General features: G+C 47.6%; 4 protein-coding genes and 1 long non-coding RNA gene across 7 annotated transcripts; 2 read left to right on the forward strand and 3 right to left on the reverse strand.

Moving 5' to 3' along the window:
- Window positions 1–10,235: 10,235 nt before the first annotated feature.
- Window positions 10,236–11,687, reverse strand: LOC135826725 (uncharacterized). Its single transcript, XM_065339327.1, has one exon. It carries the CDS (start codon window positions 11,685–11,687, stop codon window positions 10,236–10,238), a length of 1,452 nt encoding a protein of 483 aa, XP_065195399.1.
- Window positions 11,688–40,131: 28,444 nt separating this feature from the next.
- Window positions 40,132–52,265, reverse strand: LOC135825614 (uncharacterized). 2 transcript variants are annotated; one of them, XR_010555096.1, is made up of 5 exons: window positions 52,120–52,265; window positions 41,252–41,309; window positions 40,885–40,942; window positions 40,521–40,578; window positions 40,132–40,212 (listed from the first exon to the last, which is right to left on the reverse strand). It is a non-coding gene; the product is annotated as an uncharacterized LOC135825614 (long non-coding RNA). The 2 variants fall into 2 exon arrangements; XR_010555095.1 differs by lacking the exon at window positions 52,120–52,265 and adding an exon at window positions 51,303–51,557.
- An 11,220-nt stretch (window positions 52,266–63,485) lies between these two features.
- LOC135826359 (uncharacterized) lies at window positions 63,486–66,056 on the forward strand. The gene is made up of 2 exons (XM_065338971.1): window positions 63,486–64,340; window positions 64,976–66,056. The coding sequence occupies exons 1-2, from the start codon at window positions 64,088–64,090 to the stop codon at window positions 66,001–66,003; spliced, it is 1,281 nt and encodes a 426-aa protein (XP_065195043.1). The 5' UTR covers window positions 63,486–64,087; the 3' UTR covers window positions 66,004–66,056.
- Window positions 66,057–68,000: 1,944 nt separating this feature from the next.
- LOC135825628 (ADP-ribosylarginine hydrolase Tri1-like) lies at window positions 68,001–82,527 on the reverse strand. Of its 2 annotated transcripts, XM_065338239.1 has the most exons (11): window positions 82,107–82,527; window positions 80,740–80,828; window positions 76,944–77,048; window positions 76,239–76,362; window positions 74,995–75,124; window positions 73,498–73,612; window positions 72,967–73,113; window positions 72,383–72,487; window positions 70,614–70,758; window positions 69,483–69,588; window positions 68,001–68,582 (listed from the first exon to the last, which is right to left on the reverse strand). In XM_065338239.1, the coding sequence occupies exons 1-11, from the start codon at window positions 82,174–82,176 to the stop codon at window positions 68,423–68,425; spliced, it is 1,296 nt and encodes a 431-aa protein (XP_065194311.1). In that variant the 5' UTR covers window positions 82,177–82,527; the 3' UTR covers window positions 68,001–68,422. The 2 variants fall into 2 exon arrangements, with proteins under 2 accessions (XP_065194311.1, XP_065194312.1); XM_065338240.1 differs by lacking the exons at window positions 80,740–80,828; window positions 82,107–82,527 and adding an exon at window positions 77,155–77,413.
- Window positions 82,528–126,412: 43,885 nt separating this feature from the next.
- On the forward strand, window positions 126,413–127,998 carry LOC135826726 (uncharacterized). The gene is made up of 2 exons (XM_065339328.1): window positions 126,413–126,458; window positions 127,004–127,998. Exons 1-2 carry the CDS (start codon window positions 126,413–126,415, stop codon window positions 127,996–127,998), a joined length of 1,041 nt encoding a protein of 346 aa, XP_065195400.1.
- The last annotated feature ends 16,181 nt before the right edge of the window (window positions 127,999–144,179 follow it).

The following is a 144,179-nucleotide window of genomic DNA, read 5'->3' on the forward strand; positions in this document are numbered from 1 at the left end:
TTTGCGACTAAACTATTCACAGCAGTGCCAACATTTTGGCGTCACTAAATACGGGTGCCAGCGGCCTACAACCAAACCAAAAATCAAATCAATGCAACCACTCACATCACAGCTGGATCATGTTATAGGGAGGTACGTTGAAAGTGACACGTGGGCACAAATGGTCACAAAGCGACAATTTCTCACCTTTCTGCCCGTTCGAAGCTCAAGAACTGACCATCGCCACCCTGATCTTGTTGTTTAGCTGGACATAGGGAAGTGCACGAAGAAAAAATGCCACATTTCAATTAACAACTTGCCCAGGGCTGCTCAAAGCTGACGTCAAGCTATCTCGAAGTTTTGGGCCTTTTCCCCGTGATTCTTACTTTGCGACTAAACTATTCACAGCAGTGCCAACATTTTGGCGTCATTGAATACGGGTGCCAGCGGCCTACAAGCAAACCAAAAATCAAATCAATGCAACCACTCACATCAGAGCTGGATCATGTTATAGGGAGGTACGTTGAAAGTGACATGTGGGCACAAATGGTCAAAAAGCGACAATTTCTCACCTTTCTGCCCGTTCGAAGCTCAAGAACTGACCATCGCCACCCTGATCATGTTGTTTAACTGGACATAGGGAAGTGCACGAAGAAAAAATGCCACATTTCAATAAACAACTTGCCCAGGGCTGCTCAAAGCTGACGTCAAGCTATCTCGAAGTTTTGGGCCATTTTGCCCGTGATTCTTCACTTTGCGACTAAACGATTCACAGCAGTGCCAAAATTTTGGCCGCACTGAATACGGGTGCCAGCGGCGTACAAGCAAACCAAAAATGAAATCAATGCGACCACTCTCGTCACAACTGGGTCATGTTATAGAGAGGTACGTAAAGTGACAGGTGGGCACAAATGGTCAAAAAGCGACAATTTCTCACCTTTCTGCCCGTTCGAAGGTCAAGAACTGACCATCGCCACCCTGATCTTGTTGTTTAGCTGGACATAGGGAAGTGCACGAAGTAAAAATGCCACATTTCAATAAACAACTTGCCCAGGGCTGCTCAAAGCTGAAATCAAGGTATCTCGAAGTTTTGGGCCATTTTGCCCGTGATTCTTCATTTTGCGGCTAAACTATTCACAGCAGTGCCAAAATGTGGGCGTCACTGAATACGGGTGCCAGCGGACTACAAGCAAACCAAAAAAGCTCTGTAACAGCTGGGTCATGTTATAGAGAGGTACGTTGAAAGTGACGCAGTGGCACAAATGGTCAAAAAGCGACAATTTCTCACCTTTCTGCCCGTTCAAAGCTCAAGAACTGACCATCGCCACCCTGATCTTGTTGTTTAACTGGACATAGGGAAGTGCACGAAGAACAAATGCCACCTTTAAATTAACAACTTGCCCAGGGCTGCTCAAAGCTGACGTCAAGCTATCTCGAAGTTTTGGGCCTTTTGCCCGTGATTCTTCACTTTGCGGCTAAACGATTCACAGCAGTGCCAAAATTTTGGCCGCACTGAATACGGGTGACGGCGGCCTACAAGCAAACCAAAAATGAAATCAATGAGACCACTCACGTCACAGCTGGGTCATGTTATAGAGAGGTACGTTGAAAGTGACAAGTGGGCACAAATGGTCAAAAAGCAACAATTTCTCACCTCTCTGCCCGTTCGAAGATCAAGAACTGATCATCGCCAACCTGATGTTTTTGTTTAGCTGGACATAGGGAAGTTCACGAAGAAAAAATGCCACATTTCAATTAACAACTTGCCCAGGGCTGCTCAAAGCTGACGTCAAGCTATCTCGAAGTTTTGGGCCTTTTTCCCCGTGATTCTTCACTTTGCGACTAAACTATTCACAGCAGTGCCAACATTTTGGCGTCACTGAATACGGGTGCCAGCGGCCTACAAGCAAACCAAAAATCAAATCAATGCAACCACTCGCATCACAGCTGGATCATGTTATAGGGAGGTACGTTGAAAGTGACACGTGGGCACAAATGGTCAAAAAGCGACAATTTCTGACCTTTCTGCCCGTTCGAAGCTCAAGAACTGACCATCGCCACCCTGATCATGTTGTTTAGCTGGACATAGGGAAGTGCAGGAAGAAAAAATGCCACATTTCAATAAACAACTTGCCCAGGGCTGCTCAAAGCTGACGTCAAGCTATCTCGAAGTTTTGGGCCTTTTTGCCCGTGATTCTTCACTTTGCGACTAAACTATTCACAGCAGTGCGAACATTTTGGCGTCACTAAATACGGGTGCCAGCGGCCTACAAGCAAACCAAAAATATAATCAATGCAACCACTCACATCACAGCTGGATCATGTTATAGGGAGGTACGTTGAAAGTGACACTTGGGCACAAATGGTCAAAAAGCGACAATTTCTCACCTTTCTGCCCGTTCGAAGCTCAAGAACTGACCGTCGCCTCCTGATCTTGTTGTTTAGCTGGACATAGGGAAGTGCCCGAAGAAAAAATGCCACATTTCAATAAACAACTTGCCCAGGGCTGCTCAAAGCTGAAATCAAGCTATCTCGAAGTTTTGGGCCTTTTTGCCCGTGATTCTTCACTTTGGGATTAAACGATTCACAGCAGTGCCAAAATTTTGGCGTCACTGAATACGGGTGCCAGCGGCCTACAAGCAAACCAAAAATCAAATCAATGCAACCACTCACATCACAGCTGGATCATGTTATAGGGAGGTACGTTGAAAGTGACATGTGGGCACAAATGGTCAAAAAGCGACAATTTCTCACCTTTCTGCCCGTTCGAAGCTCAAGAACTGACCATCGCCACCCTGATCTTGTTGTTTAGCTGGACATAGGGAAGTGCACGAAGAAAAATTGCCACATTTCAATAAACAACTTGCCCAGGGCTGCTCAAAGCTGAAACAAAGCTATCTCGAAGTTTTGGGCCTTTTTCCCCGTGATTCTTCACTTTGCGGCTAAACTATTCACAGCAGTGCCAACATTTTGGCGTCACTGAATACGGGTGCCACGAGCCTACAAGCAAACCAAAAATGAAATCAATGCGACCACTCCCATCACAGCTGTGTCATGCTATAGAGAGGTACGTTGAAAGTGACACATGGGCACAAATGGTCAAAAAGCGACAATTTCTCACCTTTCTGCCGGTTCGAAGCTCAAGAACTGACCATCGCCACCCTGATCTTGTTGTTTAGCTGGACATAGGGAAGTGCACGAAGAAAAGATGCCACATTTCAATATACAACTTGCCCAGGGCTGCTCAAAGCTGAAATCAAGCTATGTAGACGTTTTGGGCCTTTTTCCCTGTGATTCTTCACTTTGCGACTAAACGATTCACAGCAGTGCCAAAATTTTGGCGTCACTGAATACGGGTGCCAGCGGCCTACAAGCAAACCAAAAATCAAATCAATGCGACCACTTACGTCACAGCTGGGTCATGTTATAGAGAGGTACGTTGAAAGTGACACGTGGGCACAAAATTAATGGTCAAAAAGCGACAATTTCTCACCTTTCTGCACGTTCGAAGCTCAAGAACTGACCATCGCCACCCTGATCTTGTTGTTTAGCTGGACATAGGGAAGTGCACGAAGAAAAAATGCCATATTTCAATAAACAACTTGCCCAGGGCTGCTCAAAGCTGAAATCAAGCTATCTCGAAGTTTTGGGCCTTTTTGTCCGTGATTCTTCACTTTGCGGCTAAACTATTTCCAGCAGTGCCAAAATTTCGGCGTCACTGAATACGGGTGCCAGCGGCGTACAAGCAAACCAAAAATGAAATCAATGCGACCACTCTCGTCACAACTGGGTCATGTTATAGAGAGGTACGTAAAGTGACAGGTGGGCACAAATGGTCAAAAAGCGACAATTTCTCACCTTTCTGCCCGTTCGAAGGTCAAGAACTGACCATCGCCACCCTGATCTTGTTGTTTAGCTGGACATAGGGAAGTGCACGAAGAAAAAATGCCACATTTCATTTTGCCACAAGCTATCTCGAAGTTTTGGGCCTTTTTCCCCGTGATTCTTCACTTTGCGACTAAACTATTCACAGCAGTGCCAACATTTTGGCGTCACTGAATACGGGTGCCAGCGGCCTACAAGCAAACCAAGAATCAAATCAATGCATTCACTCACATCAGAGCTGGATCATGTTATAGGGAGGTACGTTGAAAGTGACACGTGGGCACAAATGGTCAAAAAGCGACAATTTCTCACCTTTCTGCCTGTTCGAAGCTCAAGAACTGACCATCGCCACCCTGATCTTGTTGTTTAGCTGGACATAGGGAAGTGCACGAAGAAAAAATGCCACATTTCAATAAACAACTTGCCCAGGGCTGCTCAAAGCTGAAATCAAGCCATCTCGAAGTTTTGGGCCTTTTTGCCCGTGATTCTTCACTTTGCGGCTAAACTATTGCCAGCAGTGCCAAAATTTCGGCGGCACTTAATACGGGTGCCAGCGGCGTAAAAGCAAACCAAAAATGAAATCAATGCGACCACTCTCGTCACAACTGGGTCATGTTATAGAGAGGTACGTAAAGTGACAGGTGGGCACAAATGGTCAAAAAGCGACAATTTCTCACCTTTCTGCCCGTTCGAAGGTCAAGAACTGACCATCGCAATGCTGATCTTGTTGTTTAGCTGGACATAGGGAAGTGCACGAAGAAAAAATGCCACATTTCAATAAACAACTTGCCCAGGGGTGCTCAAAGCTGAAATCAAGCTATCTCTAAGTTTTGGGCCTTTTTGCCCGTGATTCTTCACTTTGCGGCTAAACTATTCACAGCAGTGCCAAAATGTGGGCGTCACTAAATACGGGTGCCAGCGGCCTACAAGCAAACCAGAAATCAAATCAAGGCGACCACTCCCATCACAGCTGGGTCATGTTATAGAGAGGTACGTTGAAAGTGACTCGTGGGCACAAATGGTCAAAAAGCGACAATTTCTCACCTTTCTGCCCGTTCGAAGCTCAAGAACTGACCGTCGCCTCCTGATCTTGTTGTTTAGCTGGACATAGGGAAGTGCAGGAAGAAAAAAGGCCAAATTTCAATAAACAACTTACCCAGGGCTGCTCAAAGCTGAAATCAAGCTATCTCGAAGTTTTGGGCCTTTTTCCCCGTGATTCTTCACTTTGCGGCTAAACTATTCACAGCAGTGCCAACATTTTGGCGTCACTGAATACGGGTGCCACGAGCCTACAAGCAAACCAAAAATGAAATCAATGCGACCACTCCCATCACAGCTGTGTCATGCTATAGAGAGGTACGTTGAAAGTGACACATGGGCACAAATGGTCAAAAAGCGACAATTTCTCACCTTTCTGCCGGTTCGAAGCTCAAGAACTGACCATCGCCACCCTGATCTTGTTGTTTAGCTGGACATAGGGAAGTGCACGAAGAAAAGATGCCACATTTCAATATACAACTTGCCCAGGGCTGCTCAAAGCTGAAATCAAGCTATGTAGACGTTTTGGGCCTTTTTCCCTGTGATTCTTCACTTTGCGACTAAATGATTCACAGCAGTGCCAAAATTTTGGCGTCACTGAATACGGGTGCCAGCGGCCTACAAGCAAACCAAAAATTAAATCAATGCGACGACTTACGTCACAGCTGGGTCATGTTATAGAGAGGTACGTTGAAAGTGACACGTGGGCACAAAATTAATGGTCAAAAAGCGACAATTTCTCACCTTTCTGCACGTTCGAAGCTCAAGAACTGACCATCGCCACCCTGATCTTGTTGATTAGCTGGACATAGGGAAGTGCAGGAAGAAAAAATGCCACATTTCAATAAACAACTTGCCCTGGGCTGCTCAAAGCTGAAATCAAGCTATCTCGAAGTTTTGGGCCTTTTTTCCTGTGATTCTTCACTTTGCGGCTAAACTATTCACAGCAGTGCCAACATTTTGACGTCACTGAATACGGGTGGCAGCGGACTACAAGCAAACAAAATAAGAAATCAATGCGACGACTCTTATCACAGCTGGGTCATGTTATAGAGAGGTACGTTGAAAGTGACGCAGTGGCATAAATGGTCAAAAAGCGACAATTTCTCACCTTTCTGCCCGTTGGAAGCTCAAGAACTGACCATCGCCACCCTGATCTTGTTGTTTAGCTGGACATAGGGAAGTGCACGAAGAAAAAATGCCACATTTCAATAAACAACTTGCCCAGGGCTGCTCAAAGCTGACGTCAAGCTATCTCAAAGTTTTGGGCCTTTTTGCCTGTGATTCTTCACTTTGCGACTAAACTATTCACAGCAGCTCCAACATTTTTGGGTCACTAAATACGGGTGCCAGCGGTCTACAAGCAAACCAAAAATCAAATCAATGCGTCCACTTACGTCACAGCTGGGTCATGTTATAGAGAGGTACGTTGAAAGTGACACGTGGGCACAAAATTAATGGTCAAAAAGCGACAATTTCTCACCTTTCTGCACGTTCGAAGCTCAAGAACTGACCATCGCCACCCTGATCTTGTTGATTAGCTGGACATAGGGAAGTGCAGGAAGAAAAAATGCCACATTTCAATAAACAACTTGCCCTGGGCTGCTCAAAGCTGAAATCAAGCTATCTCGAAGTTTTGGGCCTTTTTTCCTGTGATTCTTCACTTTGCGGCTAAACTATTCACAGCAGTGCCAACATTTTGACGTCACTGAATACGGGTGGCAGCGGACTACAAGCAAACAAAATAAGAAATCAATGCGACGACTCTTATCACAGCTGGGTCATGTTATAGAGAGGTACGTTGAAAGTGACACGTGGGCACAAAATTAATGGTCAAAAAGCGACAATTTCTCACCTTTCTGCACGTTCGAAGCTCAAGAACTGACCATCGCCACCCTGATCTTGTTGATTAGCTGGACATAGGGAAGTGCAGGAAGAAAAAATGCCACATTTCAATAAACAACTTGCCCTGGGCTGCTCAAAGCTGAAATCAAGCTATCTCGAAGTTTTGGGCCTTTTTTCCTGTGATTCTTCACTTTGCGGCTAAACTATTCACAGCAGTGCCAACATTTTGACGTCACTGAATACGGGTGGCAGCGGACTACAAGCAAACAAAATAAGAAATCAATGCGACGACTCTTATCACAGCTGGGTCATGTTATAGAGAGGTACGTTGAAAGTGACGCAGTGGCACAAATGGTCAAAAAGCGACAATTTCTCACCTTTCTGCCCGTTCGAAGCTCAAGAACTGACCATCGCCACCCTGATCTTGTTGTTTAGCTGGACATAGGGAAGTGCACGAAGAAAAAATGCCACATTTCAATAAACAACTTGCCCAGGGCTGCTCAAAGCTGACGTCAAGCTATCTCAAAGTTTTGGGCCTTTTTGCCTGTGATTCTTCACTTTGCGACTAAACTATTCACAGCAGTTCCAACATTTTTGGGTCACTAAATACGAGTGCCAGCGGCCTACAAGCAAACAAAAAATCAAATTAATGCGACCACTCACGTCACAGCTGGGTCATGTTTTAGAGAGGTATGTTGAAAGTGACACGTGGGCACAAATGGTCAAAAAGCGACAATTTTTCACCTTTCTTCACTGTGACCAAACTATTCACAGAAGTGCCAACATTTTGGCGTCACTAAATACGGGTGCCAGCGGCCTACAAGCAAACTAAAAATCAAATCAATGCGACCACTCACATCACAGCTGGGTCATGTTATACAGAGGTAAATTGAAAGTGACACGTGGGCACAAATGGTGAAAAACCCAAATTTCTCACCTTTCTGCCTGTTCGAAGCTCAAGAACTGACCATCGCCACCCTGATCGTGTTGTTAAGCTGGACATAGGGAAGTGCACGAAGAAAAAAAATGCCACATATCAATAAACAACTTGCCCAGGGCTCCAAAAAGCTGAAATCAAGCTAATTATCTCGAAGGTTTGGGCCTTTTTGCCCGTGATTCTTCACTTTGCGACTAAACTATTCACAGCAGTGCCAAATTTTCGGTGTCACTGAATGCGGGTGCCAGTGGCTTAGAAGCAAACCAAAAATCAATGTGGTAGATTGCCATTTGAAAGTATGGAGAACGAACACGTTCAAAAGTATGCTTTTCAGCACGAACAATTGTCGCTGTTTCGATCATGTTCTCGCTCAGTTTCTCTGCTTGTAGCGAAGATGTAGCTTGTTCTAGGTCATGTCGACGTCTTCTCGATGTGGTGGACGTTTGGAGAGATCAGCTGTGGCGATATCATCGCGGAATGGGACTCGAAATTGAAAATTTGTATCGCTGATCCCATCGCAGTATTCACTCTCAAAACAGGAGCGAGAGGGATGGCAGCGATGGCCTAAAATCGTCAAGGCAGGCGTAATTCACCAGCCAGCGACTGTTTCTTGTCTTCTCTTTCACTTACCTGACGCTGGATGCGAGTAGATGAAGAAAAATATAGATTTCGAATCTGAGACAAGAATTCAAAATTTGCAATTTTGAACCAATTGTTTTACCTCAAATGTGTGACAATATGACCTTTTCCCTGGTATGTTGTTGCTCTTCATGCACTGAGACAACGCTTATGAGGTTGTTTCGTCCCTATGTTCACAGTACATGAGCACAAACTAATTCGCAGTCTATTTGTTTGTGATACCCTGGTTGGTCAGAAATATGCACATTTGGCGCGTATTTTGGTATTCTACCTATGGCCTTCATATACTATTATTATTAATTCAACATCTCCTGGCTCGTCAGAAGACTGCCAATATATATGAGAAGTCGGGTGGTAGCCAACCACGGCGAACTGAATAATAAGGAGAGAAACAAAGGGAGGGGAGGCATAACGAAAATGGTGAGATTATTTAGGACGAAGAAGCTGAAGCTTGAACTCCTTAATGTCTGTGCATGCTAGTTGGCAGGGAAGACCAGAGAGTGTACGCAGAGAAGATAGGAGATTTCAGAAACAGGGAGGTATTGGCACGGGGTAATGAGAAGGAATGGCGTGTTGATCTGGTGGACACAAACCAGTTATACTTAGCAAAGTGTTTTGGAGCCAGGTCTAATAAGATCATGTGTACAAGGATGCAAAGATGTTGCTGGTGTCGCTCTAAGAGGGGAGATACTGAAGCTAAACTGTAGAGACGTTGGGAGGAGAATGTTTGATTTTTGCGAAACAGGATTTTTAGAAGCAGATGCTGGTGTATTTCCAGAGTTTGAACAAGGGCCTGAGACAGACCGCACCACGCTGTGTCACAGTAATCAAATATAGGTAGAATATACGACGTAAAGAACAATTTTCGGCAATGGTCATTTAAATGGTGGCAGTGAGGCTGCAACATGCCAAGGGAGGAGCTAGCTTGCTTGCATACTGACTGGACCTGTGGGGACCAGGACATATGGCTGTCGAATATAACACCAAGGTGTTTGTGTTCATGAACAATTTTAACGTTAGCATTGGCTCCTGGAAAGTGCAACGGCTGAGTAGGCGGCGATGGGCTGATGAACATTGCTTCGGTCTTCGCGATGTTGGGCCTCAGCTTCCAAGCTTCCATCCATGCTATGGTGGAGTTAATGCCGGTCTGCAAGGAGGTAACGAGGTTGGACGGCGAGCTGTCAGAGCACAACAGTGCAGTGTCATCAGCAAAAAGGCTGACGTCTGGAACTAGAGAGGGCAGATCGTTCACATAAGTTAGGAAAAGGAGTGGACCCAGTATGGACCCCTGTGGAGCACCAGACACTACAGGTAAAGGATCGGACAAGGAAGCAGAGACACGGACAGTTTGATGACGGGACGACAAATATGACGACAGCCACTGCAAAGCTGTACCACGTACTAGAAAAATGTACTCAAGCTTTGCAAGTAGGCCTCGACGCCAGACTGTATCAAACGCTTTTGAGAGATCAAAAAAGACAAGACCTACATGCTTCTTCAGGTTACGATGTCCGTAAATATCCTGGATTAAGCGTGTCAATTGCAAAGTAGTTGAGTCGCCACGACAGAAGCCGGATTGTGCAGAGGAGAGGGCAGGGGTGACATGGTGGTAGAGAGATTCATAGAAGATGCGTTCACAGACCTTGGATATAGTTGGTAGGAGGGAGATGGGCCTGTAATTAACAGCTTGGGAGCGTTGTCCTTTCTTAAAGATCAGGACAACAATAGCAGATTTCCACGCAGATGGGAAGACTCCTGCACGATATGACAAGTTGAAGAGCAAGCACAGGGGATACGACAAGGAAGGCACCAGCAGTTTAAGGACTTCATTTGGAATACCGTCTTTTCCAGGAGACTCGCAGCTCTTAAGACGTTTCAGTTGTTTGCGGACCACACCAGTTGTTGTAAAGACCTACAGAAGTGGAGCGCGCAGCTCTGGAGCTGGGTGCAGGGGCGGGATAACCCAGTTCGGATCGTCGGGAAGGCCGGGAGAGACAAACTGTTTGTTCAGAGTGTCCGCAATGGACTTTGCCTCAGACTGACGGTTGCCATCAGGATCAATCAAGCACTGGATTGGGGCGCGAGAGACACTGGGACGCTGGGTGCGAATGAACTGATAGAGAGAAGGACGATTGGGTGATGAGATTGTTGCAGAGAGGGAGCTGATGTAAGAGCGGTAGGTTTTACGGGATAGGTATTTGACAAAGTTGCGTTGAGCTCGGTAGGCCTCCATATTGACAGGTGTTGGAAATTTTCGGCTGACACTGAAGAGGTCTCGTTTACGTTTCATCGCAGATACGAGGACAGTCGACACCCAGGGTGGATTGGATGTCACAGGCGATGTGCGTGTGTTTGACCGACAAGAATGGGTGGAAAAATCAGCGAGGTGGTGCTGGAAGGTTTGTTCCAGGACGATTGAAAATCGATCGACTGCGTCGTCAACAGTTGGGGAATTGCCTGGGCGTAGAAATGACCAGTCACAATGAGAGAGATCGGAATTAAGAGAGTCCCAGCAGTGAGAGGGGACATGACGATAGCGGTAAGGGAAATGTTTGCGTGGTGCTTGCTGCAGATGTTGGCCAGGCGATGGTGAGAGCTCGAACCGACATGACACGGTCAGATGATCCGAGGATCCAAGAGCGCAAGTCGTGTTAATATCCGTTGCAAGCTGGGGGTTGTTGACGAAGAGAAGGTCTAAGCACGACTGGGTCCCTGCAGGTGTTGTGTGCGTTGGAGTATTCACAAGCTGCTCTAGTCCGAAGCAGGTGAGGTGGCGGTAGAGCGCAGCTCCCGCGGGGGACGCTGAGTCAGTTGGGCACCAGTGCTGGTGCTTACAATTGAAGTCTCCAGTCAGTATGACGTGGTACGAGGACATGGGGATAGTGACCAGGGCATCGGTGAGCATGTTACAGAAGTGATTTATCTCTGTGCTTTTGGCAGAGGGTGGGCGATAGGCACTACAGACAATAATAGGCTTTGGGGAGCCGGAACAAGGTTTAAGCTCCACCCACACTGTTTCACAGGTAGGGCGACTGAGGTCGTTGCGAAGTTGGATACAACTGAAACGATGATCACGAACGAGAATAGCGACTCCACCATATCCCCTGGAGGCGGTACCAGACTTGTTTTCATTAGGAGGTCGATCACGCCGAAAGGTGGTGTATCCAGAGATACTAAGAGCGACACTTGGAGCTAACCAGGTTTCACTGAGGCAGATAATGGCAGGTCTGTGGATCTCGGCAATAGCCGACAATTCTGCGGATTTGTTGAGAACGGAGCGGCAGTTAATGGAGAACAAGTTTAGCTTTTCCTGGCAGCGCGGGTAGTAGGGCCGAGCCAGTGGATTTAGGTGGGAATTGGCCATCATTCGCTAGCTGTTGCGACATCGTTTGTGCTGGTGCCAAAGCTGTCACTTTTGAAGCGCCAGGGTCGGATGGTGTGGGAAAGCATGTCAGGCCAGAATGCCTTATTGGCTACTTTCTCCTCGTCGGCTGCCTCCACAGTCACGCGTGCATATGCAGTCCTGAAGTAGGCTGATGCATAGACGACGCATTGCACTATGTCGACCCCATGATCGGAGCACCATTTAGCAATAGATGATGCGGAGCAGTGAGGTTGCACGTTCCCTATGTAAAAGACCTTACGCTTTGCCCGGGGCGCTGCCGTCAACTCAGCAACATGGCCACCGGCGGGGGGTGTTTCGTTTGTGTAGCGGGACTTCTCCTCGCGCTTGGTGATCAAGGATGTCTGCATATTAGTATTGCCTTCTACGGGTGTGCTTGAACGCTGAGCCCTGCGCAAACGCCTTGCTTGGACGTCCTGCCAGTCGGGTTGAGGGGTGTGCGTACGGTGTGAGACGGAGTCGACAGTGCTTGGTTGCTGTACAGTGTGTGCATTGGGCTGGCTGGCACTGCCAGCATGTGCGTGTGTACCGTACAGGGTGTGTACCGGCGGGCTTGAGCTGGAGGGTCCAGCGGGTGCACGTGCAGATTGTTGGGATGTTCCTGCTAGTACGTCGCTGTACTGTGCTGTGCTGCCAGAGGTCGTGTGGCTCCCGTGTACGCGTGGCATGGCATGCTGTGTGTGTACTGCGGTGTGTACGCTATTGTCTCTTAGGTCAGCAATTTCCCGCCTGAGTTGTTGAATCTCAAGTTTCAAGGACGCAATTTCATCGTCTCTGCCCCCCCCCCCTTGTCGCCATCATCTCCTTGTTTAAATCCATTATTGTGGTGGACAATGAGGCTAAGGCAGTCGTTATATCTCCTATACCAGTCATACCTTCCAGGATGGGGTGGGACCCAATCCCCTCCTTCCGGAGTGCTCCTACCAGGTCTGGCCGCGAGAGAGAATCAGATTTCGAGATGCCGTTCCGGGTGGCCAGATTATGGAGGCAGTCAAACGTCAGAAGGGCCAGGTCGACATGCTGTACCAGTATCCGTGCTTACCTGGGTGAAGTGATACATATGGAGTCAGGTAAACATGACTTGCATATACAAAAGTTGACTAGATTTCATACCATGGTTGCTTCTTTGGCTGCGATAGCCCCTTACATACATTAGATGGCTGGTACATAAAGCGTTAAGCCTAAAATCAAATTTTCACCAGTTGTAATCGTCGGGGTTCTGAGTCGAATGGTCTTGGTCCGATGAAGCTGAGATGCTCCCTTCCTCCTATATTCCCAATCGAACTCGCGCACTTCCACCGAAACTGGATGACTGCGCCCTACTAGATGGGGATTTGTATGCAAAATGTCACTAAAAGCGCCATTTGGTTCTTATAAAAGCACGGATGACCGCGATTGGCCCATATGTTGTAGTCTTTTGGACGCTGACTCGACTGATTTTGGTGCGAAAAGGCTGCGATGCAGCGTTCCCCCTTTATTCCCAATCGAACATGGTAGAACAAACGGTCAGTTGCTCCTGCGTACACCAGTCACCTGATCACCGTGCCTGCAGGGTACAACTTACAGCTTGTTTGACCTTTTTGGGTGCAATCCTGTCACTCGAGTTGAACTCGAGTTGAACCTTGGTGTGAAAGTTGTCGCCTTGGCACGCAGGAGCACATGACTGCTTGTTCCACCATGCTCGATTGGGAATAAAGGAGGAACGCTGCATCGCAGCTTTCTCGGACCAAAACCAGTCGACTGAGCGTCCAAAATACTACAACATATGGGCCAATCGCGGTCATCCGTGCTTTTATAAGAACAAAATGGCGCTTTTAGTGACATTATGCATACAATTCCCCATCTACTAGGGCGCAGTCACCCAGTTTCGGTAGAAGTGCGCGAGTTTGATTGGGATTAAAGTAGGAAGGGAGCGTCTCAGCTTCCCTTTACCACGACCATTCCACTCAGCACCCCGAAAACTACAACTGGTGAAATTTTTATTCTTCAAACTTTCGGTTGCAATCATGCCACTGGAATTCTCACAGCATTTGTTCGAAACTGTAGTACAAAATCCAGGATTTATGTTTCCTCCAAAATTTGCAGGACAATTACAAAGAAATTGTCATTGTATCTACCGTAAAGTCGCGGATAAAAGCCGGGCTTATATAATCATATAAGCCACTTTCTGCATCAGGCTTTAATGCAAACCAGGCTTGTACGCAAACTATGCTTATATGCACCACTGATATTTTTGCCAGGCTTGTATGCACATAGAAGCCAGGCTTCTGCGCGCGACACGCGTAGATCTACCACAGACTACCGGTACGGTGGCAGTTTTACTATGCACCGTACATAGCGTATGCACTCTTGACCTACCTGATCCGTGCTTGCATAGAAGCCTGGCTTCTACGCGCGGTAGGCTTATGCATTGGACCCGTTTGATTTTCAGGCTTCTATCCCCGATGTGCTTGAATGCAAACCCGGCTTTTATACGCGACTTCACGGTACCTGAATACCGGTATGAATGCAATCCACCTGAAACTTCATTCACCAGAAGTTGAAGAAAAGGTCATGGTTCAACACTCCAGAAAAATCTCAATTTCGCCAAAATAGCACCGAAGGTTGGTTTTTGCAGAGCACTGGTCACATGTACTATAGTACTGTGTGAGTTACAACTCACTAACATCGAGCATAGTCACAATACAACGTCTGACATCATGCCCTTCATAATACGGTTCGTCACTCTTCATTGGCGTTACCAGTATGGGTGTGGTAAGTGAAAACTACCAGATTGAATCTCATTCACTTACAGTTCATACAACCATAATTCCCTCTTGCAAGTATAATATCCATCGTCCTAGCTGTTCGATGAGCCGGCATGTCCCTGCGTCGCGCGCTAGGGGCTAGCTAGCGTGCCATTTCAACACCCGTCTTGGACTGGGCTATGTCGGCAGCATTGTGGTTCACAACCGAGGCTGTCACAAAACTCTAAACTGCTTTCAATGTTTTTACTCGGCTTCTAAAGGGAACGTTTTATTCCAAAAAATGTTTTAGTGAATGCAGCAAATGGGATTCGCTCTCCATGAAGATTACCATCATGGATTCAGACATCATGACTGCATCAGATCAACAGCTCGTGGACGATCTTTTTGCCGACAACTGTACTGTAAAGTGTAGTACTTACTGTACACATGGTAGACCTACAAGTACAATGATGACTGTATGTGTGTGTATGTATGTATGTATGTACTCAATCTGCGGACAGCATGCTGTTTCGTTCTTTTTGAACTCATCAGCGCAGCACAGAGGAAATGAGGCCGAACCTGATAGCAATGGAAATAAAAATTTCCAATCAGGCCCGAACGTACCTTGCCAGAGTGCTCAAACTGACAAGTCAGTGAGCTCTGCATAACGCAAACAGCAAAGGCACTACCCCACGCAAGAGTGCTCAACTGCTACAAGAGCAGGAGCGAAATACTCAATCTGCGGACAGCATGCTGTTTCGTTCTTTTTGAACTCATCAGCGCAGCACAGAGGAAATGAGGCCGAACCTGATAGCAATGGAAATAAAAATTTCCAATCAGGCCCGAACGTACCTTGCCAGAGTGCTCAAACTGACAAGTCAGTGAGCTCTGCATAACGCAAACAGCAAAGGCACTACCGTAAAAGTCCGTAAATAAGTACCTGCCCGAAAGAAATACCCCCTTCATTCTTTTGGCTCTGTCTGTTGAAGTCAAGTCGAGCCCGATAAACATACTGCCCGAAATAAGTACCGGTACGGTGCGTACATGCAGCACGTAGCATGTACATCGACATGAAAATGACTTCTCCACTACACACAAGTCAGGTCCGAAAGTTAGTTCGTGCCCGAAAGTCAGTACCCGCCCGAAAGTTAGTACGGGTGTGGTCACTAAATTCGAAAGTAAATACGTACTTATTTACGGACTTTTACGGTACCCCACGCAAGAGTGCTCAACTGCTACAAGAGCAGGAGCGAAATACTCAATCTGCGGACAGCATGCTGTTTCGTTCTTTTTGAACTCATCAGCGCAGCACAGAGGAAATGAGGCCGAACCTGATAGCAATGGAAATAAAAATTTCCAATCAGGCCCGAACGTACCTTGCCAGAGTGCTCAAACTGACAAGTCAGTGAGCTCTGCATAACGCAAACAGCAAAGGCACTACCCCACGCAAGAGTATGTATGTATGTATGTATGTATGTATGTATGTATGTATGTATGTATGTATGTATGTATGTATGTATGTATGTATGTATGTATGTATGTATGACTGTATGTATGTATGTGTGACAATACATGCAGAGCCTATGCAAATGCCAACATCGACGCATGTGCGTTGCACAGCTTCCCGCCGGTCTCGGTCGGGCCGGGTTGGATGCATGAATGATGCAGTACGGACTAATCGACTCAGTACAATCATAATCATTGACATAAATAGCCTGTACTGTAGGTCTACTACGGTGCTGGCAACTGAAATCCGACCCCCTGAGCGGTGGGTTCACATTCTATCGGTCTCTGTTTCGTAGCTTTACCATCCCGTGTTGGGTCTTTGCGATGTGAGCGCACCGCTCGGGGGGTCGGATTTAAATTGCCAGCACTCCAGTACTGCAACGGTACTTGTAGACCGTAGATCTACTAGTCGGAGCAGACCTTGTAAATCAGTGGTGTCCACACCATGCGATTTTTTCTCTCAAATTTGGCATGCAAAAGTCAAAGGATATCACCGAAATGTTGTCATGAATTCAAAATTTCATTCAAAATGCTAGGAAAATTCGCTTTGCTGCCATGGTAACTAATAATTATGGTGCCAGAATTTGCCATACATTTTATAAAGACATGAATCAGTGAGTCGTAAAAAATACCGATTTTTAACGACTCACTGGCATTATGTACTGTCTGTACTGCATAGCATGCGTGTATGGTGTACAGTGCCATTGTACAAGCTTGTAGCAAGAGTATCCATGATAACCCCAGGCCAGGCAGGGGTTATGTACTCTTGCCTGCTCACGTAGACAGGTACATGCACAATAATAGCCCAGTTATTAGCATTAAAATGTAAAAATACGCTTGGTATCTGTTCTTGCGACTGTGCTCTATGGCTGCCAGACCTGGACCATCTCTAGGGGTAAGTGGTCTGTACCCGGGGAAAATTGCGATTCCGCGGCCGCGTTTTTTTCCGCGTTTTTGCGATTTTTTACAAGACCGCGTTTTCCGCGATTTTCCCGCGTTTTTTGAACTTTTTTGTTGCACTACACGTACACACAGTGCACTGTTCGGTCAGCAACGTCTCATCGTGGCGGCTTTTTACTCAAATATGACGAGTGCTTACACCAGAGACTTGTAACTGATTGATTTCACTACATACTCACTGAAAATTGCCGCACATCAATATCATTCACCGCATATTTACCGCAACTTCACCGCAAATTATGCCATATTATGCCGCGTTTTTCCCCGCGTTTTTTGCGATTTTTTTCCGCAATTTTCCCCGGGGACAGAGTGGTATATGCTCTGGAAAAGAGCAGATTATGCTCTTGCGGATGTTTGCAGAATGCTCGAGAAAACAGCCAATTATGCTGTTATTATACGCTTCACTAGAAAGACCAAAAGAACATATAATCGTCATGAATAAAGGACTCAGACCATTCTTATGGTGTGGACTGGGAGCTTTGTGGAAGTACAGGACAATAATAATTATGCAAGAGGAATACCAAATTTACAACCAAATACTGCACTTTTTTATCATTCCTAATCGACAAGAAGCGCTATATAATATGTATGGTCCTTGATTAGCAGTTGTGTATATATAACAGCCTCATTGAGCATCTGCCCTGGTTTTTCGGATGCCATTCTATGCTCCTTCTCAAAAAGGACCTGATTATGCCAAAAGGTATGCCTTCAATAGCAGGTGTGTATAACAGCCTCATTGGGCATTTGCCCTTGTTTTTCGGATGCCATTTTATGCTCATTCTCAAGAAGGACCTGATTTTTCCAAAAGTTATGCCGGAATAATCCGCTTACCCCTAACCATCTCACAAGCTATCATAAATCGAATTAGAGCTTTTGAGCTCAGGTATCTGCGTTAGTTGCTTGGCATCAAATACTATCATCATCGCACAAATCAGTCAGTACTGCAGGAAGTCAACACATTATATTGGCCCGTTCACACGCGGCTTGATTCAACTTGAAAAGCATATCAAGTTGAAGTGGTTTGGACATGCGGCAAGGCATCATGATAGCTAATTCTTGGATGGAATGGTGCCGGGATCAAGAAAGACAATCGATTGGTTCACCAGCATCAAAGACTGATCAATGAATCGTTCAATTCTGCCCCTCTCTCTCTCTCTCCCTCTCTCTCTCTCTCTCTCTCTCTCTCTCTCTCTCTCTCTCTCTCTCTCTCTCTCTCTCTCTCTCTCTCTCTCTCTCTCTCTCTCTCTCTCTCTCTCTCTCTCTCTCTCTCTCTCTCTCTCTCTCTCTCTCTCTCTCTCTCTCTCTCTCTCTCTCTCTCTCTCTCTCTCTCTCTCTCTCTCTCTCTCTCTCTCTCTCTCTCTCTCTCTCTCTCTCTCTCTCTCTCTCTCTATCTCTCTCTCTCTCTCTCTCTCTCGTTGCTGCTGATCGTGATAGGCATAGGCAACTTGTTTATGAGTGCAGTTAGATTCTCTTTTTTTTTCTTTTTCTTCTTTGGTTGCTGCTGCCTTATGACACACGTGGCGCCCCTACGGCCAGAATGGTCATGGGTTATACATACATACAATGTACCCAATGCTGTAGACATACATTAGGCTATGACAGTAGCCAACATTCTGGTTTTATTTTGGACCCAGGTTTAGGCACCGGCAGATAATGCTCGAAAAGGTGGCAGATTCTGCTCGAAAAGCAGTGAAATTGGCAGCACCATACAAACCTTATGGCGGGCAATTCCTCGAATTCTGCTCCATTTCTTTATCCTCATTACAAACATGCATGAAACTTACCAGAAAAAGTACCGAATTCTGCCAATTTTACTACTGGCATTATCCGCTAAGGCCTACCCAGGTTTTATAATTCTCAAATGAACAGAACAGAATAAACAGAATGAACAGAATAAACCGGGATTGCGGCAATGTAAGCAAACGACTACACTTAAAAATCGTAAAACGGGATCACGTGGGATCCCGTACTCCTCGCGCGCACTTGAACCTAGTATGGCGTGTATGTCGAGTCCATCGAATCTGGCTGGAGAATTAGCAATTCCACCCTCCCTTCAGAATTGAGGGGTGTGACGGACTTCGATTCCGTCAATTCTGACGACGGAATTTGGGTAATCGTACTAATCGAACAGTGTATCCACCATACCTAATTCAAGAATTGACCGAAATGTTTGTAATCAAATGCGCCCATAGTCTAAAAAGAAAAACGCCGATCGACCCTGGTACTGATGAGTGAAGTGACCCAAAGCAACGAACTATTTCTGGTTGGCCGTATTATTGTAATTATAGTCTCAGTGGAGATACTGCTCTATTATCATATGCTGAGATATTGTAGAAATGACTGTAGAATTGTAGTACTGAAGTACATGCTAGATCTACTAAGTACATGTCAAATAAAGATTATTATTTTCATTATGTATACACACCATGTAGTCTACCATGTACCATGTATACGCACGTCGCAAGAGAAGCACGCAAATCTTCAAATGCACTGGATGTGCACCCACAGGTTATCTCTTATAGCAACGATAGCTGACAAGATCTGAATGAGACAGATCAAGACTAGCACCAGATAACTGATCAATCCACACAACCTGCAAAGCCATGCGAATCGACCACCAATGCACACCTGGTCTCTACCACACGGATTACATTGGCATACAACAGCCAAGACAGTTACCTATGCACACCCTACACTTTCCGGTGTCACTGAATGCAGGTGCCAGCGGCCTACAAGCAAACCAAAAATCAAATCAATGCGACCACTTACATCATAGCTGGGTCATGTTATAGAGAGGTACGTTGAAAGTGACACGTGGGCACAAATGGTCAAAAAGCGACAATTTCTCACCTTTCTGCCCGTTCGAAGCTCAAGAACTGACCATCGCCACCCTGATCTTGTTATTTAGCTGGACATAGGGAAGTGCGTGAAGAAAAAATGCCACATTTCAATAAATAACTCACCCCGGGCTGCTCAAAGCCGAAATCAAGGTATCTCGAAGTGTTGTGCCTTTTTGCCCGTGATTCTTCACTTTGCGACTAAACTATTCACAGCAGCACCAAAACTTTGGCGTCACTAAATACGAGTGCCAGCGGCCTACAAGCAAACCAAAAATCAAATCAATGCGACCACTCATATTACAGCTGGGTCATGTTATAGAGAGGTCCGTTGAAAGTGACACTTGGGCACAAATGGTCAAAAAGCAACAATTTTTCACCTTTCTGCCCGTTCGAATCTCAAGAACTGACGATCGCCACCCTGATTTTTTTGTATAGCTGGACATAGGGAAGTGCACCAAGACAAATGCCACATTTCAATAAACACTTCGCCCAGGGCTACTCAAAGCTGAAATTAAGCTCGAAGTGTTGGGCCTTTTTGCCCGTGATTCTTCACTTTGCGACTAAACTATTCACAGCAGAGCCAAAATGTTCAGCGTCACTAAATGCGGGTGTCAGCGGCCAACAAGTAAACCAAAAATCAAATCAATGCGACCACTCACATTACAGCTGGGTCATGTTATAGAGAGGTACGTTGAAAGTGACAATTGGGCACAAATGGTCAAAAAGCGACAATTTCTCACCTTTCTGCTCGTTCGAAGCTCAAGAACCAACCATCGCTACCCTGATCTTGTTGCATAGCTGCACATAGGGAAGTGTACCAAGAAAAAATGCCACATTTCAATAAACACTTTGCCCAGGGCTGCTGAAAGCTGAAAACAACTATCTTGAAGTTTTGGGCCTTTTCTCCCGTGATTCTTCACTTTGCGACTGACCTATTCACAGCAGTGCCAAATTTCCGGCAACACTTGATGCGGCTGCCAGCGGCCTACAAACAAACCAAAAATCAAATCAATGCGACCACTCACATCACAGCTGGGTCATGTTATAGAGAGGTACGTTGAAAGTGACACGTGGGCACAAATGGTCAGAACCGACAATTTCTCACCTTTCTGCCCGTTCCCAGCTCAAGAAACGACCATCGCCGCCCTGATCTTGTTGTATAGCTGGACATAAGAAAGTGCACCAAGAAAAAAATTGCACATTAAAATAAACACTTCGCCCAAGGCTGCTTAAAGCTGAAATCAACTTACCTTGAAGTTTTGGGCATTTTCTCCCGTGATTCTTCACTTTGCGACTAAACTATTCACAGCAGTGCCAAAATTGTTCCCGGCTCTTAATGCGGGTGCCAGGGGCCTACAAGCAAACCAAAAATCAAATCAATGCGACCACTCACGTCACAGCTGGGGCATGGTATAGAGAGGTACATTGAAAGTGACACGTGGGCACAAATGGTCAAAAAGCGACAATTTCTCACCTTTCTGCCCGTTCGAAGCTCAAAAACTCACCATCGCCACCGTCATCTTGTTGTTTAGCTTGACATAGGGATGTGCACCATGAAAAAATGCCACGTTTCAATAAACAATTTGCCCAGGGCTGCTCAAAGCTGAAATCCCCCTATCTCGAAGTTTGGGCCTTTTTGCGCGTGATTCTTCACTTTGCGACAAAACTATTCACAGCAGTGCCAACATTTTGGCGTCACTGAATACAGGTGCCAGCGGCCTACAAGCAAACCGAAAATCAAATCAATGCGACCACTCACATCACAGCTGGGTCATGTTATAGAGAGGTCCGTTGAAAGTGACACTTGGGCACAAATGGTCAAAAAGCGACAATTTCTCACCTTTCTGCCCGTTTGAAGCTCAAGAACTGACCATCGCCACCCTAATCTTCTTCTTTAGCTGGACATGGGCACATCCACGAAGAAAAAATGCAACATTTCAATAAAAAACTTGCCCAGGGCTGCTGAAAGCTGCCATATTTCAATCAACAACTTGGCCAGGGCTGCTCAAAGTTTTGGGCCTTTTTGCCCGTGATTCTTCACTTTGCGACTAAACTTTTCACAGCAGTGCAAAATTTTCAGCGTCACTGAATGCGGGTGCCAGCGGCCTACAAGCAAGGTACGTTGAAAGTGACAATTGGGCACAAATGGATAAAAAAGCGACAATTTCTCACCTTTCTGCCCGTTCGAAGCTCACGAACAGACCATCGCCACCCTGATCTTGTTGTTTAGCTGGACATAGGCAAGTGCATGAAGGAAAAATGCCACATTTCAATAAACAACTTGCCCAGGGCTGCTCAAAGCTGAAATCAAGCTATCTTGAAGTGTTGTGACTTTTTGCACATGATTCTTCACTTTGCGACAAAACTATTCACAGCAGTTCCAAAATGTTGGCGTCACTGAATACGGGTGTCAGCGGCCTACAAGCAAACCAATAATCAAATCAATGTGACCACTCACATCACAGCTGGGTCATGTTATAGAGAGGTACGTTGAAAGTGACACGAGGGCACAAATGGTCAAAAAGCGACAATTTCTCACCTTTCTGCCCTTTAGAAGCTCAAGAACTCACAATCATCACCCTCATCCTGTTGTTTAGCTGGACAGAGGCAAGTCCACGAAGAAAAAATGCCACATTTCAAAAAACAACTTGCCCAGGGCTGCTCAAAGCTGAAATCAAGCTATCTCAAAGTTTTGGGCCTTTTTGCCCTTGATTCTTCACTTTGCGACTAAACTATTCACAGCAGTGCCAAAATATTGGCGGCACTGAATACGGGTGCCAGCGGCCTACAAGCAAACGAAAAATCAAATCAATGCGACCACTCACATCACAGCTGGGTCATGTTATAGAGAGGTACGTTGAAAGTGACACGCGGGCAAAAATGGTACAAAAGCGAAAATTACTCACTTTTCTCCTCGTTCGAAGCTCAAGAACCGACCAGCGCCACCCTGATCTTGTTGTGAAGCTGGACATAGGGAAGTGCCCGAAGAAAAAATTCCAATTTTCAATAAACATTTTGCCCAGGGCTGCTCAAAGCTGAAACCAACTTATCTCGAAGTTTTGGGCCTTTTCCTCCCGTGATTCTTCACTTTGCGACTAAACTATTCATAGCAGTGCCAAATTTTCCACGTCACTGAACAACTTGCCTAGGGCTGCTGAAATCTGAAATCAGGCTATCTCGAAGTTTTGGGTCTTTTTGCCCATGATTCTTCACTTTGCGACTTAACTATTCACAGCAGTGCCAACATTTTGGCGTCACTGAATACGGGTGCCAGCGGCCTACAAGCAAACCAAAAATCAAATCAATGCGACCACTCATTTCACAGCTGGGTCATGTTATAGAGAGGTACGTTGAAAGTTACACGTGGGCAGAAATGGTCAAAAAGCGACAATTTCTCACATTTCTGCCAGTTCGAAGCTCACGAACTGACCATCGCCACCCTGATCTTGTTGTTTAGTTGGGTATAGGCAAGTGCACGAAGAAAAAATACCACATTTCAATAAACAACTTGCCCACGGCTGCTCAAAGCTGAAATCAAGCTATCTGCAAGTGTTGTGCCTTTGTGACCGTGATTCTTCACTTTGCGACAAAATTATTAACAGCAGTTCCAAAATGTTGGCGTCACTGAATACGGGTGCCAGCGGCCTACTAGCAAACCAATATTCAAATCAATGTGACCACTCCCATCACAGCTGGGTCATGTTCTAGAGAGGTACGTTGAAAGTGACACGTGGGCACAATGGGTCAAAAAGCAACAATTTCTCTCCTTTCTGCCCGTTTGAAGCTAAAGAACTGACCATTTCCACCTTGATCTTGTTGTTTAGCTGGACGTAGGCAAGTGCACGAAGAAAAAATGCCACATTTCAATAAATAACTTGCCCAGGGCTGCTCAAAGCTGAAATCCAGCTTTCTCGAAGTTTTGGCCTTTTTGCCTGTGATTCTCCACTTTGCGACTAAACTATTCACAGCAGTGCCAAAATTTTGCCGTCACTGAATACGGGTGCTAGCGGCCTACAAGCAAACCTAAAATCGAATCAATACGACCACTCACATCACAGCTGGGTCATGTTATAAAGAGGTATGTTGAAAGTGACACTTGGGCACAAATGGTCAAAAAGCCACAATTTCTCACCTTTATGCCCGTTCGAAGCTCAAAAACTGACCATCGCCACCCTGATCTTGTTGTGTAGCTGGACGTAGGCAAGCGCACGAAGAACAAATGCCGGAAATATATAAACAACTTGCCCAGGGCTGCTCAAAGCTGAAATCCAGCTATCTCGAAGTTTTGGGCCTTTTTGCCCGTGATTCTTCACTTCGCGGCTTAACTTTTCGCAGCAGTGCCAAAAGGTTGGCGTCACTGAATACAGGTGCTAGCGGATTACAAGCAAACCAAAAATCAAATCAATACGACCACTCATCTCACAGCTGGGTCATGTTATAGAGAGGTACGTTGAAAGTGACACGTGGGCACAAATGGTCAAAAAGCGACAATTCCTCACCTTTCTGCCCGTTCCAAGCTCAAGAACTGGCCATCGCCACCCTGATCTTGTTGTTAAGCTGGACATGGGTAAGTCCACGAAGAAAAAAATGCCACATTTTAATAAACATTTTGCCCAGGGCTGCTGAAAGCTGAAATCAAGCTATCTCGAAGTTTTGGGCCTTTTTGCCCGTGATTCTTCACTTTGCGACTTAACTATTCACAGCAGTGCCAAATTTTTGGCGTCACTGAATACGGGTGCCAGCGGCCTAGAAGCAAACCAAAAATTAAATCAATGCGACCACTCACATCACAGCAGGATCATGTTATAGAGAGGTACGTTGAAAGTGACACGTGGGCACAAATGGTCAAAAAGCGACAATTTCTCACCTTTCTGCCCGTTCGAAGCTCAACAACTGACCATCGCCACCCTGATCTTGTTGTTCAGCTGGACATAGGGAAGTGCACGAAGAAAAAATGCCACATTTCAATAAACAACTTGCCCAGGGTTGCTGAAAGCTGAATTCAAGCTATCTCGAAGTTTTGGGCCTTTTTGCACGTGATTCTTCACTTTGCGACAAAACTATTCACAGCAGTGCCAAAATTTTGGCGGCACTCAATACGAGTGCCAGCGTCCTGCAAGCAAACCAAAAATCAAATTAATGCGACCACTCACATTACAGCTGGGTCATGTTATAGAGAGGTACGTTGAAAGTGACACATGGGCACAAATGGTCAAAAAGCGACAATTTCTCACCTTTCTGCCCGTTCGAAGCTCAACAACTGACCATCGCCACCCTGATCTTGTTGTTCAGCTGGACATAGGGAAGTGCACGAAGAAAAAATGCCACATTTCAATAAACAACTTGCCCAGGGTTGCTGAAAGCTGAATTCAAGCTATCTCGAAGTTTTGGGCCTTTTTGCACGTGATTCTTCACTTTGCGACAAAACTATTCACAGCAGGTCAAAATTTTGGCGGCACTCAATACGAGTGCCAGCGTCCTGCAAGCAAACCAAAAATCAAATTAATGCGACCACTCACATTACAGCTGGGTCATGTTATAGAGAGGTACGTTGAAAGTGACACGAGGGCACAAATGGTCAAAAAGCGACAATTTCTCACCTTTTTTGCCTGTTCGAAGCTCAAAAACTGACCATCGCCACCCTGATCTTGTTGTTTAGCTGGACATAGGGAAGTGCACGAAGAAAAAATGCCACATCTCAATACACAACTTGCCCAGGGCTGCTCAAAGCTGAAATCAAACTATCTTAAAGTTTTGGGCCTTTTGGCCCGTGATTCTTCACTTTGCAACGAAACTATTCACAGCAGTGCCAAAATTTTGGCGTCACTGAATACGGGTGCCAGCGGCCTACAAGCAAACCAAAAATCAAATCAATGCGACCACTCACATCACAGCAGGCTCATGTTATAGAGAGGTACGTTGAAAGTGACACGTGGGCACAAATGGTTAAAAAGCGACAATTTCTCACCTTTCTGCCCGTTCGAAGCTCAAGAACTCACCATCGTACCCTGATCTTGTTGTTTAGCTGGACATAGGGAAGCGCACCAAGAAAAAATGCCACATTTCAATAAACAACTTGCCTAGGGCTGCTCAAAGCTGAAATCCAGCTATCTCGAAGTTTGGGCCTTTTTGTCCGTGATTCTCCACTTTGCGACTTAACTATTTAAAGCAGTGCCAAAATTTTGGCGTCACTGAATACGGGTGGCAGCGGCCTACAAACAAACCAAAAATCAAATCAATGCGACCACTCACATCACAGCTGGGTCATGTTATAAAGAGGTACGTTGAAAGTGACACTTGGGCACAAATGGTCAAAAAGCCACTATTTCTCACCTTTCTGCTCGTTCGAAGCTCAAAAACTGACCATAGCCACCCTGATCTTGTTGTTTAGCTGGACGTAGGCAAGTGCACGAAGAACAAATCCCAGAGATATATAAACAACTTGCCCAGGGCTGCTGAAAGCTGAATTCAAGCTATCTCGAAGTTTTGGGCCTTTTTGCACGTGATTCTTCACTTTGCGACAAAACTATTCACAGCAGTGCCAAAATTTTGGCGGCACTCAATACGGGTGCCAGCGGCCTACAAGCAAACCAAAAATCAAATCAATGCGACCACTCACATTACAGCTGGGTCATGTTATAGAGAGGTACGTTGAAAGTGACACGAGGGCACAAATGGTCAAAAATCGACAATTTTTCACCTTTCTGCCCGTTCGAAGCTCAAGAACTGACCATCGCCACCCTGATCTTGTTGTTTAGCTGGACATAGGGAAGTGCACGAAGAAAAAATGCCACATCTCAATAAACAACTTGCCCAGGGCTGCTCAAATCTGAAATCAAACTATCTTAAAAAGTTTTGGGCCTTTTGGCCCGTGATTCTTCACTTTGCAACAAAACTATTCACAGCAGTGCCAAAACTTTGGCGTCACTGAATACGGGTGCCAGCGGCCTACAAGCAAACCAAAAATCAAATCAATGCGACCACTCACATCACAGCTGTGTCATGTTATAGAGAGGTACGTTGAAAGTGACACGTGGGCACAAATGGACAAAAAGCGACAATTTCTCACCTTTCTGCCCGTTCGAAGCTCAACAACTGACCATCGCCACCCTGATCTTGTTGTTTAGCTGGACATAGGGAAGTGCACGAAGAAAAAATGCCACATTTCAATAAACAACTTGCCCAGGGCTGCTCAAAGCTGAAATCAAGCTATCTCGAAGTTTGGGCCTTTTTGCCCGTGATTATTCACTTTGCGACTAAACTATTCACAGCAGTGCCAATATTTTGTCGTCACTGAATACGGATGCCAGCGGCCTTCAAGCAAACCAAAAATTAAATCAATGCGACCACTCACATCACAGCTCGGTCATGTTATAGAGAGATACTTTGAAAGTGACAATTGGGCACATAATAATAATAATAGCTTCGGCCATTGGCCTGGAGTTTGGTGTTTCGAAGTGCGCCACGCTTCATGTACACCGGGGAGTGCTTGAGTCAAGTGATGCGGAGCCTGTCGAAACACTGTTGGGTATGGCTTTACCCACCCTGCAAGAAGATAACATGTACAAATACCTCGGATTCATTGAATCGGCTGCGCTGCCGCATGGTGAGATAAAGAGCAAGCTTCGTGAGGATTATGGAAAGCGATTAGATGCTATCTTCAAGTCTGGATTAACGGCTGGATATTTAGCAAAGGCAGTAAACACATACGCGGTGCCACTGCTCACCTACAGCTTTGGCATCATCAACTGGCGACCCGTAGAATTGGAGCAGCTGGATATCTTGCTCAGGAAGAAGCTCACCAAGAAGGGATGGCATCACCCTCGGGCTGACAGAGAGAGGGTTCATTTGGTGCGCGCCGAAGGCGGCCGTGGATTCCAAAGTGTAGTAGATCTACATGAACGATCCATCATCCAGATTAATAAATACATCGAGGGCCACCAAGACCACATTGCCATTGCTCTCCTAAAACAGTACCATCATAAAAAAGCAAAATACTCTGTCTCCAGTGATGCTGCGAAATATTTGGCAAAGATTGGTATGGAGGAGTCAGCCACAAAGGAGCAAATACGCCAGGGATACCAGCGGCATCGGGAGGAGACAATCAGAAAGAAGCCTCTGCATGGCCAATTTTGGCTTATGCTGCAGGATGCTGAGCTGGATCGAGGGCTCTCCTTTGCGTGGTTGCGGTCTTCCGCTTTGCGTCCGGCGACAGAGAGTATTGTCATGGCCATACAGGACCAGGCTATCCCAACACGGAACTTACAAGAGATATTTAATCGAGGAACAGGTGTGTCAACGAAAACGAGTTGCAGGATGTGTGGCAGGGACAAGGAAACGGTTTTCCACCTTATTGGAGCGTGTACAGCTTGTGCGGGGAGTCACTATATCAATCGCCACAACAGGTAAGCAAAATATCTCCACTGGACATTGTGCAGGAAGTATGGTGCATCGGACATTTCGAATAAGTACACAAGTCACCAACTCACCAACGTCGTGTACAGTGCTGAAACGGATGTGTCAATCTACTGGGAAGTGCCAATTCCAACAGCAGCGCCCGTTGGAGCAAACAGACCCGACATTATTATCAAGGGCAAAGATGAAGCGTTCCTTGTGGACGTAAGTGTCCCTCTGGATAGGAACATCCGCCGAAAATCTGTGGAAAAGATACAGAAATATCAAGGCCTGAAGCGTGAGGTGGAGCAGATGTGGCAGGTGCGGGCCAAGATCGTGCCAGTAATTGTGGGGGCATTAGGTGGATTAACCCCCTCGACTGCTGACTTTGTGAGGGAACTGGATGCCGGAGCCAGTGCATCGATCTTGCAAAAGGAGGCGCTCCTTGGCACAGTTGACATCATCAGGTCAATAACTCAGATGAAATAATAATTACACTCTAATAAGTTACATTGGTTTGCGAATGCCCATGGTTCGAACTATTAGTTGAAGCACCTATTTGCAGAAAATAATAATATTATGATCGTAATATTAATCACTTGCCAATAACAAAGACAACAATAATACCATCAGCCCCCATTCACCGGTTTTGACGGTGCTTCACTGATGTTGAATGAGAAGAATTATATTGCTGCCTTCAGTGCTATTGTGTCGCTGAAGGGCTCGATTTCAGATTTGATGACGGTTACTTTTCAACGGATTTTGTTTTCTGATTTAGCTCTCTTGCTATTACTGTACCTGCTTGTGTTAAGTCTCATTCTCGCAGATTAGTTGTATAATAGATTGTACATGCATCATTGTAGATTTGCTGTTCACAGTATTTCTCGCTTTTTTTCTTTCTTTTTTCTCAGTCTTCCTTATTACATTTTCTTCACATGCAACAGCAGTACTCCCCATGGTCTTAAATGACCCGGGATGCTGCATAATACAAACACAAAACCAATAAAGCCACCCCCATAATAATAATAATTCTCGTCTACGTTCCAAAGGGAACTCACGACAATGGAGTGACAAAAAGCACCGCGGCAGAGAGAGAAAAGAGAAGATATGATATTTGACGAAAACAATCACGGTGTAGATTTCACATAAGTTCCAATACACCACATCAGCAAAGCTCTTTCTTAGAAAAAATAAAAAATAAGATAAATGAAATGAAATCATTGGTCATCACAGTTAGCCATGTGCGTCCACACCAAAATCACAGCCGGTCATGTGTGTTCACACCACCGCAGAACAAATGTTACTCCACTTCTGCCGGTCAACTGCACAACTTCTTAGGGTTTCTAGGTGCCATTGGGCACAAATGGTCAAAAAGCGACCATTTCTCACCTTTCTGCCCGTAATGCCTTTTCCTGAACGTTAGAACCATTTTCAAATTGTCTGTGCATGTGAAATTGGTTTACCGATGTTGTTTAGTTGTCGACTATGTGGGTCACGGCTGTAGTTTATAAGTAGAATTGTACTGTCTTGTACAGTATGCTCGTGTTATGTCGCTTTGCCACTATGTACCGTCAGGTGCAATGATTCCTGGATTCATCCGTTTCCAGTTTTATTTGTTGAAGTAAATAGTAGACATTTCGTGTGTTTTTAGTACTGTCTTATTGCATCTACATGTATATTAGTCAAGTATAACTGCGTATTTGACTAAGCAGTCCAATATGCGATATATTTGACCGCTTAGGTATCAGGGAAATCAGTGGGGCCAAATACTAAGAATGCGATAATGATTGTTATTGTGTAATAAAACTGTTTTTAGCGGCATGCCCAGTGCTGTAGTTGCACGGCTATTCTTCGACCTCCCATTTCTCCCAAAGCCGAGTCGATAAGGAGCAGACGGGAAATATCTCTCTCACCTTGAACGGTTGTGGCAGTATAACGTAGAAATCATTGTCTGCTTCTGCATTCCCTTCGTAGCTAAGCTATTTACGGACCATGTGCGCCTCTTGCCACAAACTGCCACAAACTATCCTGCTCTGACGATATTGTTCTAATCCCATAGAAGTTAGAGTCAGAGGCAAATAATAAGATTGTGCAAATATTCTAACTTGCGCTACGGGGACAACACGTGTTGTGTAGATACACACTGGATGATCTAGTCTGGTTGGAGACAGGACACACGACGACAATTATTGATTGCAGGCATCACCTCTACTCCTTCCTCACCACAGTCAGTCCGTGAGAGATTTCTGCATCATTATTACGGAGGATTAGCAAGACGAAATTCGCGTTCGCGTTCGCAAACATTTTTCAGTTCGCGAACTGGATTGCGAACTTTCGCATTTTTCGTTCGGAAAAGTAGTCGGAACACGAATCGTGGATTCGTGTCAGGGCAGTCATAAATTTACTACACTGTACTGCCTACGTCGTGTCAACGTCATACATGTGCGAATTCTGTTTGCTAATCCTTCTCATAACGCGAATTCCGTCACTGAGTTCGACTTTCTTTGGAGAGCGAACGCGAACGCGAATTTCGTCTTGCTAATCCTCCGTATTATTCTACAGAAATACGGACGATCTGCATATCCTCACTGTACTGACTGTAGTATAGATACAGGCTAGCTACACTGCTGGCAACTGAAATCCGACCCTCTTGGTGGGGCGGCGCGCCGCCAAGAGGGTCGGATTTCAGTTTCCAGCACTGTAGCTGTGCAACGCGTGAATACCATCATCATGATCATGCATGATGCAGCTGCACGGGGGTACGGGAAGGTTTTGCGCGCCAGTGCAGTGTGTTTCCTTGCTTCCACTGACTCTGCACTGTGAGCTCATGACTCATGAGTAGACCTACGTGCTGCTACTGAGTACTGGCACAGTCTGTGCTAGGTCGGCGCGCGTGGCCAGATCATGTAGATGTGGATCTTCTCCAGGCATTGCCATTGGTAGTTCTACTCGCAGCGCTATCTAGTGTAGATCTACACCATGCCCATGGCATCCGGTACTACGGCGGTAGACAACTGAGCCGAGTTCTGCAAAGACCGGAAGTGTGTTTGGCCACCATGCATAGATCTGCCGGTATACCATAATGGTATACCACTACTGGCACTAGTACACTGACACTGTGACTTGTTACCTGTCAGTGACAGGTAACCATGGTAACAAGTCATAGACCACCCTTTTCAGGTACGTGATAAGCACCTGCAGATTATCATGATTATGCCGGCATAATTATTGGCATAATTCGGTGGTTGAAAATTTGGAGCATAATTTGGCATCCTCTCGGAGGTAGGAGCATAACTACACGATTAATCAGATATCTTCGTCTGTTACTCTACCCACAGCTAAAACTCGTTTCGGTCTCTTTTCAGTTTTTTTCATCGGTTCCGACCGTTGGAATGCACTCCCCGCTGCAGTCCGCTTATGCTCTTCCCTGCATCTATTCCGTAATTCAGTACTTTCATTTCTAGGGTACCCTGTAAGAAGGCCTTAGGCCTGTACTGTGGGGATTGCCCTATCAAAAATTTGATAAGGCCAAACTAAAGAAGGTGTGTGGTTCGACTAACATGGACATTTTTTTTACGGGCGGGCGGGCGGATTTTTTTTTTTTAATATATTTTTTCGTACATGTAAATACACTGTACTGCCTTTAGACACCCAGTACATCGGCATTATTACGCAGTGTTATGCCATACATGTTGTATAAAGGGATCACTGGCTAATACTTTGAAACATTGTGTAGCTCTGGAACGAGAAGAGAATAACTTACTTCAAGCGGTGACTCTGACTGTCCAAATCATCAAGCAAATGAAGAACGATGCGAGTTGAAAGTAAGTTCGGGAACTACTTCGAAGTACAAATTGTACAATGTACCGGTACATGTATTGCTAGTTTGGTGTCGGCGTGCACGAATACATGGGCTTTTTCCATCGACGCTTCCTGTGCTTGCACACATGGAGCAGCAACTTACCGGTACAGGTGAAATATCGTTCCCAATACACGAGGAAAGTGCAATCTCGTCTGTCCTTCATCCCAAAACAGAAGGCCGTCCTTAATCTGGAACGAGGCAATCACTCTCAACCGGACGGTCACTTCAAAATAAGTCTCGCCAGTCTGCCGGTGGTCGTATCGAGTAGACTCTACTACCAGCACAAGGCAGCAGTCTACCACTCACTGCACTGCACTGCAGTACAACTACAAAGTACAAGTCAAGTCCAAAACGGCAAAAGGAGCCGCCTGCGTCCGCAGACTCACGCTGCACAGCACGTAGACGTGGACGTGTTCAGTCCACGGACGTCAGTCACACGACAGCCCGCCGAAAAAAAGTTACGGTCGGGCTGAAAAATGTACGGTCGGTCGGGTGAGTCGAACCGCAGACCTTCTTCAGTGTGGCCTAATAAATACGGTAAATAATATACCACAGTTCTAATATGTAGGCTATACAATTGTGTACAATGCACCTGATCAGTGCTGGTGCTCTGCATGGTAAAGGGTTCGGAGGTCATGCAGATAGTGTTTTCAATGAAAAGCAGGGTAGAAATCATGGCAATACAGTATTGAATGCTCGAACTCGTCTTCTTCAAAGTTCTTTCTCACACTGACACAGTACATGTAGCAGAATATGCGACTGGTGAATCAGCCTTCATCAGGTATCCCGGGGCGGACGAGATAGTGGTGGGTAGTCCGCAAAACTCCGTGTACTCTTACAAGTACATAATTATTACATTTGTACATTTGCATGTTACGAAGTCATGACCTCTGGATTTTAGCAGCCATGATATGACTGCAGGCTATGGATATTGCTCTAAATTGATGTATAGTTGATGTTCGGTCATGATGGAAGGAGAAGTGGAGCTACGGGAGAGATGAGCTGATTATTCGCAGGGTGAGGATGACATCGGTTGGACGAGTATGATGATTACGAAGACAGTTGAACATGAATATTTTCAAAGGTAACTCAGACTAATTTGGCAATGAAATAATATTTTTACTGAAGTACAAAAGAAATCAAGTAATGAATAGAAGAAGTAATGCTTTTTTTTTATTTTCCATGTTGATCTCTAACGTGCATGGACACATTGGTACTGTATGGGGATACTCATGTATTTTGTTGTACTTATGGCCACTTGCAACTAGCAAGCACGAAAAAGGCACCATTTTCCGAACTTTGAGGCTCCATAGTACAACAAGGTGAATTATATCCCCGGGTGCCAAAGCATAATAGGGAGGTTTAGTCCCACGTAATCCGTGGGTACTTTACGTGTGTGTACCACGTGATACTCAGTGACCCACGTACAGACGTTTTCTGATTCACGACATAACGTGTATGGAGGCTCACCCACGTTCCGCCAGAACGTGGGTGAAAATCAGAATGGAGCGCATTGCGCAAGCTGTGAGGGTGCTCAGCTGAAGAAGTTTCCGAAGCACGAAATCAAAATATTGGATGAGCTTCTTAGGCCCGGGTAGCTTCGTCTTTGATCAGGTTTGGGCCTTTCGCTTCATGCTTTTGTTTGTTCCGTGTGACTAAACACAACATTGCAACGTGGGTGCCCTTCATCCACTTTACGTGGATCACCCACGTACGCGTTTCCATTACGTGGGAACTAAACCTCACTAGTATGAGGATTTTACGAGCATAATGCGAGAATCCATGAAAGCATAATTCCATGATTTCGCGAGCATAATCCGCCGGAGCCTAGTACGTGATCTACGGTATTACGGATATCTCCCCTCGTTTGCGGTGATTATGGCTCATAATCCCCTCAAACGAGGGGATCTCATATCCACAGGAAATCCTGTGGATCCTCTCGGACGGTGGGTCGGACCCAGTACTTCTACCAGCATAACCAAGAGAGCTAGCTCCCTTGGCTGCTGTTTGAATATGCAAGAATGGGCCTTCCTAATAAGTTCTAAAATGGGGAAGTGGCTATAGTTGTCAAAAGAAAAGCATATTGGTGAAACAAAACTAGGGAAGTGGCAATCTTTCTATCAGCAACAAACAAGAGCATCTTAATTTACAACATACTCATGAACCGGATGTGCCGAACACTGGTAACCATAGAGACAGACCACACTCGCATATAGATACTGGTGATACTGGTCATAAATAGACCGGATAAGAAAAATAATCCGATAGCCTATGAAGAGTAAAAGAAATTGAACCAATCACAGCAAAAATGCTCGTCCAGCACACGATCGATTTGTCATAGAAACATTGCACGAAATGACAAAGACGCATATGCGGCATAGTAATGAGCATCGCCGTTCAATGCAAAATTGGTTTCTAGTACAGTTTTTGGAAATTTCATTCTTTCACAGACCTGAAAGACAAACCGTTGCAGCAGTTAGCCTACTACTAAATTGATGGCATTGGTTCTACATGTGGCATTCACGCTTTACTGGTCTTGTAAAATTTGTTCTACACGATCACAAACAATCCATCTTATTTCGGGTACTCTTACAACATTAGACTAAGCCATAGGACGGACGTCAGTGTCTGACAATTCTTCATTGTAGTCTTTGATTTGTACCGGGAATAAATCGCCTCCACGCAGCATATTTTGTTGGTGTCAGACGAACAAAGCACCTCAAATTATTTTCAAATGATTACAATATCTACTATTTCGTCGTCTTGACTTGATCACAATCAGCACCGCCTTCCCCCCCCCCCTCCCCTTTTCTCACGGTCTTGTCAGCTACCAACAAGCAGCGGACTTCATGAGGCTTCGTCTTGGGAAACAAACCAAAGAAAGTGTGTGACATTCCGCACTCGCCTCAGTCAAACCAATGAGTGGATCTAAACCTGGAGAGGCGACGAACACTTGAAATGACTACATGTATGTCAGAACTACTTTGCGTTCGGTGTTCCGTTCACACTGCACTGGTTCATGCTGCTGATCACCCGAAAAGTATGGTCTATACAGGATATTGCACAGTGTCCGCGAGGATTATTTAATTTATTTTCATAATCCCCGTGGCGCTGCGTGCCTTGGGGATTTGAAAAATAATCCCCTCGGAACCGTGCAATATCCTATACATGCACTACTACATTTTATACTGACGGTGATCTGCTGCGCGCGTCAAAGAAACACTTCCGCAGTGCAGTGATCGCCGGCGCCGTGTCCAATGCCAGCAATGGCAATGCAATGGTGACCTGGTGACTGGGTCTGGGGTCTGAAGTGAAGCACTGAAGGAAAGACCAGCGAGCGCAGCTATGCATGATCCAGTACAGTGTCATTACATTCGGGGGGTGGGGGGATTACAGCGTGCAGCTGCTGGTCCAGTAAGACCTGGGATAGCATAGCCCAGGCTACGTGTGTGCCTAGCGAAACGCTGCGGAATTCCATGTAGGCTTGTAGCACTCTGTACATGTGATGATAAGACCAAACAGGTGCACAGATGCCCCCCCCCCCCCAAACAAACACCCTTCCTGAACTTGGCATTTCCAGTGCAGTGTGAGTCATTATTATTTGTATAGTCTTCACTCAGCAACCTACCAAGTCACATGCACATGCATGTACGGATGGATGCACGCACATACACACAAACGCACACACACACACACACACATACCAATTGACCATTTTGACCATTTCACGCCGATCGCCAGAGGCGATGATAGCGATGCTACAGCAGAAGCCATAGCTGCTTGTGCTGGGATTGAACCGCTCAACAGCTTGCAAGGCTGCACACACACATACCATTGGACCAACATCCCTATCATCGCCTCTGGCGATGATAGGGATGTTATAGCAGAAGCCATAGAAACTTGTGCCTGGATTGCACCATTCAACAGCTTGCAAGGCTGAAGAATTGACCGCCACTATTCAGCCTGGTCTACACCACACAGTGGATTTTTCTGGCCAGTGAATCCCTACTTTTTGGTCTTTTCCATTTTTTCCCCGCACACACATCACACCACATACTCCGGCATGCACTAGCTGTTGGTAACCACCCAGGAGAATGAAAGAAAAGTCAGGAGGAGTCTGAGAAAGAGAAGAAAGACGTGTGTGACCATAATCGTCGGAATCGAACCCACAACCCATCGATTGGAAACCGCTGCACATACCATTGCACCATATTATGGAACACACATACACACATACACACACACACATACATACACACACACACACACACACACACACACACACACACACACACACACACACAGAAAGGCCCAGGATAAGCTAGGTGAATCCACTCTAACACACAGGTAATCAGTGAACTATGTGGATGTTTACTCCTATGGCTCCTCTCATCAAAGCCATGCAGCATACCGTAGAACTCAGGACTCAGCATCCAGCATCAATCTGAGGATGCAAACAATAATGATAATACAAATGAACAGTCTACGGAAGTCCAAGCAAATGCCAGATGTGAGTGTGTGAGATATTAGGCCATCATTTTTTATGTCTATGTTTCGCGTCGTCCGCACGCATACGTTTTGCCTTTTTTCGGAAAAAAATAAAGAAATCGAACATGCACAGTGAGTGTACGTACGATTGTGCGAATCATCAGTGTGGACTGGCTGCATACGGCGAAGCTGGGATTCAGAAATGGCCTCGAGGCCAGCGTTGGTAAATCGTTTTTTCGGCATCTGCGAGCAGTATTCTATGAGCTTACACCAGACCGTATCGATTGCCTCAAGCTGAGAGGATGCGTCGTTCCGGAGCTCTTTGCACCGCTGCTGAAGTCTGAGTACAATAATCCAGCGAAGCATGGGCACCAACGGTTGCCGCCTCTGTCCAAAGTGAATATTTACTCATGCTGATAACCCAGATGTTGTGCTTGGATGTAGGATTTTTCTTTCGAATGTACACCATCAGGGAGTCGTCAAATACGGTATTTGACGATTCCCTGCACACCATGCACGAGCTATTGTGCTATGTACAGTTCTAGCTAATTATATACACCTCTGATGAGCCTTTTTTATTATTTTGCATTTTTTTATTTCTTTCCACCTCTCGCATATGATTCTGGAAGTTGAGCTGACGCGAAACATAGATATAAAAAATGATGGCCTTAAAGGGGAAGTTAAGGCAAAAATTAAAATTTCACCAGTTGTAGTCTTCGGGGTGCTGAGTCGAATGGTCTTGGTCCGAGGAAGCTGAGACGCTCCCTTCCTACTTGAATCCCAATCGAACTCGCGCACTTCCACCGAAACTGGGTGACTGCGCCCTACAAGATGGGGATTTGTATGCAAAATGTCACTAAAAACGCCATTTCGTTCTTATAAAAGCACGGATGACCGCGATTGGCCCATATGTTGTAGTCTTTTGGACGATGAGTCGACTGGTTTTGGTCCGATAAGGCTGCGATGCAGCGTTCCTCCTTTATTCCCAATCGAACATGGTTGAACAAGCGGTCACGTGCTCCTGGGTGCCCAAATCACCTGGTCACCACGCCAGCAGGCGACAAATTTCACACCAAGGTTCAACTCGAGTTCAACTCGAGTGACAGGAGTGCACCCAAAAAAGGTCAAACAGGCTAGTAAGTTGTACCCTGCTGGCGTGGTGACCAGGTGACTGGTGTACGCAGGAGCACGTGACCGCTTGTTCAACCATGTTCGATTGGGAATAAAGGAGGAACGCTACATCGCAGCCTTATCGGACCAAAACCAGTCGACTCAGCGTCCAAAAGACTACAACATATGGGCCAATCGCGGTCATCCGTGCTTTAATAGGAACGAAATGGCGTTTTTAGTGACATTTTGCATACAAATCCCCATCTAGTAGGGCGCAGTCACCCAGTTTCGGTGGAAGTGCGCGAGTTCGATTGGGATTCAAGTAGGAAGGGAGCGTCTCAGCTTCCTCGGACCAAGACCATTCGACTCAGCACCCCGAAGACTACAACTGGTGAAATTTTAATTTTTGCCTTAACTTCCCCTTTAAGACTTAATTAAATTGGTGTAGTACTGAATTTCTCTCCAAACTGGCAGCATGCTGAATACCTCATCAAAAATCGACCTACATGTATTTAATTAAGGGAATGAAAAGGGGAAGGTGAAAAATATAGCACGGATATGATACATGTACACGGTTGGGACACATTGCGTCCTCATAAATAGCCAGGCTTGAATCTAAGACTGCTCAATATATTAATTGTTATGAAGACAGAAATTAGTGAACGGTAGTGTTACTCCCTGCGTGGGACACACACGTTCATTTTTCTTAAAGGGGAAGTTAAGGCAAAAATTAAAATTTCACCAGTTGTAGTCTTCGGGGTGCTGAGTCGAATGGTCGTGGTCCGAGGAAGCTCAGACGCTCCCTTCCTACTTGAATCCCAATCGAACTCGCGCACTTCCACCAAAACTGGGTGACTGCGCCCTACGAGATTGGGATTTGTATGCAAAATGTCACTAAAAGCGCCATTTCGTTCTTATAAAAGCACGGATGACCGCGATTGGCCCATATGTTGTAGTCTTTTGGACGCTGAGTCGACTGGTTTTGGTCCGAAAAGGCTGCGATGCAGCGTTCCGCCTTTATTCCCAATCGAACATGGTTGAACAAGCGGTCACGTGCTCCTGCGTACGCCAGTCACCTGGTCACCGTGCCTGCAGGGTACAACTTACTAGCCTGTTTGACCTTTTTTGGGTGCAGTCCTGTCACTCGAGTTGAACTCGAGTTGAACCTTGGTGTGAAAGTTGTCACCTGCTGGCGTGGTGACCAGGTGATTTGGGCACTCAGGACCACGTGACCACTTGTTCAACCATGTTCGATTGGGAATAAAGGAGGAACGCTGCATCGCAGCCTTTTCGGACCAAAACCAGTCGACTCAGCGTCCAAAAGACTACAACATATGGGCCAATCGCGGTCATCCGTGCTTTTATAAGAACGAAATGGCGCTTTTAGTGACATTTTGCATACAAATCCCCATCTAGTAGGGCGCAGTCACCCAGTTTCGGTGGAAGTGCGCGAGTTCGATTGGGATTCAAGTAGGAAGGGAGCGTCTCAGCTTCCTCGGACCAAGACCATTCGACTCAGCACCCCGAAGACTACAACTGGTGAAATTTTAATTTTTGCCTTAACTTCCCCTTTAACACTGAGGTGGATATCAAGAGTAGAATTGAAAATAATTCGCATGCAATATCAAGTTAAGTTCCAATTGCCCTGCATCAATACTGACTTACTGTATTCTCAGTTCCTGACCAGCATGTGCGGATACCACGCACTGAGATCATTCACCATGATATAGGATTATGTTGTATACAATATTTTACTTCAAGTACTATACAGACAGCCATGACATCACTATCACTTCCCGGGATATCTTGTGATGTCACGGAAAGTGGCGAGGCCATGACGCTTAACAGTACATGTATATCATTTGCATATCTTTATACAAACGGCGAGGAGACAACAATTTGATAACCGCAATCAGTAATACAAGCTGGATCGACATTTGTGTACACTGTATTCATGTATTGTAAAACTGTGGAGACAATGTGCAATAAAACGATGAAAAATGTGAAGAAATTGTGTAGAGAAAGAAAGGGATTCAAACAAGTTTTCGTACAACACTCATCAGGAATCATCGTTGTACTAAAGGACACTGAAACAAAAATTGAACTATTATAGAAAATCTAAGTTAGATTTTGTTGTATAGCTGGACAAGCTTGGCCGTTAATGTTCTAGGTGTAATGTACTGCTGTTATGTGTTATCACGTTGTCTTTCCTTCCTTTCTCCTTTGTTCATTTCTCGCTTTGATTGTTAAAATTCACACTTGTAAATTTCACTGTTGTTGCTCTTAGTGTTATTTCTCTAACTTAGATTTTCTATAATAGTTCAATTTTTGTTTCAGTGTCCTTTAGTACAACGATGATTCCTGATGAGTGTTGTACGAAAACTTGTTTGAATCCCTTTCTTTCTCTACACAATTTCTTCACATTTTTCATCGTTTTATTGCACATTGTCTCCACAGTTTTACAATACATGAATACAGTGTACACAAATGTCGATCCAGCTTGTATTACTGATTGCGGTTATCTTTATACATCTTCTCATTTGCGTGTAATGGTGCGCAGCTCAGAAAATGACAATGACCGATCTCATCTCGTTGTATAGCTGGACATAGGCAAGTGCAGCAAGATACAGAGCCACATTTCTCAAAAAAACTCGCCCAGGCTGCTGAAAGCTGAAAAATAGCCTATCTCCGAGTTTGGGGCTTTTTGCCCGTGATTCTTCACTTTGCGACTAAACTATTCACAGCCGTGCCAAATTTTCAGGGTCACTGAATGCGGGTACCATCGCCCTACAAGCAAACCAAAAATCAAATCAATACGACGACTGACATTACAGCTGGTCTTGTAATAGAGAGGAACATTGAAATTGAAAGTTGAGCACAAATGGTCAAAAAGCTGACCTATTCTCACCTTTCTGCCTGTTCGCAGCTCCGAAAATGACAATGACCATCCTCATCTCGTTGTATATCTGGACATAGGTAAGTGCACCAAGGAAAAGAGCGACATTTCTCTAAAGAACTCGCCCCGGGCTGCTAAAAGCTGAAATATAACCTATCTCCAAGTTTGGGGCTTTTTACCCGTGAATCTTCACCTTGCGACTAAACTATTCACAGCAGTGCCAACTTTTTGGGGGTGAATGCGGGTGCCAGCGCCCTACAAGCAAACCAAAAATCGAACCAATGCTACTACGGACATTACAGCTGGGTCATGTTATAGAGATGTACATGGAAATTGAAAGGTGGGCACAAATGGTCAAAATCTGACACTTTCTCACCTTTCTGCCCGTTCGCAGATCAGAAACCGACAATGACCATCTTCATCTCGTTGTATAGCTGGACATAAGCAAGTGCACCAAGAAAAAGAGCCACATTTCTCGAAAGAACTCGCTCAGGGCTGCTGAAAGCTGAAAAATAAACTATGTCCAAGTTTGGGGCTTTTTACCCGTGAATCTTCCCTTTGCGACTAAACTATTCACAGCAGTGCCAAATGTTCTTGGTCACTGAATGTGGGTGCCAGCGCTCTACAAGCAAACCAAAAATCAAATCAATTCGACCACGGACATTACAGCTGGGTCATGTCATAGAGAGGTACATTGAAATTGAAAGGTGGGCACAAATGGTCAAAATCTGACACTTTTTCACCTTTCTGCCCGTTCGCAGCTCAGAAACTGACATTGACCATTCTCATCTCGTTGTATAGCTGGACATAGGCAAGTGCACCAAGAAAAAGAGCCACATTTCTCTAAAGAACTCGCCCAGGGCTGCTGAAAGCTGAAAAAACCTCCAAGTTTAAGGCTTTTTACCCGTGAATCTTCACTTTGTGACTAAACTATTCACAGGAGTGCCAAATTATGTGTGTGTGTGTGTATGTCTGTGTGCGTGTGTGTCTGTGTGTTTGTGTCTGTGTGTGTCTGTGTGTGTTTGTGTGTGTGTGTGTGTGTGTGTGTGTGTGTGTGTGTGTATGTGTGTGTGTGTGTGTGCACATCGGTGTGTGTGCGCACATTTTTCTATAGGGGGAGGGAGGGGGCAGAGGTAACTGCAGTTGGATCCCGAGATGAATACCCTCATGTCGTCAATCCTTTTCTGCACCTTTCCTCACGGACTTACTGAGGTGTGGTGAGCCCAAAAGTGGGATCATTTATCCACCCGGAGTTTTGGGATTTCAGGGCGTTGGGCGGTTCAATAGCCAATTGAGTCATCTTTCCAAGATCCCTTTTGACTTTTGAGTCTCTCTCCTCTCTCCCGGGGAGACCCACTTGATCAGTTTCGGCAGTGAGCATGTACTGCTGTGGATATTAACCCTTTAAGAGCAACGGGAAAATTTCAAAATTCTGCATTTTTTCGTGTTACTTGGATTATAGCTTCAGTTCTACTCACTCAATCCTCACAATCTAGGGCTTCCTGGAAAGGTCTCCGCGAGGAAGAGAATGAGGTCGATCATGATCGCCAGCACACTGTCTATCCAGCGCTAGATCGCAGCGACGGTGCGAAAAATGCCCCAAATGCGTCCAATTGCGTCCCGCTCCAGATATTTCATTTTGCTCGATCGTGGAGTTCCAATTTTTTCGCTGTGTACTCTTGACAATATCAACAGTGAAACCCGTGCAAATTCGAGTAAACCAGCGTGACGAAAAGTCTCAAAATTCTCAATACTAAAGTCGCACTGCGCGCTTTTGAAATTGCCGCGATCGCGGCTCAACTTACGAGTGATTTATCTCAGGAACCGTTGCTCGCAGCGCTTCGCGGATTGTTTCTCCCGACAGGTGAGAGTTTTCTCTTCGCCCTGGATATTTCGATCACTGGATTAGAGCGAGATTGGACTGAGTTACGATCTTTTGAAGTTTTGCATTTGAATGCGTCGTTTACGACGCATTCAAGTATGGGGCGGCTCTTAAAGAGTTAAAATCCGTTGAGAAGTCGAGGGGCCACAGGGCGCGGACCTTGCAGCTGCGAGCACAACTGGTCCATTTTTACAGTGTGCTTCCGAACTACAGTGCGTGTATGCGCTAAAAGCAGTAAGGGTGATGTCACTCCATCAGATGTCAGTGTCCACGACAATAAGTACAAGTGCGCATGTATGTGTGCTCATGTACTTTCTATCAGGGAGTCGTAAAATATGTGTGCTCATGTACTTTCTATCAGGGAGTCGTAAAATACCGGTATTTTACGACTCCCTGCTTTCTATTAGAAGTATACACGTAGATAACTGTTAACCATGGACTACTTCTAGCTAGATTAACAGTTAATCATGTGTACTGTACGTCGACAAATTTTTGGCCCATTCAAATTTCGGCTTCCCAGAGCTGAAACACATTTCGGCTGCAACAAATTTTAGGTCTGTTCTGCTGCGGCCTGTATACACTGTCACACTGAACCTTGCAAAACAAAATTTCTGCCGCAACAAATTTTCGGCCAAATATGACCAGGCCAAAAATAGCCAAAAATAAATGTGCGCCGAATATTTGTGGACTTACAGTAACCGACGGTGCGAGCGAAGCTTCTATCAGATCCTCTCGCGGGTTCTGTTATCAGAATGCCTCGTCTCGAAGGAATCACCATCCCGCCTAAAAGCTATCACTGCCTTTGTCTTTCCAAAGGTCCAATGGTACTGTCGTGGGCATGGGAATCCGGTCGCAATCTAGCGGCCCCAGGGCGCTGGCCATGCAGCCGTGAGTAATCGGTACACACATGAATCTATGCGCTGCAGCGCGCTGATCGCATAGGATCAACACATGTGCACTGCACACAACGTTCTGTATGCGCTGAGGGCGCCGGCACCGGACATTCGACCGGATTTCCATGTCCACGACAGTATGTGTGTACAAGTGCAGCACACACAAGCAATGCATTCTGAGTGTGATACTAGAGAGGTTCCGCGCTACGTAAAGTTCAGCAACATTACGTTAGTGGGCGGGAAAAACCCGTGAATTCGCGAGTTTGCATTCCACTTACGGAAAGTCGTCTACGTAGAGTACGTAGATAGGGCTCTGATAACGTAGCTGGTCCGTAAGTGGATTGGGGTACAAATTTATGACTCTCTCCCCAGGTCGATCTGGTCATACACTGCCGCGTTCGGAGTTGCCAAGGGCAGCTGCGTGGTTTGAAAACTCTGCATGGCGGAACACAGATGCGCATGCAGTCTACGTAAAACTTTCCGTAGATCGACTACATTTTTAATAACGTAATTACATTATGCGGCACCTCTCTACTACTGTAAAACTGGGAATTTAGTGTGGTGTAATATTTTTGTTATTTCCCAAAATTAACGGTTCGGTAATGTGAAAATTTCGGTAAACCAGTTTCGCAGATCCAAAATTGCATTTTGCGCACTGTGTTGCACTGCATGGTTGAATGTTAGGTCGCGTTCTATTTTAGGTAAAAATTACCTCAACCGAAGTTAGCGAAAATGTCCACCGAAATTTCCGGTTTTACTGTAGATGCTCCAACCAAAATCTGAATCTGCCCGTACCGTGTGTGCAACTGTGCATACACATAGTCCGAACCAGGGAGTAGTAATATATGTATTTTACTACTCCCTGGTCCGAACACAGACACCCTCTTCATAGGGACACGCACAGCCGGAGCAGAAAGTGAAAAAGGACAGTTGTTAGCGCACAATCTAGCTGTCAGACATTGAACATCGAGCCAGGTTTGTGCACCGTGCCAAGTAAATTTATGTTGCTTTGTTTTTCTTCAGAACCCCTCACCTTGATACCAAGCACTTCAGTCTTCTCCGCCACTTTCACTGAGCGCAACCCGAACGGCTTGCGTCGACTGAGCCTGGACAACCTTTCCTCCCCTCTCATTCTTCCAGCTTCCAAGAACAACTGACATACCACGGTCGACAGCGTTTCCGCCTCGGACGTTGACATATTGATCAAAACGAATCGGGCTATAGGTTGAATTTAGAATTCTAATACTTCGCTCACACTGGCGCGATATTAATTTTGGTGGCTTTCTTCCCAACTACACTGAGTCTGTACTGTAGGCTGTAGCGGACATCCAGTCGATTGACCGGGGCCGGCGCCCTCAGAAGTCAGAACGCTGTGTGCAGTGCACATGTTGATCCGATGCGACTAGCGCGCTACATCGCATAAATGCATGTGTGTAGATCTACCGCTTATCCACGCCTGCATGGCCAGCGCTCTGGGGCCGCGAGACGTGCGACCGGATTTCCATGTCCACAACAGTAGGAAAACCTGTTCACTTGCTCGAAATTTACTTCGTGACCGTTTAGCTTTGCGGCCAGGCCGTAGGGGTGCGCGGATTATTCCCGGAATAATTTGGGAATACTATCGTCGAGAAAATTTTGGGAATTTTAGGGGAATTCTTTCGATCTTTTGCCAGATCCATTGACCTTCAGAAGAGTTTTGGGGGAATTCTGTCAATTTTGACCTGCCAGAGCACAAGCGCGCATCCATGGACGCACGTAGGTCTACGTACATGCACATGCAGCACTACGACATAGTAGCTGTGTACAGTCAGATGTAGATCTAGTACGTATACATGTACGTAGTGTAGATCCTGCATGCAGTTATCACGTGCCTGACCGTCCATTTTGCATACTAAAGAGCATGCGCAAGGCACGGTTCATGCTGGGATTCTTATTTTGGGGGGGAATTCTGGAGAATTTTTTCGATGTTTTGGGAGAATACTTTCGAAGTTCCGCGGGAAATGCCCGAAAGCATAATATCGGGTGCGTGCGAGCATAATCCGCGCACCCCTACCAGGCAGACCAACTCGTAAATAAAATATTTTTCTCGACAAGTAAGTCGTATAGGACACACACACACACACACACACAACTATCATCGCAACCTGTATCCTCTCATCTTCATATCCAATTCACCGTGATTGCACACGCAATGACATACACTCATACAATTTCATACTACATTGCAAACACATATAGAAATTGCTAGCATTTCATACATCAATGAGGGAAGAACAACGTAGCATAGCAGCAGCAGATATGAAATAAGAAAGCATGAAAGCAAAAGAAATGTCTTCAGAACCGCCTTTGACATTAGAGTAATGTGCAGCATGCAGGCAAGTAGCAAGCAAAAACACAATACGTACAAGAAGAAAAGCAGACAAGAAACCTATTGATGGTCGGGGTTTATTGGTAGGGGGTATACACAGGAAAAAATACTAGGAACATTTACATCAGTGTCTCAAGAATTAACAACCATTTACTGAGTTTACATGACTTTGTGATGAGCTTTACAACACAACATATACATGTATTGTTAAATTGTCCACTCACTCAACTAGTTCGCGTACTGACACACCGCTCAAGCCAGCCCGACACTTCCTCTCCGTGAACACAGCGACAAGTTGAGAACAAATATTCTCACTCAAGCCACAGCCGTCCAATGACAGATCACATAATTGTGTACACACCTCAACTGCTTCAATGAATCTAAACTCATCATCCTCACTACTCACAAACACATTCCCATTCAAAAACAACTCTTCCAGCTGTGTACAGTGCTCCAGCATATCACAGACTACGGACAATGGTGCAACACCATGAATAGTCATATACATGACATTGACAGTGTGCACATTCATACACTGACTGAGTGCACGGCACACCGACGCAAAGCCACTCACGCCAACAGGGTTTTTACCCACCGCCACCTTCACAAGACTAGCAGACATGGCTGAAATCACGGCGGACAATGCCTGACCATCGTGAATAGCATTCCCCCATAGATCTAGTACACATACACTGCTACACCTCTGTAAGCCTACTGATAACTGGTGAAATGACTCATCGCCAATGCTACACCAGATGAGGTGGACTTCCTCCAAATCAAAACATGTATAGCCGCACAGTAAAGAACTGAGAGCAACACATTCCTGACAAGAAAGAGAAACGCCGTATAGATAGGGCTTCGATGCAAGCACAGCACAAAAGAAAGGGCACGTCCAGTTGCTGGGCACACCGCGATACTCAGCATGGTCATGATATGCCACCACAAGATGATCAAACAATCTGCGTGTAAGCGAATACCAAAGAGCAGGGGCGGCATAAGCTAGACTTACAATACGAGAAGGAGCAGCTTGCAAGGATTCATGGCTCAGCAGCGTAGCAGCGAGATGAAGGAGACTCTTGCACGGCCGCGCCAGCTCGGTACCCACCTGAGATAGCGCTTCCAACAGCACAGTGGCATTTGCAAGACTGCTGTTCTCCATCCACACCGTCAGGAGAGTCTTCAGGAATAGCTCATCTGTGGGCTCTCGGCTGATGGGCATGGAATCGCGCGCACGATGCTCACCATGACCCTTGCCACGGTCATGCCGAGGAATAAGGAGAATGTCGGCGAGGACTGTCATGTGCTCAGCCTTCAATACTTCGCATAGGCAGCCGTGGACATTTGCCAGCTCCATCTCACTGGTCAGGACACTCCAGTCGTTGTGCATCTCCTCAGCTAGCTTAGCGGTGGTGGCAGCACGTCTAGCGGCAGTAGCAGTGTGTTCCGTGGCTTTAGCGGTCTCATTGGCAGCCGATTCCTCTCCTGCGAGACTGGCTAATACGGTAGATTGTTTGGTGCATCGGTAGGCTTCACGGCTAGGATCCAGTGGTATGGAATCTGCACACTGCACACGCCATAGCTCCTCCATGATGGCCAGCGACACGTCTTCCGGGCATAGAACAATGAGAAACTTCCAGAACATTGCCATATGGCCATATGGCCATCGTACGCGCCCAGTCGCTGTACCAGTGTAATGACGTGACGTCGTTCTTGCACTATGCACTCTGCCATGAACCTTGCCGCCAGGAACTCTTGCAGTGACAGATGACAGAAGCGGTATTGCCGAGCGTCCGTAGACGTTGTGGCCTGGCATGTTTGCAGAAGACCAAAGTTGATTGAATCCATGCGCAAGTGGGAGCTGATGATGTCGGATGTGTTGAACGCCATCCTTTTCAGCAGCAGCATTCGAAACGCAAAACGGCCCAGTTCCTGTAGCGACTGGACCACTTTGTTGGGTGCCAGTGAAATCGACTCGCAAACCGCACCACCAGCACGCTCTATGACTAGGCGCAGCAACGATTCGTACAGGGAGGTGCTGCACTTTTGCGGCTCTTGAAAAGCTCGCATGTTAGAGCTGCAAACATTGGAGTTGCCATAAGACATGACACATCCAGCTTGCTCTGCAGCTCTGCCAGCAGCATTTTAGCCCGTTCCGCACCGAGAACCTTCTCTGCATACTCCCTCACGTTCTCCGGCGAGAAACCCAGTACTTGGATCTTCTGCTGATATATGCCACTCTGCGATAGTTGATATGCATCCTGGCATGGACGGCTTGTGACGATGACGTGTGTCTTCACCATGCCCTCACGTTTCAGCAAGTGTCTCATGAACTTACTGCAGCTGCCGAAATCACATTCATCCAAGCCGTCCATGACAAGACAAAGACGACTTGGAGAATCTTTGAAGTAGCCTGCAAGCTCCAATATCTCAGCATGCGACAGGCGCTGGTTCACCAGTTTCATAGCCAACAGCTCAGCAAGACTAGTGGCTCCTCTCACTTCGTCTCCACGAAGCTCCAATCCCACGACAAGATCGAATTCCTCCCGCCATAGTTCGCCTCTGCTCCACAGGTATAGAACCATGAGCAGATACACTGTGGTCTTGCCACTACCAGCAGATCCATACGCCAGTACATTCCGTAACACCTTGTCACACAGCTTTCCCCGCTCGGTCGCTGCTGCTGCTGCAGTTTTTCCCGTTGAATGGCCAACACTCGGACTCGCGGCACGAAACAGGTTCTTTAATTCAATTCGATCGGCTTCGCTAAATTGAACTGCGTGTTCACGTCTTTCGGCATATGTGGAGAACGTTTCATCAAATTCTTTTTTCAATTCCCAGTTTTCTGATATCAGCGCTAAGTTTACGAATATCTGGTCGAGCGGAAGGAGTCCATCAGAAGCGATCCCACCGCTCAGCTGAACTCCTGAATTATTTTCGGCCTGTTCTAACAACTTCGCTTTTGCCTTGATCAGTGAAGGCAGCAGAGCCATGGGCTTTGCGACGGTCCGCTCAGCCGTCTCGTCCATTGCTTTGAAGATAACACAACAGGTGTGTGTGTGTGTGTGCCAAAGTCGAAAGCCCAGTTTCTCAGTTCAGTGAGTGAAAATCTGATGTCAGTGATCACATGAACGGAATAGCTCTGCGCGCTACGCGTACATGGGGTCATTTTATAAAAACATTACATTGCATATTATTTTTACAAATCGAGTAAAAATTAATATCATTGTTGAGGGCGATTGCATTCTTCCCGGGAAGTGTTTTTGCTCGACAGACTAGTAGTGATTTGCCATTGTAATGTAGTTTGTAAGCATCAGCAGCGTTTTGAGGAATTTTTTCTTCCACGGCCTTGTGAGTTATCAATCATGGATCGAAATTCGTGAATTTGTGGTCAATGTGGTAAAATATCCCTCAATGGATACTTGAAGGACGTCCAAGAGCCAGCAAGCATATTTTACGGCAGGTGGAAACCCAAAGCTTGTCCCCGAGGCCGGCATTGAGTCTGCCACACCGTCAAAAGTAGCAGGGCTGAAGAGGAGATTAGCCAAAAAGGTGCAGGTCAGCAACTGCAATTTTGACAGTGGGTGTATTTCACTCACCTATCATGAAAGGAGATTCAAATCCAAATCCGAAGCTGCTGATGCTTATGGCATACAGGTAAATGATCAGCTGTTCAGTAGATATACGTATCAAACTCAGCTTGCTACCTCAAAAGTGCTGGTAGATATGCACGACGGCAAACTCTTATGCAGGAAATGCGGCATGAATGTATGTTGGGTGTTGGCGGCGGGGCACCCATTGAGGGTGGTCTGTAGTCTTCTTCCAAAACAGAAGTCTATATGAATCATGTTAAGGAGTCGCTGCACTTGTCTTGGAGAGTATGTAAGCCCGGACACTGTCAGTATGACTAGCTAAGTGCACTGTGGCTCAGATGCACGTGGGCACCCTGTCGTGGGACGGCTGGCACACATAATGGCTGGTATCTTTGTTTAGTGGGACGGGTTATTTCGCACATGACGATGCACAGCAAGTTGAAAGAAATGGAGCAGCAAGATATTGGTCTGCATGCTCATGCTCTACAATGCCGGCAGGCGGTCAAAGACACTCTACCGTTTACAACGGGAGTTGACGACCTACAGAAACCAATAATGTTGGGCAACCTGCAAAACCAAACTGATTTCCCATTTCAAGCTTATTGACACATTTAGGTCATATTTGTTGATGTTAGACCCTATTTTGCTGACTTGTAAAATTGTGTACACACTTTTTCTGCCTGAAAAAATGCATGCAAAGCAACCCCACACTGTGTCTCTCATGCTTGTGCTGTGCGATCAAGAAGTCCGTACTAGTACGTGGATAGAGGACATAAAGAGTGACAGAATGAGGCCATGCACACTTCAAAACTCGCCAGGTCAACGGAATGATAGCCTTTTTTACTTCCAACTCGGATGGTGAGCCAATGAAAATAATGGTGAAAAAGGAGAAGGAAAAATGTTACGAGTTATGACTAACTGTCCACCAACGTAACCAGATCTTATATGGAGAAGCGTTGGAGCTAGGTGTCAGGTCTCCGAATGTCTCAGTACTCCTAGTCAGTTTTGTGCCATTTTGTCGCACTCGCTGACCGTATAAGATCTGGTTACGTTGGTGGACAGTTAGTCATAACTCTTAACATATTTTCCTTCTCCTTTTTCACCATAACATTTTACTTTCATGTAATGTTTAATTTTTTTAACAAATCACCGCCACCTACATGTATACCTACTGGGCGCAGGATCAAAGACTCTACTACTACAGTCGTCGGCAAAAAATCCAGCCATGATGGATACAGTGGTATGGTGGATCTACGCGTTCATCGTACTTCATCGTTCATGAATCATGGTGGCATGCATGCATAGACAGTCATGATACTTCAGTATAATCCAAAACTGGTAAACCAGTATTAGGTAAACCTTGTTGTAGTTCACGCAATTGTTAGATTGACAGCATGAAACAAGGTGGAGGACACTGTGTTCGAAAACAGTGACCTTACTACTCGAAGTACAACCTTCCGCGGTTGGCAGCGCCCCGGTCCCTGCGGACCATTTGAGCCATGTGGGTATCGCACCCGGTTCTGACCCTCGTTACGCTAGGGGGTTAGGAGACTACTCCTGATGTCGTCTTGTTGTCTTCGCTCTTTTTTAACGCATAACAACTTCTTTTTCTTTTTCTTTCCAACTTCTGCCCATGGCGTCCTTCTCTTAGCTCGTCAGCTGTAAACAGTTTTTGTCATCACCATGACACTGTCGCGAGAAGGTGCTCTCTGTAGACGGGGTTGGTGATGTCCGACGTGGCCATGGGTAGGCCTTCACCACGTCGGAACACCCCGTCTAAACGTTGGTCACGTCACCTACTTATGTTTTTTGTAAATCACTTCGTTGTTGATCTTATTGTTTCCTAAAAAAACTTGAGGGAATTGACTTTTTTATACGTTTGGGTACACACGTTGGATGCATTGACGGAAGAGCTAGATACTAACATGTATGTTCAATATTAATTTTTGTTGCTGAATTCTTTATGAACCTGGAAACTACATTCTCAGCAATGTAATTTTTTATGCATTATTTATGTGTATATCATAAGAATTTAAAGGTAAGGAAGAAAGCTCTACTTACTTCCTGTCGCTTCCCAGAGCGATTTTTCAAATTTATTTTGTCCACTCGAGGGGCAACGAAATCAGCTAGAAATTGAGGCAGAGCATTGTCGACGGACCAAGCTTTAGTTTTTGGCCTCCCGCTTCGCTGCACCTGCAGCTAAGGTCGACGTCTTCATCAGAGCTTGAGGCAGACCCTTCAGCACTGAAGAATACGATGAAGAAGACGCGCGTTCAAATTCAGGGAAAGAAACTTCGTTTTCAAGCAATCCATGCCTACAGGTGGCAGGGGATGAAGGAAAGCTAGCATTTTTCAAGTACACTGTAACGACTTTCCAGCAGGGTAGGGTAAGCAGTTCCGCACCTTCTTTCCTTGGCAAGCGCTTCGTTGATTTTGTCGGTGTTTTCAGACCTGCTACCTTCGCAGCAACATGCGCCACAAGTAGCGCATTTTACGAATTTGAGACCACTTTGTTCTTGCCATCGTCAACTTCAGCATTTCATATTCAGGAGACATACCAGGATTCTTATACCCGGGCTTGCAGTCTTGATAAATGCCCACTCGAACGATGTGGGACGGCACGAACTCCAGAAAACGAAATGCGCTCAGGGGCGGAATAGTGCGGAGCCGGATGAATTTGCTTGGTGCGGAAGAGAGCTCCGACAAAGTCCGAGACCACCACGGCTTCAGTAACAAGTAGACATTGCGCAGGAAGGGTCGCACCAGTGTTCGAACACAGGAAACAGCGATTCCGACTGTCTGACGAAGACGAGCCAAGTCACAAATATTGCGATGTGCGAAGCGACAATTTTAATGAAGCGGAGGAAGTACGTCTTACCTCTGTTGTTAAGGTATGGCGAATGGAGCCTCCGAGGAGACGCTGAGGTTGTCAGTTGCGGTAGCGATCCATCGTCAATACATTTCTTAACCTTTTTTCAAGAAGAGCTACCTGGAAGGACTGCACTCAATGCATTCAGCTACTGAGAGAAGGACGCCATGGGCAGAAGTTGGAAAGAAAAAGAAAAAGAAAAAGAAGTTTTTATGCAAATAATCGACGTGGAGACAACAATTTTATAATAGCAATAAAAAGAACAAATTCTGCAGTCATCGCCACACTACAACGAAGTCATGAAAGTTTACCAGAATTAATTTTCTTGTCACATTCATCAGTGGAAAGTCGTGACTGAAGAGTAACCATGCTGAACAATGATTAAATATACATTCAATGATGTGTTACGAGAACAAAATACAGTGCCAAAATAGAAAGAGGGAAGGTGAGACAATAGCAGTGAAGTGAGAGCTAAGTGCAACGGTGGGTGAAAAACTAATAATTATAACGCTAAAACTGTGTAGTGAGACAAACAATCATGCTGTGCACCTACGAAAACAATTTTAACGCAACTACATGTTTCTTCTGCTTACAAAGATCAGGCTTAGCACAATTTCCGTCATCGGCAATAGTGCCTCCATTACCCGTATCGAGAGCCTTGGAGTCGGGTAATGGGCATATTGTCACCACAACACAATGCACCATAACAACACAAGATAACACACCACAACAACATTCAGCTCAAGACCAAAGTGGACGCTGTGATGAGGTAATGCCCTCATCGCCGTCTTTGCCGTTGCCTCCCCCAGAACCGCCACCTACATCTATCATCGGCGGTGCTGGGGCTGAGTCTGTGGTGTCCGTGGCACGTGCATATATGGATGAGGCAAGCACTGATTGTGAACAACGAGAAAGAAGGCTGAAGGGAACGGAATTCAACAAAGAAAGTAACACAATCAACATTCAAAGACCTAGACGATCAACGGCTAATTATTCAATGAATTATTACAGTACTGGAGATCAAGCACCGGCGAGGACACTGGGAACACAAGATTTAACAACAACAACAACAACAATGGTAACAAGTTGCCATCAAGATCAAAGGAGGAGTCAACGAACGGAGGTTAAACAACGTCAAACGAGCCTGGGACCGATCAGTGTTGATGAGGAGAATGACACGGAGGACGACACTGAGGACGAGTTGGGAGATGAAACGGAGGACGAGGTTGCGGTTGTTGGAGACGAGGAATCAGATGGTGATTGTGATCGTAAGAAGTCTGCCGTTTTTCTTCACTTGTTGTCTCACCCTAAGTGTCTGCAGGTGTATGATGATTTTAGTTTTTCTGTTCTTTGTCGTGCACGGTATGCTAGTCAGTTGAAAGTACTTGAGGCTGTTTGTATTCGTTTGCATAAGCCTGATCTTTGTAAGCAGAAGAAACATGTAGTTGCGTTAAAATTGTTTTCGTAGGTGCACAGCATGATTGTTTGTCTCACTACACAGTTTTAGCGTTATAATTATTAGTTTTTCACCCACCGTTGCACTTAGCTCTCACTTCACTGCTATTGTCTCACCTTCCCTCTTTCTATTTTGGCACTGTATTTTGTTCTCGTAACACATCATTGAATGTATATTTAATCATTGTTCAGCATGGTTACTCTTCAGTCACGACTTTCCACTGATGAATGTGACAAGAAAATTAATTCTGGTAAACTTTCATGACTTCGTTGTAGTGTGGCGATGACTGCAGAATTTGTTCTTTTTATTGCTATTATAGAAGTTTTTATACAAGTTAAAAAAGAGCGAAGACAACAAGACGACATCAGGAGTAGTCTCCTAACCCCCTAGCATAACGAGGGTCAAATAAAATGGTCCGCAGGGACCGGGGCTCTGCCAACCGTGGAAAGTTGTAGAAAGGTCACTGTTTCCGAACACAGTGTCCTCCGCCTTGTTTCATGCTGTCAATCTAACAATTACATTGTACAGTCATGTGATGTAGTGATGTGTCAAGTAGATCTACCAGCACAGCACTGACCTGTACAGTATGCGCTGCATGCACTCTGCCTGCTGCAGTCGGGTCGAGCAGTGCTACGCACATGCTTGGCAGCGCGTGACCATGGTGAGTGACTGGTAGGTCTACATGACATGGTGACGGCCAACTATGTATGTGTGACCGCTGCATCGTGTGGTCCGCCAAAGCGGCTGCGGTAGTTCCGCTTTCCGCCTCCGCAAAAGCGGTGCAAGCTTTTCATGTGTGACCGCGGCCTTAGGCCGCGGTCACACATGAAAAGCTTGCACCGCTTTTGCGGAGGCGGAAAGCGGAACTACCGCAGCCGCTTTGGCGGACCACACGATGCAGCGGTCACACATACATGTAGACTACTGTGCTCCTCAAGTTGCTCAACCCTCCGCTTTGGCGAAGGGAATGCAAATGCAGCACGTCCTATGAAATTTTAGATGTTCTTGTCCGAGTTGAAGCGACCTTCGCTTGTACAAGTAGAGCTATCGTGGATCGCTGACAGGCTGCTGGATGTCTCCTGTCAAGTACACCGTCCTGGATTTGGGGCGCATTCACTGCAGCCCAGCACGGGTGTATTTGAATATTAGTTTAGTTTACATCAATATCAAATTCAAATAGTTTTATAGCAGGGTAAGGTGTCGTTGCCTCCTGAGGAGTCCTCCATGATCCATCATCGACCCAGCGACTGCGTGGATGCCTGCAGCTGCAGTGAGGGTGTGGCAGAGTACTCTACTACTCCCTGGTTGCAGTCCTAGTGTTGCATACTCTGGTGGACGTATTGCTTGGAGAGAGAAGGAGAGAGTTGGAGATCGTCCGCGATCGGGGCCAATGACTCGTTGGGAGACGGATTCGGAGTTATTCCCTCACCAACTATCCACTCATAACGATGCAGTATTGCTTGCGAGATCTCCAAAACGTACAGTTCATTGGCAAAGAAGAACAATATGAAAACTGAATACCAAACGGCAACCAAACAACACCAGAACTCAGTGCAGAAGTAGCACACCAAACTCCAAAGCCATCACCATGCAGGTTCCGCCAAAGCGGATCCGCGAAAGCGGAGGGCCCGCTCGCATTTTTTTGGCGTAGCGAAATCCAAACTTTCCGCCAAAGCGTAACTTACGCCTCCGCCGTTGCCGAGGCAACGGCTGAAGCGTAAGTAAGTTACGCTTTGGCGGAACCGCCAAAAAAGTGCATGTGTGACCGGGGCCTAACGTGTTACTTTCTCGGAGGCAAAGAACTAAGGCCAAACTAAAGAAGGTGTGTGGTTTGACTAACATGGACATTTTTTTTACGGGCGGGCGGGCGGATTTTTTTTTAAATATATTTTTTAGTACATGTAAATACACTGTACTGCCTTTAGACACCCAGTACATCGGCATTATTACGCAGTGTTATGCCATACATGTTGTATAAAGGGATCACTGGCTAATACTTTGAAACATTGTGTAGCTCTGGAACGAGAAGAGAATAACTTCAAGCGGTGACTCTGACTGTCCAAATCATCAAGCAAATGAAGAACGATGCGAGTTGAAAGTAAGTTCGGGAACTACTTCGAAGTACAAATTGTACAATGTACCGGTACATGTATTGCTAGTTTGGTGTCGGCGTGCACGAATACATGGGCTTTTTCCATCGACGCTTCCTGTGCTTGCACACATGGAGCAGCAACTTACCGGTACAGGTGAAATATCGTTCCCAATACACGAGGAAAGTGCAATCTCGTCTGTCCTTCATCCCAAAACAGAAGGCCGTCCTTAATCTGGAACGAGGCAATCACTCTCAACCGGACGGTCACTTCAAAATAAGTCTCGCCAGTCTGCCGGTGGTCGTATCGAGTAGACTCTACTACATGTACCAGCACAAGGCAGCAGTCGTACCACTCACTGCACTGCACTGCAGTACAACTACAAGTCAAGTCCAAAATGAGCCGCCTGCGTCCGCAGACTCACGCTGCACAGCACGTAGACGTACGTGGACGTGTTCAGTCCACGTAGATCTACGTCAGTCACACGACAGCCCGCCGAAAAAAAGTTACGGTCGGGCTGAAAAATGTCGGTCGGTCGGGTGAGTCGAACCACAGACCTTCTTCAGTGTGGCCTAATTATTATTTTCTACGAAGAAAAATACGAATGAGAGTCCTCCGGCTCGCTAGAGTGCTCAATATTTAGTCGAATAGAGCTATCTTATACATGTAGTTATACACAACACAGAGCACCACGCATCATTCTTTGCAACTAATACATGTATTTTCATGCCCATACTATTATAGGCAATGATCAGACAATTAACTTTTAGTTGTAGCGAATGATGCGTGGTGCTCTGTGTCGTCACTGTCGTGCGTACAAGAAACAATAAAAGTAGAAATCTCACACTCTTCCGCACCACCATCATCAGTACTCAATAAACTTCTTGTTCAAGAACCAGTTTTAGCGCAATCCCGTGATTGCCATCATAAATTACACTGTGAAGAAGAGGTTGGTGCGACTTCGGCGATAGTAGGGGAAGAGTGTGTTGCTCCCAACTTGGGAGCTCGCGGTTTTCCTGCCGACTTGAATTCTCACTTTTCTGACTCACGACTGCCATCGAGAGCACACAAGAAGTCCATCTAACCGTCCACTCGGCAAACCTGCAAGAAAGCACCACTCCCTGCTCAATACACAGTGTTTCGGGGAATTCACCCCTCATCAGTTGAGCTTGTGTAGGCTGAGGAAGATTGTGCCTGAAGAGCACCACTGACATAGTGCTCTCCAGGCACACACATCACCAGGGATACAAACTTACAGAGACGCTCCGTTTCCAGCGCGACAAACACCTCGTGAACACCAGATAGCAGCGTGAGTCAGTGTCGCTCATGGAGGTGCTGAACAAGCGAGCTCCCAAGTAGGGAGCAACACACTCTTCCGCATAAATTGCACTACTGTAGAAGTACAAATTTTCATTCACGAAATCTTTCGTTAGATCACTCCACCAGCGGGCTTGTTACGTACTAAATTTCGTTTTTGGTCGAGGTCTGTCACCCAGAACGTTCAGAAAAACAACTTTATATATTTCGTGCCCCCTAACGAATATAGCGAAAGTTAATTCCAAACGAAAATTTGTCCTTATACAGCATACAAAGTACAGCAACTAGAACCAGTGAAACATACTGATTAGCATCACAAGGGTGGTAAACTGGTAATCAATATAACCAAGTGATAAAACAGAGGGAGGTTGTTGGTGTTCTTATTAATTAGTACAGTGTTTTTTTGTTTTGTTATTGTTTTTCTCCTTTTGAATTGAGTTTATTGATTGAGTTTATTTTTAATTATAAAAAAATTTATTTTTTTGGTTTGGGTTTGAAATTCTTTATTTTACACATGCAGTTTTCTGATTTCTTCTCCAGTGTATGATTTATTGCATTTTAAACCATTGCGTTAATTCGCCCGTAAAAGAGGCTTACTAAAAAAGAGAGGTTCCAGGCTGTAGCCCTTTCCCAAAGGTGCTCTTTTATTTCGCACTTAGTGCTTTTCGCGTCCCTCAAAATATGCTGAAAAAGTGCTCTTTTTTCAGTGAAAACGGGCAAAAAGTGCTCTTTTTCAGTGAAGCATAGCCATGATACATGTTCAGATATGAATCCAAGCTGATAAATGAATATGCACTCTTCCATTTGTGGGTCCGCGAAAGGCAAAACAGGAAGCAAAGTTCAAAAAACCCACTTTTTACAGTATTGTGTACACCGGGTACCGGGTACAAACTTCACCAACTTGTTGCCCCTCAAAAAAAAACGGCGTGCCAAGGCCCATCGATCGAGCACTCGGAAACTGTGATCGCATGCATGATCTAAGCAAACAGATTTTAGCACTTTTTCAGCAAAAAAAGCTCAAAAAGGGCGATATTCACCAAAAACGCAATGAAGGGCGAAAGAAACGGGCTTTTCCAAAAAGGTCCAAAAAGGGCGACAAAAGGGCGAGCACCTTTGGGAAAGGGCTACCAGGCTGTTATACAACTAGTGATAAAATAATAAAGTTTTCACGCAACCTAAATAGGTGCCCACATCGAATGCGAACGACCACTGGGCGTTTATTGAAACTTAGAGTACTGTATCATGCTTCTATAGTGATTATCAGGCAACTGAACATGTTGCTCCTTCTCTACTTAGCATAATTGTTCAGGAAAGGATCATTATGATCATCAGGACAAGGTGCATTTGCAGTCACTGGCGTGTATGCTTTGTAGTGTGATCATCGTCAGCGTATCTGGGTCGTCCGCAGGATGTACTGCGCAGTTCGTGAAGTGACGATACTGGATGGGTCTGCAGCCCACGGACTCTGCAATTGTATTACCTGCTCCCGATGCCTTCTGCTCAAGCATTTTCCTGTAGTCGTGGAAGTATGCAATGTCTTCAGGGGTCTTTGGATTAATTTGTACTGGGTGGGATAGCGGATAATTTGTACAAGAGTTAGGTTTACAACGATGTACCACCAGATTTTGGTCTAGGTAATATATGTGTGTGATATTGTCACGATTGATATTGATCTGCACTTCATTGGTGAACAGAAACAACGAGCCATCATCTATGGAGCGTGTTGGACGACACTCGTTTTCTTCATCGCCACTCGCATGGGAGTCAGCAGTCTGGTCATCAGCTTCTGTCGGAGAGCGGCGATGTCTGCGTAGCTGTTGTTTCCTATGGCGCTGTCTGGCTTCTTCGCCTGTGAATGACGGGGCTACCTTGACTGATGCATCTGATTTACTCGAACACCTCTGTGCCACTGTCAGTACTGGGCCTTTGGACAGAAATGTAGTGATACGAAATCCTCCATAGCTGGTACTGGGATCGAGGGACATTGTGAGATACTGTGCTTTGTTGGTCTTCGTATTGCTGCTGCCATCGTCCTTGCGGTGCAGCATATAGGCCATGATTGTTGTTACTTTTATATCTAGCCAGAATGCTTTGCAATCACCTCTGCTATTGCCATTCTGAGCGACTTGCACTGGAGATTGGGTTGAGATCTGCTCTTCACTTCCAGTTACGGGTCTAAGAAGAAATGTGACGTTGCTCGAATTCTCTCTCTGGAGAACAGGATGAAATATGGGACGAGGGGCGTTGGACGTTCTGGTGCAAGTTGCTGCTGAAGTGGGCTCCATGTGTATATGCAACCTAGCCTCCAATAGAGGTGACGAGTTGGCAAAGTGATCAGGAGATATTCTGAATGACGCTGTGCACGGACACAGGCAGTACACAAAACTGGATCAGGCCACACAGTATTCCTTTGGCATTGAATAATTATCGGATTGCACACATTCTAGGGTCAGATCAAAGGATTCCCACGATTCTCTTAGTCAGATACATATACATGTACATGGATACGCACAAGAACCGTCTGTCAGACATCAGATGTCTGGGGGTGGATTTGGCTGACCATGGAGAACATACAATTGACCTAAAAGTAACATATGCCTATGGGCAATGCTTTAGTATTTGAAGATATTCACAAGCAAGAGACCGGTTTTTTGAAGTTGAAGAGAAGAAGAATGTGTAAGTGGCTGCGTTTGCGGACAATTATAAACGGTTATTTTATGTCACGAGATGATTTACCTTGTTGAGATTGTTGAGACGAGGCGACATTGAGAGGCTGCATGCCGCAAAGTGCAGTAAGACGGACCTCGCGAGCCTGGCCGGAGGAGTCCATTTGATGCTGGAGCCGCTGCAGAAATCGTCGACATGATCTCCTACGACTACGGTTGGCGTGTGCCTCAAAGTGTGGCAACAGGGCGGACAACAACACAACGATCACGACTGAACACAGCACGTGCCGTGTTAGCTTTGAGACCGCAATCATGGTTAAAATGCTGTAGTTGAATAAGAATTATTACAAACGGCAGGAAGAAAGAAGCACACCAAGGATTTTCGTCTTCGTTGTTCTGCTCTGAGATCACTCGCCCTTTTATAGGTACACGCCCAAGACGCAACAAACAAGACAAAAAACTGGATAACATAGAAGGATGGGCAGGAGAACCTGAAACTCAATTGGGACAAGGAGAATTGAAAGAATTGAAAGCATCTTTGGTGGAACGCCTTACAGGCTAATGGGAGAAGCAATGTCGAGGCCAACCGTGACGATCAAAACCATAGACAAGGACAAAGTGTATTACACATGGCAAGAAGGAAAGGTCAAGACAATTAGATCTATTTTCCTTTGCATGCTCCCTCGGATGCCACGTGTTGTCTTCAACCACCGTTTTCTATGTACACGCGCATGTACTGTATGTGAAATTGAAGACTTCGCAGACAATGCCCACTGGCCTTCCACCGAATCCAGTATAATCTTACTTTCTGGCTCGTGAAGATTATCGAGAAATGTCTAGGGACACGGTATCATGAGCTCGATGCCGATCGGTTACTTCAACCATTGTAGGCACGCAGATATTGGTCTAACAACAAGCAGCCATAGTGGGTTGACACCACATGGGCACGATGGGCGCAACAACAATTGCGTTACAGTTGGCCATGCTGCTCATCGTGAAAACAAACCACTCGCTGCAGTTGCACTGTCCATCATGAAAAGAGGAATGTGCAGCCACCAATCAAACTGGCCACAACCTGGCACAGTATTTCAGGCGCAATTGTTTGCCTTGAAATCTCCATTCCGTGTGTACATGTGCGCACACTGGTCACTTGTATTTCGTACATGCATGTCTACGCGTGCAAAGATGCAGCAATACAATGTATATTGACGTATTCATGCACATGATTGTGTTTCCCTGTGCAGCCGTTCCTGACGAATTGCATTTCGGAAGATCGGCATCAATCCGTTTTGAAACGCAGAGATCAAGCAATGGGGCAGCTTGGGTATACATGTACATGTAATAAAATCATAGTACATTTAAAATGTATGGTGTGAGCATATGTACATGTAAATGGTCACGCAGTCTATCTACAACGACCTGACATCGTGACGTTTTCAAGCACCTTGTCCTTGGAAGTGTGCAATCCACTCATAAAGACTATTATGCGCGTAGGAATCGCATGTGCCCGGAATGGTCCAGCCCTACAACAAAAGAACAATAGAACTTTGGCAGTGGCACTTACAATTGTAGTTATTCTCTTCAAGTGACTCAGCACCAGTGATGTGACTGTGTCACTGTTCACAGCAATAAACGGTTACGGTTTAGAAGTAAGGATGTTGCCGAGCCAATGAGAGTGCGAAGCGTAAAGTTTGCTGAGGTACGAATCCGCACTCGAGAATACATGTACGTATAAAAAAATTGATTTGAAGTTTTTTTTGGTTTGGATTTGAAATTCTTTATGTTACACAAGCATTTTTTTCTGATTTCTTCTCCAGTGTATGATTTATTGCATTTTAAACCATTGTGTTAATTTGCCCGTAAAAGAGGCCTGAACAAATACATGTACATGTAAGTACTAACTTCGGAACTGCAAACCATCCACAGCCATTACCTGACCAAGTAGGAGACAACTAGCTCCAGTTCGATATCTTTTACCACTGCTGTCATTCGCATATTTTAGATTTGCGCCATTGCGCCACTTTGCACTGCTGCCATTCGCACTTTTTACATTTGTGCCATGAGGCAGTCATTTACAGTGACTGCCTCAGTCATTGAGGCAGTCATTGAGGCAGTCATTTACATTTGTGCCATGAGGCAGTCATTTACAGTGACTGCCTCAGTCATTGAGGCAGTCATTTACATTTATGCCATGAGGCAGTCATTTACACTTTGCTTTGTGGAAAACCAGTACAGATCCAGATTTACTCATTTATACTGTTATCTGATTATCGCCTAGTGCGTGAAAGTCGGAGTAAAAACCTTTTTTTCGTCCTCTTATCATCGTTTGAACTAGATTTGCCGCCTGGAACCTCTCTGTTTTACAAACCTATACCCAGGCAAGTAGAATAGTGTGACTAATGAGATAGGGTGAGGATGGTGTTAATTAACATGAGAGGTGCAAAGAAGGAGGAGAAGGAGAGGTGACAGTCAAGTCGCAGTAATGACTCCTTCTCTTCCTTCTTTTCACCTCTCATGTTGCGATGTACTGGTAAATTGACACCATCCGCGCCATATCTCACTAACGACACTACCCTGCTTGCCTGGATATACATTGTAGTGAGTTTGTAGCCAGATGATGTACAGATTATCAGTTGTCTGAGGGTTTCCTTAGTTTTGCTATATGCATGAAACGCAGCATTACAGCAATGATCTAGCCGGTTGTCCTTGTGGTTTTGAGCACTGTACGCAATCTGGAAATTCTCGCTATTGTGTTTCCGTGTGTGTTCAATGCATCATAAGGCGGAGGACACAGCCATAATCATAGTTTGCATAACGGCTTGATGCCGTGCCGGACTCGGGATGATGAACTCTGCAACACATTAGAATTCGAAGTAGGGATGCGGCGAGGGACTGCGACTAGGGATGCAAGTCAAATAATTACAGGTGCCGATCAGCGGTTCGCTTTCGCTTTACGAACTCCTAGTAAAACCTCAACATTGATCTGTACATGTAAGTGCAGGAGCTACATCTTCGCCTTGATCCTTCAGGCCTATGAGGGTGGTCGGAAGGCTCGGCCCACGTTGTATGTATTGAACATACATGTAGGCTGCCAACACACTAAGTACATGACTGTATGATTGTACTCAGTACTGCCCACGACCACTACCATGCCTTATCAATATCATAGATCGTCGAGCAACGCTTCTCCCTACATACGACAGTGGTTCACTTTTAATTGGTTCACTCCACGCTCTCAAGTGCACGGAGGACATGCTGACACCCCCACCCAGTCCGTGCCAGGATCACCATCAATGCCCTCAACCCGTCTAAGTCCAGCGCGAAGAGCACACATCTTCCGGTAGGACCACGTTTGACCTGGAAGCAGCGCTCGCTGAAGAGTAGATCTGCATGCGGCCACCGCGCCCATGGCTTGATCTCTGCATCTACTGATACTGGGGTGATATGGGCAATTGTCCAGGAAATTCCTCGCGTCGTGTCGGAGAGGTACGAATTCCACTCAAAACCTGACTACAAGTCATGTAGATCCATACCAACACAAGTACATGCATATACCGTACAGTACTGACACGCATCGTGGTATGATTGTACCATTGTTGACGTGGCATGTGCACCAGGAATGGGACAATGTGCCAAAAATAGCGCAAGCAGTAACAATGTGCCACATTGAATTGTACAATTTCCTCTCCAGGCGTTAACAATAATTCCTGCTCATTTTCGTTCTGACAATCTGCGTGCACATACATGTAGCGTGATGGTCTCCCTGCCTTTGTTGAACTTGCGCTATAGTCCGATATATGGCCAGGTCTTGAGGCTTCGACCAGCTTTGAAGCATTTATACCGAGTTCCCAACGCGGTACCAATACAGGTTCAAAGCACCAAGCTGCGAATGTGCACCTGATGCCTGTGCGAAATTGGCCACGAAAGAAAATACTCTTCGATAACCTCCACGAGCCGGAAAACGTGAATATATACTCGATTCGGTGGAAAGACTGTGGCCGATTTCTGCGAAGTGTTCAGCTTCAATCATACCATGGTTGTTCAACACAACACATGGCATCGGAGGGGGAGCTTGCAAGGGAAAAGAGATCTAATGTTCTTGACCTTTCTTTCTTGCCATGTGCGATGCGTACTGCAGCAGGAGTTGCACTGTGCCGACTGATATCAAGCTATGAGTGTTCGCTGGTGTTGACCATCACTAACTGGCGCTGTTGGGCTGTTCCTGTGTTCAAGCAAAGATGCTTTCAATTCACCTTGTCTAACATGAGTTTGAGGCTCTCATTTCTTTACCCAGCTTTGACCACCTCCAACTTGTCGTTGCTGTGGTGTCTTTAGTTCGTATAAAAGTGTGAGTGATCTCAGAACAGAACAGCACAGACGAGAATCAGTCTTCCTTGCTTTGCTTCTTTCTTCCTGTCTTTACGCAATCAGATACAAATATTCCAGCCATGAACATCTCTTCTTCAAAGTCAACAAAGCACGTGCTTTGTGTTTTGGTATTCTTCGTGACATCACTGAGCATGCTTCCCGGGTTCGAGGGCCGTATCCATCGTAGTCGTAGGAGCTCTTGCCGGCGATTTCTCCAGCGGCTCGCTAGTCAGGAGAGGTACGCCGGACAAGCTGACAAGATCCGTCTGACTGCCCTTTGTGGTGTGCGACTCGTCAATGCGTCGCCCGCTGCTGCTCAAACATCTCACCGAGGTAAGCATGTCACCGATAAAAACATATATTCTAAGTGAATTTAAAATGGTTAAAATGCACATTGTATTCCTCACCCTAAAAATGTGTCAGGTATAATACGACCCGAAGAATATGTTAGCGCCTCAAACTTCACCACGAGTGCACAGCCCAGGGTTTGCAAGTTTGGGGCTGCACAATGCTCAGCGTCAGAGGACTCACGAAGTCGACTGTCATTGAGAAGTTCTCAGTTGACTTGCGAACCTATTTCCACTAGCTCTATACGTCGTAATTGCCTACAAAGCCAGAGCTTCCCACGTAGACCTTGGTATGTTCTTGTTCAATGCCTTAGATCAGTTGGATTTCAGCCTTCAACTATCACTTTAAAAGAAAGAAATGTTCTAACATTGTATAACCACTGTGCAACCAATTTTGTGTGTTGCGCTCTTTAATTGATTAAAGTATCTGAGAAGTGCACCGCCAAACTGGTGCGGTCACAGGAACTAACTAGACAGTGGCAGCTGTGTACGAGACATAGATCCAAGCCCGAGCATCGGCCTTCCCCCTGATCTGAAGCATGTCGTTTTACTGCTCACTGCACGCCCTAGTTCCACTGCGACTAATACCGGGTTCGGTGTACTGTCTGTTTCCGTGTACAGTGTCATTCAAGATATCACCTGATCACTTTGCCAACTCATCCCCTCTATTGGATGCAAGGTTGCATATACACATGGAGCCCACTTCAGAAGCAGTTTGCACCACAACGTCCAATGCCCCTCGTCCCATATTTCATCCTGTTCTCCAGAGAGAGAATTCCAGCAACGTCACATTTCTTCTTAGACCCGTAACTGGAAGTGAAGAGCAGATCTCACCCCCATCTCCAGCGCAAGTCGCTCGGAATGGCAATAGCAGAGGTGATTGCAAGGCATTCTGGCTAGATATAAAAGTAACAACAATCATGGCCTATATGCTGCACCGCAAGGACGATGGCAGCAGCAATACGAAGACAAACAAAGCACAGTATCTCACTATGTCCCTCGATCCCAGTACCAGCTATGGAGGATTTCGTATTACTACATCTCTGTCCAAAGGCCCAGTACTGACAGTGGCACAGAGGTCTTCGAGTAAATCAGATGCATCAGTCAAGGTAACCCCGTCATTCACAGGCGAAGAAGCCAGACAACGTCATAGGAAACAACAGCAACGCAGACATCGCCGCTCTGCGACAGAAACTGATAACCAGACTGCTGACTCCCAAGACAGTGGCGACGAAGGCAACGAGTGTCGTCCAACACGCTCCATAGATGATGGCTCGTTGTTTCTGTTCACCAATGAAGTGCAGATCAGTGTCAAACGTGACAATATCACACACATATATTACCTAGACCAGAATCTTGTGCTACATCGTTGTAAACCTAACTCTTGTACGAATTACCCGCTATCCCACCCAGTACAAATTAACCCCAAGACGCCTGGACACATTGCATACTTCCATGACTACAGGCAAATGCTTGAGCAGAAGGCATCCGGTGCAGGCAATACAATTGCGGAGTCCGTGGGCTGTAGACCTGTTCGATATCGTCACTTCAGGAACTGCGCAGTACATCCTGAGCACGATCAGGATACGCTGACAATGGTCACACTACGAAACGTACATGCCAGTAGCTGCAAGTGCACCTTGTCCTGATGCAGAAAATGGTGCTGGTGCTTGCTCTCATAAACTTTCTACATGCTACACATGATCTTGTATATTGATGGAGAGATCACTCCAGCACTAGAAAATGTTGCCTTGAACTTTTGTTTTGAAGAAAATCTATATTCACGAATTTTAATCAATTATATATTTTCTATCACCCCCAAAGTGTACTTCTATTCAAGTCAATTTTGCAGCTGTTTAAAAAAAATCTATGGTGCTAAGACTCCTGCTGATTATGATATTCAGTAATGCAAACCAACAAGGAACAATACCTTTGCCTGCAAACCATGCATAAAATACAAGTACATCACCGTGTAATTCTTATGGCCTCGGAGCATTGATCAATCTACATTGTACCTCCCCCCCCCCCCCCCGGTAGATAGCCAAGTACATGCTAAAGGTTTAGAGAAGAGAATTTAGACGCAATCCTTTCATGCATAGAAAAGGGGCTAGGACTGACAGAACTGAATACATGATGATTGTACATTTTAGAGCTACCTAAAGAATGCTCATAAACAACTATGCATGATTGAAATCAGCTTGGTCTTCCACCATGCCGATCAGAAGTAGAGACAAACAAACACGTCCGCAAAGAGCGGGAGAGAGGAAGCAGACGCTCGCACACACACACACACACACACACACACACGTGACATCCCTCAAAACATTTGGGACTGAGGTGCAGGTATAGACTGAGGGCACTACAGTAGCCACCGTGGCATCATACTTCAGTAGACGTAAGCATTGACCATGTTGACATATTCCAGAGCTTCTCTGAGATCAAAGCGGATCTGACAAACAATAGCCTAATCGTGACCATGGCTTGCACAAGATTAAATTTGATCTACCCAGATACAACCACGGTCGCCATCCTCTAACAGGTACATGTACAAGTATCCCTTTTCTCTGTGCTGCGCTGATGAGTCCATAAAGGACGAAACCATTCTGTCCGCAGATTGGGGGCATGTATCCAAATATTCATAGAAAGTCACGGTCAATTTCGATTCCCCCCCCCTGTTACCCTTCAAGTTTAGAGTAAACGGGTGCAACTTTAAACATTCGGTGAAATACAGTTTAATCATGCATCCGGATAGCAGCAAGGGCAGGCCTCAGGTGGAAAAAACAATACTGCTAAACCGGAACACTTCGGTGATTTATTTTCGGTAATTTTGGCACACGTAACGTTTACCTAAAATGGAACGCGACCTAAAAATCAACTATGCCATGCCGCACAGTGTGCACAATGCATTTTTGGATCTGGAAACTGGTTTACCGAAATTTCCGCGCTACCGAACCGTTCATTTGGGGAAATACCAACGATTCCCGCTTTTACAAAACGACATCAAGCAGCCAAGTTCCGTGGCAACTGGTCACTTCTCTACCAAACAGCCTATGTGGCTGCTCTACACACACGTACCTGCGTAGACCTTTGGACCTTACTGCATCACCTGCTTCAGTGCTTGTGCTATCGCGTGTCAAAAAACTCCCAGTGAACCGCAAATTCACTGAGACGGGCTGCCACATCCATGGCCTGGTCTACACCACACGGCGCTTGGCTGCTGAAGGCAGCTACATCCTCCTTGTCAGAGCTCCCAAAAGCACAACTGAGTCGTACAACTACAACTGCATACACACACACACACACACACACACACACACACACACACGCACACACACACACACACACCTCAGACCTGCCCATCGCGGAAGCGATGATAGCGAACAGCTATGTTAGACGTAGCAACTTGTGCTGGGATTACACCATTCAACAGCTTGCCAGGCTGATGAATTGACCGCCACTATTTTTAGCCTGGTATCCACCACACACACACACACACACACACACACACACACACACACACACACACACACACACACACACACACACACACACACACACACACACACACAGGCACGAATGCACACGCACGCATGCACGCACCCCCCCCCCCCCCCCCACCAGCACCACCACCAAAACACACAGAAAATTCAACAACTCACGAACTCTGAGCACCAGAAACAGTCACAAACTGGCACAAATCAATCCTATAGTATTTTAAATCACTTGACAATATAACGATGTACAGAAATCTTCCTAAAGCCTATGCAGTTTATCTCATGCACTGCCATATAGTGCCGATCCACAGATGCTTCGTACATCCATGTTGTCAACGCAAGGCGTAGTTCCTGGTGTGCATCTGAACTGTATCACTCATCATCTGGCGCTCATGCATGGTAGGCACGGTAAGTGCATCAACCGTCATCCCTTCCATGCCTTATGCACTAGAACACGCCGTGCAAACAAACTCTTCCCATATTATACAGGTCCTGTTGTCTTGGCACGCACACATTACACAACCAGTCCCGGACAGCAACGGCTAAGCTAGTCTGAGAAAATCGGCGTCCGTATTTACAGCCGTCTTGAAGCCTGCAGGCGATTGGATTCTTTGCTGATCCAGCCATCCATGATCTGAACCATTGAATCACGAATTGCCACGCTGCAATATTCCTTGTCCAAGCTCTCGTAACTATCCATGAATGTCTTCTTGCCTTCCAGTGCTTCTTCAAGACTGCAGTGCACCAGTACACAGAGGGACAGCAGCAACAAGAAGTCGGAGGATTAATGACACTGCATCTCGTGACCATGCGCAGTCTATCCACCCCCCCCCCCCCCAAACCGGGTATGCTTCTCAGTGACGATCTCTACAACATTGAAAACAGGCGCACCGCAGATAATTCCTGCATCCCACCCAGTCTGATGCCGTATGTCCAACCTACAGGTGGACTTGAAAATATGACTCCACTTATGGGCTCACCAAACCGCAGAAAGTGGGTGAGGACAAGGTGCAGAAAAAGGCTTGACGGCATCAGGTTGTCGGTCCCGGGATCCACACACGCCCCCCCCCCCCCCCCCACACACACACGTACACCTCAGACCTCAGACATGCCCATCGCGGAAGCGATGATAGCGAACAGCTATGTTAGGCATAGCAACTTGTGCTGGGATTACACCATTCAACAGCTTGCAAGGCTGATGAATTGACCGCCACTATTTTTAGCCTGGTATCCACCACACAGCTGTTTGAAGTGACCTTTTCTGGCCAGTGAATCCCTATTTTTCATACGTACACACACACACACACACACACACACACACACACACACACACACAATTTCTACCGTAAGAATGATCATAAAAGACCCATTGGGCTGAAGAAACAACGTTTCAATGAGACGCAGGGTGTAGAGGGTGAGGTTAGGGAATGGTGCATGCAAGATCTGTCGTTTGCCTACGCACAACGGGCTGGAGGTGATGTTCAAATCCATTCAATGACAGAGACCTCTGCCGCAATTCATATGGTGATCCGGCTGGCATGCAGTCACTGACCCCCCAGGGAGTATCACGGACACGGATACTACTTCAGAATATTCCTTCTGTCACCACTAGTAATGACTGCGAGAACATATACCTTTTAAAAGCCTTCGGAGATGGCTGCATTCTGCGCACAAACAATGCTAAGTCTTCCTCCATCTTGTCAAATCCCATGATCTTCAAATTCCAATAATCCTGTCCAGCTGCATCAAGAGCACAGGATACAGCAAACACAGAGGCAGACAGTAGCACATTGTCTGGATCAGCAAAGCTCACAAGTCTAACATGATAAATAGAAGTCACAGGTCATGTGCGAGTCAGCCAGACCCGACATTTCAGCATCTATAGCAATGACGTCACTGGCAAGAATGGAGATGTCGAAAAATAGCCGTGAAAATGGTAGGCTCGACGAGATTAGCAGACAGCCAGAGACAGAGACAGCAGGCCCGGAGCCAGCTCGGCTACAGAGCCCGATCATTTCTCCGTGCCAAATTTTTATTTTGATGGCCCAGAGATTATCTACTAACGAGGGGGGACCTGTATCCGGTTGCTTTAGCTATGTATTCCACCAGCATCAGATATACACCTAGCACAGATGTCCTTACTGCACGCGAAGAACAGTTTAGAAAGGAGAGACCCTAGTGAGAAGTGTAGGAGGATTAGCTTATCAGTACTCCCATGTAATTAATAGCACACAGCCCACACTGGACATTCCATGACACGGCTGAAATTGGTAAAAACAACTACATGTACATGTACGACAATGGCTGTACCAGCCGTACCAGTGGCTCCAGCCCTGGAGGGACAAACCTACATATCAGGGTTCTAGTCAAAGAGGGGGGGGGGGGGGGCAGCCCCCCCCCCCTACTCTGATTGAGCACTCCCCTCCCCCCCCCCCTTAGTCTGATTGAGCCCCCCCCCCCCCTACTCTGATTGAGCGCCCCCCCCCCCCCCCTACTCATTTGTCGATTTCTGTGTCCTTTCATTCCATTCCACGAAAATGCAGTCTCTAGTCACAACGGCAGGGTTCACAACGGCACATTCGTGTGGGGCAAAGTCGCAACGCCCCAGAACGTTGCATTTGGCCTGGCAAGACACTTTTAGAAAACGTAACAATGTGTTAGAGGGTAACTGTTTCCCCTGCGCCCCCCCCCCCTCCCCTCCGCGCCCCCACCCCTACTATTTTTACCTGGCTAGAACCCTGCACATGATTACATAGGTTGTTTACCAGTATATTGTGGTGTTGACGATGCATCATCCATGCTTCCTACGTTGCCAGTCTCCGCCATACCCTCTAGCGATGCTGTTGCGTAATGTTGCGACATCTCATCCAGCTCATCAGACATCATGCAGATCAGAGGAGCGAGGCAGCACTGGGCACAACACATCAGTGAAGGTACGTTAGCTCAGGAAAAGAATAACAGGGGGCGTCGGACACGGTATGGTCACTACGGTATTGACCGTACCACTTGCCCCGTGAATCACTAAAATACACCGTCATCTGGGCTCTAAATTTCCAACATTTTCGGCTCAGCCTTCCCTCCCACACGAGCAGATAATTGTACTTCAGATGGCTGACTGTACCACACTAAAATACCTTCCGACGCCCCTGAATAAGTTGGCAGGAAAACAGAAAAAGTCACAAAGCAAAATAGCCCAGGCTCCAGAAGTGCTCAGGAACTGACAAAAACTGGTCACATACGCACAGGGGCCCATGAGTGTAGAAGCCAAGTTGAAATTATGTTGCTATCTTTCTAATAGAGCAACTCAAAGGCACACAATGAAAACCTTGGCAAAACCCGCTGTGACTCAGAGTTTAACGGCTGAACCAATCATCAGACAACGATAGTGGAATAGGAGGCGGCGCTGGTACAGTCAGTATCGCCTATAGCGTTGGTGCTTGATTTTGAGCATTTTATCACTATAAGCGATATATTGCTATGACCGATACTACATGCAATGTATGCGAGTGGGGTGTCAAACGACTCAGCGCCGTGCACATACGCACTACATACATGTACAATGTCATGTAGCTGGCTGTAGCTCCTGACACACAAAATCAGCATTTCCTCACGATGGAGGCATATTTTGGCAACTTGTACGAGCAAAACTCACCAAACAACACTCACTGGACAAGTTCTTCACGAAGAAGTAACACCCTGTTCTCCTCTAACATCGCTTGATTTTACATCAATCACTATAACCGATGCAAAAATAATGTAATAAAGGTCTTTTGAAATAAGAATTTGATCACTATAGGCGATATATTACTATAGACGATTATTACTATACGCGATAACTTTGTATACTTAGTTATGGCAAATGAAAATGAATTTGAGAAATTAATCACTATATCCGGTATAATATACCGGATATAATTATTACTATAGCCGCCAACCTTATAGGCAATACGGACTGTATATCTAAGTGGAGAGAGGTGTGATAATACGATAGCGGGAGGAGTAATCGCGTGAGTGTATGCAGGGACAGGCATCGTGTGTCGGAAACTCTGAGTTACAACGGAATTTTCCAAGATTTTCATTGTGTGCCTTTGTGTACGCCGCTCTGGCTGAATCAGGTATTGAGCACTTTCGCAGAACCTAAGCCTACTGCCTCTGCAATAGAACAACTCTTCAATATTTAAATAAGGACATAGTCGGAGGGAAACATTATTAGCACTGGAAGAGACAAAGCCAGCTGTAAGCCTGACGAAGCCTCTCGTCCCATTATTCTCATCGTTGTGCTTCGTCACATGATCACCATGCACTGATTTGAGAAGTAACGGTACGAAAGGCCTCATCAGGTTTACAACTGGCTTCATCTTTTCGTGTCTTCAATAGTCACGGGCATGCCTTTATACTGCTATGAGCAGGTGTACAGTATATATGTACTTTCCCCCTCCATCCCTGGGGAATACCCTCTTGCACAGTATACACGTACTTTTTCCCTCCAACCCTGGGAATTGCCGGAATACCCTCCTGCACAGTATACACATACCTTCTCCCTCCATCCCTGGGGAATACCGTCTTCTCCATAGTAGGCACCGGCTATTTGACCGTACACCGCAGCTGTTGTGTCAGCATCATGGCCAAGGTTGGCTACCTGAACAGAATGATCATGAACATACACACACACACACACGCACACACACACACACACACACACACACACACACACACACACACACACACACACACACACACAATGTGGCCCTGGGTCTTTGGTCAAACAGCCTTAGATGGTCAAATGTACCCTCAGTAGGGAGCACATATGCTATAGGGATTCAGAATGGACGCATGTATGAGCTGACAAACAATGAGAGAGAAAGGTGAGCGAGAGAATTCGGAGAGAGAGAGAGAGAGAGAAAGAGAGAGAGAGAGAGAGAGAGAGAGAGAGAGAGAGAGAGAGAGAGAGAGAGAGAGAGAGAGAGAGAGAGAGAGAGAGAGAGAGAGAGAGAGAGAGAGAGAGAGAGAGAGAGAGAGAGAGAGAGAGAAAGAAAGAGAGAAAGAGAGAGAGAGAGAGAGAGAGAGAGAGAGAGAGAGAGAGAAAAGCAATAAGAGAGCTTCCTATGAAGTGCTCACTTTCAGACATCCATCTCGGAAGTTATCGGTATGGTGGAATGCCCAGAGGGCTGCCTCTAGAGTCTTCACTACGTATCCAGCTCCAACAATTTCTGGTGGCTCACGAACACGAAACGAGCCTTCCATCACCTCTCTGATCTCTTTGTGCTGAAGGTTATGCAGAGTGCAAGCGCAAGTGCAGGTTGATGCACACCCACCAACACACACATACACACACACACACACACACACACACACACACACACACACACACACACACACACACACACATACACACACAAACACGCACCCATACAAACAACATATAAGAATTAATGGCAAAGGAACATCGATCAACCACTCAACTTGGCGGCGACATCCTGGTAGGAGAAGAGCATCATACTCTCACATCGAGATCAGATCATAATCTTTACAAAGTAATATGCTCTATAGTGGCAAGATCACAAAGGTGTTGTGCAGTCTGAAATGATGCTAGAAAGGAGACAACCCCCATGCCATTAGAACAGCGTTGAAAATGGCAGTTTAACTCACCAGTGGCTGGTCCAAGGTATCCCAGAACCCAACTCCAAATGGACTGTACATGGACGAGAGGAGCTCTTCTTTCGAAACACCATTCATGCAACCAACCAACAGCCCAGCAAAGTACCTGAGCAACAAAAGACAATGCAAACAAACGATCGACATCAATTCGCAAACCGACAGGAGATGAGTGACTGCTTCCGCCGTGACTGGCTCCGACCAATCCCCTCCCCAGTACATTTTGATGGGGAAGTGCCAGAGATCTGGCTTTAGTACACATGCCGGACTAGTATGCGTGTCAGGCATAAGGTCTTGGTCGAGCGTAGTTGGATCCTCTGATATCATGCATACGCTCCTCGCCAGCGCAAGGCCGGTCTCGAGGCAGGGCACCGTTGTTTTTGATCTGAGAGTCCGCGCGACTCCCCGGGTAATCTCAGATGTGTACGGTATCATGACAAAAAGATCCGATTACGCTCCACCAAGACGCTATTCAGAGCTGGATCAGGAGATGCACACTCTGGGGGGATACGTACTTTTGGTTATACAGAGAACAACCAGGGCAAGGAGTGATATAAAGCACTTGCAGTGTAGGTACTCGTGCAGAACTAGCTTGCATGGAGTATACTGAAGTACATATTCCAGAACAGGAAGCTGTGTATGCTAGTCACTCTATGATGCAATACCATTCAATCGGAGTGAGGTCTGTATTTCACTACACCATGGTCCATGTTGTTGTTGTTGTTGTTGTTGTTGTTACTTTATTTTACTTCACCAGAATTACAGGCAGTAGAATGCCTTCTCACTAGACCAGGTCTAGTTCTCACAAATGATGAAGAATGTGAATGAACATGCTAAAGCTAATGAAAAACAAGAAATAGAAAAAGATGAGAAAATCTTGTGTTTTATATTTTATGACGGTATTTGTATGTGAGTGACAGTGATTAAATGACAAGGGAAAGAAAAGAAAAAGATAGAAAGAAAAGAGTAAGGAATAAACCATGTACCAGCACCAACTCACATAATCCTCCACTACTAACACAACACACTTCAGAAAAAACCCTTCTTGCGCATAAAGGCAGATGGGCATGTGCATACTACGATATGTGTGACACAGTATGCACGTGCGTATGTCAGTATGTATGGATTAGTGAGCGCACGCATGCACAGATATGTGCACGTGTAATGAAATACAAGACTCTGTACACGTAGACCTGTACGCATGATGGTTGTACATCCAATCAAACACACATACCCTCCCCCCCCCCCCCCCCCCCCCACACACACCCCCGCCAACGCAACAAACACAGGTACGCACATGTGTGTGTGTGTGTGCCCACAAGCAGCTCACCTGCAAGCATCCAACATACAACACTTTGCGTTGCACAAATATTCTTGCACGTGTAATGGTTGTACATCCAATCAAACACACATGCCCCCCCCCCCCCATACCACCACCTATGCAACACACACATACACAAACATGTGTGTGTGCACGCACAATCAGCTCACCTGCAAGCATCCAAACACTGAGGAGCGCCGTGTGTAGTTTTCGAAGACCACACAGCCGCTTCCATGGCTGCACGTGGTTGTTTCCAGAATGCCAGAGGTGCAGCGCACAGCCTCATTAGGGAACCATTGCCTGACGTCAATGAGAGCAACGAAAAAAAAAACAACAACAAAGCAACATAATATTATCATGTTCATGTAGAGTAAAACCTGTAACTAAAGACCACCATGACCAGCGACCAGCCTGGTACTACAGTAAAACCTGTAACTAAAGACCACCATGACCAGCGACCAGCCTGGTACTACAGTAAAACCTGTAACTAAAGACCACCATGACCAGCGACCAGCCTGGTACTACAGTAAAACCTGTAACTAAAGACCACCATGACCAGCGACCAGCCTGCTACTACCAACCACTTTGCCAGGCACGGACGGTCTCACATTCAAAATGCACTGTGACTAGCGGCTAGATTTTGCTGTGATCTCGAACTCGTCAGTCACTGAACTGATTTTATTGTAAAGAAGACACGAACTTATAGAGTGTGAAGAAGAGTATAGCGAGATAGAGAGCCGTGGAAGGAGAGCTGCTGGACAGCTGGATAGTGTATCAATAAGCGCGCTAGGGGAAGGCTAGACAGTATGTCTCTAGACATCAAAAGGTATTGTATGAAAAGGCAGTCAATAGTCCTAAAGAGTGAAGTCACCCACAACACAGACAATAGCTTCAGACAATCATGACAGGCATGATACAGATGATGCAGCAGATTTGCACATACTTTACCTAACTATGCGAACACCATGATGTCGTACCCCCTCCCCACACACAACACATTTTTTTATTTACTAAAAGCCATGTGGTACACGCAATGGGAACATGCAGCAGCCATGGTGGTGGGGGCCAGGCGTCGACCAACTGGTCTCGACATCGTCACGCTCTGGATTTGATGCAATGGGAATGGTATTTCACACGTTCTGATACATGCCGAGGCTAGCTGTATGTTCAGTCTCCGGCTAGCTATATGCTCAGTCTATACATTCTTGATCGTATCCTTTCTTTTTTTCTCTTTTTCTTTTTTAAATGTCTTACTGCCAGAAGTCGTCTTCATATAAGGAGGCATATATGCCTGTTTGTAGTACGACTTTAAATAATTCCAAGCAACCAACACGTTCGCATCACACTTCGGTCATGATGCACAGAGCATGAGTCTCTGACTCAGTGCGGCTGACATGAAAAGTGGCTCGCCTACCTGCAGCTTTCTCGGCCTGTGCTCCGACAATGGGATTGACCTGGTCCCTGCGGAACTTCATGAGGGCATTGCGAGTGGTCATGCCGATGTCAAAGCACACCCCGGTACTGCCTAAATGACCATTCTGCAGAATAAAACACCACACAACGAGCAGGCATGAACAAAAGCACAAAAACTCCTATGTGCCCCCTCCCAAACATACATACATACACACACACACACACACACACACACACACACACACACACACACACACACACACATCTGCCCATAGACAATTGTGTAAGATCCTCAGGGGTTGATTACACAAGAGTTAATCTAGCCAGAAGCAGTCCATGGTTAACAGGTATTTATACTTCAAATAGAAAGTATATGAACCCTGGAACCAACAAAGATGGAAGGTACAACAGTACACTTTCAAGCAGCCAAGCCCGTTGGCAACAGACCCAACACAATCAGGCATAAGTGTACCCACCAACCGAAGTAGCTGGCAGAGAAAAGAAACACACGCACACACGTACACACGTACACACACACACACACACACACACACACTCTAACTCTCTCTCTCTCTCTCTCTCTTTCTCACACTCATACTCCCTCTTTTGATTCAATCCTCAGATTCCTCACACACAGTTCAGACTAAACAATCTACGTGAGAGTGAAGCAGAGAGGTTGGCACAGTACAAGCTAGAGCTCCCTTACCTCATACCAATCAATGTAGCGTCTCAGCTGATCACACAGGTCGAGTCTACCCTTCTCAATCAGACTCTCAGCGAGACACAGTGCCATGCTCGTGTCGTCCGTCCACTGAGCACAGAAACAGACACACACACACACACACACACACACACACAGCAGTATCATCAGCAACAGCACTGAGCAAAAATGACAGCAAAGTAGAGTTACAACTTACAACCCTGAATATCCAGGTTGGAAATCGCAATACATGAAACAATGGTGTCGTTCCAGGCATTGCTATAGCATCAGTGCCATGGCTGGCTTAAGCCCCACATAGGCTACTGCCCTTGGATGGTGAACAAACTAATCAATTAGCACTGACAAAGTGTCCGAGGTCCTTGCTGCAAAATAGAGCTCAATATCCTAACAGGGGCAGAGCGTACTACCGTGACACATGCATGATGCGCAGAGAGATCACTGGCTGCCAGTGCTGAACTAATCACTAATTGGATCACTCCGCAGCATCACTCCAGGACGACACCAACGTACAGGGGAAAATTCCATTGCAGCGGGTATCAGGTATCAGGTTTAGTTGGTCTATCACCCAAGGGCAGTACTGTGTGGTGTATTGGGTCTACAACTCCATTACAACATCATCCATATAGAGCCAGAAAGTCACAGAACAGCTAGTATTTGAAAGGAGATTTAGGAGACAAGCACTTTTAAAACGTAATTTGTTCCATTACTCAGTCAACCACCAAGTCATTCTCCAAAAGGTTTCTGACCCATTCTCATCAGTAAACACATGGGAATGAAGCAAAGATAGTCAAAACAATCAAACGATATGCACCGGCTGCAACGTGTGAAGAGAATTAGCGCCTTCAGCAGCCTATCACTTCACGGGTGTTTGCAGTGCATGAACTCTGGCCAGTCGTCCCCGTACGCAAAATGCGTATGCATTTGGATCTACCGTACATGTCCTCGTGTTTTGGGCGAATCTGAGCGGTACGACGCTGTCGAATTGGGCCTGAATTTGCCCTGAACCAGCCGCTATATCGAAGTAAAATTAGGTGTTTTGAAGGCCACACGGGAACACTGTGGCCATGTCTTCGTTCCTGCGTCGTTTGTTTGAAAATCGGAGTGTTTTTGAGCTCGTAGTTCGTCTTCGTTGTGGAATGGCCGTGCGTACATTCTCCTTGGAATTACCAAAGTCACACCCCCGTTTATTACATTACTAGGAGTTTTGCCGGCAGCCACGATAGTTTTTATCCCTGCTTCCATACATCCTTTCATTGAACAGCCAAACGAAATTTTGTGGCGCGCCTTAGTTTTTTGTGGCGCGGGGGTCTCAAGTTTGTCACTTCGAGTTGTACACAACGATCACATCAACACCTCAAACTGGACCAAAAAAACCAAGTGAGCAAGTATTTCTACCTTGCGATTCTGCCTGGCCTACTCTGAAGATGGAGACTTCTACTCGGTAGCACATACTCGTATCAATAAGCTGGGAGGGAGAGCGTGGCGAGTAAAATGTTGGGATGAAAAGAGCCACATTCTCTCTCGGAAAAGGTCGTCGTTCGTTCCTACGCTGGCTACACACACTTGCTCTTCCCAGCTTCTTTGTAGCTCTGCAGAAGGCTAGATTTTGCATGCACGTGCGAGATTCGCATCCGCCACGCACATAGGCAGAGTCGAAATTTTTGTACTCTCGGATTTGCCGCCATCTTGACGAGTGGCCACTGCGAAACACCCGTGACTTGTTTTACACAAGAGAGTATGATGGAGAGAGTGAGAGGTGCCGGTTTAAAGACATTAACACAGCTCTAGCTCAGCAGTAAGAATACCACTTGTTACATTAGGTAAAGAGTATCAGCGCAGTGAGGTGTTTTTTTATGCTCGCATAACCAGTCGGGGAGATGTCCTATCTAGGACATCGCACTCTGAATGAGCCTGATTGGTTACCTGTCCCAGAGTTGTCATGGAAGCGTCGGTCTCGCACACGCGAGAAAAGAAGTGCTGCGTGAGCATTTCTGAATGCATGTGGAGGATGCACAATCGTAATGGCGATGGATTTCTTTCCGAATTGGTCAAGTTTGAAGGAATAGGCGGAGAATATCAGACATCGGCGGGGATTGAGGTAGTGTATATTCGATTCGTCATCGAATACCCGACCGAATGGCCGTTTTCGTTTGGGGATTTCATGTGGGGTTTCTCGTAGCCACGCGGCGCTTCTTCGGAAACGATTGGTTCTAATTAAATGTTTTGCCTTTGGTCCTTTCGGAATGTTTCTTCACGCCCCGTGCGTTCATTTCGCCCCAAACCTGGCCATGCAGAGGATCTAGCCTAGGAGGAAGACGAGGCAGCAGGCGCTAGGCCCGTAAATCACTACCTGGAAGATATTATTTGGCCAAAGCTTGCTGTTGGCGTTTTTGATTTCTTGGACACGACAGCTCTTAGCTAAATCTGGACCTTGGACGGTCTTTCTTGGATATCAACCCAGGACGTGGTGGTCATGGACGTATCGCCATCGCTTTCAGCCAGATCCTTCTGCTGCCTGAAACCAATGGCGAAAGTAAAAACTTTATCGCAGCAGCAGCTACTGCTCTGCTGAAAGTGCGAACACAAATTGCTTCGCCAATCCTCTTGTGCACTTGCAATTTTCAATGCGACCAAAACGATTCGCTTGCCAGTTCCTTTGTCCAGGCGTACTCCACAACGAGGAAAATAAAATTCGTGAAGGCAAGATACGAATCTCGACTCGCTTGAGGCAAGCCGCCAGGAGAACGACAACTAATTGCTTTTGAGACGAAAGGCCTTCGTTGCGTTTGTTTTGAGTGTAACATGTTCATCTTCCTCGGCCGCGACACAAAGTTTTGAGTCACGTGTCACGATTACTATGGGAACAGCATAGTATGTATGCTGGGGCATGCTGGGTTCCGTGATGTCCTATCTAGGACATCTCCAGGACTGATAACACTGGCTGGCTTTTAAAATTGCAGGTGCGTAATACAGTGCCTGGAGTGTGTGACTGTACAGAAGACTGCGCTGTTAACTGTTAGTGCTGAGTGGTCATTGTACTTCTACACACTGGCTGCTTGGCCTTTTAACATACCAGCTGATACTACTGTCACTCCTGACAAGAAAGGTGGCAGCAAACTGCCTCAGAAGTATGTAAGGTGCAAGTTGTTTGCTTCGTTTTGCCAAACACCTTTCTAGTTCAGTACACATTGGTTCGTTCTGACCTTCTGTGAATGAATTGGACATTTTCGAGAATTCTTAGTTAATTCAGTTATCGAGTAATGAAAACCTAACAGAATTAGTTCCTGTGTTGCACGGCCAGTACTGTAATCAAGGCACATGGCCACTACCGGCTCCACTCATTACTGGCCGATGTGTTGCCCATCCTCTGCTGTTCACAGAAGACGGTTTCCAATGTGTATGGATCCACACAAAACTGATATACGGATTTAGACAAGAAACGCCGTCATGCCAACCGCCTGCCTGCTGTGCTGCACTTCTTTTTAAAGCAACAAACATCTACAGCTGGGTTGTACAATCGTCGCCAACAAAATCTGGCCAATGCTGTACATGTACATGGCCGTGTAACACATGGACTACCACTGTACATAACTACATGTACATAGCTGCATGGTCAGTGCAGTGCAGTGGTAGATCTACAGCAAACACTGGTAACAACATGCATGCTACCATGTGGCACCACCGTGTCTGCCTACCACACCACTTTATCGGCATTGGCCATATAGGCCGGGATTTTGGCGACGATTGTATAACCATTGACTAAACAAATAACTAATGTTACCTGGCCTGGTTCCAGCTTGAATGCTCCACCACCAATCATGTCTGTCAACGGTTCAAACGAGCCAGGTTTGCTGAACTCCACGGCAGTGCCTGTGTGCGTGTGTGATGCAACAGAGAGCGAGCGAGCATACGCACAACATTGCATACACAAACATGCATTCAAATATGTACAGACACGAGCATGAACAAAACAGACAGGTATACACAGACACACACAGACACACACACACACACACACACACACACACACACACACATAAGCACGCACACATGGACGGATATACGCACACATGTTGTGTGTAACATTAGTCCCCGGAAAAGATAAACGCAGGTTCTCAGCATCGTCTCCAAACGACGAGAACTTGCTGACTGAAGGAATGCGATTGCTTTCATACGTGGAGTGGATGCGCTTCTCCTGCGTAGCCCGGTCGCATGCAACACCGCTTCCTGCGTGAGCAAGGGTAGACTTGCCGCCAGATATCAAAGTAGATCACGATGTCTACAGTTCGGGGAACCCATGTGTCTCATTAGAATGGCTAATGCAGTTTATGGCAGATGTGCATGTAATAATGATGATATCAGTATTGTATGCACACCGTACGCCAACAAATAGGACACAGCCAATCCATATATAGAAGCACTTGGTACTTTTGCAGGAGCAGCTCTGACGATTTTCTGAAGGCCGCTTTTGGAATTTCAGTGGAGCAGAAGACCCGCTTTCTCCCTATTACCAGAGGAGTGGCTGCTTCTACCACCCTGTGAAGATCATATATATATTATGTAACTGGGTCATGGCTAGCTGAGCACGCATTGCCGCCGCGTATGCACAGACCGTGTCGCCACACTAATACTGTACAGCCATGGACTATGGTGTTACTGTCGTGGACATAGAAATCCGGTCAATTGACCGGGGCCGGCGCCCTCAGCGCGTACAGAACGCTGCGTGCAGGGCACATGTTGATCCGATGCGACTAGCGCGCTGCAGCGCATAAAATGCATGTGTGTACCGCTTATCCACGGCTGCATGACAAGCGCCCTGGGGCCGCTAGACGTGCGACCGGATTTCCATGTCCACAACAGTAGTATAGTACAGGCACACCCTGGGCCCTGGCACGGGAGAAGCTTCACACACATACTGCTGCTGTACCAAACATTATGTATTTAAAATTTTACAAAATTAATGATTCCGGAACTAACAAATCATGCTTTGGCTGGCTATGTCATTTAATCTTGTCTGACATACTTACATTGTGCAAGTAGTAAGTACTGACTTCACTGGTGAGTATTGATTTTTAAAGAATGTCACTTAGCAGTCAGCCAGAGGAATCAATTTGCACTGAGCAACGTATTGTAGTCAAGCCCACTCACCGACAGAATCGCCGCACGCTAGACCAAGCAGCGATCCGCGGATCCGACTACGTGCGCTAATCTCCGCCATTGCGTCCGGTCACGAAAGAGATGCACGGACCTGCAAACGCCAACGGATCTAGCTCTCTTGCATGCAGCGTTTCTCTCAAAAGGTAGCCCAGTCCTCGCTCCCAAGTGTATATTAGGAGGTGCTGTGCTTGACTACAAAAGACGTAGATCTTCTCCAGCCGGGTCGGCTCAAAATGCCACACTCCCTGCTATGCAGCCTGAGTGCAGGACTGGATGGACTGCTGCAACTAACTCTGCAACAGCCAAGACCTGAACTGAGGATTTGGACACTTCTAGTTCTAGCAGCTTGGGTAAAATAAAAGACTGTGATTGTGAAATCATGAAACTCGATGTCTACAACAACAACAACAACAGTTAACAGTCAACACAGTTCATTTCAGTCATCCTCACGATATCATTATCACAGGACCTCAGCATTTTTGCGCTCTGCCTGAAAATCACACGTGAGTCAGATTCGGACTGATCCGGTTCGTCATCATCACAACTTACTACATGCACAGACAGTATACTGGCTAAAACTGCACATGTCAATGATGTCATGTCATAACCATAAAATCGGTATTTTACTACTACTAGTACTCCTTAGCCATGACGGAAGTCGACCCTGCATGACTGAGGCTGTAGCTCTGCGGCCGGACTGCCGGGATAGGACTGGTCGATCAGGCATTTCCGAGGGTGGATCTACCCCGTCATGATGTACCGGTAGATCATGTATCTGCTTGCCCCATACTCCATAGGCATACCGTAGTCTGATAGAAACACCATTCGGCCACCCGGTATACATGTACATTGCATGTCCACGCAAAAGGGCTAGGGCCAGTATGGATAATACAGGAATCGGGCACCATTGGTGCAATCCGGGGTCACCGTATTCCAGCCCCCTCCCCAGGTGACCATTGACTGTGCACATGTGATGTACATGAAGTACAATGGTGACGTAGCACATGCAAAATGTGTACCGTGTACACTGCAGCTCCCCTTCATGCATTATTCATCGTGATTCATTTGATCCTCGTATATGCATGCCTGTCTCCACCACTAGTAGCACTACATTCTGATACATGCCCCCCCCCCCCCTGAGGTGTATGAGATTCTGATTGCAATGAATAAATGGTATGAATGATGATATGGGCCATGATTATTCTGATGATCATCGAGATCAGAAACCCAGGCGGAATGAAATCCTTCAGGATGACCAGTAAAAACCACAGCTCAGCGCCGAGCACAATTCCTGCTGAATCCTGGTGGAATTGAGCTGTGGGTTTTCAAGTGGCAATCCTGATGGTTCACATTCCGGAGCACACCAGACAACAGCCATCCAAGCACCATGTTACATGGCATAATGCACAACATACAAAGCAGAGAGTATAGTGCACAGTAACATAGAATGAACAGACAAAATGTGGCACAACGCAACCCCTTCCCCTCCCAGGGTGACAGGTGTTCTGTTCTAGCCCACACGGCCCATGAGGAAATAATAAATCCCGAGGAATGGGGTCGCCTGCTGGTGATGACAAGCTTGGCGGCTCCTTGACTTGGCTTCATCACGCGGCCTGAGCGCAGAGGGCATAGAGGAACGGAGACAAACACAACCAGAACCAGCAACCAGAAGTACATCGCCCTCGAGGCTAAACAGCCGTCTCACCAACCAGCACACACCTACGACACTGTATCCTAATCGCCAATTCAACACGTTTGTGAACTTCATGCTACAATAGGAGTCGAAATTCCGTGCGCAACGATTTGTCTGAACTATTCAATAGTGATGGGTCGAGCCGATGCTCTGTTATCATGGCCAGCTATTGTAACAAAACCTAATGGCTATGAAAATCGCCAACTTTTCATGAGACATTGCACATAGGACGCAGTTGCACACTACACGCTGTGGCGAAATCTCACTGGAAGAGAACCCGATATAACGACTGCTGCAGTACACGACTCATTGCACAAGACAATTATAGTAATTACCTTGCACGGTGCCGATGCCCATCACCACGTCCTCCCGGCCGGCGCTTGACCTGGGCTGAGGAGGAGAATCACACAGCATAAAACAACACAGGATGAGCCTGTACTACGACTACATGTCCCCTAGCTACCTGCCCACCCAGTACATGCACCAGGGAACACATCAAGCATGCACAACCAAATGCATAAGAAATCTGCAGAGACGATGTTAGGCATGCAGGTTCTCCATGCAAAGCTACCCCGGGGTGGAGAAGGCATGCACTGCACAGAAAGTCAGCCCTGGACATGCAAGTAGGTCCTGGATACGTACGGGGCAAACAATTCTCTGCAGGATTGCGCAATGACTAGATAAACCATGCACAACACAGGGATACTTAGACCGCGTCCCGACGACGTCCACGGATTTGATAGCGCTGCCCGCCGTCTTGATCGCTTGCGATGAGCGTCTTGATGGTCCTGGACTAAAGGGAAGCACAACAAAGAGAATTGTTAGACGACAGAGCTATACATAAATTTGATGAACGTGCATGAATGGTGTGGTAGCATGAAATAATTGCCTAGCTATTGAATCACTTCCCCTTCCCATTTAGTTGCGGAGATAGGTCTTTAGTTCCAATTCCTCAAAGTGCTCGGAATTGCTTGCCTCTGGATTTCAATTTCCTGGCAAATTTTGAAATCTATTGAAAGCATCTTATTCAGCGTGTACAGATTGAAAGTATGGTGCAAATTTATTCAGTATGGGAGCAGGCATGGTAAAATGTCATGTATGGGATAGTGGGACAGTCAAGAGTGGAAGACTGATACCAAAGCGTCAAGCTATATGTGGAAATTGTCAAGATGTGGAGGAGAGTGAAAGAAGTGATGGCATGCAACTGACCGCCTGTCGAAATGGGGAGAGGAAGTGATGCATGCAGCAAACAACACAGGGATACTTAGGGTTTATGGTAGCCGATCCCTCCACCGTAGCCGATCCCCTCCTCCACCGTTGTCCCTGGGAAAGCAGATGAACAGGGCAAAACAAATATATTCAGCTGGCGGAAAAGCAAAATCGAAAAACACCCAATAGATAACTATAGACGAACAGGAATACCCAACATGTTAGAATGAGACCTGTCTATGCCTATCTCGTCATTTGGCGAATACATCATTCACATAGGCCATGCAGCACAAGAACACCGTTTATTCAACCAGGCAAGTGGAAGTATAGATGTGATGCAGGCTATTGTATTGCTATCACTTCACTGTATCACATCGGCGTCCTCGAATATACATTAAAAAAAAATTTACAGCAGGCTATGCGGCCTCATCACTGGAATGGTTGAAAGGTTTGTCGCTAAATGGTCATTTGCAAGTTTGATCGTTGCACATATTCATGCATATACTCACGTCATCAGGTGACTCTGAGAAAAGCTACTCATACTCAGCACGACGATGACACATTCGCGTTCACTGCCGGAACCCCCAGAGAATCGCTGTCCATGACGTCACCAGTAGTTTACATCACACGCACCATCAAGATTACCTGTTCATTGCCATGGCGAAGCGCGAGCTGCTAAATGGAAGGCATTTCAAGCAATGGCCACCACACAATGGACACCGGAAAATGTATCTTATGTACAACATTTTCAGGATATCGTGCCATTTTGGCGTGATATCCTGCAGCCAGTCAAGGAACCTACCGAGCTTGTCATCACCAGCAGCACCCCCTCCCGTTATTTCCCCCATGGGCTGAACAGAACACCTGTCATTTTTGGACAACCCTTTCACAGATTTCCCCAAGCCCAAAACATCTCCGGTCACGGGTGAAAAAAGTAAATAATAATGATGAAGACGACGACGACGCTGACGATAGTGAAGCTTCCTGTAGATGCAGTACAAGACAGTACAGTAGAAACACATGCCCAATGCATTCATACTGCATACGCACACTCCCGCCAGTCATGAAAGCACGCATCCGCATGCAACAGAGAGCACAAAGACACGTAGTGCTGTCAAACAGAATGGAGCGGAGCAGCAAGGAAAATGTTTGCAGGGATTGAGGAAATTAAAACTATAAGCGGTCTGACTCGTCACTGTATCCCTAGTTTGGCATGCCTGACTGGAGATCCAGGGTTTTCTACGTGTTCATCCTCAGTCAAGTTTATGATGACGTCTTGACACTCTCACTCAACTGGTTGGTAACATGCGGAGTAGCCCAGCTCCCCCTAAAGCTCCATTCAATCTTACTGATCAGGGCAAGTGCTACTGGTATGGCCATTACTGAATCAGCTTTTACCAATTCCACTGTTTGTAGAATGACTGGTGTGGAATTGTAGAAGTATTAATAGACTATTCCCGTACACTCTAAGCTAGAGTTTCCCCCTCATAAAGTGCTCATTTTTTCCAGTGAGGACCACGGTGCTAACTGTGTACCTGTTGCTATCAGAATGTGTTGCTGAAACAACCAGGTATGATTCATCGAGCTAAAGATACATCATCCCATGATAATAATATAAGTGCTTCATCCGCGTCATCGAAATTGTCATAGTTTGACTTTTGATATAAACGGGTTATTTTCTCACCAGCGGTCGTACCACAGGTAAGGAATCGGACAAAGACAATAGACATCAGTATTGGGTGACGGCAAAGTTCTTATTCTTTGAATCGATTCATGAATGGAATCTCTCAGTTCGATTTCATGTTATGAGCCCTGGAATCGATTCGGAATCCATTCACCCTATTCCCATGCGGTAATGTGAATAGCGAGAATTGATTCGTGAATGGTTTCATGAATCGATTTGCGGGCATAATCGAACGCACTCACTGGATTCACGTGATTGGATTTCATCGAGCAGCATAGTCGTAAAGGTGGTGATCCCCTCCCGCCCTTTCCTCAACAACCGAAGGCAGGTACACTAGTCTAGATGGGTCTCCCTTATTATAATGGTGAAAATAACCCTTGGGAACCAAACCATTACCCACAAACTCATGTTTGATACGTCAATGCTGCTAACCATTTTGCCAACCTAGCACCCAAAAGAAAAGGGAACTAGGGAACAATGCAAGAGCATACTGGGTTACCGGATTTAGTTTTAAAGTCGACATACTCTCTTCCATGTCTTTGCGTTCACTGTTGTCCTTCTGGCATTACGCTGAGATTGCAAGCATGCGTCAGTAAGGCCTGAATGGTGGCTTGGATAACAGAAAGCATACAACACGCCCAGCTAACACACACTGACATACTCAATGACTCGCATTCCGACACGGTGACACACACACACACCAGAAGAGAAAGCGCAGATTATTCACTGTGATCAGTGATATGCCGAAGAGCCTGGTAGTGGTTATGGTGTGACTGTCCTGATTTGACCATGTAGGTCACATGACTCACATCTTGGTCGCATCATGGTCACATGACTCCCATATTGGTCACATCTTGACCCCTACAGGCACCGTAACCTACTACAGGGCAAACCCACCTGTATGCATGGGAATATGCCCATCGAAACATGCCATGAATTTAAAATGTGCCTCGATTGTACCCGGGAGACCAGAGCTTTCTGTCAAAGGGGTGACTTTGATATGATTTTTGCTTCAACAGTCTGGTCACACTGCATCCTTGTGGCAAGAACTTGTCCTGTTGATTTTCCGTATCAATGGTCACCGGGTCACTAACTGCTCAGAATCTTACAATACAAGCCTGCGGGATCTCGGGTTTTGGAATGTATGCATTTGGTGCGTGTAGGTGTTCGCATTTACCTTCCACACAGCGATGCCACAACTCAATGTCATCAACATGCACTGTATCACAAATGTGATACGCGACACCATGCAACATAACCTCATAACGACATTGTGCGGTATGACCAATTCTTTTTTTGGCCTGCATACGTCTTACTTGCAGACCCATTTCAACACGCATCGCAAGGGCGGGGAAGAGAGGACATCTTCGAACTGGGAAAAGCAACTTTAGAAACTCCAGTGTTCGGACATTGCACCAGAACACCGAATGATGTAGTCGTTAGTGCCCACAGGGTGTCTTCACCGAAATGGTGTCGCAGCTGCTCAAGTACAGCATTTACTAGCCTCGCGAAGCAGCAACGTGGTCGATCGATTGACAGGACCAGCAGTGGCAGGGTAGAAATGTGTTCACACGCACGCAGAAAGAACGGAAGAAAAGCAAATCATAAAAACGTAACAAAAGCATAAAATCATAGAGAGGGTGAACACACTCGTGACCACAACTCTACCACGACCACTGCAGTCATAATTCAAAATTATTGTTTCCAATCTGTAAACAAGAGTTTCGGAGTCAGCAGTTTTAACCGCTATAGCTACAAGACTGATACTCATTAGCTATCGAACGAGTGTTTGAACAAATCCTCTCTTTCCCTTTCGTTGTGTGCCTTTGCGATCATCGTATAACCGTTTTGAATCTGCGTGAGAATTGTTCTGTTCAGCGACAACACTACAAAGTGTTGACCACCACATGCACAGTGACCAGATCAACCGGTCTGTGAGTGAGGGTGAGCAGTACGCAAAGACAATAGTACAGCGAGCACCAAGCACATGCCGTGGGACACGAATGAACACGCAAAGAGTCATGATCGATTAGTGATCGGCAGCATCACAAATTGATAGAAGGCCTTTTCGCTTATATTGAGTGCCGCGTGTATTGCTCTACTACAGTGCGCACGACCGAAACTAACCTCGAAGTGGTTCGGTCCAGATGTAACTGATGGTAGGAGAACCCGCTTTCCAGCAACGTTATGGTTGATTGGTGAAGGTAGCGTGGATCCGAAAAAGTGCCACAATCCCATAAGAATGGCGGACAGCAGGTATGGACGCTGGCGCGTGACGAAACAGGACTAACGCAATTTCACTCGAGAGGATGCTGCCTGTCCAAAGGCAGCCTGTTTCCGAGTTGGCCCTGGACGAGCGATAAAGAGAACCATATTATTGGTAAAGCAGAATACATCGCAAGGTGACTATCACTTCCGATAGCTCGGAATGACCTCAAACATATCGATACAAGGACAGGTGACCAGTAGAAAGCACCAAACATGAAAAGATCTTTCACATCACAAGCGCTTCACAAAAGAACCTCGGGAAAATCCAGACTTACCGAAACGGCAAAGCACGAAGATAACCACCATGCTTCGCCTCGTGGGTTGCGCGGTCCAAACGTGAAAGGCCGATCAAATATTACTCCCTACTTCTTGCTTGAGTCAAGCCTGAGCGGGAGCCGTGTGGCGAACGATCCGCCGAATCATGGAATCAAAGCCAAGGCAACACCAGTGGATGGGCCGAATGTTGTCAAGGCCAATCGGTTCTTGCTGGAATCCAGGCTTCAAATCTTTTGGAGCGAAGGTAGGTCTGGTAGCTTCAAGCCCGTCTTCTCTGCTGCGTATCAGGACCATGGTCGTTTCGTTGTCGGAGAATGACCAAGGGGAGAAACGGCTAGCGACTAGCAGTACTATGTGGAGTCTCTGTCTGAAACAGGCAAACAGTGCAGAGCACACGCCGTACAGAGAAAAGCAAGACCAAAATCAGCCGTAAACCCTCAAAATGGTGGGAAGCATGAGAATGATAAAATATCTGTTGCAATGTCGGACACAAGTGCGCTAACCAACAAATTTCAACCACGCGTAAAGTGCATATCAAACCAAACCACAATCTTGGAAAGGAAACAATTGGAATACACAAATAATATTATACAAACCACGCTATTTGCCATTTACATTCCATTTCTAATGAGCACATTTTGGGGGGAAAAGCAAACACTCACCATTTCTTTCCCGAAATAATTTGTCTCTTTGCTTGCTAGTGCCGGTCATAAAAGAAAAGCCCGTTACAGGCCAAGTGGTCTGCCAAACCATGCTGCAAAATTGTTATACCGCCGCCAGTTGACCAGGAGAAAGCGAAGGCCAAACGAGAAAGGAGCCGCAAATGGCTTCCTTCTTCAAGGAAGAAGAACATCAACAACGACCACGAGGAAGACGACCGCTTTGCAGGACCGTTAGCGGGAGCATGCGCATTAGCCTTTTTTTTTAATCACATGCTTATCGCTGATTGGCTGAGCGATGCGACGTGAATTATGTGCAGATGCAACTGTTTGGTTTGTGGAGTGTTTTGGCGCGCCATACCTGACCTTTGGACCCTTTGATATCAGAGTACTGATCAAATATTAGAACAGATGGGTGCGGAGTAGAACTACGTCGAAGATCGGGCTTTGGCAAGTAAAAGTTGGTTTCACCACCAAGCACAAAGATAATTGCGGATGTACACTAACAGGTTCCTGGGTCTGGTTCCAGGGAGTCGTCTGAGTCGAGTCAACGTCAAGGAGTCAAATCCAACGGCTCACATGAAAAACCAGCTCGTTACGGATCCAATGCGATCAATACTGTCGCCGGAAACCAGATAGTTATGATGAAGCTGTTGTAGTCACTATTCGCAGACACGAGTGCATAGTGTTCAGATGAGGATGGATGGTTGCCGCATTCTTGACACAGCCCTCGGCACAACTCAATTCGTCGACGAGTGCCTGGCTGACAGAGTTAGCAGATTCTTTAGGTAACTGAGCAGGCAGTGAGTTTGTCGAGTCCGACGGAGCCGAAGGCAGCCTACCATGCTTTAGTGAATAAAGTTCTTGTACAAAGTAAATCATGGGGCATTTCTTTGCCAGACGGTTGGGGATGCTGTACCAGCTTCCAAGCCATTGGAGGAGGCAATTCACCATAAGCTGCTACCGTCTTTACCAAAGTAAAATGAATGGAGAGGACAATAATAATTATTATTTCTATCCCACACCCATGATAATAATTATTTTGGTGGCTTACCAGGCTTAGGCATCGGGAAATGGTGCTCTAGCACCATCAGTATCATATCCTCTATGTCATCTATTTATTTTGTCTTTCAGAACAGGGAAGTTTCCATCGGAATGGAAAGTGGCCAAAATAACGCCGATATTTAAGGGCAAAGGTAGTAAAGCTACTCCTGGAAATTACAGGCCGATCTCTCTCTCTTATATTGTTTTTATTCCATTTCACATTTTTCATTCGTGTTGGGTTTAACTACTCACTGTACTGATACATGGTGATGTTTGTGCTTTGCTTTGCCCGTAAAAGAGGCCTTCCCTATCTCTCTCTCTTATCATGCATTAATTTTCAAAATTAGGTGAACGAATATTTTATGATTAATTGTCTAGCCATGTTGCCCCTGCCATTCACCCTGCTCAGTCTGGCTTTCGTCGTGGAGATTCGACTTCACTGCAGCTGACTCGCCTTGTACAGGACATTATCGGAGCAAGAGCAGAAAAGTTGTACAAGGGCATTTCCTTCTTCGATCTTTTTTTTACTTGCCAAGGCGTTTGACACAGTGTGGCATAGAGGTCTCTTGAGGAAGCTTCAAGTCATCACCGTTGAAGTGGATAGAGAGCTACACCAGTACATGTATCTTTCTGGGAGAAGCCAGTTTGTGTCCGTGTCGGGAGCAGACTCGCCAAAGGTACCCGTGCTGCAGGCCTTGACAGATTATGCTAGCATAATTTTTCGCATAACTCCTACCAAAATCGAATAATCGCATAATTCGAGGCAAATTGCATACGAATCGCATAATAATCCGCCTGTTCGCATCAAATTACATACAGTTGTACATGTTCTACAAGTACAAGTACAAGTAGATGCACCAGGAAGTCGTAGGTTTACGGCTCCCTTGATAACATGTCCAGTCCACTACATTCAGTGACGGTCGTAGCTAGGTCGAACGGTGCGTTGACCCCGTTGAACTTTTGCTACTACAGTACAACGCCCTCTACAAAAACCAGAACCATTATACAAAAGCAGCATTTGTGAGTATAATGTGGCATAATATGGTAACTTTTAGCTTAAAAATAACATAATCCTGCAAATTTTTCAGCAATGCGAAAAGCATAATTTCACGAAAATATTAGCATAATCTGTCAAGGCCTACCGTGCTGTCGGGGGTGCCTCAGGGCTCAATTCTCGGACCATTGCTTTTTGTTTTGTATGCTGCTTTGCGCCACTTTAAACCTGTCAAACAGCTTGAGTCAGAGTTGCAAGACGCGATAAATATGATTGTCACCTGGATGTCCAGTTGGAGGCTTCAGGCAAATGTTTCAAAAACCAGAGTACTGTTTCTAACAGATTCTGCCTCAATGTTTTTTTAAAGTTCACCTTTCCCAATTCACCCACAGAAATTCAGACGGTAAAGGAGCACAAACACCTAGGGGTAATGTTCGATTCATCCATGTCCTGGTCGGCTCATGTAGATTACATTTGCGTTCAAGCAGTTGCGCTCCGCTTCTGGAAACTCCGCTGTGTCGTCCAATCATAGCAGAGGTCACGAACCTGTCCTTGGACTTGGAGCACCGCGGCGTCATCCGGTGCAGGCCCTGATTCAGTGAATGTGTAGATTTACCTGGCGTAGAGCTGCTCATCATGCAGCGCAGCCTAGCCGTCTGGATTCGATGTCTCTTGCTCTCCAGAGCTCTACGGCGACATGTTTGCCATCGGCTGCTTGCGCTCCAAGCCCGCCACCGGGTTGTAGCTCTGTTGAAGGCAGGTGATCGCAGACAAGCAAACGCGGACTGGATGTGCACTCGACGATAATTTATTCATGAATTCATGGTTTGCACACACGTGAACCGGTCGGATATGACCGAAAACAACTGTGAAGCGTCGGGTTCGTCACACTCTCAGACCTCAGTGTTTCTGCCAGAAACTAACTTTCTGGCCTACAAGATTATCTACGTAGTCTTTAGGTCTGCGCGTGCGGTACAGACTGAGTAAGTCACGTCCAAATCTACTGCCGTCGTCTACACACAGATGATAGCTACAGTCATTGTACAGTGCTGGCAACTGAAATCCGACCCCCTGAGCGGTGTGTTCACATTTTTAATTCTAGCGCTAGCGGTCTCTGTTTGGTAATTTTACCATCCCGTTGTTGGCCGCTGGGTCTTTGCGATGTGAGCGCACCGCTCAGGTGGTCGGATTTCAGTTGCCAGCAGTCTGTAGATGTAGTACTAGTACATTGTTACAATTTGTACTACCTGTACTCGCGCGATTAGAGCCCTCTCTTGAATAGTGCCCTATCTCGAATAGTGCCCTAGTCTCCAAGCGCCAGTGAAAAATAAAGCCCTCTCTTGAATAGCGCCCCCCCCCCCCCACCCCCGGTCCTGTAACCAAGCTCATGTGCAAGTTTGGTGTTCTTTTGCTATACTAATGTTCTTGGCCATTGCTTTGCACTGGTGTTTTCAGGAACAAAATCGCAGGTCTTATTCTCGTTTCTGTGGCTGACGCAAATGTACCACGCAAATGTACCAGCTATGAAAAAATAGTGCCCTCTCTTGAATACTGCCCTCTCTTGAATACTGCCGCATCTGTGATGGACATAGTCATTGAAAAAATAGTGTCCCAGGGCCACTAATCGCGCGAGTAGATATACGGGTTAGTCTTAGTTACTCATGATAGCAGGGAGTTGTATACTACTCCCTGGTTACCATGGTTACTACTACAAAACTTTTTTAGTAGTTGTTGCCGTAGACATGGTAGATCTACATGTACACGGTGGAGCTCTGGAGAGCAAGAGACATCGATTTCAGACGGTTGCGCTGCATGACCAGCTCTACAGACTACACACACATAATTCAAGGTCTGCACCGGATGATGCTGAGTAGAGGGACCGGGCACCGGATGCTCCAAAGTCCGTGAGCTCTGCTATGATTGGACGACGCAGCGGAGTTCCCAGAAGCGGAGCGCAGCTGCTTGCACGGGGCAATGATTATGTTGATGTTGCGCCCGCGCGCGCTTTCAGTTGTTTACATATTCTTGTTGGGAATAATCTTTCTTCTTCTTCTTCTTCTTCTTCGCGAATGTTTCGTACACTGGCTGTTCAATGTGCAGTGGAGCGTGTTTACGATGGATAGTCCATACATGTATATGAAGTTCATAGTGGCGGACAGGTAACGTATGTGGCAGAAAGAAGAGTGCGTCCATTGCGTCAAGAAGACACGACGGCGCGCTAATCGTGCATTGAAGTAATACCTGGTTTGTGCGACTACAAACAGTGGGTATGGTTGGCGCATTCCCAAGGTACGTAATGTATCGATGGCCATTTGTTCGGTGTCGCTGAAAACACCACGTGTTGGTGGTTATTGTGGTGTGTGGGAAAGCCTTCTCTGTATCATGTGTTTGCTACTTCTATTTTTCGTTGTCTTCCCCTCAGGAGCGCGAGCTTTCGATAACGTTCAGAACGGAAGAAGTTTGTGCCCCGATGTACTTCCCTAGCAATGGAGGACAACGAAGTTCAATTCGAAGCGCTTTTTCGCCAAAACCAAACGTCCTGATCTATTCCTGTTGCGTCGGACATGTAGCAAGCCCTGTGTCTCCATCTCCTTCCCAGGTTTCTCCTCGAGCAATTTAGCTTAGCCTGCCGGCACCTTGGCTTAGGCATGGTGAGTTTGAAGGTCATTGTTGAGTTTCCCTTTCTCTGTAACTTCCATTGGTATATGAACTGCCAGCTGAGTGCTTTTGTTGTCTTGGGTATGGTCGGTATTCAGCCATTGTAAGCAATATTCCTGTCCCTGCGGGAATTTGCGGAAAATCCTGGAAAACTTGCGCAAGAAATTGCGGCAGAAAACAACAAAAAATGCGGCTAAAAGTGCGGAACTTGCCAGGAACTCTCGGAATTATTGGCAGAAAATTGCGGATTTGGGCCAAATCACGAAATTTGTTGTATCCTTAGAATCGCTATTTGCGTACTGTGGAAATAACCTACGAGCAGGATCATGGAAAGCACTGTATACTGCGTGAAAAGTGCAGAAAAATGTCAAAAGAAGTGCAGAAAACGCGGGAAATCACGGATTTTTCAGAAAATCGCGGGTTTGGGCCAAAATCGCGAAATTTGTTGCGTCCGTGGAATCGCGATTTCCTGGAGGGACAGATATTCCAATTACTTTCCATCATTCACCGTGGTCTTTGCTACTGTTTACACCGCGTTCTCTTCATACATTTGACCCCGCGTCAAGGTCAAAGTTCATGTACCCAGTAAACCTTCTCAAAGCTGGAACACACCATGTGGTGGTATTTTTAGATTAGCAGGTGTTGTTTCTGCTGATGCTCAGGCATGGCACAGTTGGATGCTAGATTGGTCACTGCTCTGCTTTATGGGGTAATAGTCACTACTTTGGGGAAGAGGGGGGGGGGGGGTGGTCTGCTCTTCTTTGGGGGGTAATAGTCACTCCTTTGCGGGGAGGGGGGGTATGTTAGTCGCTGCATTGCAGTCATGCACAGTAAAAAGAGATGTGTCTCAGCCCAACTTCCTGCTTCTAAGGGACATGATCTGTCGTTCACTTCCCGGTTGCCTCTGTCAGTCACGACTACGTGTACAATCATGTATTGCGTCCATTACTATGGTAGCAAGTCAGAGGAGGTTTTCAGTACAACCCACCACCACCTGAAAAAAGGCAGCGTTTTGATTCTTGGTGAACTGCCCATATAGAGACTATCGAATGCGCAACGAAATTGATCACGCATTGCAAAGATATCCCGAAGCTACTGTCAGCATCTAGATAGGTATGATTTTATGATTTCAATCTTTATTATGATTTGATGACCTAACGGCTCCTAACCTGCTAATGAAGAGCCAACACTAACCAACCATGATGTAGCAGTATGGACGGATGTCTGTGCCATGTTCTTACGCAACTGTTCATGCGCATTTTGGACTTGCGAGGCTGAACTTGGAAAAGCTTACTTAGACCTAAATGCATTTTTAAAGCTGAGGATTATGTATGCTAGCGCGTTGTCATTTTCAATTGACAGGTGAACGCGAGGTGATGATTTGCGAAGAACAAATTTCTGTGGGTTGGATGGCGGGGGGGGGGGGGGGGGGGGGGGAGCTCAATACGGGATCTGTGCTTCAGTATGTACAATGATGGCAACTGAAATCCAACCCCCTGAGCTCACATCGCAAAGACCCGGCATGGGATTGTAACACTAGGTAATAGGTGCCGCTAGAAAGTGAACGCTCACGGGGTCTGATTTCAGTTGCTACTGTATGCAGCTGAGGTATCCTCTGGGCTCCCTGTCATTCCTTACCACTTCAGATCAAGGTCTGATTACTTGACTGTGTCATTCAAACTCTGAGGTTTATGCAAGCGGTGGTTCTGAAGCCGAATATGCAAGTACAGTCGACTCCTGATATAACGAACACCATTGTGCAGGAGAATTAGTTCTTTATAGTAGAACTACTTTATAGCCAAAGTTTGTTATATCAGAAATGCACTCACATTATACAAGCAGCATGTCCTGAGTCGGATTGACTGATATATGGTCCATGACAGTATGCATGCACTTGGTGTACATGTGCAGGCGTACAAGATTTAGTTCGTTACAAACGAAAACTGTTTGCTCTACAGAGTCAATTTCTATGGGTTCAAACCGGGCCATGGACAATGGTTTGCGATATCCAGAAATTCGCTGTATGAGAGTTTGTTACCATAGTGACACAATTTTTTTGCGCGCCACTAGAAGTCGGCACGTCACGCTTCAGCCCAACCCATGGAGCTTAAAGTTAAGTACTGCTGTTAATGATCTGCGCATGCTTTGCACATGTGTACTTGTACTATTCTTTTGACTTCTTCATTGTGAGTTGGAATGTTGGACTGACGGGTGGGTGATTGACACATTACGGATGAATTCTGAGCCGAAGTAATGGTTGCCAATTGCAGTAAACTTTCAGCTGTGTAATTATTTCATGTTCTTTCTTTATCCCTTTGTGTTTGCTACCTTCACATCACTCCTACACTGTCACTTGCAATGGGTACTTATTGATGCAAATCTTCGGGGGGGGGGGGGGGACACGAGCAGCATCGGGAATGGGTTGATCAGCGCTACTCGACTACCGGCATCGGGGATGGGTTGATCATCGCTACGCTACTACCGGCATCGGGGATGGGTTGATCAGCGCTACGCTACTACTGGCATCAGGGATGGGTTGATCAGCGCTACGATTCTACCGGCATCGGGGATGAGTTGATCAGCGCTACTCTACTGCCGGCATCGGGAATGGGTTGATCAGCACTACGCTACTACCGGCATCGGGGATGGGTTGATCAGCCCTACTCTACTACCGGCATCGGGGATGGGTTGATCAGCGCTACGCTACTACCGGCATCGGGGTGGGTTGATCAGCGCTACGCTACTACCGGCATCGGGGATGGGTTGATCAGCCCTACTCTACTACCGGCATCGGGGATGGGTTGATCAGCGCTACGCTACTACCGGCATCGGGGATGGGTTGATCAGCGCTACCCTACCACTGGCATCGGGGATGGGTTGATCAGCGCAAAGATACTACCGGCATCGGGGATGGGCTGATCAGCGTTACGCTACTACCGGCATCGGGGATTAGTTGATCAGCGGTACGCTACTAACGGCATCAGAGGTGAGTTGATCAGCGCTACTCTACTACCCAGCATCGGCCGCTACGCCATCACAGCACTGTTCTACTGAGCGCCACTGGAAGTCGGCACGTCACGCTTCAGCCCAACCCATGTCGCTAAAAGTTAAGTACTGCTGTTAATGATCTGTGCATGCTTTGCACAGGTGTTCTTGTATTATTCTTGTGACTTCTTCATTGTGATTGGAAATGTTGGACTAACGGGTGGGAGATGGACACAATACGGATGAATTCTGAGCCGCAGTAATGGTTGCCAATTGCAGTAAACTTTGAGCTGTGTAATTATTTCATGTTCTTTCTTTATCCCTTTGTGTTTGCTACCTTCACATCACTCCTAAACTGTCACTTGCAAAGGATAATTATCGATGCAAATCCTCGGACACACGACCAGCATCAGGAATGGGTTGATCAGCGCTACGCCACCACCGGCATCGGGGATGGGTTGATCAGCGCTACTCTACTACCGGCATCGGGGATGGGTTGATCAGCGCTACTGTACTACCGGCATCAGGGATGGGTTGATCAGCGGTACGCTACTACCGGCATCGGGGATGGGTTGATCAGCGCTACGCTACTACCGGCATCGGGGATGGGTTGATCAGCGCTACGCTACTAACGGCATCGGGGATGGGCTGATCAGCGCTACACTACTACCGGCATCGGGGATGAGTTGAACAGCGGTACGCTACTACCGGCATCGGGGATGAGTTGATCAGGGCTCCGCTACTACCGGCATCGGGGATGGGTTGATCAGCGCTACGCTACTACCGGCATCGGGGATGGGTTGATCAGCGACATGCTACTACCGGCCTCGGGGATAGGTTTATCAGCGCTACGCTACTACCGCCATCGGGGATGCGTTGATCAGCGATACGATACTACCGGCATCGGTGATGGGTTGATCAGCGCTACACTACTACCAGCTTCGGGGATGGATGGATCAGCACTATGCTACTACCGGTATTGGTGATTGGTTGATCAGCGCTACGCAACTACCGGCATCGGGGATGGGTTCATCAGCGCTACGCTACTACCGGCATCGGCGTTGGGTTGATCAGCGTTACTCTACTACCGGCACCGGGGATGGGTTGATGAGCGCTAAGCTACTCCCGGCATCGGAGATGGGTTGATCAGCGCTACGCTACTACCGGCATCGGGGGTGGGTTGATCAGCTTTACGCTACTACCGGCATCGGGGATGGGTTGATCAGCGCTACGCTACTACCGGCATCGGGGATGGGTTGATCAGCGCTACGCTACTACCGGCATCGGGGATGCGTCGATCAGCGCTACGCTACTACCGGCATCGGCGGTGGGTTGATCAGCGCTACGCTACTACCGGCATCGGGATGAGTTGATCAGCGCTACGCTACTACCGGCATCGGCGTTGGGTTGATCAGCGTTACTCTACTACCGGCACCGGGGATGGGTTGATGAGCGCTAAGCTACTCCCGGCATCGGTGATGGGTTGATCAGCGCTACGCTACTACCGGCATCGGGGGTGGGTTGATCAGCTTTACGCTACTACCGGCATCGGGGATGGGTTGATCAGCGCTACGCTACTACCGGCATCGGGGATGGGTTGATCAGCGCTACGCTACTACCGGCATCGGGGATGCGTTGATCAGCGCTACGCTACTACCGGCATCGGCGGTGGGTTGATCAGCGCTACGCTACTACCGGCATCGGGATGGGTTGATCGGGGCTACGCTACTACCGGCATCGGGGATGGGTTGATCAGCGCTACGCTACTACCGGCATCGGGGATGAGTTGATCAGCGCTACGCTACTACCGGCATCGGGGAGGTGGGTTGATCAGCGCTACGCTACTATCGGCATCGGGGATGGGTTGATCAGCGATACGCTACTACCAGCATCGGGGATGGGTGGATCAGCGCTACGCTACTACCGGCATCGGGGGATGGGTTGATCAGCGCTACGCTACTACCGGCATCGGGGATAGGTTGATCAGCGCTACGCTACTACCGGCATCGGTGATGGGTTGATCAGTGCTACGCTACTACCGGCATCGGGGGTTGGTTGATCAGCGCTACGCTACTACCGGCATCGGGATGGGTTGATCAGCGCAACGCTACTACCGGCATCGGCGATGGGTTGATCAGCGCTACGCTACTACCGGCATCGGGGATGGGTTGATCAGCACTACGCTACTACCGGCATCGGGGATGAGTTGATCAGCGTTACGCTACTACCGGCATCGGCGGTGTGTTGATCAGCGCTACTCTACTACCTGGTATCGGCCGCTACGCCACCACAGCACTGTTCTACTGCGCGCCACTGGAAGTCGGCACGTCACGCTTCAGCCCAACCCATGGAGCTAAAAGTTAAGTACTGCTGTTAATGATCTGTGCATGCTTTCCACATGTGTACTTGTATTATTCTTTTGACTTCGTCGTTGTGAGTAGGAATGTTGGACTGACGAGAGGGTGATTGACACAATACGGATGAATTCTGAGCCGAAGTAATGGTTGCCAATTGCAGTAAACTTTCAGCTGTGCAATTATTTCATGTTCTTTCTTTATCCCTTTGTGTTTGCTACCTTCACATCACTCCTACACTGTCACTTGCAATGGATAATTATTGATGCAAGTCTTCTGAAACACGACCAGCATCGGGAATGGGTTGATCAGCGCTACGCTACTACCGGCATCGGGGATTGGTTGATCAGCGCTACGCTACTACCGGTATCGGGGATGGGTTGATTAGCGTTACGCTACTATCGGCATCGGGGATGGGTTGATCAGCGCTACGCTACTACCGGCATCGGGGATGGGTTGATAAGCGATACGCCACTACCGGCATCGGGATGGGTTGATCAGCGCTACGCTACTTCCGGAATCGGAGATGGGTTGTTCAGCGCAACGCTAGTACCGGCATTGGGGATGAGTTGATCAGCATTACTCTACTACCGGCACCGGGGATGGGTTGATCAGCGCTACTCTACTACCTGGTATCGGCCGCTACGCCACCACAGCACTGTTCTACTGCGCGCCACTGGAAGTCAGCACGTCACGCTTCAGCCCAACCCATGGAGATAAAAGTTAAGTACTGCTGTTAATGATCTGTGCATGCTTTCCACATGTGTACTTGTATTATTCTTTTGACTTCGTCGTTGTGAGTGGGAATGTTGGACTGACGAGAGGGTGATTGACACAATACGGATGAATTCTGAGCCGAAGTAATGGTTGCCAATTGCAGTAAACTTTCAGCTGTGTAATTATTTCATGTTCTTTCTTTATCCCTTTGTGTTCGCTCCCTTCACATCACTCCTACACTGTCACTTGCAATGGATAATTATTGATGCAAGTCTTCGGAAACACGACCAGCATCGGGAATGGGTTGATCAGCGCTACGCTACTACCGGCATCTGGGATGGGTTGATCAGCGCTATGCTACTATCGGCATCTGGGATGGGTTGATCAGCGCTACGCTACTACCGGCATCGGGGATGGGTTGATCAGCGCTACGCTACTACCGGCATCGGGGATGGGTTGATCAGAGATACGCTACTACCGGCATCGGGGATGGGTTTATCAGCGCTACGCTACTACCGGAATCGGAGATGGGTTGTTCAGCGCTACGCTACTACCGGCATCGTGGATGAGTTGATCAGCGCTACGCTACTACCGGCATCGGGGATGGGTTGATCAGCGCTACGCTACTACCGGCATCGGGGGTTGGTTGATCAGCGCTACGCTACTACCGGCATCGGGATGGGTTGATCAGCGCAACGCTACTACCGGCATCGGGTATGGGTATATCAGCGCTACGCTACTACCGGCATCGGGGATGGGTTGATCAGCGCTACGCTACTACCGGCATCGGGGATGAGTTGACCAGCGTTACGCTACTACCGGCATCGGCGGTGGGTTGATCAGCGCTACTCTGCTACCTGGTATCGGCCGCTACGCCACCACAGCACTGTTCTACTGCGCGCCACTGGAAGTCGGCACGTCACGCTTCAGCCCAACCCATGGAGCAAAAAGTTAAGTCCTGCTGTTAATGATCTGTGCATGCTTTGCACATGTGTACTTGTATTATTCTTTTGACTTCTTCGTTGTGAGTAGGAATGTTGGACTGACGGGTTGGTGATTGACACAATACCTGTGAATTCTGAGCCGAAGTAATGGTTGCCAATTGCAGTAAACTTTCAGCTGTGTAATTATTTCATGTTCTTTCTTTATCCCTTTGTGTTTGCTACCTTCACATCACTCCTACACTGTCACTTGCAATGGATAATTATTGATGCAAGTCTTCGGAAACACGACCAGCATCGGGAATGGGTTGATCAGCGCTACGCTACCAATGGCATCTGGGATGGGTTGATCAGCGCTACGCTACTATCGGCATCTGGGATGGGTCGATCAGCGCTACGCTACTACCGGCATCGGGGATGGGTTGATCAGCGCTACGCTACTACCGGCATCGGGGATGGGTTGATCAGCGATATGCTTCTACCGGCATCGGGGATGGGTTTATCAGCGCTACGCTACTACCGGAATCGGAGATGGGTTGTTCAGCGCTACGCTACTACCGGCATCGTGGATGAGTTGATCAGCGCTACGCTACTACCGGCATCGGGGATGGGTTGATCAGCGCTACGCTACTACCGGCATCGGGGGTTGGTTGATCAGCGCTACGCTACTACCGGCATCGGGATGGGTTGATCAGCGCAACGCTACTAACGGCATCGGGGATGGGTTGATCAGCGGAGATGGGTTGTTCAGCGCTACGCTACTACCGGCATCGTGGATGAGTTGATCAGCGCTACGCTACTACCGGCATCGGGGATGGGTTGATCAGCGCTACGCTACTACCGGCATCGGGGGTTGGTTGATCAGCGCTACGCTACTACCGGCATCGGGATGGGTTGATCAGCGCAACGCTACTACCGGCATCGGGGATGGGTTGATCAGCGCTACGCTACTACCGGCATCGGGGATGGGTTGATCAGCGCTACGCTACTACCGGCATCGGGGATGAGTTGACCAGCGTTACGCTACTACCGACATCGGCGGTGGGTTGATCAGCGCTACTCTGCTACCTGGTATCGGCCGCTACGCCACCACAGCACTGTTCTACTGCGCGCCACTGGAGGTTGGCACGTCATGCTTCACCCCAACCCATGGAGCTAAAAGTTAAGTACTGCTGTTAATGATCTGTGCATGCTTTGCATATGTCTACTTGTATTATTCTTTTGACTTCGTCGTTGTGAGTGGGAATGTTGGACTGACAGGTGGGTGATTGACACAATACGGATGAATTCTGGGACGAAGTAATGGTTGCCAATTGCAGTAATCTTTCAGCTGTGTGATTATTTCCTGTTCTTTCTTTATCCCTTTGTGTTTGCTACCTTCACATCAATCCTACATTGTCTCTTGCAATGGATAATTATCGATGCAAATCTTCGGAAACACGACCGGCATCGGGAATGGGTTGATCAGCGATACGCCACTACCGGCATCGGGGGATGGGTCGATCAGAGCTACGCTACTACCGGCATCGGGGATGGGTTGATCACCGCTACGCTACTACCGGTATCGGGGATGGGTTGATGAGCACTACGCTACTACCGGCATCGGGGTTGGGTTGATCAGCGCTACGCTACTACCGGCGTCGGGGATGAGTTGATGAGCGCTACGCTACTACCGGCATCAGCGGTGGGTTGATCAGCGCTACTCTACTACTGGCATCAGGGATGAGTTGATCAGCGCTACGCTACTACCGGCATCGGGGATGGGTTGATCAGCGCTACGCTACTACCGGCATCGGGGATAGGTTGATCAGCGCTACGCTACTACCGGCATCGGGGGTGGGCTGATCAGTGCTACGCTACTCCCGGCATCGTTGGTGGGTTGATCAGCGATTCTCTACTGCTCGGCATCGGCCGACACACCACCACAGCACTGTTCTACTGCGCGCCACTGGGAATTGTCACCTCACGCTTCAGCCCAACCCATGGAGCTAAAAGTTAAGTACTGCTGTTAATGATCTGTGCATGCTTTGCACATGAGTACTTGTATTATTCTTGTGACTTCTTCATTTTGAGTGGGAATATTGGACTGACGGGTGGGTGATTGACACAATACGGATGAATTCTGAGCGGAAGTAATGGTTGCCAATTGCATTTAACTTTCAGCTGTGTAATTATTTCATGTTCTTTCTGTATCCCTTTGTGTTTGCTACCTTCACATCAGTCCTCCACTGTCACTTGCAATGGATAATTATTGATGCCAGTCTTCGGAAACACGACCAGCATGGGGAATGGGTTGATCAGCGCTACGCTACTACCGGCATCGGGATGGGTTGATTAGCACAACGCTACTACCGGCACCAGGGATGGGTTGATCAGCGCTACTCGACCACCGGCATCGGGGATTGGTTGATCAGCGCTACGCTACTATCGGCATCGGGGATGGGTTGATCAGCGCTACGCTACTACCAGCATCGCGGTTGGGTTGATCAGCGCTATGCTACTACTGGTATCGGGATAGGTTGATCAGCGCTACGCTACTACCGGCATCGGGGATGGGTTGATCAGCGCTACGCTACTACCGGCATCGGGGATGAGTTGATCAGCGCTACGCTACTACCGGCATCGGCGGTGGGTTGATCAGCGCTACGCTACTACCGGCATCGGGATGGGTGGATCAGCGCAACGCTACTACCGGCATCGGGAATAGGTTGATCAGCGCTACGCTACTACCGGCATCGGGGATGTGTTGATCAGCGCTACGCTACTACCGGCATCGGGCATGAGTTGATCAGCGCTACGCTACAACCGGCATCGGCGGTGGGTAGATCAGCGCAACGCCACTACCGGCATCGGGATGGGTTTAACAGCACAGCGCTACTACCGGCATTGGGAATGGGTTGATCAGAGCTTCGCTACTACCGGCATCGGGGATGGGTTAATCAGCGCTACGCTACTACCGGCATCGGGGATGAGTTGATCAGCGCTACGCTACTACCGGCATCGGCGGTGGGTTGATCAGCGCTACGCTACTACCGGCATCGGAATGGATTGAACAGCGCAGCGCTACTACCGGCATAGGGAATGGGTTGATCAGCGCTCCGCTACTACCGGCATCGGGAATGGGTTGATCAGCGCTACTCTACTAACGGCATCGGGAATGGGTTGATCAGCGCTACGCTACTACCGGCATCGGCGGTGGGTTGATCAGCGCTACGCTACTACCGGCATCGGGGATGGGTTGATCAGCGCTACTGTACTACTTGGTATCGGCCGCTACGCCACCACAGCACTGTTCTACTGCGCGCCACTGGAAGTCGTCACCTCATGCTTCAGCCCAACCCATGGAGCTAAAAGTTAAGTACTTCTGTTAATGATCTGTTCATGCTTTGCACATGTGTACTTGTAATATTCTTGTGACTTCTTCATTGTGAGTGGGAATGTTGGACTAACGGGTGGGTGATTGACACAATACGGATGAATTCTGAGCCGAAGTAATGGTTGCCAATTGCAGTTAACTTACAGCTGTGCGAATATTTCATGTTCTTTCTTTATCCCTTTGTATTTGCTACCTTCACATCACTCCTACACTGTCACTTGCAACGGATAATTATTGATGCAAGTGTCACGTCCCTTGATGTGACAACTGCTGCCTGATAGTCCTGTGACAGCAGGATCTACCAAGTGAGCAGCTCTCTGCTGAGCTGTCACGCCCTTTTAGTACAACGTGGTTTGGCCGGTGTCTTGTCCCACTGTGCTAATGCAACCAAGATTTGTGTTAAACCAGTGCCGACAGCATTGCCTTCCCAGCGACTTTATCGAAACTTCAAGAGAAGGGACTTGGCATCACATTGTATGGTTTTTTCTTGCACCAACCTCTGTGAACTTTGTGGGTCCTGCGACGACATGTGGCAACAGTGGCTGACTAAGGTTGTGCCCATTATTGATGCTCGTGCTCAATTGCGCCACGCGTCTTCCCGACCAAGACAGAATTTGTAGTATAAGCCAATGATTACTTGAGTATTACTGTAATCATTGCATGACGATTGTTATTTCTTACATTTGTATTTCGTTTTTCCTGCTCCTGTCCACGTGACGAATCTCTGGCCTTGTGAGCCGCGCGCATGCCCACGTGTTTCTTGCCTTTCTCTCTCTTCTCCTCTACGACAAGTTTTACTATCGATGTGAACAATTTGAGTGTTTGGTGAAACCTGAGAATAGTCTTGTATTAGGAAACCGAATTCTACATTGGTGGCAGCGGTAAACGCTCTCGATCTCGTCTCCTGAGCTGCGGATCGTCTCCGAAGAAGCCTTGACACTCTGGGCCACGCAAGTCACCCATTCTACCTCCGAGATGTCGTAGATTTACCTGTCATCTTTATCAAACTAACTTCAATGATGTTCCTGTCGTCTCTTGCTGTTCGCTCCTTTATGTCACAATATGTGCATGATAATTTTAGAGTGCCTGCTTGTTGATTGCTTCAGTGTTTGCCTGTCTTTGCAACATCGCGCGGCGACTGCCTGTCTACATTTTGTTTGTTTTCTGTACTTGCATCAGCTACATCGACATACGTGTGCATAACTAGAGTACGTAACGTCGTTGTACATGTTTGTACAGTCTGCCACGTGAACTCTTGAACAGCGCGCGTAGATCTACGTGGCGTTCCATTTTTGCTGTTGAAAAAAAAGCGTACACTGTTTTTGCCGCCTTCGGTTTCGTACCCGCGTGGCTCAGCTAGCTCCATATTTTTTTGTGCTTTGGAAATTTTTTGGTGTATTCAAATTTTTGAATTTTTTTTCAACGATGAAAAAGGCTCGGAAGGCACGAAAGAGAGAAGAGATGAGTTTTCATGATATCAACAGATATGCAGCAGCAAGCAGCACACCACGCGACGGACGACTACCCTCACCACCACAGTCGCCAGTCTCAGCAGGACGAGCAAGTTCAAGTAAGTTCTCACATGCTCAAGCCGCCACCACATACTTGCCCAAACCGATCTTGCTCCCAGACACGTTTGGCAGTCAACCTGGACAAGATTTTGTAAATTATATGAGCCACTTTGATAACGCATGTGCCCCGTCAGGCTACACCCATGAACAATGTTTGCGCCTGTTGCCGGCGCGTCTGGTTGGCGTACCACACGAGATGTTGACGGACATCGTCACCAATTCGCCCAACATCACCTATCGCGAGGCAGTCGAAGCGCTGCGCGCGAGACTGGAACCTCCGCAACTGGCCCTTATGCACGAGGCGACGCTCCGACAGAGAGTGAAGTTGGCCACTGAAACCCAGTATGCGTTCGCGCAGGAGCTGCGACGTCTGGCACGCCAGGCTTATCCCGGGTAGAATGGGCCGCTCGTGGACTCAATGCTGCTCCAGTTGTTCATCGACGGCCAGGCAACAAAAGACCTGCGTCTGGCACTTGTATCTCCACGACCTGCGTCGTTGGATGCAGCCGTGCAAAAGGCGATTGAGGTGGGTGCCATGCACGCCCTCGAAAAATCCCGTTCGGGATACCCTCAGCCGGTGTTTGCAACAGCTCCGCAACACCAACAACAGTCGACTCCCGTGCCCGGTCGACCCAGGCACTCGGAGTACAGCCCCATCCGACCGCGCGTTGCCACGGAGAACCAAAATGGCGACCAGGAACGCACGGAACGTGATCGCCTGGCCGGCATACTTGAAAATTTTGATTCTCGTCTCTCCGCACTGGAGAGAGCTGTCGGTGTCACGAACGGTTTTGTCAGCCAACAGCAAGGACAGCTGCGGGGTGGCCGTGGTCGTGGCCGTTTCGAACGCGGAGGTTTGCGAGGAGCCATGCAGCCTGACCGCGCGTGCTATGGCTGCGGAGAAGTTGGCCACTTCCTCGCTTATTGTCCTCATATGAACCGGAAAAACGACGATTGACTGGTGACGCAGGGCAGCAGCCAGTCGAGGAGAACGAGCCCCTCCATTTGCATGTCTGTGTGCATGCTATTTTGCCAATTGTCTTGCATGTAGATGAATGTTTCCGGACTGCAACGGTGTCTGGATTAATCGACTCGGGCTCAAGTGTATCGTTGTTGCACGCAAATTTGTTCACTTCGTTGTTTGGCTCTGAGCAAACACTCGAGTCTGCTCCGCGTTTATGTGCGGTGAACGGAGAACAGTTGCCTGTGTTGGGGTCCGTAGAGCTAGCATTCTGCCTGGGCAACTGCTCATTTGTGCAGTCCTTTGTGTTGTCTGATGCCATCCACAAAGATGTCATTCTTGGATCAGATTTCCTCTTTGAGCATGGTGGCGTGCTGGATGTTGCCCAAGGAATGTTGACGTTTGGCGAGGAGTCTATGTCTGTGTGCGTTAGTGGCCCACGACATGTTCCCTCACAGACACTGTGTGCTACGAAGCCATTGTCTGACACCAGCGACACTGAGCCGGAACATAAAAATCATGAAAACAATCATTCAAAATCCAATCATCCTCAAAATATTCATCATATAAATCTACATGCATCATCCTCATCTGATCTGTCTGACGATTCATTGTCTGCACGGGTTGTTGAACCCATGGCTCAACCTGGCGTTGTCCCGGCGTGTGCGCGCGCGAAAGTGTGACCGACCCTGTGGTATACTCATCTCGTGTGGTGTTTGAGATGGAGTTGTCGGTACCTGCAGGACATGTTGTCTTGGTGCCTTGTGCAGCTGTTGATGTGTGCACGGTTGCGATGGATTGCGTGGCAGATCCATTGGAGTCCTTTATGGCGAAGCATCCAGATGTGGCAATGACTCCTAGTCGTGTGACTGTTGGCCCTAACCAAACACGTGTGGTTGTGGCTGTTGAAAATCATGCAAATCATCCTATACTCATTCATAAAAATACCAATGTTGCCGAACTTCATCAAATTCCTACAGTCTGTGAACATATTGACGACACTGAGGCTATAGTTTCCTCAGTTTCACCCAGCACGATTCCGCTAACTGAGCAACGCAAGAAAGTCATCGATGAATATATCAACGCTCAAAAGCATCTCTCCACAGAACAGTCTCGCACGCTCACTGAACTACTTCATGATAAGGCCACCCAGAATTAATTCGTTGTTTAGGGTCACCCGACCGACCGTCTTTTTCACCCGACCGCAATTTTTTTTAATAGTGCATGCAAATGTGCATGACTAGACTATGTACACACGCGACCCAAATAATAGCAGTCCAGACATCGACCTCAGAAGCAGCGGGACAGGATGCAGCGCTTGGTGACGACGTTGTCTTCTATCTCCGATCCGCAATCGGTCCTCCTGAAACAGCATCAGCTCCGCCACTGCGTCGCTCATTGACAGAAGTTTCAAGGTGAGAGCTGCTCGTCAGACTCGTTTGCCAGCGAGGCCAATATCTGGTCCTGGAGAGGACCTGGATCTGATGGGACAATGGCTACGCTGGATCGACTACAGTCAGATTTGATCGACTGGCTTGATGGAGAAAAGCTATTCGATATGCACAATAGTACCGGTACATGTATGCACATGCCCGCAACTATAAAAATAAAAAATAAATAAAAAATAAACCCGACCGACCGACCCTGGTACGGATGAGTGAAATGACCCGAAACAACGAATTAATTCTAGGTGGCCTAACCACAATTTATTTATCTTGCATGATGATGACTATAGCTACTGTGACATATTCCCTCATAAAATTAACACGGGACAAAATAACCCTATAAAACAACCTACCAGGCGGATTCCATATCACCGCCGGAAGGCTCTGCAAGATCTACTGAATACGCTGTTGAAGCAAGGCATAATACGAGAATCGATTAGTCCGTGGGCGTCACCCATAGTATTGGTGCCAAAGAAGGATGGCTCTCTTCGACTCTGTATCGACTCCAGGAAGTTGAACTCTGTCACCGAGCCTGACGCCTACCCGATTCCCCGGGCGGATGACATGCTTGATTCCCTGTCTGGCTGTCGGTATTTCACGTCCCTTGACTTAGCGTCAGGGTACTGGCAAATAGCAATGGAAGGAAGCGACAAGGCTAAGACGGCATTTACCACGCCACTGGGCTTGTTTGAGTTTAATGTTCTGCTGATGAGCTGCAGGAATGGCCCAGCGACATTTCAGCGCGTAATGGAAGCAGTCCTAAATGGCTTATGTAACACACCGGCTCAGCCATTCTGCCGTGTGTTTTTTGATGATATCCTGAATGCCAGCGAAACGCTGTCTGGCCAACTCCAGATTCTGCTGCCCGTGTTCGCGCGAGTTCGGTCCGCTGGGCTGCGGTTCAATCTGAAGAAATGCTCCTTCTTCCAGGAGGAGGTCACTTTCTTAGGACACCGCGTGTCAGTGGAGGGCATCTCCCCGGATGAGGCCAAACTCGTCGCGGTCAGGAACTGGAAGACTCCGAAATCTGTCACAGCTGTCCGCGAGTTCCTTGGCTTCGCTGGATATTATCGCCGCTTCATCCGTGGGTTCACCCAGCGTGCTGCTCCGCTGACTGCTCTGACAGGCAAGAATGCTCGCTTTGCGTGGTCGAAAGTTTGCGAAGCGGCGTTCCAGGAGCTGAAGCGTTCGCTTGCCAGTGCGCTGGTGATGGTGTACCCCCAGTTTGAAGATTCCGCGGGTGCATTCATTCTGGACACCGATGCGAGCAATGTGTCGATTGGTGCGGTCCTCAGCCAGATCCAGGACGGAACTGAACGACCAATCGGGTACGGCAGCCGTGTACTGACGAAAGCTGAGCGCAACTACGATGCTAGCGATCGTGAGGCCCTAGCGCTGGTCTATTTTGCGGAATATTTCAGGCACTACTTGTTGGCACGACCATTTGTTGCCAGGACGGACAATACTGCGTTGACTGCACTCCGGAACCTGAAGGAACCCCGCGGACGGAAAGCACGTTGGCTTGACTGTTTATCCGAATATGAATTCCGAGTCGTCCGCCGTCCAGGTCGCCAACATCTGAATGCTGATGGTCTGTCGCGCTTGCTAGCCGAACCTGAATCACATGTGCACAGTGAGTCTCCGCCACTGGCACCAACGCCGCCGCAAGATGCTGCCCCGGCTCCGCCGCCGCGAGATGCTGCGCCGGCTACATCCAGTGCTGTCACCGTTGAGCTGGATGATCTATCATCTGCTGCTATAGCTGATGCTCAACGCTCTGATCCGGAGCTATCCACAGTCTGGTCATGGCATGATGCAGCTAGTGGCAAGTTCGTTCGCCCTCCGGAAGATGTCATTTCTGGTGTTAGTCGAACTGTCAAGATTATCTGGTCACAGATTGATCAGTTGTCTTTGCGTGATTCAGTCTAGTATGTACTGCCTCCTTTTGCGGATCATGACCACATTGGTGAATCACCCCGTCTGGTCGTACCATGCTCACTTCAGGAGGGAGCCATGATCGCTGTACATTCTCTTCCTACTGCTAACCATCCTGGTGTGGAGAAAACCCTGTGTCAAGCTTGTCTGCGTTTCTACTGGGTTGGAATGGCTTCTGACATCACCGAATTTGTTCGATGCTGTCACACCTGTGCACAGATTAGAGCGAAGAATCCAACAAACCGTGCACCACTTCAGCCAATGATTGCCGGTTATCCGTTCGAAATTGTTGCCTTGGACATTGTCGGTCCTCTGCCTGAAACGTCCCAGGGCCATAAGTATCTCCTGGTCATGGCGGATTACTTTACGCGATGGGTCGAGGCATTCCCTTTGCGCGATATCACTGCTGTTTCGGTCGCTGCAGCTGTCGTTAATGGTTGGATCAGTCGGTTCGGTGCACCTGAACAGCTTCATTCAGATCAAGGGGCTCAATTCGAATCTCGGCTATTTGCGGATATTTGCCGTCTCCTTGGTATCCGGAAGACGCGGACCACGCTGTATCATCCTGGCGATGGTCTGGTGGAGCGCGTCAACCGCACTCTTCTAGGTCTGCTGCGTGCCCACATTACTCCAACCAGTACGGAGTGGGATGCAACGTTCTCTCCCGTCTTGCTGTCATATCGTGCTGCAGTGCACAAGTCCACTGGATTCAGTCCAGCGCGCCTTCTGTATGGTGCAGATGTCCGGTTACCAGCTGATGTGTTCAATTTACCTTCGCCACCTTCCACTGATATGCATGCCTATGTCCGTGGTCTCGACACTTCTCTGCGGAATATTCACGATTAAGCCCTGAATATTTGCAGTCTATGCAATAAACTTACTGACTTGTCCCAATTGATATCGGACACAAAACTGACATTGCTGCTGTATGTGAAACGTGGCTTAACAACTCTGTTCCGTCGATGGAGATGTCAATCGCAAACTATACTTTATTTCAGCTTGACAGGCGCGACAAACCCGGAGGTGGTGCATGTTTGTATGTTAATAACTCACTGTTTAGTCACCTACGTCCCAACTTAACAGCCGATGGCGTTGAAAGCATTTGGGTAGAGATCAAAGCTCACCCACAACCTCTTCTTGTCGGGTGTATTTACCTCCCACCGAGTCAGTCACTAGCTTACTGGCAGACTTTCGAGGCTATGTTACACAAGGCATCGGGAGAAGCCAAGAATATTCTGCTTTGTGGTGACTTTAATGTTGATCTGGCCAGTCAATCTCCCACATCCCAGCATGCCTCCTTGCATGACATCACAACCAGCTTAGACTTTCGAGGCTATGTTACACAAGGCATCGGGAGAAGCCAAGAATATTCTGCTTTGTGGTGACTTTAATGTTGATCTGGCCAGTCAATCTCCCACATCCCAGCATGCCTCCTTGCATGACATCACAACCAGCTTAGGCCTGCATCAACTTGTAAAATCTCCAACACGCATAACGCTGCAAGGGAGCTGCACTCTATTAAATCATGTCTATAGTACAGCTCGAGTCATATCCCCGCCTGATGTGTGTCCAGTTCCGTCCAGCGACCACTGTGCTATTGCAACCAAGATTTGTGTTAAACCAGTGCCGACAGTATTGCCTTCTCAGCGACTTTATCGAAACTTCAAGAGAATGGACTTGGCATCACTTCGTATGGATATTTCTTGCGCCAACCTCTGTGAACTTCGTGGGTCCTGCGATGACATGTGGCAACAGTGGCTGACTAAGGTTGTGCCCATTCTTGATGCTCATGCTCCATTGCACCACGCGTCTTCCCGACCAAGACAGCATTCACCATGGGTCAATGAACATTTGTTCCTGTTGATATGACGACGGAACCATGCTCATCGGAAATGGCTGCAATCTAAGTGCCAGGCTGATTACGATGCGTTTAAAGAAGCCAGGCGTATCGTGACTCGTATGAACCGTGAATTGAAGACGATTTTTTTCCAGTCTAAGTTCACCAGTGTTCAAGGTAATCCCAGGAAAACGTGGAAGGTTTTGAACGAGTTATCCGGAAGATAACGTGTTCAATCCGTTCCACAATGCTCTGCAAGCAACATTGGGTGTGTATTTGCTGATGTGGTCAGTGATCAACAACGAGCACCTGAACTGTGTCTTGCACAGGGCCCAGTGGGACCTAAGGGTTTTACATCCTTCAGTTCGGTGTCAATAGGTTGTGTGCGTAAACTTGGGCTCCTTGGACACCAGCAAAGCGACAGGCAGTGATGGAATACCCGCATTTCTTCTGAAGTCCTGCGCTGATTTGCTAGCTCCCTCCTTAACATTGATATTTAATGCATCTCTTGCTGTTGGTTCTATGCCGGACGGCATGAAGTTGGCACATGTCACGCCGGTATTCAAGGCTGGAAATCCTCAAGATCCGGGAAATTATCGCCCTGTGTCTCTCCTGCCAATTGTGTCGAAGCTGTTAGAACGAATTGTCCATAGACAACTAACCTCATATCTGGACAAGGAGAATTTGTACCCTCCCTGTCAGTTTGGCTTAATCAACATTCAACGGAAGACGCTCTAGTTTTCGTCACGGACACGTTTGTTCGCGCTCGCGATGCCGGACAAATTATTGGTGCTGTGCTCGTGGATATGTCCAAAGCATTTGACAAGGTCAGGCACCAAGTGCTCACTAATGATTTGTTTGAGCTTGGCATATCTGGTTCAGCATTAGTTTGGTTTGCCGACTATTTGTCCAATCGTCGCCAAATAGTGCACATTGCTGAGAACTATAGCCCTCCTTTCCCCTGCATGTGTGGCGTTCCCCAGGGCTTTGTTCTTGGTCCGCTGCTTTTTTTTACTCTAAGTTCGTTCGATCCAGTCCATTGTCTCCGAATTTTGTGTGAAAGTTGTTCAATTTGCTGACGATATTCTATTGTATGTTTGCGGTACGCAGAAGAATGCGCTTAGCAACTCCCTGTCTGCAGCTGTCTCAGCCATTAGTACCTGGCTGTCAAACCGCAATTTAATTCTAAATGCCCGGAAGACACAAGTGCTCTTCCTGTCTACGCCACATATTACTGACCACCAATTTGCAGTCTACTGTCATGGAGTGCAGCTCAAGCAAGTGACATGTGCAAAGTACCTTGGAATACATTTGGACCAGGATCTTTCTTGGAGGACTCAAGTTGATTCTATGCAGTGTCTGCTCTAGGATTGTAGGACAGCCGGGTACACGTGTACCTGGCGCAACCATTTCAACTGGGTCGGAGCCGGGTACACATGTACCTGGCGCTGTCTCACCAGCCGAGTCACATGCTTTAACTGGTTGGTTGGTTTATTTTAATTCGGACAATAAACGGGAACTAGGCCCAATGATATAAAGGCGAATGGATAAGCCGCATTTAGAAAAGAGAGGACTGGAATTAGAAAATTACGAAAGAAGAAGTACTGGAGTCTGACACATACAAGCCATGTAGTCAGTCCTTTCAAAGTTCGAAAGTGTAAAGTACCAACCGGGTCACAGGTGACCCGGTACTATATTTTCAACCGGGTTCAAGCGCCGCCCAACCGGGTGGATTACCCGGCTCACCCGGCGCTGGAGCAGACACTGCTATGGTCACCAAACTTGCCAGTAAAATTGGTATTCTGTTCCGAAATCGACACAATATTCTGCTGACTTGCCTAGAAACCTTTGTAAAGTGCCTAGTGTTGCCAGATTTTCTATATGCATCAAATTGTTTTTCTGCTGGCCTTCCTTAACCCAGTTAGGTAGGCTTGAACGAATGCTAAAGCGAGCTTTGCGTTCAGTATACGATACTGGTTTTTGTAGCCCATCAAGCCCTTTATTTGCGAGACTTGGTCTAGATCGTTTGGCATCCATGTATTGCAAGAAATTACTGTATCTGACGTGGCGCTGTTTGGAAGGCCGCTGTAGTGTCACATTAAGTCAAATGTTCGAGCGTTTAAATAATGGTCTTGCAACGCGCAGCCTTGTATCACGCACTCTTAAAAGTTGCCCATGGTCAGAACTGCCTTTGCCCGTCATGGCGCTTCCTTCCAATGTGCTTAGCTGTGGAATGATTTACACCCTCTAGCTCGCTGTGTGGATAACTCCGCCCGTTTTAAGAAACTGTTACCCCAATGCCTTGCTTTTTCACGCTAGTACTTATGACTTTCAGCTATGCAAAATGCGAACATGATCACCTATCCAATAGTCGATTATACTAATTTGTTCATATCTTTTTGCATCTTTCCCTCGAGTGGGTCTATTGTTATTAGGCAGTTGCCTGTAATAGTCACCACTATAAATAAAATCCCAATCCAAAGCCCGCCATAATGCTCATCTTGCTCATGCGTCTCAGGAACAGTTCTATAACCGTCGCGTTCATGGTGAGCCTTATGTTGTCGGTCAGCAAGTATATCTTCATGATCCAGTTAATCGTGCTGGCGAGCACCTTAAATTTCATCGTTTCTGGTCTGGTCCACATACTATTGTGCGTGTTCATGGTCCGACATCATACACGTTATTGCTGGAGGGAGTTGAACGTACTGTTCACTTCAATCGCTTGAAGCCAGTTACTTCATCGTGCCCAGTTTCCTTACCGTCGTCTGTCCATGATCTCCCCGACCCAGTGAGTTTGTCAGCTAATAAATTTGTTCCTGTTGTGCCACATGATGCCGATGACTCTGTTCCGAGTACGCCTCCGTTGTCGCCGCCTGTTGCCATGTCACCTCTACCTCCTCCTGTTGCTACTCCAGTATTAGTGCGTCGATCAGGCCGGATCCGCACTGCTCCTGCGAGATTTGATGACTATGTTTTGTAGTTAGGTCATTGTATAAAGTACGAAATTGTATACCCGTAATTATTATAAATTTAATTGTTTTTGCCCTGCTTGCCTATTATTCACGAGGTCGTGAATGGTGAGAGGAGGGGAATTGTGTAGTATAGGCCAATGATTACTGACGATTGTTATTTCTTACATTTGTATTTCGTATTTCCTGCTCCTGTCTGCGTGACGAATTTCTGGCCTTGTAAGCCGCGCGCATGCTCACGTGTTTCTTGCCTTTCTCTCTCTTCTCCTCTATGACAAGTAACATTAGTTTTACTATCGATATGAACAGTGTGAGTGTCTGCTGAAACCTGGGAATAGTCTTGTATTACTATTAGGAAAGGGAATCCTACACAATGTCATGCAGCATTCAGATCTTCTGCGATCTCTTTCCAAAGTGTAAGATAGGACTCCGGAAGTGGATCGCCCCAGTCAAAACCTTCTTTCCAGATGGCTTGAATGAGACACTTGGCTCGGACAATAAATGGTGCGTGAAAACCAAGCGGATCATAGAAGCTTGCGAGAACCTGGAGAATAGATCTCTTGGTGTTGATATCTTCCTTGGTTAGAGGGACCGGGCTGACGTTGAACGTGTCGGATACAACATTCCATTGCAGACCGAGACACTGTACTTCCAGGTCTGACTGATCGATCTCCGAGATCGAATTTAAGAATTCACGGCAGTTGGATGTCCAAGATCGAAGATTCATGAATGCGGAGTTGAAAGTAGATTTGGCTTCCTTGAAGAATTCTGATGCTTCTCCGGAATCGGACGTACCAGCAAGCATGTTGTCTACATAGATGTTGGCTCGAAGTTGCTCGTTGACGTCAGAGTTCTCCTTTGCCAAGTGGTGGTCAAGGGTTGCAGAGAGCAGAAATGGACTGGAGATAACGCCAAATGGAACGCGGCAGAAACGATAAACTACGACATTGCCGGTATCGATTGGTGCAGTAACGTCTCGTAGCCAGAGGAATCGCGTTACATCTCTGTCTGCCATGGCCAGGTTCACCTGTAGGAAGGCGTTCTCAACATCTGCCATTAGAGCTATGGGCTTGAGTCGAAAGAGTAATAGCATGCCACAAAGAGCAGGCGTGAGACATGGGCCCTTGTGTAGGCAATCATTAAGTGAATTGTGTTCAGCCTTGGTCTTTGCTGAGGCGTCGAAAACAACCCGCAATTTAGTTGTTTCGCTGCTTTCCTTTACCACCGCGTGATGGGGTAAATAGTGAATCTTGTTGTTGTGACAATCCACGTCTTCCACCTCCTCAATGATGCCTTATTGATCATTGATAACTTCATTGTATTTCCGTGTGTCGCGTCCCCGGCTCAGAGTGACCGGACCCCGAAATCACTACGAGCGGCGACTGAATATAGACGTGTGGCCTCACGACAAGCCCAACACAACCCAGGGGCCAACCAATATAGCTGGCTTGGTCCAAGTTCAACCCCACACGATCAACAGACAAAGACTGTTAGTTTTACGTTGTGAGTAGTATCAAATCCGAGCTCAAAGTAAACGAAGACAGAGAGCTGAGACCGAGTCTCGACTGCTAGACTAGACTAGACCAGACTAGACTAGACTAAAAACTGAAGTAAAAGAGAGAATGAGAGCTTCTTTTATAGGGTGCTTCAGAGATATATGGCGTGATCATTGCGAGGTAATTCTAGGAAATAGCAGAACAAGTCAAACCGGAATGTGCGCAGCCAGTCAGCAGAAATGCAGAATATACGTACGGTGATCATTCGAGAAGAAAGAGAAAGAAAGACATCGAGAGAAGAAAGACCAAATTGGGACGTGGGGAGCCCGCTCACCCACGTCAGAGTACAATGTGAGTATATGAGGGTCACGTTGGGGAGCCCGCTCACCCAACGTGCCATAGTTCAGCGGCTTCTTATGGTAAGTAATTAGTTCTGCTGCATTCTTGGTCTTGCTTGCGTGATACTCTGACCTCTTGCGCGGTGACGGTTTTGGTTCTTGCACACGTCTCCTGTCTTGCACTTAGCTCTTGTTATACAATGTCATATTAGTCTTGGCTCTTTGCACGAAGCGCCGAGGCATCGTGGAAACCTGTAGAACGTCGTAGTGACGTGGTTTTGCACAAAGCCTGGAGTCACATTTCCAGGAAGTGAAGCACTTCCAGGAAATGTACAACGCGAGAACCTACCTGACCAGGTTCCGGCCTTGGATCCCATAACGTGTCATGCCAAGAAGGCATGTCACCTACGTGGGAAAGCGCGTGTCGCTCAACCTACATGCTAAGCACGTGGGACAAGACACTGGCCAAACCATGTTGTACTAAAAGGGCGTGACAGCTCATCACAGAGCTGCTCACTATGTAGATCCTGCTATCACAGGACTATCAGGCAGCAGTTGTCTTATTCTGGGACGTGACATTTCCCCCGCCGTTGAAGAATCACGTCCCCGTGACTATCCTGACCGATATGGTAGTCGGTGAGATACCGCGACGTTGCCAGTGTCATCCACCAGGCTCCGCGACGGATACAATAGGTAAGTCAACTGGAGATGCAGGATGCAAGTCCAATCCACCACAGGTTTTGGTGCGAACACCATTGTCATCAGCCGAATACAGCATACTTAGCACTTGTATCGGGCTCATACCACTGAATAATATCACTGACTGCTCACGAGAAAATACAATTCCCCGCCAGGTGCCAGGCACATAAAGCATTCACTCAATCCGATGGTGCTACACAGTTGTGACACAAGATCGGTAAAGAGCTCGTAGTAAAATCCATCCGGTAACGAGCAAATTGGGACCTCACTCGCAACAACTCATCATCCCCAGATGAGTCTCGCCTACCAGGCTCCTCGACACAGGGCGTCCCCTGGTCAGCCAACACTGTGCCCGAGGGATCCAAATCCAAATCATCCTCTCCCACCACAGCCTTTCCACTTCAGTTCTAGGACCTCGTCCTATATGAAGCGCAGACCATACTTCTTCGGCCCCAGGAATCCCATCCTGGCCTGTATGGTCACCACCGTCCCCTTCTCCGTTGCTCACTACGCAAGCTCATCACCACCAACCGAAATTGGCTACAGCTGACCGATCCGGGCGCCTCATCCACAGAGACCAACTGACTCCTCTGAGCAGTACACAACCCGAACCGGTGCACAGTTCAGTCATTTGTTGAGGATGCAAAGGCACCCATCAACATCACACGTTCACAGGACACAGTTCCTTCCGCAGGAAACTGGTCAACTCCCATCAAGGACAAGGACCGCGGCGAGTAACGACTATACTCCAGCACATACTAGTAGGTCATGTACTGTCCGGCCATCCTCTCCACAAACCTTTTTTTTTCACAAACAGAACGTCTGGAGAATGAAGATCGACAACAAGGTCAGAACTCGCCATCCTCGCGACATGATCGTCAAGAGCATTCGCAGATAAAACTGCTTCCACCAGCACCAAAGCCGGGCGTCACACAAATCTTCATCTGGTGCATCGACACACAGAACGAGATTGCATTCGTCCACAACCAGCGACGTGGTCTGCATCCTCCCATCGTTTCAGCCATGAAACAACCGGGTCTTCAAACAGCACTCGCGACTGAGAACAAACTGAGTTCGAATGTCAGTAAGGCCTCATCGTTGAAGAGACGCTTGTCAAGCTTCAAGAGCTTCAAGCGGTCTCAACAAACATCATGTCCGAACAGTGGCGTTTTCTTGTCGAAACTTGAAAACTACACTGCACTACTCCGTGATCCAGTCGTAGTGACTACTTTCACAACGCTCCGTAAAGAGGACCCAAGCCCTGTTTACGGCTCACATGGTACACGGGTTCACGAACCCTTCCATATCTGAAGCTGAACAAACGCGCACTGCACTCGTACTTGAGAACTGCATGAATGCAAACAACTCCTCGATCGATCGTGCAACTGACAATAAATTTCGCACCTTGGTGTCCGCCGTGTAGTCCGCAGCAAAGCAAGCTCGTCGTGCACTACGAACTCGCACTACAGCGCTACAGGAACACGAGGTACGGAACGAAAGCCAGTGCTGGATCCGAAAGAGAAACGCACTCGAAGTTTTCTTCGTACCAAGTTGGAGCGTCCAACACTGCTGTTGCCACGTCTATCGCCAAGAACCTGCCATCAGAGACAATGTTGTTCACGAAAGACTGCTGTGGACATTGCGTCGTTGCAGTTACGGAGTGAGGAGAACTTAGACCATCCTGGTCACAGCACCAAATGTCGCGTCCCCGGCTCAGAGTGACCGGACCCCGAAATCACTACGAGCGGCGACTGAATATAGACGTGTGGCCTCACGACAAGCCCAACACAACCCAGGGGCCAACCAATATAGCTGGCTTGGTCCAAGTTCAACCCCACACGATCAACAGACAAAGACTGTTAGTTTTACGTTGTGAGTAGTATCAAATCCGAGCTCAAAGTAAACGAAGACAGAGAGCTGAGACCGAGTCTCGACTGCTAGACTAGACTAGACCAGACTAGACTAGACTAAAAACTGAAGTAAAAGAGAGAATGAGAGCTTCTTTTATAGGGTGCTTCAGAGATATATGGCGTGATCATTGCGAGGTAATTCTAGGAAATAGCAGAACAAGTCAAACCGGAATGTGCGCAGCCAGTCAGCAGAAATGCAGAATATACGTACGGTGATCATTCGAGAAGAAAGAGAAAGAAAGACATCGAGAGAAGAAAGACCAAATTGGGACGTGGGGAGCCCGCTCACCCACGTCAGAGTACAATGTGAGTATATGAGGGTCACGTTGGGGAGCCCGCTCACCCAACGTGCCATAGTTCAGCGGCTTCTTATGGTAAGTAATTAGTTCTGCTGCATTCTTGGTCTTGCTTGCGTGATACTCTGACCTCTTGCGCGGTGACGGTTTTGGTTCTTGCACACGTCTCCTGTCTTGCACTTAGCTCTTGTTATACAATGTCATATTAGTCTTGGCTCTTTGCACGAAGCGCCGAGGCATCGTGGAAACCTGTAGAACGTCGTAGTGACGTGGTTTTGCACAAAGCCTGGAGTCACATTTCCAGGAAGTGAAGCACTTCCAGGAAATGTACAACGCGAGAACCTACCTGACCAGGTTCCGGCCTTGGATCCCATAACGTGTCATGCCAAGAAGGCATGTCACCTACGTGGGAAAGCGCGTGTCGCTCAACCTACATGCTAAGCACGTGGGACAAGACACTGGCCAAACCATGTTGTACTAAAAGGGCGTGACAGCTCAGCACAGAGCTGCTCACTATGTAGATCCTGCTATCACAGGACTATCAGGCAGCAGTTGTCTTATTCTGGGACGTGACACGTGTAATTCTTGATCCTTGTGGAGACGTTTCATTGGTGACTTCAGACGACCTAGTGCCAACGGGTAAGTGTCTGGGGGTTGAACAGATTCATCTTTCCAGGGCCAATTAATGGTATACCGATCTCCGTTAAACTGGATATGGGCATTGAAATGGGCCATAGCAACATCATTATCCTCCACATCTAATGGGTCGGTTATCCCAATGTGCTCTAGTTCCCAGAATGACTTGAGGTCCAAGGGGATTTTGGTGTGGTTGGCTATGTCACAAGAAGTAAGCATGGCATTACGAGCCATTTGATCTGAAAACACTTTCCCGGTGGGAATCAACCCGAAGTCGGATTCCAAGAAAACCAAGTTGTCAGGAGTTTTGACCCACCCTGGTTGAATGAACTCGTAATAGTAATCCACCCCAATAAGTACATCGATTGGAGTGTGTCCAGTGCTCGTGATCAGAGGTGCTGCCAATTGAGCACTGTTTAGCATTGAAGAATGCTCAAGACCCAGCGGAATTCTTCTGATTGGACACGTAATAGTGTCCTTTACATTGGCGACAATTTCCTTCGAATTGCCATTGGGGAGATTCACCTTGAAAGAAACCCTGGGGTAGTGCTCTAATTTACGTTCAGTATCTCCAAAGCCAGCCATTGCTACCTCATCCCAAGCAAATGGTTTCAATTCAAGCTTCTCTCACAGTTCAGCGGTAATGAATGTGCGAGTAGACCCCGTGTCAAACATCATATGACCAAGAGTTGTGTTTCCTCCCTTATCACGGGTAAAACAGGCTTGAGCACATTGTAATATCCTTTGTCCTTGTTCAACCATTACATTGTCACATGCCACCATACTGCTACCCTGTACGGTTGAATTGGGGAATTTAACGGGGCAAATACTGCGGTGGTGTGACCTCTTCTTGCAGTGAAAACATTGCCATGGATCTGGACACGACTCAGCCTTGTGTCCCTCTTTGAAACAGACATGACAGCGATTTCCGATTTTCTCTGTACGTTCTTTCACGGTACAATACTTGTTGCATTCATCCGTGAAGTGTTTCCCAGCGCAGAACCAACAACGCAAAGGTTTGTTTGGCCTGGCATTTCCACCATTCGCAAAGAGAGAAGTACCCAATTGTGGTGTGGGCATTCCGCCTTCACGGCTGTACGAGGCTGCCTCTGACCCATTGTGTGTATGCGACGGGCCAGCTGAATTCATTGTGCGTGATGGGCGCTGCTTGTAATGATCCTGATCTGGTTTCGTCGTTTCGCCAGACATCTGATCAGCTGCCTCGCGTGCAGTAATGTACGCAGACAGGGCTTTCCTTAGTGTTGTGACACACCATGCACCTGTGGTTTTTCCAATTTCTAGTTGAACCAGCACAGATTTTGGTAGCTTTGCCGTGATTAGTGGTACGAGCAACTCTTGTTGTACATTTTTGCCAGCTGCCTCCAGGCTTCTAACGTTTGTTTCGACATCATTATAGAAGGCCAGAAGTCCTTGTGCATTGTTGTTTGCACGTGGCAAGTCCACGAGGGAACGATAATGAGCAGTCAGAATGGCTTGTTCTTGTCCAAACCTTTCTTTCAGCAGATCCCTTGCCACAGTGTAATTTTGGTTGGTTAGAGTAAGGCCTGCAATTGCTTCTGCAGCAACACCAGTGACATTGTGCTTTAGATAGGCAAGCTTTTCTACGTCAGACAACTTGGCATTGCTATGTATGGTTGCAGTGAAAAGGTCCCAGAATTCAGTGAATTTGAGCACATTTCCATCAAAGGGTTTGAACTCTAGTTTTGGCGAACGGACAGTAACAGCACCAGCTGCACTCGTGCTTGCATTTTGTGTGGCTGCTTGCAGGTTTGTTTGAGCCACCTGAACCAGTTCCTGTACGCTTTTTTCCAAGCCACTCGTGTTAATTTCCACCTTGGTGGCAGTTTGGGCCATTTTTGGCTATTTCCGGATTTATTTGAGGTGTATTTTGGGGCCAGACAAGCAAGTTTTCCATTAATTATAAGCCTGGCCAGGTGTTCGTTGCTTGCAGTTAAAGCTTTAGCATATGTTTGCAAACTTTCCTCGTCTTTCTTCTTGCATTCCTTTTGGGCACTCTTTGTGGCTACAAATTCGAACACGATATGTGTTGTTTTTTCACGGCTGAGCGTAGCGAAAGAGTGTAAAAAACGTATTTTTCACTCACCATTTTTCTGTCGTGCTCTGCTGCTCTTCCACTGCGCAACTCTCCCCCACCTGCCATCGTGGTCTTGTATTCCTCGTAGAGCGTGGAGTTTTTTGACGTCCGGAGATCTAAAGTAATAAATTATGCCGTCTACTCGCAGCCAAGGAACCACGGCTCCTGTAGCTCATCCTGAGCCTGCCAGGACCGCCAGACGACGCCCAGCCGCCACCTCCGCCACCTCACCTGCCCCACCAACACCAAGCTCGGCAGGTGAGGAGATGCCGTCGTGGTTCGCCTCCGCATTTACCAACCTGTCATCACAAATCAAGGGAGTGCAGGAGGAGGCCACGGCGGCCCGCGCTGAGGTGGCAAAACTCAAAGCAGCGCAGTCCCTAACAAGCCAAATAACCCAGGCCCCAAAGCCGAAACTCAAGTCACCAGGGCTGCAGGCACAGTTCGCCACCAATGAAACTGTGTTGCAAAAGGTGGATGCCGCCATATCGGTGCTCCCGGACTCCGCACCCGAGGCCAAGGAACTCCTGACGCAGGGTAAGCGCGAAATCTGCAAAAGGCAGAAGCACCTGAAAATAGCAGATTCGTTCGACTGGGAGACTGTGAGAGTTTATGAGGAGGGCAGCGTGGGTGACAGCCTCGCTGACGACAAACGGATCGCGGACGCGGCCTCCACTGCTCGTCGACTCAAGCAACTGCAGCCCAGGGAGCGCTTCCAACCTGAAACTGAGAGGCCATACCCGAGCAGGAATTTTCGTGCCCCCAGTTTCGGCAACAACTCCCAGTTTGAGCGGAGGCCATCGGGCCACGGACCGTTTGCCAACGGTGGCCGAACCCCTGGAAGCGGCCCACGTTGCTGGAACTGCCAACAGTTGGGTCACGTCAGCAGGCATTGCCCCCAGTTCGGCCGAGGCAGTAGTCGCCAACCACACTGGACTCAGCAACCACAGCCCACTGCAGGAGCTCGTCCACGAATGGACGGAGCATGAGTGCCCAGACCCGCTGGAGTCTGACGAGATAAGTGCTTGTGACAATAACGTTCATGGGCGGTTATTACACTGCATTGCATTTTGGGAAAATATTGGTGCCTCAGATTTTGTTTTACGTATTATTCGTTATGGCTATTTTTTGTGTTTTGTCTCCCCCCCACCCCAGTTCCGGGCATGTAACCTAAAGTCTTCTAATGATCATTCTAGTTTTGTGTCTGACCAAATCCGTATGCTGTTACGTTCGGGGGCAGTCGAGATGGTGGAGGAAAACGCCACCCATGTAATTAGTCCGTTGGGGGTGGTTCCCAAGGGCAACGGAAAGTTGAGGCTGATTATAGACCTCCGCTTCCTCAATAAGCATTTGGCAGACTCCCATTTTAGCGTTGAGGACCTGAGACTCATCCCGGACCTGTTCGATCCGGGTTGTTTCCTGTTCACTTTTGATCTGAAGGATGGCTACCATCACATCTCGATTGCCCCAGAACATAGGAAGTTCCTAGGTTTTCAATGGCAGTTCCGGGGTCAGGCCCGGTTTTTTGTGTTTGCCGCACTTCCGTTTGGCCTTAAGCCCGCCCCATTTGTGTTTACAAAAGTGCTGCGGCCTTTGGTCACCCATTGGCGTGACCAAGGCATACGTATTTTCCTGTATCTGGATGACGGAACTGGAGCCGCAAACTCCGCAGAGGAGACGCAGCGGGTCGCCCAACTTGTGAGGTCAGATTTGGAAAAATGCGGTCTTGTCATTAACAAGCAAAAGAGTAACTTTCAACCCCGGCAGGTGGCCTCGGTCTTGGGTCATGTCCTGGACACGGCCAACAACAGCATTCATGTCACCCCAAACCGCGTATCCAAATTTAAACTGCTGCTAGCTGAGATTATGTCTTACTCCACTGTGGTCCCCGCACGCTTGCTTGCCAAACTAACGGGGTCGCTGAGCTCTATGTGGCTTGCTCTGGGCTGCGTGGTGCGCTTACAGACAAGAAGCTTGCACGCATGTCTGGGCCCAACCCTCGAAGAAGGCTGGGAGATAGCTATCCCACTTGAGCATGCTGCCAAGGCTGAATTAAGTTTTTGGCAATCTGAATTTGATCGTTTTCACGGGAGACCCATCTGGTCTGCCGGGCCCCGCACGCTGCAATTGGTATTCACGGACGCTAGTGACTCCGGGTGGGGTGGTTTCAGCCTGATGAACGGGGTTGAAATTGCAAGGGGCGAGTGGCCCTGGACCATGTCAGCCGCACACACCAGCTCCACATTGAGGGAACTGCTTGCTGCCCGCTTTGCCCTAATCTCTTTAGTGTCGCGTTTGTCTGGCCATGCAATTTGTCTTAATACCGACAACCAGAACGTGGTGTCCATTTTGTGTAACGGTAGCCGTAACCCAACGCTGCACCAAGAAGCTGTTGACATTTTTCGTTTCTGTCAACGCGAACACATTGAACTGTTTGCACAGTGGATCCCCCGGGGTGAAAATACCACGGCTGACTATCTCTCACGGATTCTAGACATGGATGACTGGGCTATTTCGGCCGAATTGTTTGTTTATTTTGATAAGAAGTGGGGCCCCTATACTGTCGATAGATTTGCGAGTCATTTGTCCCATCAACTCCCTACTTTCAACTCCCTTTGGTGGTCCCCAGGTTCATCGGGTGTTGACTGTTTTCACTCAATCATGGGAAGGTGAAAGCAATTGGTGTCTCCCCCCACCTCGCTTGTTAAGCAAATTGTTTCATTTCCTCAGAGCCATACCGTGTCATGCCACTGTTGTGTTTCCTGACTGGCCATCAGCACCATGGTGGCCGTTCTGGCGCCCAAGTGGGCTTGCAACCCCGTTCACCGTTACCCGAGAAACCTTCCAGCCCGGTTTCGGCTCATTTCGGCACACATCCCAACCGGTCTGTCTTTTTGGACCAGAACCACCACCATTCCGTTTTCATGCAGTCCGTTTTTGTTCTCTCCGAAACTGTGCTCATTAGGGGTCTTACCACACGGCCTTAGTTAGAATTTTTGGTTACCTTGCCCCCCCCCCCCTCCCCTGTGCTGTCCATCGCCCGCCATGAGGTTGCCTTTATTGATGTCTCTTAGTGTTTTTTCTTGCGCTTGCTGCCTATGCTGTTCTGTTCCTGCCGTTTTTAGTATAGGGCATTCTTTCTGCGTGAATTGCCTATTCAATGAACTTACACATACCCATGTGGATTGAGACACCCGAGGGGCAGGGACGACAAGGAAGGGAGAAGCCCGATGGGCGGTGATGACGGGGGAGGGAGAAGCCCGATGGGCAGTGATGGTGAGGAAGGGAGAAGCCCGATGGGCAGTGATGATGAGGGAGGGAGAAGCCCGATGGGCAGTGATGATGAGGGAGGGAGAAGCCCGATGGGCAGTGATGATGAGGGAGGGAGAAGCCCGATGGGCCGTGATGATGAGGGAGGGAGAAGCCCGATGGGCAGTGAGGATGAGGGAGGGAGAAGCCCGATGGGCGGTGATGTTGGCAATGGTTGCCTGTGTGCATGCTGGTATGAGGCGTGACGCTGCGGCGACACGAGGCCCGGCTCGTTCAGTGCAGCCGGTGTCACCCCTGGTCCCCTACCCGAGTCACTCTGTTCATAAATTACACGACATACATCTCACACGGGGTAACGGTGATGTTGGAGGCAGAGGAGGGTTAGACCCCTGGGAGGTACACCGGGTGGGGGAGTCCAGAAACCCACAATACCGGGACTGAACACCGATCAAACTCACAGGAACAACACACAGTCTGTCCAGATCTGATCCCCCGTGTGTCTTTTTCCTGTCTGTGGGTGTGTGCGTGCGTTTTGCATGTGCCTTATTCAGCTTCCTCCCCTTTTTGGACGGAACTGGCATCCATACGGAACCCCGCCGTTCAACACCTGGTCGACGCGCTACCGGTCGTCCTGCTCAATGACGTGGCGCCTTCTACAGGCAGGGCATACCTACAGGCATTCGGTCGCTGGCGTACATGGGCTTCTGGGGCCGGATTCACCCCGTTCCCAGCTCGCGCAGTCCACGTGGCGCTATACCTAACGAGTTTGATCCAACAAGGCACGACGTTTGCCCCTGTCGCACAAGGCTGCGCGGCTCTACGTTGGCTGCACCGTAAGGCCGGTCACCCAGATCCGATCGCGGCACCGGTCATCACGCAACTGCAAGTTGCCGCTCGCCGTATCTGTGCACGTCCCGTCTCCCGCCGCACTCCGATCTCACCGTCCCTGTTCCGCCAACTGATGTCCACCCTGGCCCAACCAGAGGCACCACTGGGGGACCTGCAATGTGCCACCATGATTTGTCTTGGGTTCTTCGCCCTACTACGCTGGGACGACTTGCAGCGCCTCGTGGTGTCCTCGCTGGACTTTACCCCGACACATATGTCCGTGCACCTGCCAAGCCGCAAGAACGACCAACTGAGGCAAGGGGACGTAATTCTGGTCGCTCGCCAATTCACCGGCTCCATGCCATGCCCGGTTCGCATAACAGAGAGCTTTCTCCGGCAAGCAGGACATTCACCCGACCAACACGTACTGGGCAAGGTAACCTCCGCCCGCTCTGGGCCAGGCGTGCGCGGCACCATGAGCTACAGCAGAGCCACGGAACTCCTGAAAGTAGCGGTGGGCCGCACCCAAACTGACCCAACATCATATGGTCTCCACAGCCTCCGATCAGGTGGTGCGACGGCCGCAGCTAACTCGGGCATTGCGGACAGACTACTGCAACGACACGGCGGCTGGAGGTCCGCGTCCTCCAAGGATAAGTACATCGCGGATTCCCAGCACGACTTGCTTTCTGTCTCCACTGCCATTGCTTCTGCCTGACTATCCTTTGCTTCGTGAGTACATTCTGGTAGACCACTACCCCATGTACAACCCGGTTGCTATGTGAGTGAAAAGTGTTGTTTTTTCACGGCTGAGCGTAGCGAAAGAGTGTAAAAAACGTATTTTTCACTCACCATTTTTCTGTCGTGCTCTGCTGCTCTTCCACTGCGCAACTCTCCCCCACCTGCCATCGTGGTCTTGTATTCCTCGTAGAGCGTGGAGTTTTCCCGCCCTCCCTCCCTTGGGTCCCGTACGTTGTTGGGCTTCCATTGGGTGCTGTTTTACTGGTTTTCCATGGCATACTTTGTTTTGTGTGTTTCTGTCCCGAGGGTCTCGGGGTTTTTTGGTTGTACTTCGAAGTATGATTACTCCTTTCTGCTTGTTTCTCTTCGCTTTTTCTTTTGGGTGTGACTGGCAGTGGGGCAGGTCCCATATTAGTAGAAGGGTTTTTTGGCCGCAAGGCGAGTTTTTCCCCCAGCCCGGTTGAGCGGTCGTGGCTGGAAATTTAGGGAGTCGGATTTTCAGGCGCTCCCCCACTGGCCAGTCACCCACACCAGGACATTGCTCTGCTCGTGTCTTGCACTGACATATCTCTTGCTGGCCGCCTTGCTCTTTATTACTTCTGGCCTAGTCTTTGGCTAGCGTGTGGCTGCGAGTGTGGTGTGACGGAATACTGAGTTCATTCTGTGAGTACATTCTGGTAGACCACTACCCATTCTGGTAGACCACTACCCCATGTACAACCCGGTTGCTATGTGAGTGAAAAGTGCCATTTCCTAGAAGAGAGTTTGTCCTTTAGTAATAGTTGAATCAAAACGGTGTACGAACTCACAAAAGGCTGCATGTTCGACATCCCGAAGAGTCTCATCGTCGGGTAGCGTTTTCCCCAGCAGCTGGTCGGAATCCTGATCGCAGTGATCTAGCGTTTCCAGCTGAAGAGTTAACAGGAGCTTCTTGGCTTTCGCCGACTCCGAAACACTCATTGTTTACTCGAGTTCCCGGGTTTCGGCACCTAATTTTATGTCTTCAACAAACATAAAAGTATAGTACTTGAGACACCATGATCATGCATTCTCTATTCTCATTGGACACACACTCTATCGCTACACTAGATTACATTCTACATTATACTTGAAAGAACCATTGCCTTTGCCATCAAACTTCAAGCGCACAAATTCTCGACAAGTCTTAACCAGACGTTCCAAAGGGCAATAACCCCAAAAAAGGCCACGCATGCTCCAGAAGAGCAAGCCGCGACAAAAACGGATTCAATCGCAAAGAATGCGATTAACATAACAAAGTTGACATAAAATACCAGGATGACAGGATACTAAGTATGAGCTAACGTTAAGATCAAGGATCAACAGAATCTATCCTGAGTCATATAAATACCACTCGCATGTTCGCGACAGCTACGCTACTACCGGCATCCGGGATGGGTTGATCAGCGCTACGCTACTACCGGCATCGGGGATGGGTTGATAGGCGCTCTGCTACTACCGGCATCGGGAATGGGTTGATCAGCGCTACGCTTCTACCGGCATCGGGGATGGGTTGGTCAGCGCTACGCTACTAACGGCATCAAGGATGGGTTGATCAGCGCTACGCTATTACCGGCATCGGGGATGGGTTGATCAGCGCTACGCTACTACCGGCATCGGGGATGGGTTGATCAGCGCTACGATACTACCGGCATTGGGGATGGGTTGATCAGCGCTACGCTACTACCGGCATCGGGGATGGGTTGATCAGCGCTACGCTACTACCGGCATCGGCGATGGGTTGATCAGCGCTTGCCTACTACCGGCATCGGGGATGGGTTGATCAGCGCTACTCTACTACCGGCATCGGGGATGGGTTGATCAGCGCTACGCCACTACCGGCATCGGGAATGGGTTGATCAGCGCTACGCTACTACCGGCACCGGGGACGGGTTGATCAGCGCTACGCTACTACCAGCATCGGGGATGGGTTGATCAGCACTACGCTACTACCGGCATCGGGGATGGGTTGATCAGTGCTACACTACTACTGGCATCAGGGATGGGTTGATCAGCGCTACGCTACTACCGGCATCGGGGATAGGCTGATCCGCGTTACGCTACTACCGGCATCGGGGATGGGTTGATCAGCGCTACGCTACTACCGGCATCGGGGATAGGCTGATCCGCGTTACGCTACTACCGGCATAGGGGATGGATTGATCAGCGCTACGCTACTACCGGCATCGGGGATTGGTTGATCAGCGCTACGATACTACCGGCATCGGGGATGGGTTGATCAGTGCTTGCCTACTACCAGCATCGGGGATGGGTTGATCAGCGCTACGCTGCTACCGGCATCGGGGATGGGTTGATCAGCGCTACGCTACAACCGGCATCGGGGATGGGTTGATCAGCGCTACGCTACTACCGGCATCGGGAATGGGTTGATCAGCGCTACGCTTCTACCGGCATCGGGGTTGGGTTGATCAGCGCTACGCTACTACCGGCATCAGGGATGGGTTGATCAGCGCTACGCTACTACCGGCATCGGGAATGGGTTGATCAGCGCTACGCTTCTACCGGCATCGGGGTTGGGTTGATCAGCGCTACGCTACTACCGGCATCGGGGATGGGTTGATCAGCGCTACGCTACTACCGGCATCGGGGATGGGTTGATCAGCGCTACGCTACTACCGGCATCGGCGGTGGGTTGATCAGCGCTACGTTACTACCGGCATCGGGGATGGGTTGATCAGCGCTACGCTACTACCGGCATCGGGGATGGGTTGATCAGAGCTACGCTACTACCGGCATCGGGGTTGGGTTGATCAGCGCTACGCTTCTACCGGCATCGGGGTTGGGTTGATCAGCGCTACGCTACTACCGGCATCGTGGATGGGTTGATCAGCGCTACGCTACTACCGGCATCGGGGATGGGTTGATCAGCGTTACGCTACTACCGGCATCGTGGATGGGTTGATCAGCGCTACGCTCCTACCGGCATCGGGGATGGGTTGATCAGCGCTACGCTACTACCGGCATCGGGAATGGGTTTATCAGCGCTACGCTACTACCGGCATCGGGGTTGGGTTGATCAGCGCTACGCTACTACCGGCATCGGGGATGGGTTGATCAGCGCTACGCTACTACCGCCATCGGGGATGGGTTGATCAGCGCTACGATACTACCGGCATCGGGGATGGGTTGATCAGCGCTACGCTACTACCGGCATTGGGGATGGGTTGATCAGCGCTACGATACTACCGGCATTGGGGATGGGTTGATCAGCGCTACGCTACTACCGGCATCGGGGATGGGTTGATCAGCGCTACGCTACTACCAGCCTCGGCGGTGGGTTGATTAGCGCTGCTACTCTACTACCTGGTATCGGCCGCTACGCCATCACAGCACTGTTCTACTGCCCGCCACTGCAAGTCGTCACCTCACGCTTCAGCCCAACCCATGGAGCTAAAAGTTAAGAACTGCTGTTAATGATCTATGCATGCTTTGCACAGGTGTACTTGTATTATTGTTGTGATTTCTTCATTGTTAGTGGGAATGTTGGACTGACAGATGGGTGATTGACACAGTACGGATGAATTCTGAGCCGAAGTAATGGTTGCCAATTGCAGTAAACTTTCAGCTATGTGATTATTTCATGTTCTTTCTTTATCCCTTTGTGCTTGCTACCTTCACATCACTCCTACTGTCTCACTTGCAATGCATAATGATTGATCCAAGTCTTCGGAAACACGACCAGCATCGGGAATGGGTTGATCAGCGCTACGCTACTACCGGCATCTGGGATGGGTTGATCAGCGCTACGCTACAACCGGCATCGGGGATGGGTTGATCAGCGCTACGCTACTACCGGCATCGGGGGTGGGTTGATCAGCGCTACGCTACTACCGGCATCTGGGGTGGGTTGATCAGCGCTACGCTACTACCGGCAACGTGGATGGGTTGATCAGCGCTACGCTACTACCGGCATCGAGGATGGGTTGATTAGTGCAACGCTACTACCGGCATCGGGGATGGGTTGATCAGCGCTACGCTACTACCGGCATCGGGGATGGGTTGATCAGCGCTACGCTACTACCGGCATCGGCGGTTGGTTGATTAGCGCTACGTTACTACCGGCATCGGGGATGGTTTGATCAGCGCTACGCTACTACCGGCATCGGGGGTGGGTTGATCAGCGCTACGCTACTACCGGCATCGTGGATGGGTTGATCAGCGATACGCTACTACCGGCATCGGGGATGGGTTGATCAGCGCTACGCTACTACCGGCATCGGGGATGGGTTGATCAGCGCTACGATACTACCGGCATTGGGGATGGGTTGATCAGCGCTACGCTACTACCGGCATCGGCGGTGGGTTGATCAGCGCTACGTTACTACCGGCATCGGGGATGGGTTGATCGCCTCTCTAGTACCTGGTATCGGCTGCTACGCCATTACAGCACTGTTCTACTGCGCGCCACTGCAAGTCGTCACCTCACGCTTCAGCCCGACCCATGGAGCTAAAAGTTAAGAACTGCTGTTAATGATCTATGCATGCTTTGCACAGGTGTACTTGTATTATTCTTGTGATTTCTTCATTGTTAGTGGGAATGTTGGACTGACGGATGGGTGATTGACACAGTACGGATGAATTCTGAGCCGAAGTAATGGTTGCCAATTGCAGTAAAATTTCAGCTATGTGATTATTTCATGCTCTTTCTTTATTCCATTGTGTTTGCTACCTTCACATCACTCCTACTGTCTCACTTGCAATGCATAATGATTGATGCAAGTCTTCGGAAACACGACCAGCATCGGGAATGGGTTGATCAGCGCTACACTACTACCGGCATCGGGGATGGGTTGATCATCGCTACGCTACTACCGGCATCGGGAAAGGTTTGATCAGCGCTACGCTACTACCGGCATCGGGGTTGGGTTGACCAGCGCTACGCTACTACCGGCATCGGGGATGGGTTGATCAGCGCTCGCTACTACCGCCATCGGGGATGGGTTCTTCAGCGCTACGCAACTGCCGGCATCGGGGATGGGTTGATCAGCGCTACGCTGCTACCGGCATCGGGGATGAGTTGATCAGCGCTACGCTACTACCGGCATCGGGGATGGGTATATCAGCGCTACGCTACTACCGGCATTGGGGATGGGTTGATCAGCGCTACGCTACTACCGGCATCGGCGGTGGGTTGATCAGCGCTACGCTACTACCGGCATCGGGGATGGGTTGATCAGCGCTACGCTACTAGTGGCATCGGGGATGGGTTGATCAGCGCTACTCTACTACCTGGTATCGGCTGCTACGCCACCACAGCACTGTTCTACTGCGCGCTGCTGGAAGTCGTCACATCACGCTTCAGCCCAACCCATGGAGCTAAAAGTTAAGAACTGCTGTTAATGATCTATGCATGCTTTGCACAGGTGTACTTGTATTATTCTTGTGACTTCTTCATTGTTAGTGGGAATGTTGGACTGACGTGTGGGTGATTGACACAATACGGATGAATCCTGAGCCGAAGTAATGATTGTAAATTGCAGTAAACTTTCAGCTGTGTGATTATTTCATGTTCTTTCTTTATCCCTTTGTGTTTGCTACCTTCACATCACTCCCACTGTGTCACTTGCAATTAGTGCTGAAACGATTACGTTTTTTCCTTAGTGGCTTAGCTGATACCATAACGATCGGTTTATCGGCTAAACGATTATTATAGTAACTAGATCAGTACATGTACGTTCTGTGAATTTCAAAAAAAAAACGACTCCAACATCGCCAACGACGGAAAGCGGGCGCATAGATCCGATGATCCCGCAACAAGTCCGTCAGCTGTTCGGACTGACCAGACGAATACAGACAAGATCGACAGAGGCAACTCACTGGTTGCAACCCAAGAGCTGATGGTGCCCTTCGCCTGTGACTTCGCTGACTCCGACAATGAAGTCAGTGAAGCCGGCCAGGAGTGCAGATCGGCGGATTTCGACGGATGAGCTGACTTGAGGCGCACCAAAAAGTAACTAGTTGCTTTTCCTGTCTATGCTCAAAATAGGCCCAGACGCCAGGCCTAGCTCGTCGTCGAGCTGATCAGCGCTACGCTACTACCGGCATCGGGGATGGGTTGATCAGCGCAACGCTGCCACCGGCATCGGGCATGGGTTGATCAGCGCTACGCTACTACCGGCATCGGGGATGGTTTGATCGGCGCTACGCTACTAACCGCATCGGGATGGGTGGATCAGCGCTACGCTACTACCGGCATCGGGGATGGGTTGATCAGCGCTACGCTACTACCGGCATGGGGGATGGGTTGATCAGCGCTACACTACTACCGGCATCGGGGATGGGTTGATCAGCGCTACGCTACTACCGGCATCGGGGATGGGTTGATCAGCGCTACGCTACTACCGGCATCGGGGATGGGTTGATCAGCGCTACTCTACTACCGGCATCGGCGATGGGTTGATCAGCGCTACGTTACTACCGGCATCGGGGACAAGTTGATTAGCGCTACGCTACTACCGGCATCGGGGATGGGATGATCAGCGCTACTCTACTACCTGGTATCGGCCGCTACGCCACCACAGCACTGTTCTACTGCGCATCACTGGAAGTCGGCAGCTCACACTTCAGCCCAACCCATGGAGCTAAAAGTTAAGTACTGCTGTTAATGATCTGTGCATGCTTTGCACATGTGTACGTATATTATTCTTGTGACTTCTTCATTATGAGTGGGAATGTTTGACTGACGGGTGGGTGATTGACACAATACGGATGAATTATGAGCCGAAGAAATGGTTGCCAATTGCAGTAAACTTTCAGCTGTGTCATTATTTCGCGTTCTTTCTTTATCCCTTTGTGTTTGCTACCTTCACATCACTTCTACTGTCTCACTCTCAATGCATAATGATTGATGCAAGTCTTCGGAAACACGACCAGCATCGGGAATGGGTTGATGAGCGCTAAGCTACTACCGGCATCGGGGATGGGTTGATCTGCGCTACGCTACTACCGGCATCGGGGATGGGTTGATCAGCGCTACGCTACTACCGGCATCGTGGATGGGTAGATCAGCGCTACGCTACTACCGGCATCGGGGATGGGTTGATCAGCGCTACGCTACTACCGGCATCGGGGATGGGTTGATCTGCGCTACGCTACTACCGGCATCGGGGATGGGTTGATCAGCGCTACGTTACTACCGGCATCGGGGATGGGTTCATCAGCGCTACTCTACCACCTGGTATCGGCCGCTACGCCACCACAGCACTGTTCTACTGCGCGCCACTGGAAGTCGGCAGCTCACACTTCAGCCCAACCCATGGAGCTAAAAGTTAAGTACTTCTGTTAATGATCTGTGCATGCTTTGCACATGTGTACTTATTATTCTTGTGACTTCTTCATTGTGAGTGGGAATGTTGGACTGACGGGTGGGTGATTGACACAATACGGATGAATTATGAGCCGAAGTAATGGTTGCCAATTGCAGTAAACTTTCAGCTGTGTCATTATTTCGTGTTCTTTCTTTATCCCTTTGTGTTTGCTATCTTCACATCACTCCTACAGTGTCACTTGCAATGGATATTGATTGATGCAAGTCTTCGGAAACACGACCAGCATCGGGAATGGGTTGATCAGCGCTACACTACTACCGGCATCGGGGATGGGTTGATCAGCGCTACGCTACTACCGGCATCTGGGATGGGTTGATCAGCGCTAAGCTACTGCCGGCATCGGGGTTGGGTTGCTCAGCGCTACGCTACTACCGGTATGGCGGGTGGGTTGATCAGCGCTACGCTACTACCGGCATCGGGGATGGGTTGATCAGCGCAACGCTACTACCGGCATTGGGGATGGGTTGATCAGCGCTATGCTACTACCGGCATCGGGGATGGGTTGATCAGCGCTACGCTACTACCGGCATTGGGGTATGGTTGATCAGCGCTACGCTACTACCGGCATCTGGGATGGGTTGATCAGCGCTACGCTACCACCGGCATCGGGGATGGGTTGCTCAGCGCTATGCTACTACCGGCATTGGGGATTGGTTGATCAGCGCTACGCTACTACCGGCATCGGGGATGGGTTGATCAGCGCTACGCTACCACCGGCATCGTGGATGGGTAGATCAGCGCTACGCTACTACCGGCATCGGGGATGGGTTGATCAGCGCTACGCTACTACCGGCATCGGGGATGGGTTGATCTGCGCTACGCTACTACCGGCATCGGGGATGGGTTGATCAGGGCTACGCTACTACCGGCATCGGGGATGGGTTGATCAGCGCTACACTACTACCGGCATCGGGGATGGGTTGATCAGCGCTACGCTACTACCGGCATCGGGGATGGGTTGATCAGCGCTACGCTACTACCGGCATCGGGGATGGGTTGATCTGCGCTACGCTATTACCGGCATCGGTGATGGGTTGATCAGCGCTACGCTACTACCAGCATCGGGGATGGGGTTGATCAGCGCTACACTACTACCGGCATCGGGGATTGGTTGATCAGCGCTACGCTACTACCGGCATCGGGGATGGGTTCATCAGCGTTATGCTACTATCGGCATCGGGGATGGATTGATCAGCGCTACACTACTACCGGCATCGGGATGGGTTGATCAGCGCTACGCTACTACCGGCATCGGGGATGGGTTGATCAGCGCTACGCTACAACCGGCATCGGGGATGGGTTGATCAGCGCTACTCTACTACGTGGTATCGGCCGCTACGCCACCACAGCACTGTTCTACTGCGCGCCACTGGAAGTCGGCAACTCACACTTCAGCCCAACCCATGGAGCTAAAAGTTAAGTACTTCTGTTAATGATCTGTGCATGCTTTGCACATGTGTACTTATATTATTCTTGCAGGGTCCGCACCACTCCTTGAATTCCTTGAAAGTCCTTGAATGTCAAAGCCGGATTTGAAAGTGCTTGAATATCCTTGAATTTTCGTGTGGGTGCTTGAATTTTTGAAAAAAGTGTGTTTTTCCTTGATTTTGGGTTTGAATGCGGTAGATCTACTCACGTTCATGCAGTAGGTCTACGCGCACTGCTGGGTACCCGTAACCGGTACCGTAGTCCGTAGATCTAGTACCAAGAGTGGATCCACTCTTGGTAGTACTGATAGTGATAGGGATCTCAGCGCGTGAGCTGCGCAGCCTGTTTGCGCAGGTGAGATTTTCGATCCCAAACGCGTCCAGTGCAGAAACCCTGAAAAATGACATTTTTTTCGAAATAAATCAAGTTGAAGAAGACGGTAGAAATGGCTGAATATTGCGTCCAGGAAAGCACGTTCTACGGCCATTTCCAAGCTACCTATCTCCCAGGCACTCTCTCAGAGGAACTATGGAGGGTCAAAGAGCACAATAGTTCACTCTTGGACGCAGCGTGAACACCTCTTCTTCTGAGCGCGATGTCTTCTCTCTGAGTGATAATGGCGGCGATGTTCCAACCAACGGTTAGCCCACCAACTAATGTCCTTGAATGTCCTTGAAAAAATGGGGTTTGGGGCCCTTGAAAACCCTTGAATAATATTTTCATGACTTGGTGCGAACCCTGTCTTGTGACTTCTTCATTGTGAGTGGGAATGTTGGACTGACGGGTGGGTGATTGACACAATACGGATGAATTATGAGCCGAAGTAATGGTTGCCAATTGCAGTAAACTTTCAGCTGTGTCATTATTTCGTGTTCTTTCTTTATCCCTTTGTGTTTGCTATCTTCACATCACTCCTACAGTGTCACTTGCAATGGATATTGATTGATGCAAGTCTTCGGAAACACGACCAGCATCGGGAATGGGTTGATCAGCGCTACACTACTACCGGCATCGGGGATGGGTTGATCAGCGCTACGCTACTACCGGCATCTGGGATGGGTTGATCAGCGCTAAGCTACTGCCGGCATCGGGGTTGGGTTGCTCAGCGCTACGCTACTACCGGTGGCGGGTGGGTTGATCAGCGCTACGCTACTACCGGCATCGGGGATGGGTTGATCAGCGCTACGCTACTACCGGCATCGGCGGTGGGTTGATCATCGCTACTCTTCTACCGGTATCGGGGATGGGTTGATCAGCGCTACGCTACTACCGGCATCGGGGATGGGTTGATCAGCGCTACGCTACTACCGGCATCGGGGATGGGTTGATCAGCGCTACGCTACTACAGGCATCGGGGATGAGTTGATCAGCGCTACGCTACTACCGGCATCGGCGGTGGGTTGATCAGCGCTACGCAACTACCGGCATCGGGGATGGGTTGATCAGCGCTACGCTACTACAGGCATCGGCGGTGGGTTGATCAGCGCTACGCTACTACCGGTATCGGGGATGGGTTGATCAGCGCTACGCTACTACCGGCATCGGGGATGGATTAATCAGCGCTACGCTACTACCGGCATCGGGGATGGGTTGATCAGCGCTACGCTACTACCGGTATCGGGGATTGGTTGATCAGCGCTACGCTACTACCGGCATCGGCGGTGGGTTGATCATCGCTACTCTTCTACCTGGTATTGGCCGCTACGCCACCACAGCACTGTTCTACTGCGCGCCACTGGAAGTCGTCACCTCACGCTCCAGCCCAACCCATGGAGCTTCAAGTTAAGTATTTTTTCTTTGCACATGTAGACTTGTATTACTCTTGTGACTTCTTCATTGTGAGTGGGAATGTTGAAGTGACGGGTGGGTGATTGACACAATACGGATGAATTCTGAGCCGAAGTAATGGTTGCCAATTGCAGTAAACTTTCAGCTGTGTGATTAGTTCATATTCTTTCTTTATCCCTTTGTGTTTGCTACCTTCACATCACTCCTACACTGTCACTTGCAATGGATAATTATTATTGATGCAAGTCTTGTTTTAAATTCCAGCCTCATTGCCAACCTATATATGTGCTCAATGACCTGCAGTCTTGTAAACTTGCTTCGGAAACACTTGCCACTCATTCTTTTTGTATTCCTGTTCATCTCCTTCAGGCAACGCCATCCACTCTCCGCGATCTGTGCCATCGACATCAGAAGCCGCACCGCACTGGGGGAGGAGGCATCCAAAGAAGCGCTTCCACCCCAAATATAATCCAGGTAAATATGTCGAAAACGATATTGAACGCTTCATCTTCTAGTCCAGGGATTTCCGTAGTGTTCTTGGTCCCACCCCGCCACCCTGCCTGCCTACCCTATGAAGATATATGTAAGCAATGCACTGTGCGGGCAAGAGTATACCCCCCCCCCCCCTCCCAAGAGTGTGCAACTCCAGCCATGGGGTCTTCAACGGCAGAACTTCGCATCACGTGACAAACTCGTACACATTATTTGCACACTCTGCATGATAGATACAGGGTTATATGCAACCCTGCTTTGGATTCAACTGTCTTGTGGTCACTTTGCAGTTTGCACTATTTGCCAGCTTAACTTATGAAACCATGCCACGAGATGTAAAGTTCTGCCGTCGCAACACTGGATAGAGGTGCAGGCAGTTGCACACTCTTGGGGGGGGGGGGGGGGGGTTATGAATGTACTCTTGGTACTGGTAGATAATTATTTTGTGGATTGCAAGATCTCCCAACTCTCAGGCAACCAGATAGCCACTGTCTGTGTCCATAAGGAAAATTAGTGTTACGTGAATTGCAGATTGGGAATAGTCTCAGAAAACGGAGACTACCCGTTTGATGCTCCGCAGTAAATGTTCTTGTGATGGTATGCAATTTTGGAAATTCCACTATGATATCGGAAGACCCATGTTTCCCCAATGTGCTTTCCGACAATGTTTCTCTGCTCTGCCTGAGTGTCCACAATGCAGTAAAAGCGGAGCGGCAACAATTATCTCGCGTTGACGGTAACTGCAATCTATCAACATGGAGTCGCCAGCAGCTGCCCGCCACAAAACTGTCCTCGGGGGTTGGTCAGCAGTGGATTGAGGATTGAATTGTGGCCATTTTCAATCGAGAATATTGTTGAAAATAGCTTCGCACTTATGGCCGTAAATCTCTCCTTGGTTCATTGCCTGACTGACAAATATGGAACGGAACACCTGTCATTTAGAGGGGTGGAAAAGGGGTATTTAGGACTTCACTAAATCAGACTTATTTTATAAAACCCATGGCAAAAGTCTTAGAAAGTAATAAAAATGCTACACATTAAAAATTCGCACACTAAATCGGGTCAGTAGGGGTAGACCTATCGCCAAATTTTTCAGGTTTTGGGTATTAAATGCATGAGCCCATTTGAAATGTATAGTGCCCATTTGAAGTGTATGGTGGCCAATTGAAATGCATAAAGTCCATTTATGGTGTCCATTTGAAATGTATGGTGCCTAATTTAAAAATATGTTGCGCATTTGAATGCATGGTGCTCATTAGAAATGCATAATGTCTATTTGAAATGTGTGGTGCCCTTTGTAATGTATGGTGCCCATTTGTAATGTACGGAGCCCATTTGAAATGGATGGAGCCCATTTGAAATGTACATAATATATGATGCGCTTTTGAATGCATGGCGTCCATTTGAAATAATATTGAACCCGTTTGAAATGTAATGAACCCGTTTGAAATGTATGGTGCCCATGCCGCTAGTTTGAAATGTGTGGAGCTAATTTGAAATGTATGGAGCCCATTTGAACCCATGGTGTCCATTTGAATCCATGGTGTCCATTTGAATATATGGTGGCCATTTAATGCATGGGGCTCATTTGAAATGTATGGATCCCGTTTGAAATGAATGGTGTAAATTTGAAAGGTATGGTTACCCATCTGAATGCAAGGCACCCATTTGAATGCATGATGCCCATTTGAAATGTATTGTGTCCACTTTACGAGTATACAGTGAGACCTCGCTTATCCGTTCCTCCTTTATCCAGATCCCTCTGTGAAGGAGAGGACAAACCAACAACTCACTCTCGTTCGGCTAACCGACAACTAACCCTGAATGGCTGTCATCCTTGTTATTTTATCTTGGTGTGCGAAACTATAAAGTTGTACAATATTTGAGTACTAGAAAAGGTACCGGTAGTACGGGAAGTAGTACGCAGCATGCAATTCTAATGTCATGATCATGTATATGGACAGTTGTAAATATGAGGATGTGAAGGTTGTAGCTATAATAATTATTATGTATAGGGATATTTAAAGGCACCAAATGATATAGTTCCAATATCATCACACCCTCGCCGTCCAGAAGCAAATCGTTGGTTACCGATTCACAGCATACATGTGTGCCATGCATGCATAACGTGTGTGTGGGTGTGTGTGTGGGTGTGTTCGATTATCCGGTTCCCTCGCCTATCTGGATATCTTTGTTGAAAACGGATGTGTGCAGTTAAGCAAGGTCTGACTGTAGTCCCCATTTTTAAGTGTATTGTGCCCATTTGAAATACCGTAAAGTACCACGAGAGTGCCCAGCCATCTCGTCCTTTCGTGGTGGTGTTGTGCAGGTGGTTTCCTGTGTGTAGATCATACAAGTGCCACAGATACCTTATGCACACATTGCATGCTTTGCAGTCAATCCATACTCAATCAACCTTCGAGCAGATGCAAGCTCTACATGAAAACATGTGGCGATTATCCGAGCCTGTCGCAGCAGACACAGCTCAGAGCCAGTTTGGACGTGGAAACGTTCGGATAATGAGAGTCACAGATACACGAGCGGTATATAGCTCAAACATGCACGTGAAACAGTTGTGTCATCAAAACTCGCACAATAAAACCTGTTTTTGTCGGACCCTGTATCAAGCAGAATCCTTTATTGACCGGACAAGTAGTTCTACCATGCATCGACGGGTAGCGCCCCAGCCGCCCCTCCCATTCCGTATAATCAATGCTCTACTGTAGGCAGGAAGATTACGGGAAACTCGATGAAAGATCGTCATGCCATGTCATTGACGTGATGTGTCTGCCCTGAAACAAAACACAAGAACTTCAAGGACTTAGGTTACCGAAACACTACTCGTACATGGAAAACAGGGAGTCGTACTCAAACTAGGGAGGTGACACGGCACAGAAATCCGTGTCACAGGGGTTGACTCGCACCCGTGACCCCTCGTTGTTGTTTTTGGAATAGTTCAGTCCAGTCCAGTCCGAAAGGTCATACTCGGATCGACTCGCCTTCTGTACTTCACCTCCAAGCGTGCAGCATGGGTGTCTAGTTTTTGAAATTATTGAGGCAGCACATTTCGTTTACAGCCCATCACTCGCCAGTATTCTTTGAAAGACTACCAGCAATTTGTTTACCTCCTGCCATGTCCGAACTACTTGATAGCAGTGATGGCAACAGCAGCAGTTATGAGACAGCGTGTAGTGTTACGGTAACTGTTCAGAACTGTTCAGAGTCGTATCCTAGGTTAATCCGAATACTAAAAATTGACCCAAATTGCACATAACACGAAGCTGGTTTTTGAAAATTGTAAGTCGTGTATCTGCCCCATTTCTTCTTTATGACTTGCACAATACACCAGTCTTCCTAAACAACACATTTTTAGCAGGGGTTAAGTACCATATAAGAGAAGTACAGCCAGTGATATTGTCATGTTGAAATACTACAATTTTGACACAAATTACACATGACACGAAGCCAGGTTTTGAAAAATGTAAGTCGTATATCTGCCCCATTTCTTCTTTATGACTTGCACAATGGCCCAGTCTGCCTAAATAACACATTTATAGCAGGGGTTATGTACCATATTAGAGAAGTACAGCCAATGATATTGTCATGTCTAAATATTACAATTTTGACACAAATTAGACATAACACGAAGCTGGTTTTTGAAAATTGTAAGTCGTGTATCTGCCCCATTTCTTCTTTATGACTTGCACAATACACCAGTCTTCCTAAACAACACATTTATAGCAGGGGTTAAGTACCATACAAGAGAGCTACATTGTACATCTAGTCATACTGTCATAAACAGCCAGCATTTTTCCTGCAGCAGTCACACCACCATCATCATTATTTCCAGGGAAATCCTCTTACATAATTGTCAGCTCCTACGCCGTTAGATACAATGTAGGGGGCTGTAGGACCGGCTCGTCAAAAATAGAGAACCTGAACAAGCGTGCTCGGGACGTCTCAGCAATCGTAGTATGCTTGAGCACTCCTATAAAAACTTGATCAATGGCAAAATCGTTCCCCACAGAAAAATCATACTTTGCGGGTCTTGCGTTGCACGCTTGGAGGTGAAGTACAGAAAGCGAGTCGATCCGAGTATGACCTTTCGGACTGGACTGAACCACTGGAACTATTCCAAAAATAACAACGAGGGGTCACGGGTGCGAGTCAACCCCTGTGACACGGATTTCTGTGCCGTGTCACCTCCCTAGTTTGAGTACGACTCCCTGATGGAAAACCAATATCATACATGTACAGCAGGGAGTCGTACTCAAACTAGGGAGGTGACACGGCACAGAAATCCGTGTCACAGGGGTTGACTCGCACCCTTGACCCCTCGTTGTTATTTTTGGAATAGTTCAGTCCAGTCCAGTCCGAAAGGTCATACTCGGATCGACTCGCCTTCTGTACTTCACCTCCAAGCGTGCAACGCAAGACCCGCAAAGTATGATTTTTCTGTGGGGAACGATTTTGCCATTGATCCAGTTTTTATTGGAGTGCTCAGGCATACTACGATTGCTGAGACGTCCCGAGCACGCTTCAGTTCAAGTGTTCAGGTTCTCTATTTTTTGACGAGCCGGTCCTACAGCCCCCTACATTGTATCTAACGACATAGGAGCTGACAATGTAAGAGGATTTCCCTGGAAATAATGACGATGGTGGTGTGACTGCTGCAGGAAAAATGCTGGCTGTTTATGACAGTATGACTAGATGTACAATGTATCTCTCTTGTATGGTACTTAACCCCTGCTATAAATGTGTTATTTAGGAAGACTGGTGTATTGTGCAAGTCATAAAGAAGAAATGGGGCAGATACACGACTTACAATTTTCAAAACCTGGCTTCGTGTTATGTGTAATTTGTGTCAAAATTGTAGTATTTCAACATGACAATATCACTGGCTGTACTTCTCTTATATGGTACTTAACCCCTGCTATACATGTGTTGTTTAGGAAGACTGGTGTATTGTGCAAGTCATAAAGAAGAAATGGGGCAGATTCACGACTTACAATTTTCAAAAACCAGCTTCGTGTTATGTGCAATTTGGGTCAATTTTTAGTATTCGGATTAACCTAGGATACGA

Source organism: Sycon ciliatum, chromosome 10 (genome assembly GCF_964019385.1).
Source record: "Sycon ciliatum chromosome 10, ocSycCili1.1, whole genome shotgun sequence".
In the NCBI taxonomy this organism is placed as follows: Eukaryota; Metazoa; Porifera; class Calcarea; order Leucosolenida; family Sycettidae; genus Sycon; species Sycon ciliatum.

What these genes read in the sequence shown, in the direction of transcription:
- LOC135826725 (XM_065339327.1), bottom strand. Translation starts at nt 11,687, where the DNA reads ATGGCCAATTCCCACCTAAATCCACTGGCTCGGCCCTACTACCCGCGC.
- LOC135826359 (XM_065338971.1), top strand. Translation starts at nt 64,088, where the DNA reads ATGAACATCTCTTCTTCAAAGTCAACAAAGCACGTGCTTTGTGTTTTG. An exon ending in TGCTCAAACATCTCACCGAG is followed by an intron (nt 64,341 to 64,975) that starts GTAAGCATGTCA and finishes TTCCGTGTACAG; the next exon opens with TGTCATTCAAGATATCACCT.
- LOC135825628 (XM_065338239.1), bottom strand. Translation starts at nt 82,176, where the DNA reads ATGGCGGAGATTAGCGCACGTAGTCGGATCCGCGGATCGCTGCTTGGT. An exon ending in AGCGTGCGGCGATTCTGTCG is followed by an intron (nt 80,829 to 82,106) that starts GTGAGTGGGCTT and finishes ACACGCACACAG; the next exon opens with GCACTGCCGTGGAGTTCAGC. An exon ending in TCCGAGATGGATGTCTGAAA is followed by an intron (nt 72,488 to 72,966) that starts GTGAGCACTTCA and finishes CATTCTGTTCAG; the next exon opens with GTAGCCAACCTTGGCCATGA.
- LOC135826726 (XM_065339328.1), top strand. Translation starts at nt 126,413, where the DNA reads ATGGGCGGTGATGACGGGGGAGGGAGAAGCCCGATGGGCAGTGATG. An exon ending in AAGCCCGATGGGCAGTGATG is followed by an intron (nt 126,459 to 127,003) that starts GTGAGGAAGGGA and finishes TGCCTTATTCAG; the next exon opens with CTTCCTCCCCTTTTTGGACG.